Source organism: Arachis hypogaea, chromosome 11 (genome assembly GCF_003086295.3).
Source record: "Arachis hypogaea cultivar Tifrunner chromosome 11, arahy.Tifrunner.gnm2.J5K5, whole genome shotgun sequence".
NCBI lineage: Eukaryota > Viridiplantae > Streptophyta > Magnoliopsida > Fabales > Fabaceae > Arachis > Arachis hypogaea.
In genome coordinates this window covers 40653439-40797617 of record NC_092046.1, presented here as the reverse complement: position 1 = coordinate 40797617, position 144179 = coordinate 40653439, and the positions used below count along the sequence as shown (strand labels likewise).

General features: G+C 37.0%; 4 protein-coding genes, 1 long non-coding RNA gene and 1 other non-coding gene across 6 annotated transcripts; 1 reads left to right on the top strand and 5 right to left on the bottom strand.

Annotated features, from left to right (window-relative positions):
- Positions 1-10602: 10602 nt before the first annotated feature.
- LOC112720738 (serine/threonine-protein kinase SAPK3) lies at positions 10603-14624 on the bottom strand. Its single transcript, XM_025771792.3, has 9 exons — positions 14173-14624; positions 13841-13915; positions 12524-12625; positions 12331-12384; positions 12163-12255; positions 11970-12062; positions 11782-11886; positions 11606-11704; positions 10603-11091 (listed from the first exon to the last, which is right to left on the bottom strand). Exons 1-9 carry the CDS (start codon positions 14293-14295, stop codon positions 10828-10830), a joined length of 1008 nt encoding a protein of 335 aa, XP_025627577.1. The 5' UTR covers positions 14296-14624; the 3' UTR covers positions 10603-10827.
- Positions 14625-49727: 35103 nt separating this feature from the next.
- On the bottom strand, positions 49728-50357 carry LOC112721273 (uncharacterized). The gene has a single exon (XM_025772343.1). It carries the CDS (start codon positions 50355-50357, stop codon positions 49728-49730), a length of 630 nt encoding a protein of 209 aa, XP_025628128.1.
- A 38550-nt stretch (positions 50358-88907) lies between these two features.
- On the bottom strand, positions 88908-89015 carry LOC112724182 (small nucleolar RNA R71). Its single transcript, XR_003163358.1, has one exon. It is a non-coding gene; the product is annotated as a small nucleolar RNA R71 (small nucleolar RNA).
- An 11013-nt stretch (positions 89016-100028) lies between these two features.
- LOC140176096 (uncharacterized) lies at positions 100029-131485 on the bottom strand. The gene is made up of 4 exons (XM_072205968.1): positions 130927-131485; positions 102532-102786; positions 101739-102258; positions 100029-100368 (listed from the first exon to the last, which is right to left on the bottom strand). Exons 1-4 carry the CDS (start codon positions 131483-131485, stop codon positions 100029-100031), a joined length of 1674 nt encoding a protein of 557 aa, XP_072062069.1.
- Positions 131486-131523: 38 nt separating this feature from the next.
- Positions 131524-133239, bottom strand: LOC112721272 (uncharacterized). The gene is made up of 4 exons (XM_025772342.1): positions 133177-133239; positions 132253-133072; positions 131871-132138; positions 131524-131617 (listed from the first exon to the last, which is right to left on the bottom strand). The coding sequence occupies exons 1-4, from the start codon at positions 133237-133239 to the stop codon at positions 131524-131526; spliced, it is 1245 nt and encodes a 414-aa protein (XP_025628127.1).
- Positions 133240-136507: 3268 nt separating this feature from the next.
- LOC112720737 (uncharacterized) lies at positions 136508-138389 on the top strand. The gene is made up of 3 exons (XR_003162356.3): positions 136508-136939; positions 137305-137370; positions 137814-138389. It is a non-coding gene; the product is annotated as an uncharacterized lncRNA (long non-coding RNA).
- Positions 138390-144179: the final 5790 nt, after the last annotated feature.

Sequence of the window (144179 nt, the reverse complement as noted above, 5' to 3'; positions counted from 1 at the left end):
AGAAGATTTCTCTCCAGGAGATAAAGTGATCTCAGCCTACTTCCCAGATATCCCACCTGATCTCCCCACTGTACCATCTCAGTTACCAAAAGTCTTCACTACTAATAGAGTTCTCTCCTTGGAGCATGTAGAGATCATTGATACAACCAATGGATATAAGTCCAAGGCAAGAGGGGAGGACTTGAAGCATTATCAACCTCCCTGATGAAGGAGAAACGTTAAGCTAGTAACGTTAAAGAAGCACTTCATGGGAGGCAACACATGTTTTATTAGCTTTTATTATTGAATAAGTCAATATTCATGAATTCCAACCCAAACTCGGTGAAGTCCTTATATTGCAGTATATAGCGAAGAACAAGTTTGGTGTTCAAAGCGTACCAAGAAAGCATGAATGCAACAGAGAGCATGCTAGTCTTGGAGCTTTGAACAAGACTTTTGATCACAGTGCTCCAAACTAAGTTTGGTCTCACCCCATGGTGCCACCAAAATACATATAAGGATACACAGTTAGTTAGTTAGTTGGAGTTCATGAATAAACAATCTAATCTTTTCTTTTCTTTATTAATTATAGCCGTAAAGGCTAAATTGTCTTTTTGATATTATGTCTTACTTTTCTTATTTTATCTTTATAGGAAAAGAAAAGAAGCATTAAAAGGGATGGATTGGACAACTAAACAAAGAAGGATCGGACACCACAAAAGGAGGGGCTACACACTTATTCTAAAAAGGGAATACATTGGAAAATGTTGCCATGCAACCTTGGAAAAATGGGACCCCTAAAAGACCGAGCAATCTCCATCATAAAGTGATGATCCTTGTCTTTTGTCCATGCATAACCCCAACCGTCCATCAAGTAACCACTCCATCAATCCACACCCTCCATTCTGTAACAACGTCCCTATATATGACCCTTGTTCCGTACCCACCTTCATGGTCATCACCCACTCTTCACAACTCTTTATTTCGGTACAAGACACTCCCTACTCCATTACAAACATTTCCCCCCTCACTCTCTTCATTGCAATAAAACCCTAAACAACCAAAAGTCTCCGCAACCTTACCACCTTCACATATTAACTATTATTCATGGCGTCTTCGAGTTCTAAAAGAAGGAAGGGAAATGAACCCATGGAGCAGCACCCATATGACGAAAAGAGATTTAGAAGCTTGCATCATGCATTGCAATACGGGTGGATGGTTGACAAGGAAATCATTTACGAGCTGGGATTTCAAGTGAAGAAAACTGAGTGTCCGGAAATCACAGAGAAGGTAGAAAAGAGAAGATGGGAGCTCCTCACTGACCCTGTCACTAAGGTGAATGCAAATCTCATAAGAGAATTTTATACAAATGCGGTCCGATATGATAAGAAAGATGAGTCATATACAAGCTTTGTGAGAGGAAAGATGGTGGATTTTGGTCCCATGAGTGTCATGAGGGCACTGAAGCTACGGTCCATACAGTTTGAAGAAGAAAGTTATCACTCAAGATTGGACAACCCCAATTATGACCAGATTTTGCGAGACATTTGTGTACCCAGAGCTGACTGGGAAAGGGGTGCGGGAAAGAAACCAAAGTTCATCAAGAGAACAAATCTCACTCCTGAAGCCAAGGGGTGGTTTGAGCTAGTGAGAAGGTCTATTCTCCCAGCTGCAAACAACTCGGAGATGAATGTCAAGAGAGCCACGATGGTGCACTATATACTGAAGGGAGGAGAAATCAAGGTTCATGAACTCATAGCTGAAGGCATTAGAAAGATGGCGGAGAAAAGCAACTCAAGAGGAACGTTAGGTTACCCCAGCACTATTTACCGAATATGCAAGAAAGCTAGGGTGGTTTTTGAAGATGAAGACCCCATGTGGATAAAGGAAGGCATCCCAATAATTGTACGAAGGATGAATGCTGCAGCAACCCCCCTGCCTCAACGGAAGCAAAGGAAGAGGACAGCCCCTCAAGTAGTGGAAGGACAAGTCTTAGAGGGGCAAGCACAACAGACCTTGGACAAGCACCAATTGCAGGAAGCCATTGATGGCTTGTCTAGACAATATTTGGAAAGCCAAGGAGCACAGAAAGAGCTTCAACTACAGATGATGGGGCAGCAAGAGGAAGCACTCTCAAGATGGATGACTCAGCAAGGTGAGTGGCAAAGGCAAATGATGGAACAGCAACTAAGTCAAGGACAACAATGGGGAGAAACATTCAACGGGATGGAACAAAGGCAAAATGAGCAACAAGAATCCATCCAGAGGATAATCAACATCCAAGCACATCAAGGGACACACATACATGAGATGAATCGAAGACAAATAGAACAGGCAGAACTATTGGACGAGCAAAGGGCATTCGTAGAAGGAGTTTACATGAGCGAGACAGGACATCACATAAACACGCAAGTCAGGCTCGGCTACTTAGTAGGAAACAAGGAGGACAAGCAAGGAAAAGAGCATGGACGACCACAAGAGTAAAAGGTGGTGGAGTTCCTTCTTTGTTCCATCTTTCTCTATGTTTTAGATAAGGAAGATCTTGTATGAAATAGAACTTGCTTCCATGTTATGTTTAAACCTTTTTCAATTCTGTCTTTTAAGTTTTTGGTATTGAAGAAGGTCTCTGTGTGCTAGTCTTTATGTTACTACACCATCTCCTTACTTAATTGTATGTTTGTCCCTTTAAATCAAATGAAAAAGAGAATGAGTGTGTTTTAAAAAGACCAGAGTGGAGTTCATAATATGGAAGTGCATTCATGAGTTTTTTTTTTTTTGGTGGGATCATAAGTTAGCTAAGTTGGTTCAACCATAAGGTGGGAAGACAACTATCTGTCATGAATACTATACTTGAGACACACCCTATGAGACTAGATAAATAAGAAGATTCTAATAAGAAAAAGGGAAAGAACAATCAAAGTTGAGGAATAAAAGAAAAAGACTAAGCAATAAGGCTAGGCACCAATGGTTTTAAATCTTGAGGCATGTGTCTGTGGTGTTCCTGTGTGAGGGATCTACTTGGATGAATAAGCTCTAAGGGGTGCCTTATCACTTGGTAACTTGGGTTAACTAACTCGGGATTATCAGCTGAAAGTCCACTATCAAGAGTAACCCTCACCACAGAACACTTAGTAACCCAAAGAGGTGCTGGACACCAAGGCCTCAAGAAAAGAAAATGAATAAACTATATGCCTGTGGTGTGTATGTATGGGGGAGAGACTTGAGGGAGTAAGTCCTTAAGGGTGTCTCAACACCTAGCACCTTGAACCAATTGGTTCGGGAGTGTTGGCTGAAAGCTTATCTTAAAGAGTTGCCCCCTTACAGAACACTTAGCCTAAGAACACAAATAAGCCCTGAAATAACAACAAAAAGATCAATAAATAAAAATTTCATGGGATGCAATCATAGTGAGTATTCTAGGATATGATAAAGGTCTGAAAGCCAGGAATGAACCTAAGTTGCTATGCATGAAACCACCATAAAACCAGGGACATGACTTCCACAAGAATGACTCATTTCTCTTGGTATCCCATTCATCATTCTCTTGTTCCAATACTTGCTTAGGGACAAGCAAGCTTTAAGTTTGGTGTTGTGATGCCAAGGCATTTTGGCCAGTTTCACTGACCTTTTCTTTATTGTTTTTAGGGTAGTTTCATGCATTTCCTTAGGAAATAAGCTAGTTTTAGGTAAATATTCACTTACACCTGGATTCAAGCATACATTGTGTATTTTACATGATTTCATGAGGGTTTTGCATGAGTTTAGTGACAAATTGTATGCTGCATTACCCATGACTTGGACTAGAATTTTGATGCACTCTATTGCCTGATTTCAGGACCAAAGGAAGCAAGGAATGGGAGGTAACTTGCAGAGTTAATGAGAAAAGTGACTGCCAATAACGCTCTCGAAGCCATCATTACCCACGTTAAGAGTCACGTTAACTAAGTTAACGTGAACTCTAATGTGAAGAAGGAAATTTGAGCCAACGTTAGTGACACTTAACATTATCACTAACGTTGGCCAATGCTCACAAGTGGCCACGTTAGAGTCCACGTTAACTTAGTTAACGTGGCCTCTAACGTTAAAAGGGGGAAAGGAAGCAAACGTTAGTGACATTCAACATTGTCACTAACGTTTGCCTAAGTGCACAATGCCACGTTAACTCCCACGTTAACTTGGTTAACGTGGAAGCTAACGTGAAGAGGCAAGAGTGGTCGACAACGTTAGTGACACCCAACATTGTCACTAACGTTGGAAGCAACCACACAACCCCAAGGAGCCACGTTAACTTCCACGTTAACTTAGTTAACGTGGAGGCTAACGTGAAAGAAGAAGGTGATGGCCGACGTTAGTGACACTCAACATTGTCACTAACGTTGGAAGGAGCCACACAAGCCACTATGAGCCACGTTAACTCCCACGTTAACTTAGTTAACGTGGAAGCTAACGTGGATGAGTAAGAGATGAGCCAACGTTAGTGACACTCAACATTGTCACTAACGTTGGGGATGGCTAAGCAATGCCACGTTAAAGAGCCACGTTAACTAAGTTAACGTGGGCTCTAACGTGAGACATGGGGGCACATTGGAACGTTAGTGACAATGTTGAGTGTCACTAACGTTCTCGAAGGATGGCAAGCCCACGTTAAAGAGCCACGTTAACTAAGTTAACGTGGGCTCTAACGTAGGAGCAATGGGGGCTTTTCAACGTTATTGGGAAAGTTAAGCCCCAATAACGTGTGCGAAGGACCTAGAGGCAATGTTAGTGGCAACGTTTGTGCCACTAACGTTGAAGTTAACGTGGCTTTTACTTAGGAACGTTAGTGAGAAAGTTGATTGTCACTAACATTCTCGAACTCATATTTTCACTAAACGTTAACACCCCTAACGCCCTGAGCTAAAGTCTCTGCCCACTTCACACTTTCTTTCTGCAAGTAAAGCCAAGCCTAAATGAAGAAAAGAACTGCTTCAAACTCAAGATCCAAAGGCCCAAGACTTGAAGAGCCAACTAGAAGATGAGAAGAGTAGTATATATAGGAGTAGCTTTGAATTATTTTGGGAGTTTGGGGAGTTGGAAAATAGCATAGAACTACTTCTTGTATTTACTTTCTCTGCACTTCTAGTTTTCATTATGTATTCTCCATCTTTGTTTTCATTTTCCAGAGCTATGAACAACTAAACCCCTTTCATTGGGTTAGGGAGCTCTGTTGTAATTTGATGGATCAATACTAGTTTTCATTATTCTTCTTCTATCTTTTCTCTTGATTTTACTTGAAAGCTTTCGATCTTCATCCAATTGGATAGTGATCTTGGAAAAGAAACTATTCATACTTGGATCTCTTCTGAACCTTGGAAGAGGAACGAAGAGATCAAGCTAGAAATGCTTTCTCATGCTGGACCAAATTGGGTTTGGATGGATATGTGACTATAATCCTCTCAATACTTGGTTTGGAAAATGCATGTGGTATAATCAGTGACCATACTTCATCTCTTCTCATGAGCAATTGACCAAGGAATTGGCTATTGATCAAGATTTGAGAGATTCAATTACAAGAAATTGTAATTCAATCACTTAAGATTGCCAAGGAGATCAATGAGTGCATTGATTGAGGAAGAGATGTAAATGAGATTGATCCGGAGAATGCAACATCTCCTAAGCCCAATGAACTCCCCATTTCTGATCTTACCCATTCTCTTTAATTTCTGTCATTTACATTTATGAGCAATTCCCCCATTCCCATTTAAGATTCTGCAATTTACTTTCTGCCATTTACTTTCCCGCCATTTAATTTTCTGCAATTCTCAACTAAATTTCTGATTCGCTCAACTAGAACATTCCTCTAATTAAAGTTGCTTGATCAATCAATCCTTGTGGGATTCGACCTCACTCTATTGTGAGTTTTTACTTGACGACAAATTCGGTACACTTGCCGAAGGAAATTTGTTATGAGACAAGTTTTCCGTGCATCAGTCCAGCCTTATTCCTGTTAACTGTGATGTTCAGTGCATACACCGTATGTCTAGAGTGCTGGGCTGTAAGGTAGCCTCCCTTCCGGTAAAATACTTGGGGATCCAGCTAGGAGTGAACCCGAGGTTGGTGAAGACTTGGAAGCCCATTATAGAAAAAGTGGAGTAGAAGCTGAGCATTTGGAAGGCTAAGATTCTAAATAAAGCCAGTAAGTTGGTGCTTATTAAATCTATTTTGAACAGCCTGCCAGTCTATTATTTGAGTTTGTATAAATTGCCAAAGGCTGTTGCAGAGAAACTGATTTCCTACAGAGGAGGTTCCTATGGAGTAAGGAGGATGGTAGGTTTGGTATGGAAATGGTTAGGTGGGAGGTGGTGCAGACCCCCAAAAAGCTAGGGGGCTAGGTGTCGGGGATGCCATGGTGCGTAACACAGCCCTTCTCTTTAAGTGGTGGTGGCGTTTTTCGAAGGAGGATTGCTCCTTATGGAAGAAGGTGGTATGCTCATGTAACAACCTCAACCCCAATGTGATGTTGTCATCCCAGGTGTTACCTACCCGGGGGGGGGCATGGAAGGATATCTGCCAACTACAGTTCAAAGATCAACAATTAAAACAGAAGATGATCAATGGGCTGTCTATGGAGATTGGCGATGGGAGAGGAACTCGGTTCTGGGAGGATGTATGGGTGCGTGGTGGGATCCTAAAAGATCTTTTTCCAAGGCTCTTCTCAGTTTCAAACCAAAGAGGATCTGTGATACGTGCTTCAAATGTTCGTGATATGAAGAGTTCAAGTGTTATTTAGAAGATATTAGTTTATATTTTTAGAATATTTTAATTTAAAAAATTTTGATTTTGTTTATTTAATTACTAGATTGGGCCTTATGTTTACGGGCTTTAGGGTTTTTCTTTGTTTTAACCTAATAAGAGGTTATACATACCTCCTTAGCTATTGTAGTCGTAGAATAGAATTTTTAGAGGTTTTGAAAGCCCCTTTTTTGGGCTGCGTTTATTTACAGAGACAGGACACTGAGACAGGGACACAGAGACACAAAATTGTGTTTGGCAGAGGAGACATGGACAGAGACAGTGTGTCCAGAGATACTGAATTAGTGTATTTTGTGTCCATCCTGACAGGAAGGACACGGAGACACTAACAAGGGACACAACTTATTTTTTATTTTTTCTTACTTTATTTTTGTTAATTTTTCATAATTATATATTTTATTATTATATTTTTCATCTCAAATTTTTTGAATGAAAAAAAATGAGAATAAATTGGATTTTCATAATTTGTTATAATTTATCACCAAACAGAATACAAGAACACAAAATTCTGTGTCTCTGTCCATCAGTGTCTTGTCCTGTCCTGTTCTCAGTGTCTTGTCCTGTCCTGTTCTCAAAAATAAATGCAGTCTTGGTTTCGTGATGAAACCATGGTGTAGACAAGTAAGGTTGAGGAGTCCCTCTCTTGTTGCATCGGGGAATTGAGTAGAAGGTTGAGGAGTCCCTTCGATTCAATTCCCAAACTATGGCATTGACAAGTTAGGTTAAGGAGTCCCTTTCTTGTTGCGTCAAGAAATTGGGTAGAAAGTAGAATGATTCTCTTTGTACTCAATTTCAATATATCCTTTTTGTTTCTATTTCAATTTTAATGTATCCATTTTTTAGTTTGAATCATTATCTTGTTTATCTTTTATTTCCGTATGGGTGCGTGGTGGGATCCTAAAAGATCTTTTTCCAAGGCTCTTCTCAGTTTCAAACCAAAGAGGATCTGTCATAGGGGATTGTGGGTTCTGGGACGGGTTAGAGTGGAGATGGAACTTCCAATGGAGGCGAGAGCTTTTCCAATGGGAGTTGGACTTAGTGCACCAGTTGCATGAAACATTAAGATTGGTTAATCTAGTATATGGTAGAGAGGACAGAGTTGTGTGGAAATTCGATAAATAGGGTGCACTTTCTACTAACTTCTTTGTGCAGGTGATGCAGGTGGAATTGCTTCCGGAGGATATAGCGAGCTACAGCTTTACTAGGACAGTTTGGAAGAGTTTAGTCCCACCTAGAGTTGAATTGTTCATATGGTTTGTCTTGACTGGAAGGGTCAATACGAAGGAGAGGCTGAGTTGGCTGGGAGTGGTTTACCAGGAAGACGTTGTCTGTGTGTTGTGTAATGAAAGTGTTGAATCTGGTTACCACTTGTTTTTTGGTTGTGGATTTTCTTGGCAGGTGTGGTGTGCATGGCTGTCTTTTGTTGGAAGGCAAGGGTCGTGCCCGGGAACGCTAAAGGAGCATTTTCAAAGTTGGACTGAGTTATCAACTAGTAAGCAGGAGCGCAAGAGGTGGATGGTATGTTTCTGTACGATTATCTGGAATATCTGGCTGGAAAGGAATAGACGAATTTTTCAGAATGAAGGAAAAGGGGTAGACGATATCATCTACCAGTCCTCCATGAACTATAAGGAGTGGATAGGTGTGGATCCCTTCTGTTGTTGATGGCAATACCAAAAATGACATGAGACATCAATTAGTTTTTTGTATATCGTACTCATTTAGAGTTGTGTTTTTGTTTGCTATTTCTGTATTCCACTTACTGTGTTGAGCTTTTCCTTAAAAAAAAAATTAAATTTGATTTACATAAAATCATTCAAAACATGCTTGTAACGAAAATTAAAATAGGACATTAACATAATTTTAAAGTTCAAATAGTTTATTAGTGTATTTTACCCTTAAAATTACCATTCTTTATTATTACCACAAGGCTGATTTTTTTTAGTAATGGATTCTCAGTACGTGTTATGCATATTTATGAATTAGTTATATGTTTTTTATGGATATAATTTTTGTTTAAATTACAAACGGCAAATCAAAGGCTCAGATTTAATAGAGATAGAAAACCTAAGGTTCAATTTGTGATTTTGTAAATTCAAAATCTGTTGATGAAACAAATCAGAGATTCAGATTTGTGTGGAGAGAGTAAAAAAATCTAAGATTTCATTGTATAGATTTCATTGTGGCCTGGTGAATTTAAATTCTATTGATGAACAAAATCTTCGGTAAGTTTTGTAGAAAATAAAAGTCGTTAATTCTAAAAATCCAAATCGATGGATCAGAATTGTGGATTTTCAATACCGATCCTCTAATTTGTGATGACTAAAAAACTGACGGTCCAATTTATTCTTAATCGTCTTTTACATTCATGAACACATAAAACCTCAATAACAGTAAAAAATACCACTCTTTCTGCAATATAAAAATTAAAAAGTGCACCACTTACGATTGAGATATCATTCAGTCTGTCTCGTTGCATTTATCCTTTTGCATATAGCTATTGAATGACAAATCATTTTCATAAGGCAAATTTAAATTTCATTCATAATTTGGCACTTCATCCTTTTTTCTTATACACCACGTTCTTCATATCGCGGTCCCCCTACGTAGATATTGCACAAACACACGTCAATGATGTAACTTTTACAATTTTCTTTTCAAAATTATTTTTAAAAAATTATAAAAAAATAACATTGTTTTGAATTTATCTATAGAGTCAATTTTTTTCAATTAATATCAATCAATTTTTTTAAATGAATTTTTATTTTAAATTCAAAATTTTAAATTTTATAAATTTTAATAAATTTAATTTTAATCATAAATTTTAACTTCTCCTAAAAATAAAAGTTAAAAAAATTGACAATAAAAAATTATTAATATTAACTAATTAAAAATTAATATTTTATATTTATTATTTTTAAACTGTAATTTTTGGATCAATTAACTCTTGAGTTTGTATTTGTACTAAAATTTTGTGAGACTGCCAATAAATTATAACTCAAATGACATATTCTTTTTATACTTATTTATAAATCGTAAGTTTGAGTCTCTCTATTTTGATAAAAAAAAAAATTTCTGTGAGACTGGTGGTTTTGGATCTTTGTTAGGAACAATGAAAAACCAATGGTAGTAAAATGGTGGTTGCAGTGATCATGGCAGTAGAGTGGTGGTTGTGGTCATAGTTATGAGTAAAAATAATTGTCGTATATATTTAATTGTACGAATAGTTATTCAAAAAATATAATAGCACAACTGTATAAAATATTTTATAATATTAATATATAAAAATTAAATTATAAAAATAAATAAATAAATAAAATATTATTATTAAAGAATAAAAATAATATTTTATATTATTTAAATTTTACCGTTTTAATATAAAATATATAATTATTTTAATATGATATAATTATTAGTTTTTTTAAGATGTTAAATGTGTGGTAAACAAAAGGTATTACTTTCAGTATATATATAATTATTAGCATACTATTTAACAAAGAAAATATTAGTTTAGTAGATGACTCATGTACGGTTCAGTGTAGATTAAATCGATTTTTATGGATAAATAATAAAAATATTCAGACACTTAATTTAAATCCGTTGAGAGTATGATTTAAATTTGATAACTATGAGTAAGATTGGTTTTTTTTAATAGAATTGCGATTTACATCACATCTCTATCGTTGCCTATTATTATCAAACAAGATACAAAAATATTAAAATAGATTATATTCCAATGTAATATCAACATCCTATTATTATTGCTTTACAACATTATATAGGAGTTAAGATTAAAAGTATAGGAAACAGTAGATTATGATGAATGATATCTGAAATCAAACCACTTCTTTTGTGATTTATAGGAAAGTAAAGATACACCATTATTCAAGCCTTTTTATTAACAATATCCTCTCAATTATAAAACTACATATACATATACTATGCATATTTAGAACACTGCACAACAATGTGATAAATGTAAAAAATAATGCGCACACACACACTGGGTCTTATAAACAAATCTAGCCTCCCACAAAATAATCAAAGACCTTGATTTCAAACATGTTCAAAGTCACCGCTAACATCAACTTCATCATCTTCATCATCAAGTGATCCAGTGCCAGTTTGGCCCACATCACTAGCCTTAGACATTGGCCCTGGTGTTCTAGCCTCTTGTATGATCCGCATAATCTCTTCGACGCACTGCCTTGGTTGGTCTTTCTGTGTATCCTCTCCACCTTTTCTTTCAGCTTCCATGGTCTCTCTAGGCAACTTCTTCAGAAACCAAGGGTTCTGTTTTATCTCTGGGATGGTGATCCTCTTTAACAAGGATAAGAAACAATCAATTCAGATACTAGATGTAAATTAGCATATCCATTTTTCATTTGGATGCTGTTAGAATTCATGATAACAACTCAAGAGTAAACTTGATATTAAGATGTTATTTGTGTTGTGTGATAGCTGTGTCTACTGTCTAATATGATTCAAGATACCACCTATTTATAGGCGATGAACAAATCAGAAAACAATTAAATAATAAATGCCTAGTATTTTATCATTAACAAAATTATCAATCTAATTAATAGACAAATATCCTAGACAATATTCTCTAACAGATACTTTGTCATGAATACATGCATTGATCTTTCAAAGCAAGAAAATGTTTATCCTTTACGATAACTATGATTTTACCTTTTATTGCTATGATCAATGTGTCAATAATGTAAAATGTACATGATACTTCATTAGTTCATCCATTCAATTTAGTATATCATTTGATTACTGAATGTAGATACAAATTGCGCCAAGAGGAATTATCAAGTTTAAAAGATACCTTGGCAGGGTCGGCAACAAAGATTCGAGAGAGAAGGTTCCTACACTCTGCAGAAACGCGAACATAGTCTGGTATGGAGTATTGAACACCTATTATTCTCTGTTACCAAAGGATCAAAGTTTGAGTTTTCTGCTAACAAAGATTATTCAAGCTGTTAAAGTTGGATGAGAGCTCACCCCAATAGTCTTTCTGAAATTTCTAGGATCTTCCGGATCCTCAAAAGGGTATGCACCAACTAACATGACATAAAGGGTCACACCACAGGACCAAACATCTGCAATCTGTAAAATAAGACAAAGTGCTTACAAAATCAAGCTGTTCTAATAAGACTATGAATTGATAATCGTCAAAACCACTCAAATACCTTTCCGTCGTACTCCTTTCGTGACAGAACCTCCGGAGCAATGTATGCTGGAGTTCCAACTGTTGATTTTGGTTGAGAGTGCAGTAAAGCCGACTGTACTTGAATATTAAAACAAGTAGGATAGTTAGAAAGAAAAAGATGTCAAGAACTCAAAGGCAGAACAAAAACAAGATTCATTTCAAATGCCATTGACCTTCGAGTAACCGAAGTCACAAATTTTAAGTCGGGGAGACGGATTTCCATCCAAGAGGGTGTTTTCCAATTTCAGATCTCTATGACAAATTTCCTGCAGTAGAAAGCATAATTATGATATAAAGACATGAAAGAGTTTGCAATGAAGAAGAGATCAAATGGTGCATACCATTGAATGACAGTAGCTAACCCCAGAAATCAGCTGTTGGAAGAAATATCTCGCCTGCAATATAAGGAATTTCATCAAAACAGAAACTTGGTATAACTTAACATGAATACCATTTACATTTGAAATTTGATATATGCTAATATTAATTATTCAAATGAAAGAAAGACCAGTTCAACCAAATGAATTGTACAACCTCATCTTCACTAAATCGACCAGCGGTGCATATCCTCTCAAAGAGTTCACCACCTGAAGCATACTCCAGGACAATAGCTAAATGCGTAGGGGTCAGCAGCACCTGCCAAGAAAGATGTCTCATTCAGCATTTTTTTTTTTGTATACAAAATCAAAAAGCTCTAATAAAAGATTTATCATCTTGCATGACTAATTGGAATAAGGATTTGTAACACTAAATGCAGGGATATACTAATGGAGCTTTTTTTCCTCTTTTTCATTCTTTTCTAGGGAAGGTGCCAAGTCCATGTAGTTGCTATACTTCCAAATTAATACTCTTGGCTTGCAAGATATCTTGCAGAAAATTATGATATCACATACAGTATGCAACATAGATTTGCGAGATATATAAAACCGGTAATTCAATGCAATCTTGTATCAGTGATGATCTAGTCTTCTTAATTATATAAAATATAGAATTGGCGTTGGGAGGTGAAAAGCAAGTTCAAATATTTTGAACGCTTCAATTTTTTGTTTGGTTAATTTGTTTCTTGTAAAAACAGATAGAATTTTGTTCTCAAATTCACATTTACAGAAAGTAAATAATCTTAGCTTTTGTGTTCATTAGCTAGCATTTAACCATTAATTCTAAACTTTTAATTCTCTTCTACCAATTTTATTTTTTTATATATGTTATTGTTTTATTTATAAAATTTTTATTGTTTCTCTTTATATGAGTTTTTTTTATTATTTATTATTTTTATTTTTTTGTTAATTTTTAATTAATTTGACCTTATACACTTTTATAATTATAATTCTGGTATATTATATTTATTATTATATTTTTATAATATGATTTATTGATCTTATTAGATAAAATAAATTAAATAAAAAAATTATTTATAAACAATGATAATAGTAAAAAATTCCAATGTACTAAAAAAATATACTACATAAAAAATATACTAAAAAAATATTAAAATAATTAAATAAATTAAAAAAATAATATTATAATTTGATGTCATATTCTTTTTAAAAGTTATTTATCTAAGAGTGATTTTAATTAATATTATCTAAATAATATTTATTTCATCAAAATAATTTAGTATAAAATTACCAACCATAAATCATATTGATACAAATTTATCTCTACCCAAAATCATTTCTATATTCAAATTTCAATTTGGCAAAAGCCAATCCAAACACACGCTTAGTAACTCATTGCGAAAGGAATTACGAAATTGTGAATTGAGGTAAGATTTCCTCGAGTCGGTCAATTGTGTACCCTTTTGAAAAAAAGTGATGAGGAAAGTTCAAGGATGGAAAGACAAACTCTTACCTCTTTGAATCTAATGATATTGGGATGCCTTAAAGACCTGTGATTGATTATCTCCCTCTGAACCTTCTCATCAATCTGATACCACAAATACACCTCAATAAGAAAGAATTTGAGAAGAAATATTTGAAAAGAAAAGTGTGTGATCATGTAAGCTTAACCAATTAAGTTTGATAATACTGTAATACCCATGAACAAAACAAACAGCATTATTATTCATTAGTCACTAGTCAAAAAAAAAAAAAACACACAAAAACGAAAACGAGAAACACAATTCTCATTTAGCACTGAATCCAGTAAATCAAGAATTTTTATTGTTACTATGCTATATATACCTTCTTGCCTCTCTCTATGTATTTGACCGCAACAAGCTCCCCAGTTTTCTTGTTCTTGGCCAACCTTGCAACACCGAAATTGCCAGAACCAAGCTCCTTCAGTGGCTCGTAGCGTTCCTCCATGATTATGATGATGTCAACCTTTTTCAACACCTTTCTCTCTAAGACTTTAAGACCAGGAACAAGAAAGAGTTAAGAAACAGAACACGAAGACCCAAATCAGTGTACAGGGAACTTGAACTCGAAAACTATATATATTAAAATAATCCAAGGAGGATTAAATTATTAAAACTACCCTACGTAAACCAAACAGCCAAAGAAAAGTTCAAACAAACATATATATATATATATATACTAAAATATTTTTGTAGATATATCTTTAAAAATGTTAGATCTAGATATATATATAGATATTTTTAGATTTATTTACAGATATTGCCAAGTGACTAGGTGATCTATATGTATGATTTAGATCGTATTAATTTGATTTTTATTTTTTAATTAATTTAAATTTTATTTAAAATTTAAATAGATATAATTTTAATTAATGATTTAAATTAATAAAAATAAACATTATCATATTATAATAATCATATGATTAATTATATTTATTTAATTTTGAAAAAAATTAACTATTTTAAACCTCTAATCTAAAAAATTTTAAATTTAAATATTTTAAACTGTAATTGAATAGATATAATTAATCAAGTTAATAAAATTCAAATCATACAAAATTATAAAATTTGATAATTTTAAAATTTTAAATTATTTGAATAAAGTTAACTTAATTAAAAATAAAAAATAAATCAATACAATTTAAATCATATCAAATTGAAGTTGCAAAAATCACACAGATTACCTGATCATTAGGTGAATTATCCCAATTCGTTTATTCATTATTAGACAAACTACAAATAATGTTCAGAAAAAAATTATATCCTGATAAAGTGATAAATAACGCTGTTTTATGTATTTTAAAATAATATTTTTTTAATTTATATAAAAAATCCGAGAGGTAGAACTGTAGAAGTGAAAAAGGCAAACGAATTAGCAGTAGGATTGTACTAAATTAAGTTTTGCGGTAATTGCGGCTGCTACATTTATGCTTGCTATAATAGATCTTGTATTTAAAAACAATAACAAAGTGCTGTTAAATTTGTTGCACTTTATTACTTCTTCTCCCGCCACTTTGTAGATTGAGGAAATCATATCCGATCAACTTAAAAGTTTCTCAAAACAAATCTCGTACTCTATTTGAAAATTTATATAACATTTTTTAGGTTTAATTATTAGAAAAAGTCTAAGAAAATAACACACATTTTAACCAACATAAATAATATCCTAATTAATTAAATTTAAAAACTAGATTTTAAATTAATTAGAAATAGATTTTAAATTTGAATAATTAGGATTAGTCAACATAATTCTATATAAATACACACTCACAATATATCACCTTTTTCTTTCATCGCATCATCACTCTGCCACTTACTCGTCCGTTCTTCTGCCACAATAGTATTAGAATATCATAATTAGGGAACAAAATCGGGAAAATATTAAAGAAGATTAGAAAAATATCAATGTAATTTATTAGGATATTATTCTATAACGAGCGTACTCTTAGCGTACTTCGTTTCTTTCCTAAACTCTTTGTATCATGGTAATATGATATCAGAGTAGAGTTAGGTTCTAGGGACTCAAAATTCTGACGAATTGACATTACAAATTGCAAATATGCTACGCAATAGTTTTGGCATGCGATCATCACAAATCAATTATGACAATTTGTCAATTGGTTTCAAACTAAATGGATATAATTATTCATTATGGGCAACTCTGATGAAAAAAGCAATTGGTGGAAGAAGAAAGAAGAAACACAATTGTGGATTACACAAATTGGTGGAAAAATAATCCCAAGTCATCGAAAAATGGTGGCCAGGATAGAAGAGAGGAAGCAAGTGACGATGGCAAGGCAGCAGCGGCGGTAAGGGCAAGGACTACTGAACTCCTTGGCTGCTCAGCCCAGATGGGGACTCAATATAAAGGGGAGACTCAAAATCAGAATCTAATTAAAAAGATAAATGAATGGATTTTCGATTGTGGAGCTACCAATACTATGACTCATGACCTCCATAATTTTAACAGCTTGACTATATTCTCAAAAGCCCATATTGAAACAACTAGTGGAGAATTAATTGATGTTAAAGGAAGAGGATCCATTACGTTTTTAGAAAAATTGAAATTAAAAAATTGTCTCTATTTCCCTGCACTATCATCAAAATTATTGTCTGTTAGCTAAGTAACAAAAGAACTAAATTGTGTGGTACTCATTACTCTACCTTTTGTCTTTTACAAGACATTCTTACGAAGGAGATCATTGAGTGTGGTACTGAGCGAGAAGGCCTTTACTACGTTGATAAAGTAGCACACCAGGGGTCATGCCATGCTTGCTCACGGAACGGTTACTAGGCAACTTTGGTTATGGCATTTACTCGGACATTCTTCATTTGGGTACCTTAAGTTTCTATTTCCTAGTCCTTTTACAAGTAGTACTGAACCCCTCAAATGTGAAACTTGTATTCGTGCAAAAAATCACAGAGTTTTTTTTCCTCTAACCAACACTAGAGTCAATTCTATTTTTTCTCTAATACACTCTGATGTGTGGGGCCCAGCCCCTATTTCCTATAATAATTTTCAATATTTTGTGTTATTTGTGGACGATTTCTCTCGCATGACTTAGGTATATTTTTTAAAACACAAATCTGAAGTACCTGATAAGTTCTTTGCTTTCTACCAAATGATTCAAACTCAATTCAACAAGAAAATCTAAGTGCTTTGCTCAGATAATGGTGGGAAATTTATAAACCAATCAATGCACGATTTTTTTAATGAAAAATGATCTTATCCATCAAACTTCCTGCTCAAATACACCTTGACAAAATGGTGTGGCTGAGCGGTAAAATTGTAAGTTACTTGAGATGACTTGAGCCATGCTTTTTGATTCACAAGCTCCAAAAACTTTTTGGCCTGAAGCTATAGCGACCTCTGCCTACTTACTAAATCGCCTACCTACCCAAGTTCTCCACCACAAAACACCCTTACAAGTCTTGGCTACTCAGACTGCAATCCCGCCTATTCTAACCTTACCACCTCGAGTATTTGGATGTTTTGTCTTTGTCCATATCCCCAAAATCAATAGAACCAAACTTGATCCTTGTGCAGAAAAAATGTGTTTCGTTGGGTTTGATACACACCAAAAGGGGTATAGGTGCTACAATTCAATCACTTGTCGTATTCATGTGACCATGGATTATAATTTTTTAGAATCTGAATTTTACTTCAGCCGCCAACATGGCATTCAGGGGGAGAACAATAATGAACCACCAAGTTGGCTTAATAACCTTTGTTGCCCAGAAACTGTTCAAACAGAGCAAGTAGATGAAGCCACCGAGCATACTTTACTTAACGTAGAAAACAACTCGGTACATACAAACAATGAGAGTCCTTTTGATAATGTCAGACAAGAGGTAAGTAATTGTTGATGAGTGGATAATTTATACGCTTTTTGGCATTGTTTTTAGTATGTTTTTAGTAGGATCTAGTTACTTTTAGGGATGTTTTCATTAGTTTTTATGTTAAATTCACATTTCTGGACTTTACTATGAGTTTGTGTGTTTTTCTGTGATTTCAGGTATTTTCTGGCTGAAATTGAGGGACTTGAGCAAAAATCAGATTCAGAGGTTGAAGAAGGACTGCTGATGCTGTTGGATTCTGACCTCCCTGCACTCAAAGTAGATTTTCTGGAGCTACAGAACTCAAAATGGCGCGCTTCCAATTGCGTTGGAAAGTAGACATCCAGGGATTTCCAGAAATATATAATAGTCCATACTTTGGTCAAGAATAGACGATGCAAACTGGCATTCAACACCAGCTCTCTGCCTAATTCTGGCGTCCAGCGCCAGAAAAGGATCCAAAACCAGAGTTGAACGCCCAAACTGGCACCAAAACTGGCGTTCAACTCCACAAATGGCCTCTGCACGTGGAAAGTTAAAGCTCAGCCCAAGCACACACCAAGTGGGCCCCGGAAGTGGATTTATGCATCAATTACTTACTTCTGTAAACCCTAGTAGCTAGTTTATTATAAATAGGACCTCTTACTATTGTATTAGATATCCTATATCCTGGATTGTATTCTGATCCTGTGATCACGTTTTAGGGGGCTGGCCATCTCGGCCATGCCTGGACCTTTCACTTATGTATTTTTAACGGTAGAGTTTCTACACTCCATAGATTAAGGTGTGGAGCTCTGCTGTTCCTCAAAGATTAATGCAAAGTACTACTGTTTTCTATTCAATTCATCTTATTTCGCTTCTAAGATATTCATTTGCACTTCAACCTGAATGTGATGAACGTGACAATCATCATCATTCCCTATGAACGCGTGCCTGACAACCACTTTCGTTCTACATTAGAATTGAATGAGTATCTCTTAGATCTCTTAATCAGAATCTTCGTGGTGTAAGCTAGAATGATAGCAGCATTCAAGAGAATCCGGAAGGTCTAAACCTTGTCTGTGGTATTCCGAGTAGGATTCAATGAATGAATGACTGTGACGAGCTCCAAACTCGCGATTGCAGGGCGTTAGTGACAGACGCAAAAGGATAGTAAATCCTATTCCAGCATGATCGAGAACCGACAGATGAATAGTCGTGTCGTGACAGGGTGCGTTGACCATTTTCACTGAGAGAATAAGATGAAGCCATTGACAAGGGTGATGCCTCCAGACGATTAGCCGTGCCGTGACAGGGCATTGGATCATTTTCCCGAGAGATGACCGAAAGTAGCCATTGACAGTGGTGATGTATCACATAAAGCCAGCCATGGAAAGGAGTAAGACTGATTGGATGAAGATAGTAGGAAAGCAGAGGTTCAGAGGAACGAAAGCATCTCCATTTGCTTATCTGAAATTCTCACCAATGAATTACATAAGTATTTCTATCCCTATTTTATTATATTATTTTCGAAAACTCCATAACCATTTGATATCCGCCTGACTGAGATCTACAAGGTGACCATAGCTTGCTTCATACCAACAATCTCCGTGGGATTCGACCCTTACTCACGTAAGGTATTACTTGGACGACCCAGTGCACTTGCTGGTTAGTTATGCGAAGTTGTGAAGATATGTTTAGACCATGATCCTGTGCATCCGTTTTTGGTGCCATTGCCAGGGAATCAATTTCGAACAACAATTCACAACCTGAGTAGCAATTTCGCATACCAATTGTCAATCTGATAATTTACTCTCTGTTTTTAATGAGACTACTAACAATAACAGTATAGCACTGGAACATGAAGAACCAGAGCCCAATTCCTTTATTCTTCCTCCAAGAAGAAACAGAGGGATGCCTCCTGATCGGTACTCACCAGAACATGTTCCCCGTAACTCAAGATACCCGATAAGAGTGGCTAGAGAAGGAATAGCAGATGTTGCAAAGGATTTTTCCACCAGAATCTTAACAGAAGACATTCCAAGAACTGTCCGAGAAGCCAATGAAAAAGTTGAATGGCGAAAAGCCATGAATACAGAAATGGAAGCTTTAGAAAAGAACGGAACTTGGGAGAAGTGTATCCTACCGACAGAAAAAAAGCCAGTTGGGTGCAAATGGGTTTTCACCATTAAACACAAGGCAGATGGCACTATTGAACGGTACAAGGCAAGGTTGGTGGCCAAAGGTTATACACAGACCTATGGTATCGATTACATTGAAACTTTTTCACCGGTTGCAAAGATTAATACTATCAGGCTGTTGTCTTCAATAGCAGCAAATGAAGATTGGCCACTCCATCAATTTGACGTCAAGAATGCTTTCTTGCATGGAGAGTTAAAAGAAGAAGTGTACATGGAAGCTCCTCCAGGTTTCTCAATGGGATTTGGAAAGCACAAAGTTTGCCGGTTAAAGAAGGCTCTTTATGGGCTTAAACAATCTCCACGTGCCTGGTTTAGAAGATTTATAGATGCCATGAAAAGGTATGGGTACAAGCAAAGTAACTCTGATCATACCCTTTTTTTGAAAAAATGGGGAGATTTAATCACTTGCCTAATAATCTATGTGGATGATATGATCATAACGGGAAGTGATGCTGAAGAAATTGAAAAATTGAGAAGGAACCTATTTACAGACTTCGAAATGAAGAATTTGGGAAGACTAAAATATTTCTTAGGAATAGAGGTTCTACGATCCAACAAAGGAATCTTTAAGTACATTTTGGACCTTCTGGCAGAAACAGGAATGGTGGATTGCAAACCAATAGATACGCCCATGCAAGTTAATCACAAGTTGAAGATAGTAGAAGGTGCCACCCTAGTAGATAAGGAAAGGTACCAGCGACTGGTTGGAAAACTAATTTACTTATCACATACTCGGCCTAACATAGCTTATGCTGTGAGAATAGTAAGTCAGTTTATGCATAAGCCACAAGAAGATCATATGGAAGCTGCCATGAGGATAGTTCGATATTTGAAGGGAGCTCCAGGAAGTGGAATCATTTTCAAAAGGAATGGCCATTTGAAGGTTGAGGCATACATTGACACAGATTGGGCGGGCAACCCAAATGATAGAAGATCAACAGCTGGTTACTTTACACTTGTTGGAGGCAACTTGGTAACTTGGAAAAGCAAGAAGCAGAAAGTTGTAGCTCTTTCAAGCGCATGATGACATGTCATCATGTCATGTTTTTCTATGCTTTTTCATACAAGAAATTGATAATTAGTGCTTAAATATTACATTCTTTTGTGCTTAAATGGTATATTTTCTTGATCTTTTGATTTGATAAATTTTGTAGGAAATAAGAAGAAAAAGAAGCAAAAGAGCACAAAATAAGCTAAAAAGAAGAAAAGAGGAATTCTGGGCACGCTTTGAAGATTGAGCACGCTTTGGAACCTTAGGCCACGCTTTTAAAAGCGTGGCCCATGACCATAAAGCCATGGCATGCATTAATGCTTTATGCATTCATTATCATGAGTTAATGAATTAAAGTATGCATGCACTTAATTATCAATGCCTTATGCATGCATTTAATTAATGATGCCATCATGAACCATGCAATATCAATGCAATGGCATTATTAATAAATGAAATGCAATTGGCAAACAATGAATACCATGGCCAATGAAAGCATGCAACTTTAATTTCCAATGCAATTAACGTTAATGCACTAAAGCATTATTAATTAAAGCCATACATTGCAAATAAGTGCTTTAATGTTAATGCATTAAGCTTTATTAAAGTAAACACAAGCATGCATGTAACGTTGCAAAATTAAAGCAAAAGGGTATAAAGCTGAAAGGGGACGTTTGCGTTCAAGTTGGCCTCAAACACCACCTCCAACGCCAGCAAAGTTCAGCCAGGATTGAAGTTGGATGCCCAACGTTTGTGTTCACGTTTGACCTCAAACGTGAGATCAAATGCCAGCGACAGATGGTTGGCTGGTCTGCAGAACGTCCTTACACGAAGACATTTGAGTCAACGTTTGACCCCAAACGTTGGCTCAAACGTGAATGCTCCAAAGTCCAAACTGCAAGCAGATTTCTTCTCAAGACCAAGAGCGATCAATTAGGGCCATTTTCAACCCAATTCCAAAGTAAACAAAGCCCATTATCATCACTCAAATACACAAGAGATTGTTAAAATAGGAATTTCATTTAATTGTAATTTGTTTTGAATTTCACTTTCATTTTAGTAAAAAGCCTATATAAGGCATCATTTTTTATTTTTGTAAGGTAGGCTGGAACAGAGAGCATCGGGAGGGCTGGCTCCATTAGGGAGTAGTGGTAGTAGGAGCTATCTTTTAATTTTCTTCTTTGAATTTGATTTTTGGGAATTGGGAAGGAGAATTGATCTCTCTTCTTCCTTGTTCTTGCTTCAGCATTCTCTACTTCTTGTCTTGGATCTTGGGTAGAGAATTGAAGAAATTCTGTTTCAATCTCACCTTGAGATCTCCTTCTGATTAGTTATCGACATAATTCAAGGAATTTTGATTTGGGATTTGAATTCTCTTTACTACTTTCATTTTCTACTTCTTCTGCAATTTGTTCTTTTACTTTTCTGCAATTATTCTCTTGTTGGATCAAGGAAGGACTTGAGATCTAGACTTGTTTTCTAGTCTCCTCCACCCCTGAGATCTTCAACTTTCCTTTAGCTATTGCAATTGAGCTGCATTTTACTTTCTGTTTGGTTCCTCAATTCAGTTTACATTAAGCTTGCTGCAAATCTCATTTACATTTCCTGCACAATTTTAAATTCCTCTGCAATTGTTCTAAAATTCTGATTCACTGCAATTTTACTTCTCTGTTTACATTGCTCTCAATTTACTTTCCTGCAATTTAAGCTTTCTGCAAGAGTTCTAAGCTTTGATCTATTGCTTTCTTTAATTTCTAGCACCCAACCCCCTTTATATTTGAGGCAATTTATATTTCTTGTCATTTAAGTTTCTGCAATTTACATTTCTTGCTCTTTAAGTTTCAATGCAATTTACTTTTTGCACTTTATAATTCCTGCAAATTTACTCTCTGTTGGCTACATTGCATCCAATTTCACTTCAATGTTAGTGAAGAGAGGAACTTTTGCGTGGTCTAGAATTCAGAATAAATTTCCATTGCAAGTATAGCTTCTAAACCAACAAAAGTCCTTTCTTACAAACGTTTTGGTTGTCACAAGTAACAAACCCCTAAATAAATTGATAACCGAAGTATTAAACCTCGGGTCGTCTTCTCAAGGAACTGCAGGGAGGTATGTTCTTATTATTGGTTATGAGTTTTGTAAATTGGGGTTTTGAAAGTAAGGAACAAGTAATTTAAATGACAAATAAAATAAATAAATAATTGTAAAATAAACTCTTGGCAAGGTATGAGAATTTGGAAGTCCTATCCTAGTTATCCTTATCAATGGTGATGATAATTGAGTTTTAATCCCACTTAGTTAGCCTTTACTAAAGCAAAGGAAGGTCAAGTGGATCAATTAGTTTGATCCTCAGGTCCTAGTCAATTCCTAAGAAAGGACTGGAGTTATTGAAGTTCAATTCAATTGGCAAAGACAACAATTATCAATCACGTTGAGTTTGACAACTCATGAGTTACCAATTAATTAACCAAGGCCAAAAGGGGAAAAGTAAACTTACTCGAATAAAAATGTCTTCAGATTGGAAGCAACAGTAACATAAATAAAAGAAAGCAATCATAAACTGAGATACCTCAAATAACATTAATTAAGAGAATCATATGTAACATGAAAGAGTTCATAATTCAAATTGACAAAGTAATTAAAAAGGAACATTGAACCTGATAAAGAGTTGGAATACTAACTTGAAATAATAAGAAATCCTAATCCTAAAACCTAAGAGAGAGGAGAGAACCTCTCCCTCTAAAAACTACATCTAAACTATGAAAAGTGAATAATTGGAGATCTCCCTGTTAATGGATGCATTTCCCCACTTCATAACCTCTAATATGTGCCTTCTGGACTTGGATTTGGGCCAAAAAGGGTTTCAGAAATTGCTGGGAGCATTTTCTGTAATTTCTGGTGCGTGGCGTCTGTCACGCGTCCGCATGGGTCACACGGTCGCGTCATCTGGAGTTTTCCTTATCACGCGTTTGCTTCGGTCATGCGTCCGCGTCATCTGTGTTTTGCTCATGGCGTGCGTCCGCGTCAGTCACGTGTTCGCATCGCTGCCTTTTTGCACTGAGCATGCGGCCGCGTCGTCCATGCGTTCGCGTCGCTGCTAGTTTCTTCAAAAACTCCATTTTGTGCTTTCCTTCCATTTTTGTATGTTTCCTTTCCATCCTTTAAGTCATTCCTGCCTTAGAAGATCTAAAACTTCTCAACACACAAATCACGGCATCGAATGGAAATAAAAGGTAATTAAAATAAATAATTTCAAAGCATAGGAAACATGTATTTCACATATATCACATAATAAGGAAGGGAAAGTAAAACCATACAATTTTCATGAATAAGTGGGTGAAAGATTGAATAAATCTCTTGAATTGAGCACAATATATATCATAAAATATGGGTTTATCAACCTCTCCACACTTAAATAATAGCATGTCCTCATGCTAAGTCCAAGATAAAGAGTAAGGTAAGGTTAAAGTGGTGGAATCTTATGCAATGCAATCTATCCTAAATGCAACTACCTAAATGAATCATGCAATTCTGATTTTTATTCACTTGTATATAAAACTTACATGCAGTTAAGTTAATTCACATTCTCAAGGAATCATATATGCATAGCCAAACCTTAGATAATGTTAAAGCACTTTTACAATTGAGATGGGTAAAAATATTTTTCAAGCTTGCAAGATAATTAACAATTTAAGCAGAGATATATGGTGATGAGCTATTGAACCCTCACTGAATTTTGTGTTTACTCTCTAGTCACTCAGTGTTTATTGGGTTAATCACTCTGTTCTTCTTTTTATCCTTACTTTCTATAACTTTGTTCTTCATCTAACCAATCAACAATTATAGAATACAGACATACAAAAATCATGAGGTCTTTTTCAAGGTTGTAATGGGGCTAAGGTAAGGGTAAAGGTATATGTATAAGGTTAAGTGAGCTAATAAGTGAATCCTTGATTAGTCTAAGATCTCACCTAACATACATATTTTGTAATTCAAAGCTTCTTAACCTATTTGCCCAGATTTTTCTCACTTTGTATTGCAAGCTCATGCATTAACTTAAATTTTATCCCATGTGCATTGATTCTTTTTATTTTGCAATTGGGGAATTTTTGTATCCCCTTAACATTTTTTTTAATGCACATGTTAATTCAATTATTTTGATTTAACATGATCATGCTTCCCAAATTGAGATATATTTTGAAATATCTTTATTCTTTTTAACTTTCTACCTTTGTTTCTATCATCCATGTTCCCATTAAGTTCCCCACACTTAAACAATACACAATTTCTATCTTAAGCTAACCAAGGATTCAACTTGGGGTTTTTATTTTGTTTTTCTGCTTAAGGTTAGTAATGTGGTTTATAGAACAAGGGGGGATTAAAAAGCTCAAAGGGGCTAACAAGGGTGATTTAAATGGTAGGCTTATGTGGGATAAGTGAGCTAAACAAGTAATGACCTCAATCATCTCTTAGTATGTATCTATACTCTATAATTGGACATATAGACTAAAACAACGTAAAGAACACCAGAATAAAACAGAAGGGCAAAACACACAGGAATAAAAATTATGGTTTGAATGTAACCATACAATCAAGCTCAAAACTCACAGGTTGTGTGTTCTCTAGCTCAAAAATTATATATCAGTTATATATGTCATGCAAGTAGAAATTAAGAGTTCCCATTATTCTCAATGTAAAAAAAATTTATTTGTTTTGGGTGGCTTTAAAGTTTTAGTGTTCCTCCTTGATGAAATGTTGTTAACTAACTAACATGTTATGTTCTATATACAAGGTGTGTGGATTGTTTTTGATTATGTTAAAGTCTCTAGTTTACTTCCTTTTTATTTTCAAATTAAACCACACTATCATATGCTAAAAGGGGGTAAACTATACTAATTAATCCACATATTCTATAACTAATAAGTTTAGAATTGCAAACTAAACTAAATGGCTAAAATATGAACTAGAGTGCAAAATGCAGAAATAACATAAAAATACATAAAAAACAAGACAATGTATAAGTACTGAAAGATAAAAATAAAGATAAAAATACAGAAAAATAACCAAAATAAGATAAAAGAGTCTGTAGTGGTTCACCAAAAAATATGCTAGAGATGGCGACCTCCCCACACTTAAAATAAAGCATCGTCCTCAATGCTCACTCAAGCTGGGTGTGAAGGAGTGTCATCACTGGAAGGATGGGCTGCTGGAGTCTCGATAGTGGCCTGAGGATCTGCAGACTGGATGAGCGTGGAAGGATCTGTCTGCTGTAGAGGAGGCTCTGACTGGATAGGAATCTCTGCCTCTGCGGTCTGTATCTGGTGTGGCTCCTCCTGCTGTGGCGCAGCCTGCTCCGGTCCAGCCTGTGCAGCCTGGGTAGGTGTCTCCTCCTCGTGATCGTCCTCCTCCACCTCAGATGTATCAGAAGGGGTGTCAGGCTCGGAGGAGATGTCGCTGCCGGAACGGATCATCAACTTGACGTGCTCATAGCGTCGCTTGTTGCGACGCTCCATACGATCCAAGCGGGCGAAGAGTCGATGCACCAAATGGTAAATAGGCTCAGGAGCAGCTGGAGGTGCAGTGGGTGGGGCAGGTGCAGCAGTGGAGGAAGAGGGGGCAGCTGAAGGTGTGGATGTCTCATCAGAAGCAGTAAGGAATGGAGGTCTGTAGCCTAAAGTCAGAAAGTTCCTGCTGTGAGGAATGATCTTTTTGCAGTCTGCAGCAGGTGGCTTCTCATCAGCATCCTCCCAAGGCACGTCAGCTCGACGGCCTAGCTGAGTGACCAGGTAAGGGAAAGGGAGGGTGCCTCTGACATGGACCCTGGCCATATAGTGCCGGATGAAACGAGGCAGATACAGGTCCTTACCCTCCAGCACACACCATAGAAGGGTGATCATAGTGGCAGGCAGCTTTGTCTCATGAGTGCTCGGCATAATAAAGTTACTCAGGATCTGGTGCCAGAGCCGAGCCTCATCATTCAAGTATATCCGCTTGATTCCTTTAGGCATGGTGGTGTTCTTACCCATGACCCATGGAACAGTAGGGTCAAGGGCTATCCTCTCCTTGACAACATCCCAGTCAAATCTCAGAAAGCGCATGTCCTCTTCAGCCTTTTGGTAACCGTCAGGCTGATCTGACTTAGGCTGAAGGCGCAGAATATCCTCAATGGCCTCTTCAGTGACCAGTATCTGTTTCCCTCTGAGGTGCACTGCATCCAGGGAAGTCTTGAAATAATTGCAGTAAAACTCTCTTACCTAGGAAGCATTGACCTCAGTCAAATTTCTCTTCAAGAAGAACCAGCCTCTTTGTTTGATCTGATCGGAGGTGTACTGCTGTAGTTCTTCTTGAATTTTCAAAGTTCTCTCTAGGTACATATTTCTGGAGGTAGCAAACACTGGATACTTCAGCTCACGGTATCGGTTTGCAAACTTAATTGGATCATTGGCAGGGAGGAGCTGGTCAGCCTTCTCCTGCAGGGTAAAGTGCTTTTTCCGCCAGGATTCATCATGCATAAGCTCCAGGAGAGACATAGAGGATTCACCTCTTTTTCGTTTGCCAGTTGTTACCTTGTCTTTTCCTTTACACTGAGGGTCATACATCCTGAAAAATAGAAATCTAAGATATAATAAAAGCAGAAAATCAGGTAGGCAGATAACAATATAAGCACAAGGTGGCAAAGGAGCAGTAGAATTATGAAATGAGTTGAATAATTGTACATTTTGGATTGTTTCAGAGTTAAAAAGCTGAGATGAGAGATTACAATCCAAAATGTATTATAAGGAGAATACTTGTTGATTAGGAGCAATAATAATCATGCCATGAGTTAAAAATTGAAAGAGTTAGTCAAAAAGCAGAGGGGGAAGTTAGAAAGTTAAAAGTGGTTAAACGTGAAAAAGAGGTTAGAAAGCGAAAATCAGTGAGTTAATAAAAAAAATTCAGAGTAAGTGGCATGATGATTGGTTTCTAAGTAACAAGAATTTCACAATTTTAAGCAACAGTCAACTCATATTCAAGCAAGGAAATCAAGTTGTTGATGATTCATATAGATATAGAAATAGCGAAAAGTGAAATCTAATCATCAATAATGTGATTTATTAACCGGAAAAAACAGATGAATAGGAATGCTGGCCCGTGCATTCATGAATTGGTTTGGTAAAAGCTGAGGAGTGCCAAATTCAAATTGCCAAAACCAAAACAAGAATGAATATCAAAACAATTTACAGAAAGTTGGGCAGCATTCCGGCTAAAATTGGATGTTCCTGGGTAATAAACAGCAAACAAAATAGTTCATATAAATTAAAGTAAAGCTGCAATGACATATACGGAATATGAATCATGAAAAAGCAGTGTAAAAAGCAGCATGAAATAGTAAAGAACAGCATATGAACAAGACTAACATCACAGCAAAAGCAGAATTGCGAAAATGATAAAACAAGTAGCAAGAACAGTGCAATTAAACAGGCCTAAATCCACTAACCACATCCTAGCTACCTAACCACCTAGAATCCACTACAACATACATCTCTAACTATCCTAAATTTAAACATAACTGAAAAAATATGCAAATAATTAAGAATGAAAGAAAGGTGGCGTTCGGTGGAACCTGGTAGGTGTATGAACTAAGCTAGGGAACTGAGAGATGGCGAGGGTGTTGTTGTGGTGGTGCTGGGAGGGGCACGGTGGTGGTGGTGGCTGTTTGTGGTGGCGGAGGGGGATTCGGGAAAGGTGATCGGTGGAGGGGGGTTGTGGAAGAAGAATGGGGGTAAGGGTGGTGGTGGTGGGAGGCGGGGCGGTGGTGGTGCGGTGGTTGTGGTGGTCGCGGAGGGGGGGGGGCAGCAGTGGTGGAGGGAAGAAGAGAAGAGAAAGAGAAGAAAGAGAGGGAAGGAAGAAAGGGGGTGGCGTTGCGGTTGTGGCTGGGTGGCCGAGGATGGTGCGGCGGTTGGAGGTGGTTGGCTGGGAGTGGTGATTGTTGGGGGGTGGGTTGCAGAGAAGAAAGGAAGAAGAAGGGGAATTTGAGGGGGGAGGGGGGCGCAACGGGTAGAGTTTCGCGTCACTGGGGTTAGTAAATTTGAATCCACTCGAACGCGTGGGGCACGCGGTCGCGTGCCTAGGGTGGACGGGGGGTTGACGCAATCGCGCGAGTGATGCGATCGCATGGAATGGGTAAAAGGGTGAATGACGCGGTCGCATGAGGCATGCGACCGCGTCGCTGGAAGTTGTGCTAAACGCACAATTCCAGCGTCGTTTCAGCGCAACTCTTTGTCTCCTTTAGGGTGTTGTGCAATCCATGCAACGCGAACGCGTCGCTCACGCTTTCGCGTGGGATGGGTGTTTTGCAAGTGACGCGTTCACGTGATGGACGCGAGCGCGTGGGCCCTTTTGTGCTAAACGCACAATAGCCGCACGATTCCAGCCCAGATTTCTGGGCGTTGGATTTTTACGCCGATTTCTAGATCACGCGACTGCGTGAATGACGCGGACGCATGGGGGTGTTTTTCGTAACTGACGCGAACGCTTTAGCGATGCGATCGCGTCGCACGCCTTCCTCTCTTTTTTTTAATATGCAATTATGCAGTTATGCAGTATGTAATGCTAATGCAAATGCTTACGAATACTATCCAGGTTCAATGAAAATAAAACAATATAAAAATAAACAAAACAAAATAAAATGGAAACACGAACGATCATATCATGGTGGGTTGTCTCCCACCTAGCACTTTTAGTTAAAGTCCTTAAGTTGGACATTGGATGAGCTTCCTGTTATAGCGGCTTATGCTTAAATTCATCCAGAAATCTCCACCAATGTTTGGAATGCCAACAGCCTCCGGGGTCCCAAACTAGGCATGTAAAGCTTATGAGCAGCTTCAAACAGATTCTCAGGCTCCCGGGGTGACGAATATCAGAATATTTTCCAGGATCCCAAACCTTGCTTTTAAATCTGCCTTCGTCTTGATCTATATTTTTCCATCCGGGCGGTTTAGAAATTAGATTCTCACCAAGAAAATCAAACGTTTTCCGAGATCCATTTGATTGAACATGATACCAATCCGTGCACTTCGAGTTGAAGCGTGAAACCTTATTGAACCTTGTGCACCAGCTCTGAGTACGAGCCATTTCCCTCTTACTCTTAAAGCCGCAGAGAGCTCTAAGCTGGCAATCTGTTTCAAGCAAACCATATTCAAGTGGAAAAATAAAGTTAAAGGTTAAGGATTGTACCCACTTGAAGCTTATATTGGGTGGTAATGGCCTTGGGATAGGTGTTTCCAGTGGTTCTGTAAGTTCTACTCCCTTGTAATCTTCTGCGAATTCCTCTACTTCTTTACAAAATTCTTCAAATGCAACCACGTCTTGATCAAAGTCTTCGACATCTTCTGCATTACTCAAGTCATAAGTTGGAGGTTGAGAGAAATCTACCTCCGCATCATCTTCGTATTCACTTGAGGAAGATTCTTCAATCTCAGAGAATTCACTTGCGGATGCAAGTTCATTACTAGGAGAACTTGACTTGAGACTATCATCCTCAAGGAAACTTACGTCTTGGGTTATTCCATCTAGTTCTTCATAAAATACCTGCTTTGGGGGTCGTGCACTATCCTCTTTAGCATCAATTGTAACGTCTTTGACGGAATTTTTCACAACTCTGGATTCCCATGGAGGTTCAGCATCTCCTAAATCTTCAATCAGTACTTCTTCTTCTTGGATAATTTGAGCTTCCTCCAATTGTTCCAGAACAAAGTTATGCTCATTACTGCCCACTGGGATTTCTAGTGTCTCCTTCATGCTACGTTTGTCATTAGATTCTCCACATAGGACCATTAGAGTTCCTTGAGTGTCTAAACATCTGGAAGATAATTGATGGATTGCTTGCTCCAGCTGATGAAGGGTTGTATGAAGTTGATCTACTGTTTCCTTGAGGTGAACCTGTGATTCTCGAGGTGATGGATTTAGACATGGTACATAGGGAAGTGGTGGTGTTTGGGAGTAATTGAATTGGAATTGGGGTAAATAAGGATCATATGGTGGTGAATGGTGAAAAGGAGCTTGTGAGTGTGGCGGTTCAAAGTTATGTTGAGAGGATGGTCTATAGGCACAGGGTGGGGCTTGTTGGTAGTTACAAGGTTGTCCACCATATCTATCAGCTTGGTATGCATTGTAGAATGGTCTTTGTCCATGATATCTTAGAGGGTGTTGTTGCCTAAAGGGTTGATCAAATCCTCTTGGCTCCATCCATCTTTGATTTCTCTGACCTTGATGCATGTTCCTGCTATAACCTCCGTTCCCTTCAACAATATTAGAACCAAACTCAAAGCGAGAGGGGTGAGAATTCATAGTAGCTAATGGAAATAAAAGGAGAAAACAAAAAACAAATAAACAAGTAAAAGAAAAATATTTACAATAACCAATAATAAGGCACACGTTTGCAGTTCCCCGGCAACGGCGCCATTTTGAAGAGAGGAACTTTTGTGTGGTCTAGAATTCAGAATAAATTTCCGTTGCAAGTATAGCTTCTAAACCAACAAAAGTCCTTTCTTACAAACGTTTTGGTTGTCACAAGTAACAAACCCCTAAATAAATTGATAATCGAAGTATTAAACCTCAGGGCGTCTTCTCAAGGAACTGCAAGGAGGTATGTTCTTATTATTGGTTATGAGTTTTGTAAATTGGGGTTTTGAAAGTAAGGAACAAGTAATTTAAATGACAAATAAAATAAATAAATAACTGTAAAATAAACTCTTGGCAAGGTATGAGAATTTGGAAGTCCTATCCTAGTTATCCTTATCAATGGTGATGAGAATTGAGTTTTAATCCCACTTAGTTAGCCTTTACTAAAGCAAAGGAAGGTCAAGTGGATCAATTAGTTTGATCCTCAGGTCCTAGTCAATTCCTAAGAAAGGATTGGAGTTATTGAAGTTCAATTCAATTGGCAAAGACAACAATTATCAATCACGTTGAGTTTGACAACTCATGAGTTACCAATTAATTAACCAAGGCCAAAAGGGGAAAAGTAAACTTACTCGAATAAAAATGTCTTCAGATTGGAAGCAACAGTAACATAAATAAAAGAAAGCAATCATAAACTGAGATACCTCAAATAACATTAATTAAGAGAATCATATGTAACATGAAAGAGTTCATAATTCAAATTGACAAAGTAATTAAAAAGGAACATTGAACCTGATAAAAAGTTGGAATACTAACTTGAAATAATAAGAAATCCTAATCCTAAAACCTAAGAGAGAGGAGAGAACCTCTCCCTCTAAAAACTACATATAAACTATGAAAAGTGAATAATTGGAGATCTCCCTGTTAATGGATGCATTCCCCCACTTCATAACCTCTAATCTGTGCCTTCTGGACTTGGATCTGGGCCAAAAAGAGTTTCAGAAATCGCTGGGAGTGTTTTCTATAATTTCTAGTGTGTGGCGTCTGTCACGCGTCCGCGTGGGTCACGCGGTCGCGTCATCTGGAGTTTTTCTTATCACGCGTTCGCTTCAGTCATGCGTCCGCGTCATCTGTGTTTTGCTCATGGCGCGCGTCCGCGTCAGTCACGCATTCGCGTTGCTGCCTTTTCGCACTGGGCATGCGGCCGCGTCGTCCATGTGTTCGCGTCGCTGCCAGTTTCTTCAAAAACTCCATTTTGTGCTATCCTTCCATTTTTGTATGTTTCCTTTCCATCCTTTAAGTCATTCCTGCCTTAGAAGATCTGAAACTTCTCAACACACAAATCACGGCATTGAATGGAAATAAAAGGTAATTAAAATAAATAATTTCAAAGCATAGGAAACATGTATTTCACATATATCACATAATAAGGAAGGAAAAGTAAAACCATGCAATTTTCATGAATAAGTGGGTGAAGGATTGAATAAATCTCTTGAATTGAGCACAATATATAATAAAATATGGGTTTATCAACCTAGATTGACTAAACTAATCACCCACTAAAGTTGCCTGATCCATCAATCCCTGTGGGATCGACCTCACTCTAAGTGAGTTTTACTACTTGATGCGACCCGGTACACTTGCCGGTGAGTTTTAGGTATTAGAATTTCGGTTTCAACCTATCAGCATAAAGGCAGAATTTTGAGGGATCGTTAAAGGCATAACTGAAGTATTGTGGATAAGAAAATTGATGACCGAGATTGGGTTTCCACCACAATTGCCAAGCCAGTTGAAATGTGACAACAAAGCCGCAATCAGCATTTTAGAGAATCCCGTACAACATGATAGAACAAAACATGTTGAGGTGGATCGACACTTTATCAAAGAAAAAATTGAGAATAACATTATTGAGATTCCATTTGTGAGATCAGAAGATTAGCTGGCTGATATTCTTACTAAAGCAGTTTCAAGACAAACCCTTGTTAAAGTTCTAACCAAGCTGAGTATTGGTGATCCCACTACTCACCTTGAGGGGGAGTATTAGAATATCATAATTAGGGAACAAAATCAGGAAAATGTCAAAGAGGATTAGAAAAAACATCAATGTAATTTATTAGGATATTATTCCATAACGAGCGTACTCTTAGCGTACTCTTGGTCTATATATTGGTAAGAACCTTGTAATCACAGATGAAAAAATATGAATAATAAAAATAATACTTTTCTAAATAATTCTTCGTTTCTTTCCTAAACTCTTTATACCATGGTAACAGACAGTGCACGGTCACTACTAATCGGAGCTCTCGCACGAGGTGTACGTCATTTCCTCCCGATTGTCTGCATCACTACTTGAAGAAGTCTCGTCAGTGATGCGACGCTATTGCTGTCTCGCGCATGTCTCTTGCGGCGCCGCTTCTACTGTCTTGCCTCCCTCCTCCTGTGATGTCACTACTGTTGTCTCGCCTCCCTCCCTCTGCGGCGCCACTGCTGTGCAAAGAAGCCTCGTTAGTGATGCGACACTACTGCTGTCTCGCTCACGTCTCTCGCGATGCTGCTGCTGCTATCTCGCCTCCCTCCCCCTGTGATGCCGCTGCTGTTGTCTCGCCTCCCTCCCCCCGCGGCGCCGTTGCTGCAATCTCGCCCCATCACCCCACGGCGTTGCTGCTGTTGTCTCGCGCACGTCATGCCAAACGCCACCACAAGTCTTCTTCTTAGATGATTCTTTTAACTAGTTTTAGATGCTTTTTTCTAGATTTCAGACGATTCTTTTTACTAGTTTTAGATGATTCTTTTTACTATGTTTTAGATGTTTCTCTCTAAATTTCGGATGCTTCTTGATGCGCGATATTTTTTCGGTATAGAATTTTTCAATAGGATTATGTCGTGAGTATAGCCTAAACCAACAAGCTATAACGCATCAAACTTAGAAAATGTGTCACCACAATTCAAAATCAATAATCGGGAGTAGAATCCCGAGTCGTTCTCCCTAGGAATTTTCCTAAGATGCACATCATTGGTTAGGAGTTCTCTTAGTAGTTTGAAGTTGAATACAAGAAAAGTAAATGAACATGAATTAAAGCAATAAGCAATTAACAATTGAACTAAGTAAAACAAGAACTTAAGTTAGCAAGTGAATGATTATCAATCAATGTAAAATTCTTGGCTAGGGGTGAGAATTAGAATTTCTATCCTCATTGCCTCCCTCAATTGTGATAAGAATTGGTTATTGCTCCACTTAGTTAACCTCTAACTATGAAGGAAAGTCAAGTGGAGATAATTGGTGCACGAAATTGTAATCATCAATGGCGCCAACAACTTGGTACGCACAATTGTAATCTCAACTCTTTGTCACAACTCCGCACAACTAACCAGGAAGTGCACTGGGTCGTCCAAGTAATAAACCTTATGTGAGTAAGGGTCGATCCCACGAAGATTGTCGGCTTGAAGCAAGCTATGGTCATCTTGTAAATCTCAGTCAGGCAGATTCAAATGGTTATGGAGAATTGATAATTAAAAGATGAATAAAATATAAAATAAGATAGAGGTACTTATGTAATTCATTGGTGAGAATTTCAGATAAGCGCATGAAGATGCTTTGTTCTTCCTGAACTTCTGCTTTCCTATTATCTTTATCCAATCATTCATACTCCTTTCCATGGCAAGCTGTATGTTGGGTTTCACCGTTGTCAATGGCTACCTCCCGTCCTCTCAGTAAAAATGGTCCAAATGCGCTGTCACCACACGGCTAATCATCTGTCGGTTCTCGATCATATTGGAATAGGATCCATTGATCCTTTTGCGTCTGTCACTATGCCCAACACTCGCGAGTTTGAAGCTCGTCACAGTCATCCCTTCCCAGATCCTACTCAGAATACCACAAACAAGGTTTAGACTTTCTGGACCTCAGGAATGGTCGCCAATAGTTCTAGCCTATACCACGAAGGTTCTAATATGAAATTAGAAACCCAAGAGATACACATTGAAGCTTGTTTGCATGTAGAACGGAAGTGGTTGTCAAGAACGCGTTCATAGGTGAGAATGGTGATGAGTGTCACATAATCATCACATTCATCATGTTCTTGAGTGTGAATGAGTATCTTGGAGAAGAAATAGGCTTGAGTTGAATAGAAAAACAATAGTACTTTGCATTAATTCATGAGGAACACCAGAGCTCCACACCTTAATCTATGGGGTGTAGAAACTCCACCATTGAAAATACATAAGAACAAAAGGTCTAGGCATGGCCGTGAGGCCAGCCCCCAAAAAGTGATCAAGAGATCAAAAGATGAACTAAAGATTCCAAGATTAATAAAAATACAATAGTAAAAGGTCCCATTTATAGAAAACTAGTAACCTAGGATTTACAGAAATAAGTAAATGATGCAGAAATCCACTTCTGGGCCCACTCGGTGTGTGCTTGGTCTGAGCATTGAAGCTTTCACATGTAGATACTTTTCTTGGAGTTAAACGCCAGATTTGGTGCCAGTTTGGGCGTTTAACTCCAGCTTTTATGCCAGTTCTGGCGTTTTGACGCCAGAATTTTTATGCTGACTTAGAATGCCGGTTTGGACCATCAAATCTCGAGCAAAGTATGGACTATTATATATTTCTGAAAAGCCCAGGATGTCTACTTTCCAACGCAATTGAAAGCGCACAAATTGGGCTTCTGTAGCTCCCGAAAAGCTACTTCGAGTGCAAAGAGGTCAGAATCTAACAGCATCTGCAGTCCTTTTTCAGCCTCTGAATCAAATTTTTGCTCAGGTCCCTCAATTTCAGCCAGAAAATACCTGAAATCACAAAAAAATACACAAACTCATAGAAAAGTCCAGAAATGTGATTTTTATTTAAAAACTAATAAAATATACTAAAAATTAACTAAAACATACTAAAAACTACCTAAAAACAATGCCAAAAGGCGTATAAATTATCCGCTCATCACAACACCAAACTTAAATTGTTGCTTGTCCCCAAGCAACTAAAAACAAAGTAGGATAAAAAAGAGAATTCCAAAAATATTTATGAAGATCAGTCTAAATTAGATGAGCAGGGCTATTAGGTTTTTGCTTTTGAACAGTTTTGGCATCTCACTTTATCCTTTGAAGTTCAGAATGATTGGCATCTATAGGAACTCAGAATTCAGATAGTGTTATTGATTCTCCTAGTTCAGTATGTTGATTCTTGAATACAGTTACTTTATGAGTCTTGGCGGTGACCCTAAGCATTTTGTTTTCCAGTATTACCACCGGATACATAAATGCCACAGACACATAACTGGGTGAACCTTTTCAGATTGTAACTCAGCTTTGCTAGAGTCCCCAATTAGAGGTGTCCAGAGCTCTTAAGCACACTCTTTTTGCTTTGGACCACGACTTTAACCGCTCAGTCTCAAGCTTTTCACTTGACACCTTCACGCCACAAGCACATGGTTAGGGACAGCTTGGTTTAGCCGCTTAGGCCAGGATTTTATTCCTGTGGGCCCTTCTATCCACTGATGCTCAAAGCCTTGGATCCTTTTTATTTTACCATTGCCTTTTGGTTTAAAGGGCTATTGGCTTTTTCTACTTACTTTTTCTTTTTTTTCTTTTTCTTTTCTTCTTTTTTTTTCGCCATTTTTTTTCTTTTTTTCCGCAAGCTTTTCACTGCTTTTTCTTGCTTCAAGAATCAATTTTATGATTTTTCAGATTATCAATAACATTTCTCCTTTTTCATCATTCTTTCAAGACCCAACAATTTTAACATTAATAAACAACAAATTCAAAAATATGCACTGTTCAAGCATTCATTCAGAAAACAAAAAGTATTGCCACCACATCAAAATAATTAGACTTTTTTTTTAAATTCGAAATTCATGTACTTCTTTTTCTTTTGCAATTAAAAACATTTTTCATTTAAGAAAGGTGACGGATTCATAGGACATTCATAGCTTTAAGGCATAGACACTAGACACTAATGATCATGTAATAAAGACACAAACATAGATAGAACATAAAGCATAATTTTCGAAAAATAGAAAAATAAGAACAAGGAAATTAAAGAACGGGTCCACCTTAGTGATGGTGACTTGTTCTCCCTCTTGAAGATCTTATAAAGTGTTTGAGCTCCTCAATGTCTCTTCCTTGCCTTTGTTGCTCCTCCTTCATGACTCTTTGGTCTTCTCTAATTTCATGGAGGAGGATGGAATGCTCTTGGTGCTCCACCCTTAGTTGTCCCATATTGGAACTTAATTCTCCTAGGGAGGTGTTGATTTGCTCCCAATAGTTTTATGGAAGAAAATGCATCCCTTGAGGCATCTCAGGGATTTCATAATGAGAAATTTCCTCATGCTCTTGTCCATGAGTGGGCTCTCTTGTTTGCTCCATCCTTTTTTTAGTGATGGGCTTGTCCTCATCAATGAGGATGTCTTCCTCTATGTCAATTCCAGCTGAATTGCAGAGGTGACAAGTGAGATGAGGAAAGACTAACCTTGCCAAAGTAGAGGACTTGTCCGCCACCTTGTAGAGTTCTAGGGATATAACCTCATGAACTTTTACTTCCTCTCCAATCATGATGCTATGGATAATGATAGCTCGGTCTATAGTAACTTCAGACCGGTTGCTAGTGGGAATGATTGAGCGTTGGATGAACTCCAACCATCCCCTATCCACGGGCTTGAGGTCATGCCTTCTTAGTTGAACCGGCTTCCCTCTTGAATCTCTCTTCCATTGAGCGCCCTCTTCACAAATGTCTATGAGGACTTGGTCCAACCTTTGATCAAAGTTGACCCTTCTAGTGTAGGGGCGTGCATCTCCTTGCATCATGGGCAAGTTGAATGCCAACCATACATTTTTTGGACTGAAATCTAAGCATTTCCCCCGGACCATTGTAAGCCAATTCCTTGGGTCTGGGTTTACACTTTGATCATGGTTCTTGGTGATCCATGCATTGGCATAGAACTCTTGAACCATTAAGATCCCGACTTGTTGAATGAGGTTGGTGAGAGTTTTCCAACCTCTTCTTCGAATCTCATGTCGGATCTCCGGATATTCACCCTTTTTGAGCTTGAAAGGGACCTCGGGGATCACCTTCTTCTTGGCCACAACTTCATAGAAGTGGTCTTGATACACCCTTGAGATGAATCTCTCCATCTTTCATGACTCGAAGGTGGAAGCTTTTTCCTTTCCTTTCCTTTTTCTAGAGGTTTCTCCGGCCTTTGGTGCCATAAATGGTTATGAAAAAACAAAAAGGAACGCTTTTACCACACCAAACTTAGAAGGTTTGCTCGTCCTCGAGCAAAAGAAGAAAGAAAAGAGTAGAAGAAAAATAATTAGGGGAGATGTAGGGTGGTGGAAGTTTCGGCCAAGGGGGAGAAGTAGTGTTTGTGATATATGGAAATGAAGGATTGAAGATTAGTTTATATAGGAGTGGAGAGAGGGGTAGGGTTCGGCCATGTATGGGTGGGTTTGGGAGGAAAAGTGGTTTGAATTTGAATGGTGAGGTAGGTGGGGTTTTATGATGGATGGATGTGGATTGGTGAAGAGATTATGGAGAAGAGGGTATGATTTGATAGGTGAAGGGTTTTTTGGGGAAGAGGTATTGAGGTGATTGGTGAAGGGTATTTGGGGAAGGGTGTTATGGGAAGGTGTGAAGAAGAGAGAGAGAGAGATGAGGTATGTGGGGATCCTGTGGGGTCCACAAATCCTGAGGTGTCAAGAATTTCTCATTCCTGCACCATGTTGGCGTGTAAACGCCCCCTTGATTGCCAATCCTGGCGTTTAATGCTAGCTTTTCTCTGCTTTCTGGCGTTTAAACGCCAGCTTTTCTCCCTTTTCTGGCATTAAACGCCAGCTCTGTGCCCCTTTCTGGCGTTAAACGCCAGTCTGGTGCCCATTTCTGGCGTTAAACGCCCAGAATGGTGCCAGACTGGGCGTTTAACGCCCATTCTGCTACCCTTACTCGCGTTTAAACGCCAGTAAGCTTCTCCTCCAGGGTGTGCTATTTTTAATACTGTTTTTCATTCTGTTTTTGCTTTTTCAGTTGTTTTTGTGACTTCACATGATCATCAACCTATAAAAAACATAAAATAACAATGGAAAATAAAAATTTAACATAGATAAGTAAAGATTGGGTTGCCTCCCAACAAGCGCTTCTTTAATGTCAATAGCTTGACAGTGGGCTCTCATGGAGCTTCATAGATATTCAGAGCATGGTGATGGCCTCCCAACACCAAACTTAGAGTTTGAATGTGGGGGCTCTATTTGACTCTGCATTGAGAGAAGCTTTTCATACTTCTTCTCTATGGTTACAAAGGGAGATCCTTGAGCTTTAAACACAAGGGAGTCCTCATTCACTTGAAGGACCAATTCTCCTCTGTCAACATCAATCACAGCTTTTGCTGTGGCTAGGAAGGATCTGCCAAGGATGATGGATTCATCCATACACTTCCCAGTGTCTAGGATTATGAAATCAGTAGGGATGTAGTGGCCTTCAACCTTTACCAAGACATCCTCTACAAGTCCATAAGCCTGTTTCTTTGAATTGTCTGCCATCTCTAGTGAGATTCTTGTAGCTTGTACCTCAAGGATCCCTAGCTTCTCCATCACAGAGAGAGGCATGAGGTTTATACTTGACCCCAGGTCTATGGTACAAGGTATTGAGAATTTTTCAGGATCCTGTCTCTTCTGAGGTAATCTCTGCCTAGTCAAGTCATCCAGTTCTTTGGTGATCAAGGGGGGGTTCATCCTTCCAAGTCTCATTACCAAATAACTTGGCATTTAGCTTCATGATTGCCCCCAAGGTACTTAGCAACTTGCTCTTCAGTAACATCTTCATCCTCTTCAGAGGAAGAATACTCATCAGAGCTCATGAATGGCAGAAGTAAATTCAATGGAATCTCTATGGTCTCAGTATGAGCCTCAAATTTCCATGGTTCCTCATTAGGGAACTCCTTGGAGGCCAGTGGACGTCCATTGAGGTCTTCCTCAGTGGAAATCATTGCCTTTCTCTTCTATATTGCTTGGGAGAGTACTAGGAGGGAGTTTAGTAACTTTCTTACTCAGCTGAACCACTTGTGCCTCTAAATTTCTAATAGAGGACCTTGTTTCAGTCATGAAACTTAGAGTGGTCTTAGATAGATCAGAGACTACAGTTGCTAAGTCAGAGTGGCGCTGCTTAGAATTCTCTGTCTGTTGCTGAGAAGATGATGGAAAAGGCTTGCTATTGCTAAACCTATTTCTTCCACCATTACTGTTGTTGAAGCCTTGTTGAGGCCTCTGTTGGTCCTTCCATGAGAGATTTGGATGATTTCTCCATGAAGGATTATAGGTGTTTCCATAGGGTTCTCCCATGTAATTCACCTCTTCCATTGCTGGGTTCTCAGTATCATAAGCTTCTTCTTCAGATGAAGCTTCTTTGGTACTGCCTGTTGCTGCTTGCATGCCAGACAGACTCTGAGAGATCATATTGACTTGCTGAGTCAATATTTTGTTCTGAGCCAATATGGCATTCAGAGTATCAATCTCAAGAACTCCTTTCTTTTGATTTGTCCCATTTTTCACAGGATTCCTTTCAGAAGTCTACATAAATTGGTTATTTGTAACCATTTTAATGAGTACCTGAGCTTCTGCAAGCGTCTTCTTCAGATGAAGAGATCCTCCAGCAGAGCTGTCCAATGACATCTTGGACAGTTCAGACAGACCATTATAGAAAATACCTATGATGCTCTATTCTGAAAGCATGTCAGAAGGACACCTTCTGATCAATTGCTTGTATCTTTCCCAAGCTTCGTAGAGGGATTCACCTTCCTTTTGTCTGAAGGTCTGGACTTTCACTCTAAGCTTACTCAATTTTTGAGGTGGAAAGAATTTGGCCAGAAAAGCACTGACCAGCTTTTTCCAAGAGTTCAGGCTTTCCTTAGGTTGTGAATCCAACCATATTCTAGCTCTGTCTCTTACAGCAAAGGGAAAAAGCATAAGCCTGTAGACCTCGGGATCAACTCCATTGGTCTTGACAGTGTCACAAATTTGTAAAAATTCAGCCAAAAACTGATGAGGATCTTCCAATGGAAGTCCGTGAAACTTGCAATTCTGTTGCATTAGAAAAACATTGAGGCTTAAGCTCAAAGTTGTTTGCTCCAATGGCAGGGATAGAGATGCTTCTCCCATAGAAGTCGGGAGTAGGTGCAGTAAAGTCACCAAGCACCTTCCTTGTATTGTTGGCATTGTTGTTATTTTCGGCTGCCATGGCTTCTTCTTATTTGAAAATTTCTGTTAGGTCCTTTCCAGAGAGTTGGGCTTTAACTTCTCTTAGCTTTCTCTTCAAGGTTCTTTCAGGTTCAGGATCAGCTTCAACAAGAATGCCTTTGTCCTTGCTCATGCTCATATGAAAGAGAAGAGAAGAAAGTATAGAATCCTCTATGTCACAGTATAGAGATTCCTTGAGGAGTCAGAGGAAAAGAAGAATAGAAGGAGGAGGTAGAGAGGAGAGAATTCGAACGTATCAAGAGAGAGAGAGTTCGAATTGCACATTGAGGAGGAGTGTTAGTCCTTTAAATAGAAGGATGTGAGAAGGGGGGAAGAATTTTCGAAATTAATTTTAAAAAGATTTTGAAATAATTAAAAGAAATTTTGAAAAATTGGTTGATGATTTTTAAAAATTAAAATTGAGAAAGTAGTTAAGTGGTTTTGAAAAAAATTTTGAAATTAGGAATAAAAAAGATATAATTGAAAATTATTTTTAAAAAGATGTGGTTGAGAAGATATGATTGAGAAAATATGGTTTTAAAAAGATATGATTGACAAACAATTAAAAAGATTTGATTTTTAAAATTAATGTCTTGGCTAACAAGAAATTTAAAAGATATGATTCTAAAATTTAATTATTGAACCTTTCTTAGCAAGGAAGAAATTTTTGAATCAAATCACTAATTGTTAGCAAGGATTTTCGAAAATAGTAAAAAAAAATGGAAAGGATTTGATTTTGAAAAATTATGAAAATTTGAAAAAGATTTGAATTAAAACAAAATCTTTCCTCTTGTGCCCTCCTGGCGTTAAATGCCCAGAATGGTATCCATTCTGGCGTTTAACGCCCAAAATACTACCTTTTTGGGCGTTTAACGCTCAGCCAGGTACCCTGGCTGGCGTTTAAACGCCAGTTTTCCTTCCTCACTGGGCGTTTTGAATGCCCAACTTTTTCTGTGTAATTTCTCTGCTGAATGTTCTGAATCTTCAATTCTTTGTATTATTGACTTGAAAAGACATAATTTTGAAATTTTTTTTGAATTTTTAATGATGAGAAATAATCAAAATGCAACAAATCATGGAAAACTAAGATCAAACAAATAATGCATGTAAGACACCAAAATTAGAAATTTTCATATTAGAAATACTAACAAATTGAGAATGCATATGAGAAACAACAAAATACACAAAACAAGAGAATTTAAAGATCAGAGCAAGGAAATCATCAAGAACAACTTGAAGATTAATGAAGAACATAATGCATATATTCGAAAAATGCAAGAAGAATAAAGACATGCAATTGACACCAAACTTAAAAATTGACACTAGACTCAAACAAGAAACACAAAATTTTTGGTTTTATAATTTTATATATTTTTTGTATTTTTTTTCGAAAATTATTTTGAAAAAGAGAAAAATAATTAAACTCAAAATTTTTAATCGGAATTCTAGGAATCAAGCAATGTTAGTCTAAAGCTTCAGTCAAAAAAGATTAGACATGGCTAGCCAAGCTTCAGCAAGACATTACATACAACAGCCAAATTGATGGGAATAAACTAGCTCCTGTGATGATAAAAGCATCATCTGAAACTCTAGAATTCATTCTTAAAAGCTCTGAAAATAAAAATAAAATTACCTAATCTGAGCAACAAGATGAACCGTCAGTTGTCCAAACTCGAATAATCCCCGGCAACGGCACCATAAACTTGGTGCACGAAATTGTGATCATCAATGGCGCCAACAACTTGGTATGCACAATTATAATCTCAACTCTTTGTCACAACTCCGCACAACTAACCAGCAAGTGCACTGAGTCGTCCAAGTAATAAACCTTACGTGAGTAAGGGTCGATCCCACGGAGATTGTCGGCTTGAAGCAAGCTATGGTCATCTTGTAAATCTCAGTCATGCAGATTCAAATGGTTATGGAGAATTGATAATTAAAAGATGAATAAAATATAAAATAAGATAGAGGTACTTATGTAATTCATTGGTGAGAATTTCAGATAAGCGCATGAAGATGCTTTGTTCTTCCTGAACTTCTGCTTTCCTATTGTCTTCATCCAATCATTCATACTCTTTTCCTTGGCAAGCTGTATGTTGGGTTTCACCGTTGTCAATGGCTACCTCCCGTCCTCTCAGTGAAAATGGTCCAAATACGCTGTCACCGCACGGCTAATCATCTGTCGGTTCTCGATCATGTTGGAATAGGATCCAATGATCCTTTTGCGTCTATCACTACGCCCAACACTCACGAGTTTGAAGCTCGTCACAGTCATCCCTTCCCAGATCCTACTCGGAATACCACAGACAAGGTTTAGACTTTCCGGACCTCAGCAATGGCCGCCAATAGTTCTAGCCTATACCACGAAGGTTCTAATATGAAATTAGAAACCCAAGAGATACACATTCAAGCTTGTTTGCATGTAGAACGGAAGTGGTTGTCAGGCACGCGTTCATAGGTGAGAATGGTGATGAGTGTCACGTAATGATCACATTTATCATGTTCTTGAGTGCGAATGAATATCTTGGAGAAGAAATTGGCTTGAGTTGAATAGAAAAACAATAGTACTTTGCATTAATTTATGAGGAACAGCAGAGCTCCACACCTTAATCTATGGGGTGTAGAAACTCCACCATTGAAAACACATAAGAACAAAAGATCTAGGCATGGCCGTGAGGCCAGCCCCCAAAAAGTGATCAAGAGATCAAAAGATGAACTAAAGATTCCAAGATTGATGAAAATACAATAGTAAAAGGTCCTATTTATAGAAAACTAGTAACCTAGGGTTTACAGAAATAAGTAAATGATGCAGAAATCTACTTCCGGGCCCACTCAGTGTGTGCTTGGTCTGAGCATTGAAGCTTTCACATGTAGAGACTTTTCTTGGAGTTAAACGCCAGCTTTGGTGCCAGTTTGGGCGTTTAACTCCAGCTTTTATGCCAGTTCTGGCGTTTTGACGCCAGAATTTTTATGCTGACTTGGAACGCCGGTTTGGGCCATCAAATCTCGGGCAAAGTATGAACTATTATTTATTTCTAGAAAGTCCAGGATGTCTACTTTCCAACGCAATTGAGAACGCGCAAATTGGGCTTCTGTAGCTCCCGAAAATCTACTTTGAGTGCAGAGAGGTCAGAATCTAATAGCATCTGCAGTCCTTTTTCAGCCTCTGAATCATATTTTTGCTCAAGTCCCTCAATTTCAGCCAGAAAATATCTGAAATCACAAAAAAACACACAAACTCATAGCAAAGTCCAGAAATGTGATTTTTATTTAAAAACTAATAAAAATATACTAAAAATTAACTAAAACATACTAAAAACTACCTAAAAATAATGCCAAAAGCGTATAAATTATCCGCTCATCAATAATCAATTTGAGTCCACAAGTCCTAGTCAAATCCTAAAGAAAGACTAGAGTTAGTGCCATTCAAATCGATTAGCAATTTCCAATTATCAATCAACAAAAGGCTTTGACAATTCAAGTGTCTCCAATTACCCAACCCCCAAGCCAAGAGTAAAAATCTACTCCATAGCTATAGTTGACATTTTCTCAAACATTTGGTGAGCAATAATGAAAGACATTATGGAATTGAGAAGAGAATTTGAATTAAAGCTATCTACTACAAGTAATTAACAACAATCAAGCAATTAACAACAATGAACATGAAATTCCTCAATGCATTAATAGAAATCAATGTAAACAAGATCCAAATCCTAGATCCAAAATAAGTAGAGTAAGAAGAACACTATATAAGAGTAGGAGAATGAGATCTACAAATTGAAGCAATGTAAGACTGAAATTAAATTCATATCTAACCAAAGGATCCAAGTCAAATTGAAATTGAGAAAGCCAAAACCTAGTGAGAAGATAGAGTTTCTCTCTCTAGAACCATAATTCAAAAACTAGCTAGAAAATTGTCTAATGTGTGTATCCCCCTTTCCTCCTTGGTCCCTTTGGTCTTTTTTTTTCCAAAATTCAGCTCAAATTGGGCCTGGAGCTCCTCAGAAATCACCAGCCACGATTTCACTAATGAAGTCACGTGCCGAGCGTCAGGCGTACGCGTCGCCTGGGTTTTTGTGATCCAGGCATACGCGTCAAGCGTGCGTACGTGTCGATGAGTTTTTTTCCCAGCCACGCGGAGGCGTCAACTTTTGCGTGCCAATCCCAAACAAACTCCCACGTGCGCGCGTCGACCACGCGTGCACATCGATGCTAAAACTCCAAAGCTCCATTTTTCATACTTCTTCCACTTATGTATGCTTCCTTCCTCTCTTCTAGACCATTCTTGCCCCTATAAACTTTGAAATCACTCAGCAAACAGATCACGACTGTAACACCCTAATTACCCTAAACCTTACCTCTAGCCGTAAAGCAAAGGTTAATCAAAGGTTACGACAATCCTAAGGCTTATGTATATAGAAAGAATAATATATTCTAGAAGCCCAATGAAATATTAAAGCTCAAAGTCGCATAATCCGGAATTACATACGTGAAGCGTTCGCATAAGGTATCTAAACGCATTCGACACAAAAGGATACAAAACATAATATATACAATCTTGCAATAAAGCTCATTAAATACAAGGTATTAATTAATAGATTAACAAAGTATATATATATATATATATATATATATATATATATATATATATATATATATATATATGCCACTGCCTGCAGAGTTTAGGCCGACTAGCCCAAACAAAAAGATATAGAGTCTTTGAGAATAAAATAGCTTATACAACCTATCTCTCATGTAAGCCTCTAAGGCCCTAAAGTCTAAAACAAAAAAGGTGAGAGAAAGTACTACAACAAAATAAAACAGAAATACACCAAGAAGAAACCATACTCCGCTCTGCCACCATGTCCGCAATTTCACCGAGGTGAATTACGACCTGCATATGAAAAACAACAACAAAGTATGGAATGAGAACCAGAGGTTCTCAGTATGGTAATAGTGCCCAATAATGTAAGATGTAAGGCTCCGGGACGCCGAAGGCAATCCTAGAACTTCACATTAAACCGATATTCATGCTTAGAGTAAAATAAAATAAATATAGAACTTACACCATAAACCGAGTTATCTAAACTTAGAGGAAATTCTAACTAGTACTAATCATACCGCTGTATCCCACAACCGTCGCCACCCTAACCTCCTTGCGATCCCATTGCCACCGCCTACCTAACTTCCTCAGCACCAGGTAAACACAGGTAACGCAAGCAAGGAAAACACATGTAGAATTCATATATATATAACAAGTAATTCAATAAGCAAGTAGGCACATTATACAATTAGGCAAACTCAAGTAATTCACAGCAAGCAAGCATATAGAAGATGCATATGATGAATGTCTGTCCTATTGGCTGTGATATCACATGTCGGTTATAATGCCAAACCCGACAGAAAATCCGGTCGACAACTCCCGGATTAGTCTCTCTATTGCGCATAAGGAGGAATAATTTCGAGGGATAAGTGCCCTACCACCTTCTTCTTTCAGAGGGAAACATTCCGAGGGAGTGTGCCCTACCACCTTTCTCTGGTTGTCGCATGATTCCGTGGGTTAGTGCCCTACCACCTTGCAATCAGATAGAAATTGCATTTTCAGGAGGAATAATTCTGAGGGATAAGTGTCCTACCACCTTCTCCTTTCAGAGGGAAACATTTTGAGGGAGCGTGTCCTACCACCTTCCTCTGGATGTTGACTGGCCTTTCCATGAGTATGCACCAGACAAGAAAGGCTAGATCCGCCGTGATGGACGACTTATGGGTGCTTGGAAGTAAGTAGTGAGATAAGATCTGGGCCCACACTCGAGCTTCCACAGTAAGGGAGCGTGGGTCAATGCACTTGGGTTGGAGTCTGAGTTTCCCTTGGGTCCAAAATGTCTTTGGTTGGGCAATGACCGAAAGGATCGAGTCCTAATCAAACTGAATTTCATTCCGCTGCCGTAGGACCTCTTGGTAACCATCCATCTCCACTAGTACCGGTAAAACATTAAGCACCCACTGAATAGCTTCCTCCAAAACCGAGACTTGCTTCCCGCGCACATAAACTGACTGAAGAGAAGGGGAGTGGTAATTGGAGTAGAACTCCACCACCCAAGAAAGGTTGGCCTCCTGTGGTCTCCGCATTAGAAATCTTCATTGCCACCGTTCAATGTAGGGTATCACATACTGAACAATGTGGTCCGAAGGGGCAAGTAGATGCTCAGAATGATAATTCCTCTCAACTATGGCGGGAAACATGAGCTCACAGAAGCGGTTGGAAAACCTTGTGGGTCCCTTGTAGGATTGTCCTTCTCTCATTCATCAATATAAACGGTTGTCTTTGCCTTCTTGGAAAGGGGTTTAGCTCCTAGTATAGGTTGCGCCTTGGCGGTGGATCTTTGGGGTGCCCTTTTTGTGGCCGGATTTTTCGACGCCTTCTCCTTGCCTTTTCTGGTGGCCATCCTGAAAAAAGAAGGGAAAGAGGAAACATTAAACCCAAAAAGTCAACACATAGAGAATAACATGCAAGTGAAAAGTAAATCCCAAAAGGAGTAGTGCGTCTTGAGGACATGACAGCTGCAACATGTGACAAGACAACAATATAATCATGGGACATATCACTAGCATGAGATACAAGAGTATGAGAAGCATGCAAGTATAAGGCATGAGGAGAATAAACCCAAGCATCAAGAATCATACAAGGCAGCACAAGCAAGAAGAATAATGAGCACAAGAGAGTCATGCACCTAGTCTAATTCCAAGACAATGAAGCACGGAATGGGATAAGTTGGAGTTAGAGAGGGCGGACTCACAAATTTTGCAATATGCTATAAGGAAGCAAGTCAAGGGTAATGAGCATAAGAAAAGTAAACATGAAGCATAGTAGGCTCAATGCACTTAAAGGAAAGGCAAGTGTATGAGAAAAAAGTACCAAGTTAAGAGCATAAAGTCAAATTGAACCAAAATGGTATAGGTGCCTTTCAACAAATACTTGGTGTGCAATATTCAAACAATGAGTAAGTAGGAAAAATTCAAACATGTAAAACCCCAAATGGAATACCAAACAACAAAACAACACCACATAGTCACAAAGGAATCAAGAGATATCAAAATGACCCATCAAAGCAAGAGAGAACTCAAAGTGCAACACCCATGGAAAATATGAAATGAAAGAAAGTAAACAAGCAATAATCAGTTAATAAAAATGCAACTAAGAATAAAAGAAAGAGAAAAACTAAATGCAACTAATAAGAGAAAACTTTAGAATAAGAGACAAAAAGGAAGAAGGAGTAAGAGTAAAACCTTGAGAAGAAGAAGAAAGCAAGGTGGAGTGTAGGTGAGAAATAGGAGAGGAGAGGGAAGGAAAAGAGAGGAGAGAGAAAATGTGGGACCGCCGGTGGAATGGCCAGAGATAAGGTGGTGGAAGATGGGAGAAGAGGGGAAGAAGTGATGGAAGAGGAAAGTGAAACAATGAGTTCAAAACAGGGTGCGCTGCATATCAGGTGCGTCAGGGGTGCGACGCGTGCACACCATCCACGCGTACGCGTGGGTGGTGGAAACAGAGAGTTGACGTGTAGGCGTCCCCCACGCATACGCGTGGAGTGCAGAAAAGAGAGAGGACGCGTACGCATCAAGTGACGCGCACGCATGGAATGAGTTGTGCCTCGGGCACAAAGTTGGCATGAAGTAGGCACAACTCTCTGGTTTTTGTACCAGAGATTCCAAAATTTGCAATCGACGCGTACGTGTCGCCCACGCTTGCGCGTGGGTTTGCGAAGTGACAAAGAACGCGTAAGCATCACCTACGCTTACGCGTGGGTTGCAGTTGTGCCACTGGCACAAAACGGGTACAAAGTAGGCACAACTCTTTGGTTTTAGTACCAGGAGTTGTGAAAACGCGTCGACGCGTACGCGTATAGCATGCTTGCGCGTCGATAGCTCCTTTTTTTTCATACACATGAGGAGGGGAATTATAGCACAAATTGGTAGTAATGCATGCTAAAAGGTTAAAAAACACCCAAAACTTCATGTAACACTCAACCTTAAGAATTTCTTCAACATCTCAATTCAATCAAACCACTGTTAATGAACTCCTCATGAGCAATTCAATAAAAATCAAACAAAACAAGCATACTTGAGCAAACTCACAAAATCAAGCAATCACAAAATTCACAAAGACTCAAAAAGCTATATTGAAGAAACTATGTACAAAGGAAGATCATACCATGGTGGGGTGTCTCCCACCTAGCACTTTTCTTTAACGTCCTTAAGTTGGACGATCATGAGCTCAAGTCTCTTTGCCTTTGGGTGCATCCTCAAGAAGGAACACCTCAACCTCTTTGTTGCTTTTCATCTTCTCTCCATGGTAAAGCTTCAGACGATGATCATTAACCTTGAGAATTGTGGGGCTTGAAGGGTGACTCAAATGGAAGACACCATATGGCTCAGCTTTCTCCACCCTATAAGGTCCTTCCCACCTTAATCTTAACTTGCCTGGCATCAACCTCAATCTTGAGTTATAGAGGAGGACTAGGTCCCCAGCCCTAAACTCTCTCCTTTTGATGTTTCTATCATGCACCGCTTTCATCCTCTCTTTGTAGAGCCTCGAATTCTCATAGGCTTCCAACTGAAGACACTCAAGCTCCACCAACTGTAACTTCCTTTCGATTCTGGCCCCCCCAAAACCTGAGTTGCATTCTTTTACGGTCCAATAAGCCTTATGCTCTACCTCCACCGAAAGATGGCAAGCCTTCCCATAGACCAACTGGAACGGGCTCATACCGATCGGCGTCTTGTAAGCCATCCAATAGGCCCAAAGCGCATCTCCAAGCTTAGAGCTCCAATCCCTCCTATGAGGCTTTACAATATTTTCCAATATGCGCTTGATTTTCCCGATTGGAGACTTCGGCTTGGCCATTTGTTTGGGAGTGATATGCCGTGGCCACCTTGTAAATGATACCATACTTCTTCATCAACCCTGTCATCCTTTTGTTGCAAAAATGAGAGCTTTGATCACTCACGATTGCTCGTGGTGATCCAAAGTGACAAATAATGTTATTCCAAACAAAAGAAAGAACCACATTAGCATCATCAGTTCGGGTGGGAATTACCTCCACGCACTTGGAAACATAGTCAACAGTTAGCAGAATATATATGAAACCATTAGAGTTTGGAAATGGGCCTATGAAGTCAATACCCCAAACATAAAAAATTTTGCAAAACAATATAGTTTGTTGGGGTATCTCATTCTTCTTGAAAATATTTCCAAACCTAAGGCATTGTGGACAAGAGCTACAAAAGAGAGATGCATACTTGAAGAGTGTAGGCCACCAAAATCCGTAATCTAAGACCTTTCTAGCCGTTCTTTGAGGACCAAAGTGGCCACCACCCTCAGAAAAGTGGCAAGCCTCCAAGATAGGCTGAAATTCAGATTGGGAAATACACCTTCTAATTACTTGATCGGCACCACATATCCACAAGTAGGGGTCATCCCATATATAATATTTGGATTCGCTTTTGAGCTTATCCTTTTGATGTTGAGAAAAATTGGGAGAAAAGGTGCGAGCAACCAAGTAATTCGCAATAGGTGCATACTAAGGGATCACCTCGGATATTGCCAGCAAGCCCTCAAGAGGAAATGTATCATTGATAGGAGTGGAATCGCCCTTTGTGTGCTCAAGGTGACTCAAGTGGTCCGCCACTAAATTTTGGGATCCACTCCTATCTTTTGATCTCTAGATCAAACTCTTGCAATAGCAGCACCCATCGGATTAACCTTGGTTTCGATTCCTTTTTGGCCAACAAATACTTCAAAGCCGCATGGTCCAAATATACTACCACCTTAGAGCCAAGTAAATAAGCCCGGAATTTATCCAAGGCAAAGACAATCGCTAACAATTCCTTCTCGGTGGTAGTATAGTTGGACTGGGCTCCATTAAAAGTCTTAGAGGCATAGGCAATGACATATGGATTCTTACCCTCGCGCTGAGCTAGCGCCGCCCCTACCGCATAGTTTGAGGCGTCACACATGATCTCGAATGGCCTAGTCCAGTCAGGCCCTCTTACAATAGGAGCTTAGGTCAAAGCAATTTTCAACTTGTCAAATGCCTCCATGCACTCTTCACTTAAATCAAATTCCACATCCTTTTGCAATAATCGAGAGAGAGGTAGTGCCACCTTACTAAAGTCGTTAATGAACCGCCGGTAAAAACCTGGATAACCAAGAAACGCATGGACTTTCCTCACAGAAGAGGGGTAAGGCAACCCAGAAATAACACCGACCTTTGCCGGATCAACAGAGATTCCGTCACTAGAGACAATGTGCCCTAAAATAATACCTTGTCTTACCATAAAGTAGCATTTTTCAAAATTAAGCACAAGGTTTGATTTAGTACACCTCTCTAATACTTTTGCTAGATTGTCCAAACAAAGATCAAAGGAATCCCCAAAAACACTAAAATCGTCTATAAACACCTCGATGCAATGCTCAAAAAGATCTGGAAATATACTCATCATACACCTTTGGAATATAGCCGGTGCTTTGCACAAGCCAAATGGCATTCTTTTATATGCATACATTCCGAAGGGGCATGTGAAGTTGGTTTTCTCTTGTTCTTTCGGAGCAATGTGGATTTGAAAATAACCAGAATAGCCATCTAAGAAACAGTAATGAGATTTATCGGACAAGCGATCAAGCATTTGATCGATGAAAGGTAATGGAAAGTGATCCTTCCTAGTGGCCAAGTTCAAGCACCGATAGTCAATACACACCCTCCATGAGTTTTGCACCATTGTGGCTATAAGCTCATCATTCTCATTCTTGATTTTAGTAACACCGGATTTTTTCGGAACCACTTGCACGGGGCTCACCCACTCACTATCTGAAATCGGATAAATAATGTCAGCTTCTAACAACCGGGTGACCTCCTTCTTCACAACCTCTAGAATGGTGGGATTTAAACGCCTTGCCAAATGGGTTTGGATCCTTCTTCTAGGAAAATTTGGTGTTCACATACTTGAGGGCTTATGCCAACCAAGTCCGCCAAGCTCCACCCAATAGCCTTTTTGTTTCTCCTCAAGATATTAAGCAACTTCTCCTCTTGGTGGGAGGAGAGCTCCTTTGCAACAATTACCGGGAGCTTTTGGTCATCTTCAAGAAAGGCATATTTTAGGTGGGGTGGAAGTGGTTTTAAATCTACATTTTGTTCATGACTTGGCACTCGGTCATCTGGTAGTAACGGAGGTGATAAGGCATCTTCTTCACAGACATGGGGTTCCCCACATTTGGACCATGAATCATACTTTTCTCATTAAAACCATCATGGTGAACTTCGGCCACCACATTATAAATCATATCACACCATAAAATAGAGTGGTCTTCCGGTGGATGTCTCATGGCTTCATCAAGATTAAAGCTCACCGTTCTTCCATCGATCTCAAAAGAATAGGTACCCGAAAAAGCATCTAATTTGAACCGGGAGGTCTTCAAAAATGGCCTCCCAAGTAAGATAGATGAAGTCCTTTCGGAATCACGAGGGGGCATCTCAAGAATATGAAAATCAATCTGAAAGACCAATCCCTTTATACTCACTAGAACATCCTCCGCAATACCAACTACAGAAATTATGCTTTTATCCGCCAAAACAAACCAGGTGGCCGACCATTTCAACGGTGGAAGCTTCAAGATCTCATAAACAGACAAAGACATAATGCTCACACAAGCGCCGAGATCACACATGCAATCAACAAATTATATCCCATCTATGGTGCAAGTGACTAGGCAAGGACCGGGGTCACCACACTTTTCCGGGATATCACCCATCAAAGCCGAAATTGAGCTTCCCAATGGAATAGTTTCTAATTCATGGATCTTTTCCTTGTTCATGCATATGAATCCTTTAGAAACTTTGCATATTTAGGGACTTGGCGGATAGCATCAAAAAGAGGAATGGTTGCCCCAACCTGCTTGAATATCTCCACCATCTTGGGGTCTAGCTCAACTTGCTTCTTGGTCTTCCTTGCCAATGTGGAAAATGGAATTGGAGTAGCTTCTTGCAAGACATTTCCATCCTTAAGAACTCCGCTCCTTGGTTGAGCAATCACTTCTTCAACTACCTCTTGTACCTCATCCTCCTCTTCAATGTCTTCTACCTCCACCACATCCTCATCTTGAGTGACATCTCTTGAACTTGGCTCATCGAGACCCCTCTCTTGCAATTTGGTGCCGGACTCAAGGTGATGGCATTGATGCCACCCTTGGGGTTGGGTAAAGGTTGAGAAGGTAGTACACTAGAGCTTGAGGGTTGAACATTAGAGGTAGAGGTTGGTTCCATACGGGAAAGAAGGGCTTGGATGGTTGAGGTGAGACCGTTAATGCTAGAGTTAAATGAGGCTTGAAACTCTCTTTGTCGTTGAAGAATAGAACGGAGTGTCTCATCTTGGTTGGAGGAAGAAAGAGGGTAAGTGATTTGGGGCACTTGTGGTTAGTTGAGTTGATGTGCTTGCCTTTGATGAGGTGGTTGGTAGGTTTGGTAGGCTCTTCCTTGGTTTTGGTATTAGTATGGAGGGTTTTGTTGGTACCGATTTTGTTGGTTGTTGTTGTTCCATCTTTGGTTCCCACCATTCTCCCTTCCTCCTTGATTATAGTTATCCTTCCATTCTTGGTTGGAATTATCTTGCCAACCTTGATTATAGTTACTCCCTTGATTATAGTTACCTCCTTATTGGTGATAGCCTTAGTTTGGACAATTGTAGTAGGCATTAGTAGTCGCCAAGGTATTATCCTCTTGGAGACTTGGGCATTCATCAGTGTAATGGGAGTAACAAGAGAAAATTCCGCACACTCGTTGAGGGACCAACTGTTGACATTGTTGTTGTTGAGGAGGTGGAGGTTATTGTTTATTGAGTTGGAGTTGCTTGAGAATATTTGTCATCTCTCCCAAGGTCTTGGTAAGGGCGGCGGTCTCACCACTAGAAGAAACTTCATTTATGACTCTTGGATGGTTGTTTCTTTGTCTAGCATGTTGGGTGGACTCGGCCAAATCGGTGATTAGTTGCCATGCTTCCTCCGCTGTTCTATACTTTGTCAAGGAACCATTACTTGAAGCATCCAAGAGGATCTTGTCTTGAGGTTTCATTCCTTGGCAAAAATAGCTAATCAACACTAGAGTGTCAATCATGTGGTGAGGGCATGAGTCAAGAAGCTTCCAAAACCATTCCCAATACTCATAAAGTGTTTCCAATTTACCTTGGACAATGCATGAAATTTCTTTCCTCAATCTATCTGTCACCTCCAGAGGAAAGAATTTATCTAAAAACTCCCTTCTAAGCAAATCCCAATCACCAATAATCTCATCGGGCAAAGTGTAGAACCACTCTTTAATTCCTTCCTCAAGAGAGAATGGGAAGGCAAACAACCAAATAGCAACCTCATTGGAACCCTCCCGCCTAGTTGTGGAGCAAACACCTTGAAAGTCTCTAAGGTGTCTAATAGGATCTTGGGCGGGAAGTCCATGGAACTTGGGTAGAAGATTGATCAATGCGGTTTTGAGTTCAAAATTAGCATTTAACTCCGGATGACGCACTTGAAGCGGTTGAAGAACAAAGTCCGGAGCACTGGCTTTCTTAAGAGTGACTCTTCTTGGAGCGGCCATAGTATCGGTACCTAATTCAATGGAAGAAGTATTAGTAGTATCAATGATAGAATAGATGGTTTCTTCCTCAAATGACGCTTCGGATTCAACGTCGGGTACCGTTGGTGAATTGGTAGGAACCCTTTCACCACCTCCAAAGGCTAACCATCTCCGAGCTTGCCTAAGATGTGATATAGTTCTCTCAATTTCTGGATCAAAAGGGGCTAAGCTTGGATCCGGTAGTGAATGCGTCATTCAATGAAAGAAGCATAGAGCTTATGACAATAAGATGCACTAAACAAAGATTAATCCTAACTAACAATTGAACTAGCAAACAATCAAGGAAAATGCAAGTATTCACATATTAATATATTTACACTAACCAACAACATGGAACACATATGCAACTCCCCGGCAATGGCGCCATTTTGATGCGTGATATTTTGTCGGTATAGAATTTTCCAATAGGATTATGCCGTGAGTATAGTCTAAACCAACAAGCTATAACGCATCAAACTTAGAAAATGTGTCACCACAATTCAAAATCAATAACCGGGAGTAGAATTCTGAGTCATTCTCCCTAGGAGTTGCCCTAAGATACACATCATTGGTTAGAAGTTCTCTTGGTAGTTTGAAGTTGAATACAAGAAAAGTAAATAAACATGAATTAAAGCAATGAGCAATTAACAATTGAACTAAGGAAAACAAGAACTTAAGCTAGCAAGTGAATGATTATCAATCAATGTAAAATCCTTGGCTAGGGGTGAGAATTGGAATTCCTATCCTCATTGCCTCCCTCAATTGTGATAAGAATTGGTTATTGCTACACTTAGTTAACCTCTAACTATGAAGGAAAGTCAAGTGGAGATAATCAATTTGAGTCCACAAGTCCTAGTCAAATCCTAAAGAAAGACTAGAGTTAGTGCCATTCAAATCGATTAGCAATTTTCAATTATCAATCAACAAAAGGCTTTGACAATTCAAGTTTCTCCAATTACCCAACTCCCAAGCCAAGAGTGAAAATCTACTCCATAGCTATAGTTGACATTTTCTCAAACATTTGGTGAGCAATAATGAAAGACATTATGGAATTGAGAAGAGAATTTGAATTAAAGCTATCTACTACAAGTAATTAACAACAATCAAGCAATTAACAACAATGAACATGAAATTCCTCAATGCATTAATAGAAATCAATGTAAACAAGATCCAAATCCTAGATCCAAAATAACTAGAGTAAGAAAAACACTAAATGAGAGTAGGAGAATGAGATCTACAAATTGAAGCAATGTAAGACTGAAATTAAATTCAGATCTAACCAAAGGATCCAAGTGAAATTGAAATTGAGAAAGCCAAAACTTAGAGAGAAGATAGAGTTTCTCTCTCTAGAACCACAATTCAAAAACTAGCTAGAAAATTGTCTAATGTGTGTATCCCCCTTTCCTCCTTGGTCCCTTGGGTCTTTTCCCTCCAAAATTCAGCTCAAATTGGGCCTGGAGCTCCTCAGAAATCGCCAGGCACGATTTCACTAATGAAGTCACGTGCCGAGCGTCACGCGTACGCATGGGTCACGCGTACGCGTCGTCTGGGTTTTTGCGATCCACACGTACGCGTCAAGCGTGCGTACGCGTCGATGAGATTTCTGCCCAGCCACGCGGAGGCGTCAACTTTTGCGTGCGAATCCCAAATCCAAGCTCCCACACGTGCGCGTCGATGTTAAAACTCCAAAGATCCATTTTTCATGCTCCTTCCACTTATGCATGCTTCCTTCCTCTCTTCTAGACCATTCTTGCCCCTATAAACTCTGAAATCACTCAGCAAACAGATCATGGCATCGAATGGTAATAGAGGGATATAAAAATATAGCATATTTAAGGCCTAAAAAGCATGTTTTCAATCATCAAGCAAAATTAGGAAGGAGACACAAAAGTATGCATTTTTATATGGATAAGTGTGATAGAATATTGATAAAACTCTCTAAATTCTATACAAAATAAACCCTAAAATTGGGGTTTATCACTTTTTTTTACTAGTTTTGGATGATTTTTTTTCTATGTTTTGGATTTTTTATTTTTTTTTGTTTGGATACTTTTTTTTAATAGTTTTAGATTTTTTTTTAATTTTTTGATGTTCTTTTTTTAATATTTTTTCAATATCTCTTTTTTTTATTAAGTTTTGGATGTTTTAGAATTTTTAAAATGGTTTAAATTTTTTTTTAGATTCTGGATGTTTCTTTTTTATCACAAGTAGTGGACCAGCGTTGAGACTCGGCGTTGCAGGTTAATGGTGATGGCATAGCAGGGGGTTGTTGAGAGTGGAGGGTTGCAGTGAAATTAGGGTAACGAGAAGGTAAAATGTAAAAGTGAAATTAGGATTAGCGTATGGGGAATTAAATTGGGATGTTTTTCTATGTTTATTGGGCCTTGGAATGCAGCTCAATACAATGTTGTCAAAGCTATTGGCTACACCTCCTGTTAGTTACCTAGCAGAATTGTTATTATTATTATTATGTTGGTTCCTAAAATTTTATCAAATTCGTAACTAAGCTCTTATATTTTTTTTTGTTTCAATAGGATTCCTACATTACTTTTAATTTTGTAAGTAGGTTCTTGATATTGTAAAAATTTTAGACTTAACAGAATATTTCTCTATAAATTGAAAGTACCACAATTAAGAACCTAATTAAATCTTTGACCACTTATTTTTTGGGCGAAATATTTCATTAATTTTGATATTTTCGACATAATAATGACCAAATTACAAAATTAAAAGTAATACAGGGACCAATCAAAAAGAAAAAAATATAAGGACTTAATGATAAGTTTGGTGAAACTATGGGGACCAATACAGTAATTAAACCCATTTTTTATAGATTGTCAATCCTTCATAGATGTGATACATGTAATAATAGAGAATAGTATTGGGGTATTGTTTTAAAAATTAAACTAGATGCCATTCGAATAGGAAAAATCGAAAATCGATTCTTCGTCCAAGTTAAGAATTGGATTTGAACATGAAAAATCAACCAAGAACTAGAGAATCAAAACCAACTGGTTCTTAAATTTTGTCCTAGAAAGCAACAAAAAATACAAAACAAACCCTAGATCTCCACTTATTCATGTCCATTCTCAACTTCCTTTCCAATAGTTACGTCACCCCTCAAACATCATTTTCCATCACTCTGTTCTCCTGTTCGTACTACTTCTATCTCACACGATGTTACAAGACAGGATTAGAATAGTAGATTGATGATAGAGGAGAAGCAAAATTATATATTAACAAGAGAGGAGAAAGAGAATTGCTTACTGAGGATAGTCGAGGTAGAAAACCAAAGAAGAATATGAGATAATGGCGGGAGCAGAAGAACAACGAATAAGAGAAAAAGTAATGTCTATTGTAGCGAGAGTAGGAGCGGCAAGGAGAAGATAGTGAAGGTACATGGAATTATAGAGATGAATTTCTCTTGAAAAAGTGAGAATTTATAAATTATTTTCTTACTTTGGTAACATCATAGTATGTAATCAGTTTTGCCTGTAATATAATTACAGAATTGTCAATTTTTAAATAAACTTTATCCCACTAATCTTTATTATGAAATAAAAACTTTAATGATATTTAGCATTCTTATAATAAATAATAAATATTTTATCGAATTCGAGAAAGAGAAGGATGTATAATACTCTCAATAGTGTTAATCCTAATTGGGCTTGGTATTGACCACGTGGATTACGAAGACAAAGACCTACCAGTACATGGGGGCTCTTTTACAAAGCGGTCCTAGAGCCAAAAGTATCTATGGCCGAAATGGATCAATGCCAAATCCTCTTGTAGGCAAAAGGGATCATCCAAGATTGATTGTGAATGTCAAAAAATGGTCAATGAAAGTCAGTCTACATTATTCGAGATTCCCAACCGTTTGCCAGGGTTTGGCAAGGTAGCACAATTAGTGTTGCTTGACGATTAGCCGGGGTCATTCAACTGGTCTCTGTAAGTGGTTAGTAAACTATCATCAGTTGTTTAAGTTAGTCGTGGTTAATTGGTAGTTAGTCATGGTAAGCTTATGGGAGGTCAACGAGGTCAATAAGTGGATAGTCAGATGAGAGGACAATCATGGTAAACTAGCGAGAAATTGATCATAGTACGTCAGGGGGCCGAAGTAGGTTGTTAGGGGTTCACTCTATATATCAGTTCCCAGGTGGCCATTTAGAGTAGGTTAGTAGGCAACCTATTGGCTGAATAATCGGCATTTGTTATATGGATAGTCCCCCGACCATTTGAGATAAGTCAAAAGTTGGTCAAAATACGACCAATTAATTAGTCAAGATTAGTAGTCAGATAATTAGGTAGGTCTATAGTTGGTCGTTTGATCGGCCATCAGACAATCAAATGGCCAAATAATTGGCATCGGTCATAAGAAAGCCCATTAATCATTTAGGGTAAGCTGGCAATCGGTGTATGTACTTAGTCATTAGGCACTTAGACGGGGTTGGTCAATCAGGATAGGTTGAAGGGTAGTTATTATCGATGTGTAGGATTGATAAGCATAAAATTATTTTATTTTATTATTGTGTTATACTTACATAAAATTATGATATTTTAATTGGTATTATATTTTTAAGATTTATATTATAAAATATTTATATTTTTGTATGTGTATTTGTAATTTTATATATTATTTTATTATAATTCGATTATTTCGGTTGAACCACAATTGAATCAGTTGAACCTCTAAACTAGTGAACCATTAAGTAAAGTGGTTCGATGACTGATTCCATTTTTAGAATTTTGCTCGTTCCCCCTTTTAATTTATTATCTATTATATATTACTAATTTGATAACTAAAATATGTCACATGATACTCTCTTCTAATAATTGAAATAAAATCTTTCCCATCAAAACTCTAGAGTTCCTTCCTCTTACCTCTCCTTCAATCCATTATCTATAATTAATAATCTATTACTAAGAGTAAACTACCATTTCTACCCACGAAAGTTCAGAGCGCTGACAAATCAATAGTCTATTACCACTTCCTCTCTTTACCACCACCGCCATCTGATGTGCGGATTTTTCGTACGGTTTAGAATTCCACAAATGAAATCTCATTGCAAGTATAGTTCTAAACCAACAAAGAATCCTCACATGCAAAAATTTTGGTTTTGTCACAAGTACAAACCCCCAATGAAAATTAACCGAAGTATTTAAACCTCGGGTTGTCTCACAAGGAATTGCAATGAAGTGGTCAATTATTGGCTATGAAGGAACAAGGAGTTTGGTTTATAAGAGGGCAAAAATTTAAATGATAAGAATTTAAATGACAGGAAGAGTAAATCAAGAATTAATAAAGGCAAGGTAAAGAACTCTTGGCTAGACATAGGTAATTGAGATCACCATCCTTGTCTACAAACCATATATTGATAATTATGAGGGATCAATCTATTAAGTCTACGTCAAATAGGCTTGATCACATCAACCCATAAATCCCAACCTATCTACTAATCAGATTAGTAGTGGGTTAGTATCAATGGGTATCAAATTGATCACCAAGGGTTCTCAAATCACCGATTCAATGAAACCCAATGACTCAAGGTTTCTCAATTCCCTTAGCCTAGGTTAAGAGTCAAGAAAACTACTCAAAAAATAGAGAAAATATTCTATCAAACATCTAGTGTGCAATAAAAGTAAACATCACAAAATGTAAGAATTAACAAGATCCATAACCATCATGAGCAAGAAATATAAATCTACCAACTACCAATTGCAAGAAAAGTAAATCAACAACTCAAAGCAACAATAAAAGAACATCAATAATCAAATTGCATTAAAGAGATCCAAATCCAACATGAGCATTCATGAACATAAAAGAGACATGAAAGTAAAATTAACAAAAGAACCAAAAAGAATTGAAGTATTAAAACAAGAAATTGTAGAGGAAACAAGATGAAATCAAGAAATTAAGCTTAGATCTAAGAGAAATTAACCTAATCATAACCTAATTCTAGAGAGAAGAGGGAGATTCTCTCTCTAGAAAACTAACTAAAGGCTCATCATCACTAACTAAGTGCTCTCCCCTTGCTCAATCTTCAATTCTGCGTCAAATACCCTCAGAAACGAGTTGGAATTGGGCCTGGGCAGCTCAGAAATCGCCCCCAGTGATTTCACTTTAAGTGGGTCACGTGCCGAATGTCATGCGTGCGCGTGCTTGACGCGTGCGCATCGCTGGCAAAACCTCTACTCACGCGTACGCGTGCTTGACGCGTGCGCGTGGCCCTCAATTCTCCATTTTGCTCATTTCTTCATGAATTCTCCACTTGCATGCTTTTCTCTTTATTTCTTCCATCCAATACTTGCCTTATAAACCTGAAATCACTCAACAAATACATCAAGGCATCGAATGGAATTAAAGTGAATTAAAATCATCAATTTAGGGGCCTAAAAAGCATGTTTTTACACTTAAACACAAATTAAGGGAGAATTATAAAACCATACTATTTTATTGAATAAATATGGGAAAAGGTGATAAAATTCCCTAAAATAAGCACAGGATAAACCACAAAATTGGGGTTTATCAAACCTCCCCACACTTAAACTAAGCATGTCCTCATGCTAAAATCAAGAAAGAAGCAAAGGGTATCAATATGTATTCAATGTAAACTAACTATATCCAACCTATCTATATGCAATCTATCTAAATGAACGCAATTACTTGGTCAAAATAATTCAATTCCTAAGAAAGCATATATGCATAAGGGCTAAAGCACTAGCAATCAAAGCAAACCCACAATTGAATTGAATTATTAAAAAGATTTCACAAACTTGCAAGAAAATATGATCATGGGTGGAAGCATTTAATTGAGCGATCGAACCCTCACCGGATGTGTATCTGCTCTAGTCACTCAAGTGTATGGGGTTGATTCACTCAATTCTCTTCTAATCATGCTTTCCATGATTTGTTTTTCGTCTAACAATCAACAATTATTCAATGCATGCATACATTCATCATGAGGACTTATTCATAGGTTGTAATGGGGCTAGGGTAAAGGTAGGGATGTATATGGTCAAGTGAGCTTGAAATTTGAATATTTGATTAACCTAAGCTCTCACCAAACACATATAACAACCTATACAATTCTAATACAATACCTAGCTACCCATGATTCCCACTTTTTTACATACTCATGCATTTTCCTTAATTCACATTCCATATGCATTGATTTTTATTAAGCTTCACTTTGGAGTATTTTGTCTCCTTTTTATTGCTTTTCTTTTTCTTTCTTTTTCTATATATTTTTTTTCTTTTTATATATATATTTTTTTCTTTTTATTTTTCTCTTTTTTTTTTCAAACTAAAATATACACAAAAGCATCAATGCATATGGTGTAAACATAATTGATGCATGAATGTGTACCCATTCACATGATTTTCAACAAAACCACAAAATATACTTTTATCTCTACCCAATGTTTCCAACTCTCCCAAAATCAAATGATAAACACTCTCACTAGGCTAAGCTAATCAAAGATCCAAACAAGTGGCATTTATTATTTTTCACTTAGGGCTTGTAATGTGTTAAAATTAAGAAAAATTGGGTTAGCATAGGCCCAAAATCGGCTAAGGGAAGATAAAAGGTAGGCTATTTGGGTAAGTGAGCTATTTGAAACAATGGCCTGAATTATATAAATGCATTCGTACACAAAATAATGGACATAAAGAATCAAACAAATCAAAGATTACAATCATAGAAGAGAATAATGCACACAAGAATGAAAATAAGTGGTTGTATGATGTAACCACACAATTAAGGCTCAAAACTCACATGCTTGTGTTCTTAGCTCAAAAATCATGTTCCACAATATATGTAATTCAAGCAAGTTCTAAAAAAAAATTTTTTTTTTCAATCAATTGGGGTGCCCTATAGATAAATTTCTTGAAAAATCTCATTATTTTGACTAAGCGTACTATACATATATATGCAAAATAATAAAATGCAACTAAAAATCCTAAATGACCTAAAATGAGATGCAAAAGTATTGGGATCAGAAATTTGTCACCCAAAAATGCCGATTGGTCAGACGACCTCCCCACACTTAAAAGTTTGCACCATCCTCGGTGCACTCAAAGATGAGCAAGGGGGTACGGCGACTCTCCGAATTGCCACCTTCAGCTGGCGGATCAACCAGTTGTTGCGTGTTCTCCCTCACGCTTCCATTTTTGCTTCTGGTGCACCAGTCATGAAAAATAGAGAATAACACCGTAAGATAAGAACATAAAAAAGTAAGGAAGCGTGAATTGTTGGAATGAGGTACATCACTAGAATGGAGTGAGTGAGTTAGTGTGACATTAAGGAAGAGTAGGTGTACGAATTCTAAGTTACATGCGATTTAGAATACACACACATATTAGTATAAAAAGTTATGTCACGATTACACAAAAGAAAGCATACACTTCACGCATTCTAATGTGCTTGAGATACTTTAAAAGACTTGTAGGTTAAGGCACAAACAAGTAGTGAAGAAGCATAAAAGCATTCAAGCAAAAATCAAGCAGTTGTAAATTGGATAATGGATGGACATTGATTAATATGCAAGGTAACTTTAATGAACAAAATGGTATATGAAACTTACACAACAATCAATGACACATATTGAAGTTTATTTGCAACACCTAAGTGACATAGAAGTGGAGCACATGGATGCTATGGAACTTAAGAAAGAGATTATAAAAGTGAAAATGAATTACATAGCAAGCATGGTCCACAAACCTTTACAAGCTCAAAAAATGTCACTAGGTAAGCGCTCGATCCGATTTCACAATTCCAAAATCTCAATGCATGAAATAGGTAATATGAATAAAGGTCAATCATGAATAAGAAATACCTAAGAAACAATGCATTGATAATGTACATTTGCCTAACAATAGATGATGAATGCATGGTGGCCAAAACATGCAATTCAAAGAGTTAAGATGCATGAAGGCAATGTAACATGTACTTGGCATTCAAAAACATTAAGCATGAAAAGTTCCAAACCAAGTAACCAAATATAACCTCAACAAAGAATCCAACAAGGAATATAAACCAAATTGATGTTAAGATAACATCTTATTAGTAATCAGCAGTAGTAAACAGTAAACAAGATTGGTAATCCAATACTTATAATAGAAAACAAAAGTTAAACAAAAATTAAACTAACTAACTAACTAAAAGAAATGGTGTCTGATGACCGGAATTCACTCCCCAAAAAAAATGAATCCGTTCTTTGGCAAGCACACCAAATATCGTCAAGTAATAACCCACTAGGAGTGGGGTCGAATCCCACATAGATTAACGAATTAAAGGCAAACAATAGTTAATTAATTATCCTAGTTAGACGATTCAATTTTGAGTGATAAGCAACAAGAAAAGAAAATGACATGAAAGTAAAGGAAAGCAATAAAGTGCAAGAAAGTAAATGGCAAGGAAAGTAAAGTACAAGAAAGTAAAGTGCTAGAAATGTAAAGTGCAGAAAATGTAAATAACCATAAAGTAAATAAAAGAAAGAAAGATAAAATAAGCATTAGGATCAAGAGATATTGCATTCTCAGGATTAATTAATTTCATCTCATCTTCAATCATGCAACTCATTGACCTCTTGGCAATCATGATTTAGTGAGCCCCAATTCCTTGGTGACTCAATCTCTCAAATCTTGATCAATAGCCAATTCCTTGGTCTAATTGCTCATGAGAAGAGATGAAGAATGGTCCCTGATTATACCACACACTTTTCTAGACCCAAATAGTGGGTGGATTATATGTCACCATATCCAATCACCAAAACCCAAATCTATTCAAGTGTGAGAAAGAATTTCAAGCATGGTTTTATGTTTCTTCTTCCAAGGTTCCCATAAAACCCAATTACATTCAATCTCTTTTCCAAGATAATTGAATGCTAGAATAAAGAACGGAATTCTTTCTAGTAAATCAAAGAGAGATGAATAGAAGAAGAAGAATAAAAATAATCAATCCATCAAATAGCAATAGAGCTCTCTTTCCCAATGGAAAGAGTTAGTAATTTATAACTAAAATATTTACAAGTAAGAAAGTAGAAGAGGAGAAGAGAATGGTGGAAATGAGGGTCCAAAGACTCACTCCTCCAAATGTGTCCAGCAAAAATTGATAGCTCCCTAGTTCTATGAAACTAAGGCCTTTATATAGGCTCTCCTAAATTACAAATTTAAATGAAATTAAAAGTAAATTACAATGAAATGAAAATAAACTATTCTAGATGCTTCTTGTGGCCTTTATTGGTTGACAATTGTGGCTTGAATGAGAGTTGGAGTGGGCTTGATTGAATGTTGGGAGTTGCAGGAAGAAGTTGGCATGTGGTTTCAAGTGCCACTCCCACTTGATTTTGCTCTTTGGATTGTGACCCATTGGACATGCTAAAAAGATGGAGTTTTTTGGGCCTCAAATTGAATATCCACTATAAAGTATTATATCTTGTTGGAAAGCCTTGAATGTTAGCTTTCCAACGCTACTAGAATCAACTCATTTGGACCTCTGTAGCTCAAGTTATGCCCATTTGAAGGTGAAGAGGTCAGTCTGTCAAGTACCCCGGCGTGCCACGCCCACTCTTTGGCATGCCACGCCTTCAATGATGCTCTCTGGCTATTAGAACTAGCTTACCACCCCCAGAACCTGGCGTGCCATGCCCATTATGAAAATAGAGCTAGCGTGCCATGCCTTCGATATCAAGTTGCACGCCCAACTTTTGCAATGCTGAAATAATGGCCTTTTCACCTCTAGTTTTAATGTCCACCCTAAAGTGTTATATATAGTTAGAAAGCTCTTAATGTCATATTTCTAACTCCACCAAAATTAGATCATTTGGACCTCTAAAACTCAAGTTATGTTCCTTTGAAGATGAAGAGGTCAGGCTGGTAACTCTGCAGTGACGTGTTTTTCTCTTTGTGTTTTCGGGGTCAATATCTTCCTTATTTCTAGTGTCCATAATAAAGTGTTATATATGGTTAGAAATTCCTGGATGTCTACTTTCTAATGACACTAGAATCACCCCATTTGAAGTTGTGTAGCTCAAGATATCTTCAATTGAATGAGAGGAGGTCAGGCTGGCATATGCCCCGGCGTGCCACGCCCACTTCTTGGCGTGCCACGCCCATAGTGGGGCTCAAAATCACTCCTCTGGAACTTAAGCGTGGCGTGCCATGCCCAAAACACCAAGTGGCATGCCCTCTTTGAGATCTTGGCTTCACAAACTTGGCGTGCCACGCCCATAGCACCAAGTGGCACGCCCTTTTTGAGATTTGGCTTCAAAAGCTTGGCATGCACTCCCAGAGCTTCAAGTGGCATGCCCAGCTTTACACTCCCAGCTTTATTTGTTTTCTCCTTCCTCTATTGTTGCTCTTTTCACCTGAAATTCAACACAAACCCATTTAAAAACAATGTACCATAATATATATCATCTGGTTCATGAAATTGCATTGATTCAATGAGATTATACTCTTTCTATGGTCCTTTTAGATAAGAAAAAGGGGTAGATAATACAAGTCATCAGTGTCATATGGTATTTAGTAGTGTTGGATGATGTTTGAAGCATGGAAAGAAAAGAAGATAAGAGAGAAGAATGAGAGAAATGGAAAGAAGATGAGAAAAGAAGTGTAGTGAAGGAAGGGCGTCCACGCGTACGCGTGCATGACACGTGCGCGTGAAAATGGCGAAATGGGAGCGACGCGTACGCGTGCCTCATGCGTGTGCATCGATGGGTTATTTAGATAGCAATGCGTACGCGTGAGGTACACGTACGCGTGGGTAGCCTTGCGCGAAAGGCACAGTGTGCACGCGCTGTTCGCGCAACTCTCGGGAAAGTGGCTTGGAGGTGAAAATTTTCAATCCACGCGTACGCGTGCATGACGCATGCGTGTGGATGGTTGAAAATACTTGGGTCATGTATATGCGTAGAGCACGCGTACGCGTGGATGGTGCTCTATTTTTCAAAATTTTTCAAGTTCTTGCACCAAACCAAGCATTCCAAACCTCCAAACAGCTACCAAAACACTTTAAAATCTTATTTAACCTACTAGACTCCCAAATAAACTCAACTAAGAAATCAAAACAAGGAATTAAACCTATTTTACTAATATTTACAAAAAATAAAAAAAAAGAGAGATGTTACCATGGTGGGGTGTCTCCCACCTAGCACTTTTGTTTATTGTCCTTAAGTTGGACTTATGGGGAGCTCTTCATCAAGGTGGCTTGTGCTTGAATCCATCCTTGAACATCTACCAATGCTTGGACTTCCATTGTGCTTCATCATTCAAAGTTAATATCTCCAAGCATTGATGGGGTTCTTCGCAAACCATAGGCTCCCAAAGTTGATCCACACCTTGTAATCCAGGATCCCATACTTTGTTTTCACACCCGTCTTGAAATTGAATATGGTCATTCCCTCTGGGTGGTAAAGATGCCGAATTCTCAAGAAGGCACCAAACTATCCTCCTAGACCCATTCAATTGAGCACTACACCAATCCATGCTCTTCAATTTTGAGCTTCCCATCATAATGAGTCTAGACTTACAACGCCAACCACTAAACATCATCCTCTTATACTTAATTCCACAAAGCGCCCTAAGTTGGCCATCCGTTTCAAGAAAACCAAATTCAAGTGGGATAATAAAGCTAAGAGTTAGGAGTTTTACCCACTCGAATGAAGGATTGGATGACAACCTAGGTGGAGGAGTTCCTAACGGTCTTGACAAAACGCATTCCACTCCCGTCCATCCTCTTCTAGAGGCTTCCACCACTTGGCAAGGTTCTTCAAACTCTGCCTCTTGCCAAGCTCCCTCAAGTTCACATTCATCTTCACCAAATTATTCTATCTCTTCTCCATCACTCAAATCATAAATAGGAGGTTTAGTAAAGTCTATCCCTTCATCAATTCCAAGCATAGTGGGGGAGGACTCATCATGCTCAAAAGGATCATATGTTGATGCGAAATCATCATAGATAGGAGGGCTTGTTGCTTGGAACACTTCTTCCAATTCTTCACTCACAATATGCCTTGGAGGTTGCACATCCTCCTCAACATTTCTTTCTAGTCCAATGGAAGAAGGCTTAACAAGATCATCAAGGGGATTGATCAATATGGACAAAAATCACTAGTGACGGAATCTACTTCTTGATCAAATTCCCTCAACTCTCTATCCACTCCCTTAACATTACTCTCCTCTTTAACATCCCTTCCAAACTCCGTGGAAGAAGGCTCTTCAACTTGAGATTCCTCTATGTGCTCAACATATCCTAAACACCCAATCACTACTTCCTCTTGTTCAATAATCTCTACCTCCTCCTCTTGTCGTACTTCTTGCTTTAACTCCTCTTCCTCACCTTGGAGCTCCAAATTCACTCCTTCGCTAAGCTCCTTGGTTGAGCCTCCACATTTGTCAATGAGAGTACTTGAAATGCATGAGCTTAGATGGGAGGCTATGTGGTTAATGGCTTCTACCATGATAGCCAGCTTGGCCTCTAACTCTTTAAACTCCTTTTCCGTCCCCTCTTGTTGCCTTTGGATATGAGAGTCAAGATCTCTTAGTTCTAGCATAAGGGCTTCATCGGGAGGCGGTGGTGGAAGAGAGGATTCATTGTTTGAGGGGAAGGTATTATGGTTGGAAAGTGGTTCATATTGGTGAAAGTCTTGAGGTGATGTGTATGAAATTTGTGGTTCTTGGGAGTATTAGTGTTGGAATGGTGGTGGCTCTAAATATGGTTTATATGATGGTTGGTATGGTGGATATGTGTTGGGGTCATATGGAGGTGGATGGTGGTATGAGGCTTGTGAGTATAGTGGAGGGCTATATTGAGGAGGGAGTTCATATGTATGTGGTGGTTGTGGTTGACAATCACAATAAGGGTCATTACATACATTAGATTGGTATGCATTAGGATTAGGATTATACCCATAAGAATCCGAAGAGTAGTCATGTTGGGGTGGCGCTTGAACAGCTCAAGTGGAATAAAATGCCTTTTGGTCCTTGTGCATTTCCGTGAGGAGAGTAGTCATATCCCCAAGCACTCTTGTCAAACTCGATTCGGAAGGAGGTTGTTTCCAAGAAGGTTGTCCATAAGCTTGGGGCTCCTCCCATCTTTGATTTCCAAATCCTTGATGCACATCCTCATTGAAGCTTCCATTTCCTACAACATAGTTTGAACTACACTCATAGCCAAAGTGATGAGAATTCATAGTGATAAGAGAAAACAAAAACAAATTCTAACAAGAAACAAAGAAAACCAAATCCTAAAACTAGCAAAAACTAACAAAGAAGAAAAAGGCAAACATATTCACAATATTTACAATAGCCAATAACATAGCACCATTGCAATTCCCAGGCAACGGCGCCATTTTGATGTGCGGATTTTTCGTACGGTTTAGAATTTCACAAATGAAATCTCGTTGCAAGTATAATTCTAAACCAACAAAGAATCCTCACATGCAAAAATTTTGGTTTTGTCATGAGTACAAACCCCAATGAAAATTAACCGAAGTATTTAAACCTCAGGTCGTCTCACAAGGAATTGCAATAAAGTGGTCAATTATTGGCTATGAAGGAACAAGGGGTTTGGTTTATAAGAGGGCAAGAATTTAAATGATAAGAATTTAAATGACAAGAAGAGTAAATCAAGAATTAATAAAGGCAAGGTAAAGAACTCTTGGCTAGACATAGGTAATTGAGATCATCATCCTTGTCTACAAACCATATATTGATAATTATGAGGGGCCAACCTATTAAGTCTACGTCAAATAGGCTTGTTCACATCAATCCATAAGTCCCAACCTATCTACTAATCAGATTAGTAGTGGGTTAGTGTCAATGGGTATCAAATTGATCACCAAGGGTTCTCAAATCACCGATTCAATGAGACCCAATGACTCAAGGTCACTCAATTCCCTTAGCCTAGGTCAAGAGTCAAGAAAACTACTCAAAAAATAGAGGAAACATTCTATCAAATATCTAGTGTGCAATAAAAGTAAACATCACAAAATGCAAGAATTAACAAGATCCATAACCATCACGAGCAAGAAATATAAATCTACCAACTACCAATTACAAGAAAAGTAAATCAACAACTCAAAGCAACAATAAAAGAACATCAATCATCAAATTGCATTAAAGAGATCCAAATCCAACATGAGCATTCATGAACATAAAAGAGACATGAAAGTAAAATTAACAAAAGAACCAAAAAGAATTGAAGTATTAGAACAAGGAATTGTAGAGGAAACAAGATGAAATCAAGGAATTAAGCTTAGATCTAAAAGAAATTAACCTAATTCTAGAGAGAAGAGGGAGCTTCTCTCTCTAGAAAACTAACTAAAGGCTCATCATCACTAACTAACTGCTCTCCCCTTGCTCAATCTTCAATTCTGCATCAAATACCCTCAGAAACGAGTTGGAATTGGGCCTGGGTAGCTCAGAAATCACCCCCAGCGATTTCACTTTAAGTGGGTCACGTGCTAAACGTCATGCGTGTGCGTGCTTGACGCGTGCACATCACTGGCAAAACCTCTACTCATGCATACGCGTGCTTGACGCGTGTGCGTGGCTTGCGAATCTTCAATGCACGCGTACGCGTGCATGTCTTGTGCGCGTGGCCCTCAATTCTCCATTTTGCTCATTTCTTCATGAATTCTCCACTTGCATGCTTTCCTCTTTATTTCTTCCATCCAATACTTACCTTATAAACCTGAAATCACTCAACAAACACATCAAGGCATCGAATGGAATTAAAGTGAATTAAAATCACTAATTTAGGGGCCTAAAAAGCATGTTTTTACACTTAAACACAAATTAAGGGAGAATTACAAAACCATGCTATTTTATTGAATAAATGTGAGAAAAGGTGATAAAATCTCCTAAAATAAGCACAGGATAAACCACAAAATTGGGGTTTATCACCATCACCAACTATCCAATGACAAGGTTCACCTCAACGTTGCAGATATCTCCAACTGGCTCGAAATGATGATCAACAAGAACCCATAAGAGAAATACATTCAAACTGTTACCGTGGATGGACAAGATTCTTTTTTGTCAGATTTGTGTTCATTAATATATTTTTCTCGACGTGCCGCCTCCTCCTCCTCTGTCATTGCCGCAGCAACACTCCATTGACTCCTCCTCCGCTGTCTTCCTCCCTCAAATTGAATCCTCCACCATCACAACTTCTGTGGATAGGGCCTTCGATGATAGCTTCTCCTCCGACTACTACCTCAAGCCCATTGCAGGCAAGGCAATATACACCGTCACTGCCCCACCGATTCCCTATCTCCTTCCTTCAAGCACGTGAAACCCTTGCCTACCAAGTTGTCCTCCTTAACTCAGCCACTTGTCCTAGTTGACTTGAAGGAGAATGGTATTTGACTTGTCTACACTCTCATGGCGTGTGCGAAGGCAGTCCACTAGAGCAACCTGCCTTTTGCAGAGGCGCTCATAAAGTAAATCGGGTTATAGGCGATGTCTCATATTGGAGCCATGCGCAAAGTAGCCACCTGCTTCGCCAAAGCCCTCACTCATTGGATCTACAATCTAAACCCAGAAAACCCAATCCACCACTTGTAGAGGATTTTTCATGAACAGCTTGGCAGATCTTGATGCCTTAATGATAAAGCTGAGGCCAACTAAGACCGAAGTGGTGGCAGTTTTCCATCTTGAGGATGAGACAAAGGATGAACTCATTGGATATTATTCGAGGGAGATGAGATAATGTGATGATGGTGGTGGTAAAGAAAAGGAGGCGATGGTGGTAATGAGATAGTGTGGTGACGGTGGCAGTGATAGTAGTAGTTGGAAATAAGAGTGGTAGTTAGGTAGTGGTGAGGTTTCAGATTGGAGGAGTGGTAGTGTGGAATAAAATTAAAAGTTAGAATTAGGTTATATTGGAGGATAGTTTGGGAATTTTAAATAATTTTTTAGGGTTTGGATAATTTTGTCCGCAAAAAAATTCATCTTTCATGGGTATAAAGTCAATTTCATTTTTTCGTGGATAAATTTATCATCGTTCTAAAATTTCATGGGTAGAAATGGTAGTTTACTCCTATTACTAATTTGAAAACTAAAATGTGGCACTTTCATTACAATTGAAATGAAATCTTTTTCTTCCAAAATTAACTAGTTCTCTTTTTCTCTCTCCCTCCATTCCTTCCCTTCTCTATTTCTCTCTCTTATTCCCATTTTATTATCTATATTATATTATCTATTATATAAATCACTTATCCATTATATATTACTACCTGGACGACTAAAATATATTATATGATCCTCTTTCGTTGAAATTGAAATTGAATCTTTTCTCCAAATTTAAAGAGCTCTCTCTCTCTCTCTCTCTCTCTCTCTCTCTCTCTCTCTCTCTCTCTCTCTCTCTCTCTCTCTCTCTCTCTCTCTCTCATATTAAACTCTCAAATGAAAAAAAATTTCCTTTATATATTAATGTAAATATTTTTAAAAGGAAGAAAGAAGGAGCAATAGTTCCATAGAAGAATACACCAATAAGTCAGCTGACCCATGCTGATAGAATAACGGCTCGACCTTGCCCCCAAATCGATCCTAACAAAGCGACGGGCTGAGTTGACTATTGCAATTGATGGACCACCGGTTGACCAATCCTGATTGACTTAACCGACCAACAACAAATCAACTACTTGTTAAATGACCTAGCCAACTGATAACCTATTAACCTACCCTAATCGCTCAACTACCAAGCTCGACTGACCTTATATTAGTTGACTATCAACTTACCTTGATCGACTGATGAATTTCCCATGACTGATGTTAACATTTCATTTGATACATCAACCTACCCGACATGCTGGCTCACGGCTAGATGACTGTCTTTAATATATTTGTCTTTAATATCTTGCTAAGCTACCTGGATTAAACACCTGATAACTGATAGTCATACCATCTACCTAACAATATATTTTGATTGACCAAGCACTGATCTACCCAAATTGACTAACCAATGACCCACCCGACCAATCAACCACTGACCAACCTACTCCAATCGATAGATCACTGATATACCCGCACTAACTAGCTATTAAATTACCTGAATGACCCTCTACTAGTCTACCATGGTCAATCTTTGAATCACTGATTTGAGCTACCCTATTCGACCACCTGTTGGCTTTTCCCAACCAGCTATCAATAGACCGACAACTTACCGACTACCGACCAACACTGGTGGAATGACCTATGTCAATTGCCCAGCCAATCTAGTCGACTGACATCACCAAACCCTAGCTAGTTGCAGAATAACTCCAAACTTTATATGTAGGCTGACCACCATTACCCATCCTTAGATGTTTTCTAGCTATTCTTAGGTGACCTTTTTTGGCAAGAAAGAGCTTTTGACCCAAGTTTCTTTGGCCCACAACCCTACAACCTTTTTGAAAAAGTGACTCCCTTTGCCTTGTGAATATATCGTAATTCTGAGGACCAGGACCAAATTGATGTACGGTTGGCGTTATAGCTCTCTCTCTTTAAACTCTTTAATATTTATTACAAGAATGTTAAATATTACTAAATTTTTTATTTCATAATAAGTATTAAATATTAACAAACGATTCATTTAAAAAATCTTTTATATTGTAATATTATTTTGAGAAAAATATTAATATATTATCAATTTAACAACTAAAATATATCACATAACACTCTTTTATTACAATTGAGATTGCTAGTTAATAAGCACATGATACTCAAGAGGAGTTGAATTGAGTATGTAAAAACAATAACAAATTTTCTATAAACAAAAGCGTATATGAGATAATTACAATGTGGAATTCATACTAATACTTTCCAATAGCTTATAAGAGAACTCTAAACATTTATAAGATGTTATATATTTCACACCAACTTGTTAGAGCCGAAATTGATGGCACTAATCTTGACAAGTGCACCAAATCGCTTCAAGTAATACCACGGTGAGTGAATATCATTTCTACGAGGATTAAAGGATTGAGCCAATAACTTCTAATAGAATCTTCTAGTTAGATCAACCGAACCTTTGTAGGAGGAAGGATGTGAATCTTAAAATAATAAAGTAGAGTGTTTGATGTAAATGAATACTTATGAAACAATTAGAAAAATAAACAGTGGAATGAGATGTTAAGGTTTCGGAGATATTACATTTTCAGAAAAGGAAATCCTCAAGTTTATTTACTTTGATTCATGCAAAATACTTTCACGACAAATCATATATAATCAAACTCCAATTTCTTGGCAATTCAATTTCTCTTTAACTTATTTAATCGCTAATTACTTAGCCAATTAATTAAAAAAAAGATGTTAAGCATAATTCCGATTTAACATCGCACAACCTTTCAAAAACTATCCCTAGTCAGTTTGAAAAATTACAAGAGTTTCAAGCTAATCCCGATATTAACTTTTCTAAGAGAATAAAGAGATTCAAAATAGAATTCGAATATTTTTCAATACTTCTAACCATTAAGATGAAGAACGAAACTCGTTAATTCTTGAAACAGTGTGAATGCATTAATCAAAAATATAATAAATAATCAAATTACTAATCCATGAAAATCAAACAGAGCTCCTAACCCTTAACAAAAGAGAGTTAGTTACTCATGACAAATAGATAAACTAAAACTAATGAATGAGATGTTGGATGCTAGATGATGGATCCTTGATCGTGAATCATCTCTTCCTTATTTATATCGTAAATTCTATCATAAAATTTAAATTCAAAATAAATCTAATTTTATCTTCTGAAGGATAAAATAACTAAAACAACAATTCAAATCTAAACTAAAACTAAATCTTATCTTTCTAGAAAAAGTTAACAATAACTAATCATTCAAATCTTGAATCTTTTAGAGAGTTTGGGCTGAATCAAAAACGTCCTTGGAGGGATTCTAGTCTTGGCACTGGACTTTGGTTAATTGGCACTAAACTTTAAAACTTGGCACTAAACTTGGGCTTTTGGTGCAGACGCCAATACATTTTTGGATCCCTGGGAGGTGGAACAGTCTTCAAAGTTAGGCACCAAGTATGGGTGCTAGCCTTTGTGGAGCTTCTGGCGCTGGGAGCCAACCTGTCAAGTTGGGTGCCAGTCTTGTTGCCCTTGTCGAAGGCCCTGGACACCCATTTGGGAGCTGGGATTGGTATTTTGGGTGCTGGGCACGCGTTTTGAAAAATCTTGGGCGTCTGACACCCTTTTTTCTAGGAGTTCACTTTATGTCTTTCCTTGTTGTTTCTCTTCTCATGATTATTTTAAAGACTAATCTTAAATGAACAATAATTCTAAAACAACTCGAAATATATGATTAGCTATGAAAATTTCATTTAAAACATAAGAACTTCAAATTAAACATAAAAAAACTAATTAAAAAGATATGTAAAAATCACTAAAGATGCCAAAGCATCACAATATCAAACTTAAAACTTTGCTTGTCCTCAAGAAAAAAGAAGAATAAATAGACGTTATCTTAGTGATAAGAATTGAAGAGTTTATTAATTCAAATCTAAGTCGGATATCAAGAATAAAAATAAGGTTTATAATAATCCTTATGATCACGTGTAGACTTTCTCTATCTTGATGAATCTTGCATCCTTAAGGATTTAAGAATATTCAAAACTCTAATTCGGATTATGTCATAAGAATCCTTTTAAAATTCATGACCTTGAAAGCAACTTATTTTTCAAAAAAAGATTTAACAATATTTCTTAACTCGGGAGGATAATTGAAATTTTTTATTCTAAGTATTTTGTCTCAAGGCAGCTTTTTAATATAGGTTTTCAATCTTTAATGAGATGCTGGATGCTAGATAATGGATCATTGATAGTGAATCACCTCTTCCTTATTTATATCCTAATTCTATCCTAAAATTTAAATTCAAAAAAATCTAATTTTATCTTTCGAAGGATAAGATAACTAAAACAACAATTCAAATCTAAACTAAAACCAAATCTTATCTTTCTAGAAGAAATTAACAATAACTAATCATTTAAATCTTAAATCTTTTAGAGAGTTTGGGCTGAATAAAAAACTTCCTGGGAGGGATGCCGGGCTTGGCGCTGGACTTTAGGTAATTGGCGCTAAACTTCAAGACTTGGTGTTAAAGTTGGGCTTTTGGCGCGGATGCCAATGCATTTTTGGACTCTTGGGAGGTGGAACGGTTTTTAAAATTGGCGCCAAGTATGGATGTAGGGCACCAGCCTTTGTGGAGTTTCTAGCATGAGTACTAGCCAGTCTTATCGTCCTTGTCGAAGGTGCTGGGTGCCCGTTTAGGAGCTAGGATTGGTAATTTTGGGAGCTGGATGTTCGTTGACAAATCTTGAGCATATGGCACCCTTTTTTCTGGGAGTTCACTTTGTTCCTTTTTCTTGTTTGTTTCTCTTCTTCTAATTACTTTAAAGACTAATCCTAAATAAATAATAATTCTAAAACAACTTGAAATATATGATTGACTATGAAAAACTTTATTTAAAATATAAGACAAATTAAACATAAGAAAATTAATTAAAAAAATATGTAAAAATCACTAAAAATGCCAAGACTTCACATTTTAAAATATAAAATAATTTTATGAGAAATAAAGTCAGAGAGATTGCAAACATTAATTTTATTCATATTCGATTACAATATAATAAAAATTTATCTATATTAAAATAAATTATGTTTAATTTGTGTGATGAGTATATAAAATTAGATAGTATGCTAATCCTAACTTATTATTTAATGAAATAAATAGTTTAGTTAAAAAATAGGGTAAAGTATTAAATTGGTCCCTATATTTGGACGTAATCCCGTCTCGATCTTTAAGGTTTAAAGTGTTCTATTTGAATCCAAAAAAGTTTCATTTAGGTTCAATGTAGTCCCACCGTGAAGTCAAAGTTAAATAATTAACAGAATGTCCTACATGACAGCAGTAGAAGAACAAGGTCGATAATTTGGAGAACAAGTATAAACTCCAGAGGCACAAAATCAATCGTGGATGTATCAATACATTTATTTATCAATTTTCTTACCATTTAAATGAAGTATTTTCTATAGAACTAAGGAGAATGGTAATAAATATATTGATGCATCCACGGTTGATTTTGTACCTCTAGAGCTTGTACTTGTTTTCTAGATTATCGACCTTATTCTTATACTGCTATTATATAAGACATTTCGTTAATTATTTAACTTTGACCTCACGGTGGGACTACATTAAAGCTAAATAAAACTTTATTGAATTCAAATAAGATACTTTAAACCTTATAGGCCAAAACAGGATTACGCCCAAACGTAAGAGATCAATTTAATACTTTACCTTAAAAAATACATCTTCTTTACCATGCACTTGTGTCCAAAAAAAAAATATAAAAGTAAAAAATAAACTACAAAAATAATAATCAATTTTACGTTTATTATAGTTGTTAGTAATTTATTATATTTATAACTTATATTTTATTATGATTATTTTAATTACAATCAAATTTTGTATATTTAAACTTTTAAATTTATAGCCTAAATAAATAAATAATTAAATGTTCGGTTTGGTTTTGTGAATGAAAACGAACGTGACACGTGACAGAAGGAGGAAATTTGAGTTCTGTGATCGGTGAACGATGATAGGTTGCTTTCACTGTCACTCTCGAGTATCGAACACGAATATCATTTATGGAATGGTAAATGCTAATGTGACTAAAAGTAGTGTCTATTTATTAAAAAGAATTAAAAATTAATATTTAATTTAAAAAATATAAAAATAAATAATTTTTAAAAATTTAAAACTTATTACACAAAAAAAGTTAGGTAAAATTTAAATATCAAGTTATAAACATCATAGAATTTATTTTATGGAATTAACTGAATATTAGAAGTAAGGTGAATTATATGATAAAAATATAAGTTTATAGATTTTTCTTTTAATAGAATGAAAGAGAGATTAATAAAGATAGAATCTACATTTTAAATAATTATAAAATAATAAAAAATAATTATAAAAAAAATTATATTCTCTCTATACCACTTCAATCTACACAGTAGAGTGTCTCTAGAAGTAAACAAAGAGTTGTGCTTTGACTCTATAGCCAAAAAGTAGGTCCCACTCAATGAATAAATTCTTTTTTAAGACTTCGAAGGTACTATTAATGGTATAAAAATCCAAAAAAAAAAACATATTTATTGATTCCAAAAACTAAAAGTAAATAGTAATTTTAATAATCATTAGTCATAAATCAGTGATAAGTAATATACGTTGGTAAAAAACTAATTTTTATAAGTATTATTAGATCTAATTCATTTATACTAAGTCAATTGAGTTAGAAATCAATCAATTTGGGTTGGTCGTGTGGTCAGTTCACTTGACACATTGAAGTAAGTGTTAGAAGTTCGAATCCCACCTTGTGCATGCAGTAATCTATCAGCCAGCGACAGACCCTTAAATGGAATTTAGAACCGGATTTGATGTGACTCAGACCCGACCCAAAATATATACCAGGTCTATTTGTTAGACCCAAACTCGACCCTAGACCCGATGAAACTTAAACACTGTCGGGCCACGATTATACCGGGTGAAAATTGGGTCGTTAACATTACATTACCTTGATATCTTCTTGTAAGCTAGCATGTGAAAATATCCAAATTTCCAAGACTCCAACTATTAATTGATATGGTAAAATTCACTTAGAAAAATATAACAAGAACCGACCCTTCTCTAAAATTAAAGCATAACCACAATTAATACTAATATTGTCTAATAACACCAAATATTTAAATCAATACAAATAACACAATATTATACATTAGTCTAAAGTCTTATGTATTTTAAACATAAAACATTAACTTATAGTCTTATAATGACTAATAACACAAAATATTAAGGTTTACAAGACTTAAATTTTACATAAGAATAGCCATCATCCATCACTAATAACACAAAATATTAATTGTGTATGATAACCGGACCACCGGACCGAATTCAGGTGGCCTGAACTATGACCTGAACCCGACCCGACCCAAAATAATGACCTGGTCTATTTTTGAGACCTTATCCAATCCTAGACTAGGTGAAATCACACCAAATTAGCTCCTAAAATGTTTAAAATCGGACCGAATCTTCGAACCGGAACGAATCATGCACACCCCTAAATCTTACTAAAAAAATATATTTTAAAAATTTAGAATTTCTTGAATTAAATAAGTTCATATTTAATTCCATATATAAGAAGATAAGAAAAATCATTATTATTCATCGTCTTCAACTAAATTTTAGCATCAATCAAATAAATAGAAAAGACTATATGATGAAGTGAGCTGATAAATTTATAAACGGTAAATTAAAAAATTTAGTCTTTATTTCAATTATATCTTAGTTTAAATTTTTTTTGGTGATAAAAGACATATTACAACAAAAAAATAAGATATATTTATAAATTTATTAATAATAAATATTTAAAAAAGACATATTAAATGATTAATTTTTGTTATTCTGACTATGTGTATATCTTTTATAATAAATACTATTTTAACATCAGTATTTTTTTTAAAATGATACACAATTTTTTTTGTTTTGTAAATTAAAAATAATTTAAATATTTAATTAATTAATAATAACTATATTTTTATATATGTAAAAGTGTTTAGTATACGAATAATTTTTTCACATATTTTATATTTTAATTAATATAATTATTACTTTTTTAATTAAAAGATGAACCTCTTTTAAAATAATACACAATATTAGAGTATATAATAGTATTTATTTTTTATAAATATATATCTGCTTAATATATATTTAGAGATCTAACCTCAGTTATTCAAGTTATACTTATAAATTATAATATAATTTTCATATACATATTAGTTAGATATATTTTATATATTAAAGATTAATTTAAAATAATTATACAAATTGAAATAAATGATCCAAATATTGAATAAATATAGTCTAATAATGTATAGCAACCATCTCAATAGTTAATTTTATTTTTATATAACAACAAATATATTTATTTATTTATTTATTTATTTATTTATTTATTTATTTAATTAGATAAAATATGCTCTAAAAATTACTATTTAAAAAAAATATTAAAACGTAGAAATTAATAATAATCACTCTAAATTTTACATACTTATTTTTTGTAATTGATTAAACATTAATAATATTAATATAATAAAAAAATATTATCCGCTCAATTTATATAAGGTGCAAAAAACTTTGTTATTCATGTATGAGCTCTTTTGCACAAATTACGATAAACATACTAAAAAAACTTTTTAAATAGTTAATTTTTTACCTTTTTTTATAATAGTTCATTTATCTATTTTATAAATTTAGTTAAAAAAGTGTTTTAAAGGTCATCACTTGAAAAATAAATTATTAATCGAATTGAACATTAATATAACAAAAAAAATTAATCACTTAATTTTTTTATATACTAAATAAATTAATTCTTTCAATAAATATATATTAATTTTTTTTATAATCAAATTATATATTAATACAATAAAATAAATTGAGCGCATGACTCACGAATAGCGCAAACTTATGTTAGGAGTCTAATAATATAAATAAATATTATTTAGTTAGTATTTATTGTTTATGTGATTCGAATATAAATTATTTTTATTAAAGTTTTAATTTTTTTTGAATTGTATAACAATAATAATATAATAATATTTATTTAAAAATATAAACATAATAACTTTTATATTTAAGTAAAAACTGTTTATATGAACTAAAAAAATAACAAAATTATTTTATTCTCTATAAATAAAAAAATAATTTTATATACTATATAATAAATTTTTATTACAATTTTTTTTAAAATTAAAAATAATAACTATTAATATTAATAAATCGATATCAATAAATATTTAGAATCGATCAATATTTAGTTCGCATAGTCCGAATTAGGGGTGTGTATGGTCCGACATGATCCGAAAATTCGGTCTAGTCCCAAATATTTTAGGGGCTAATTTGGTATGATTTTATCAGGTATAGGGTCGGGTAAGGGTCTCAAAAATAGACTCAGTCATTGTTTTGGGTCGGGTCTGGGCCATAACTTGGGTCACCCGAATCCAGTCCGGTGGCCCGAACATCATACACAATTAATATTTTGTGTTATTAGTGATGGATGATGGCTATTCTTATGTAGAATTTAAGTATTATAAACCGTAATATTTTGTGTTATTAGTTATTATAAGACTATAAGTTAATGTTTTATATTTAAAATGCATAAGACTTGGACTAATGCATAATATTGTGTTATTTGTATTGATTTAAATATTTGGTGTTATTAGACAATATTAGTATTGATTGTGATTATGCTTTAATTTTAGAAAAGAGTTAGTTCTTGTTATATTTTTTTAAGTGAATTTTACCATATCAAATAATAATTAGAGTTTTGGAAATTAGAATATTTTCATATGTTAACTTACAAGAAGATATCAAGGTAATATAATGTTAACGGTCCGATTTTTACCCGATATAATTGTGGGTCAAAAGTGTTTAAATTTCATCAAATTTAAAATCGGGTTCAAGTCTAACAAATATATCCGATATATATTTCGAATCGAGTCTGAATTACATCAAATCCGATTTCACCCGATCCATAAATCTCATACTCCGAATTTTATACTAATTGCTCATTAAACTACGTTATCCAGATGGTGGCTGGCCGACGGACACAGTACAACACCATTCTGGACTCATGCTGCCACGTCTCTAGCTTCTCTACATTTTTTTTTTCCAGAAATCCTCTACATCTTATATATTAATCAACATCAAATTTTAATTTAATCGTCTACATCGCAACGAACAAAAATCTTATAACTAACATGTGTTTAAGTAATACTCCTAAAATAAATATATAATTGATTCGGCCGTCCATATTATTTCGCAAATTTATTGTATCTATACTTGTACAGCATTTTATATTTTTTAAACAAAAATAACTTTTATACATTATAGCATAAAAGCATTTTTCAAAAAAATAATTATATATTATTATATCAATAAAAATAATTAATTTTTAAATTTAACACTGTTTTTGTCTGACCAGCTGAGATATAGTTCGCCTTTCGATAGGTGTTTATCAGCTTCCTGATTGGATCATGATATACGTCGGCCACAGACGGAACGGGAGTGGATACCTGCAAAGAGTACTTCAACGCTCAAGTCAGCAAATTAGAATATTAACAAAAGCTCTTATCTTGAAAAGATACCATACCTTCAAAATTCTGATTGTTTCTTTTTATAACCAGGAGACGAGGACGACCGTTTTCTCCTGGATTAATGACATTCAGAGAAAATTAATTGTCTTTTCGACGTTACCAAATAAAGGTCATTTATCATCATAAATCGGCAGAGTTAATGCATCGGTTACAAGGAGGTTTGTCGAGCTATAACTCGTAACTGACATATAATGGTCATATCACAGCCCCAAGCTTAGTCTGGTTTTAATGAGGCAAGTTAAGCTTTCGAATTTGCGTAATCGAGTTTTTATTTAGAATTGGGAAGGTCATGATGTTATTAATTATGGCAGTAGTTTTTGAAATAGGGTGCAAGTTCCTAAGTGGTCTTGTAACCGTTGGGAGTGGTCTTTTAATGAAGGGTCGTGATTTATTCTGGAACCGAAGGGTTTTATTAAATGAATGAGCAAAAATTCATTTCAAGTTACACTTACTGAGGGAAGGGTCTATTGCTTTAACTGGTGTTGCTTCCAAAGAGACGCAGAGAATGAGTAAAAGAGGTTAGTAACAACATTCTTTCTCGTTTTACCTTAGCTACTTTCTGGTTTCTAAGAGAAAAAGAATGGTTGAGAAAAAGGGGAAGGGTTTACCTAAGGTTGAAGATGATGAATTTTATGAGTGGGTTGATGGAGACGTGAAGATAAGGGCCTCTTTGTTCATTGATAAAGAGAGTGCAAATGAAGTTAAGCTGTCAAGAGTAGTAAGACCTGGATTTCGTATTGAACTGATGCCATGCAATCGCATGGATCGTATTTTTCATAGAAAGAAAGATTTTGAGAATTTTTACATATATAGCTGTGTTCTTGAGGAATTGTTTGTCAAGCTGCCTTTTACAAATTTTGAATGTGATTTACTGACACAGATGAACTGCGCTCCTTCTCAGGTCCATCCTAATGGGTGGGCGTTTTTAAAATGTTTCCAAGTCTTGATGCAATTTCTAGAGATTGAACCAGAATTGGAACTGTTCTTTTTCCTTTTTCAAGCCAAAGGTGTCTGGAAAGGCATTTGGGTTAATTTGAATAGTACACCTAGATTTTGTATTTTTAAATTGTACAAATCTTCTTTCAAATATTTCAAAGAAATGTTTCTTAAGGTGAAATCTATAGATGAGGAATTTTCATTTTACTTAGATGAACACCTTGGTGAGAAATTTTCAATTTTTTGGTGCTGTCATCCTCATCATATACTGGGTCCTGACCTTATAACTCCTCGGAACGAGTGCATAATAGGCTTTCTGATGGAAATGGTCAACAAGGGTGGTTTGATATCTGTTTTCGAGTTGCTTTTGTGGGAAGAAGATAGGACGTCTGTTATAAATTATTTTGGTGAGGGGGTTATGAACTGTATTTTTTTAGCTGAATAGCATATTAATTTTGATATACTGATTCAGTTTTATTCTTTTCAGCCAGTAAATATCCTGGAGTTTCAGCATCTACTCTGAGGGCTCGGTTTAGGGCTAAGAATTTTGAAGGGTCTTCTTCAAATCCAAAGAAGATGGAGGGTGGGGCCAAAGTCAATCAACCACCACCGAAGAAAAAGGGGATTATTTTCAAAAAAAGGAAGTCTGATGTGGTTAATGTTGATGAAGAAGAAAAAAGGATTCAGCTTGGTGAACTAGCGAACTTTACTGTTAAACAAGAAAGACTGCACTCATTTGAGGAAGAGGGGGATGGTTCATCAGTATGGGATAGAAAATTTCCTTTTAATGTTGTGGCAGACGAGGTTGTTCAATCTTCCTCGGACGTGTCTCGTATTGACGAAGTTGGGGACATGGGTATAGATCAATTCATGCAGGTCAGTGTTTTATCTTGGTCATGTTCTACTAAAATATTTTCAAAAACTCTGATGACCGATAGTCATATGTCTTTGTTACACCAGGTTTTGGGCTTTCAGCTAGCTAGCATAGGCCGGAGCCAAGAGAAAAAGCAGAGAAAGATGCTACAAACTACTGCGGAGAGGGTTGGTCTGAAAGAGCAGCTGGAATCAAAAGAAACTACCATATCTGAGATAAAGAAAGAACTTTCTGATGTGAAAGAGGAGCTGAGGTTAGAGAAAGAAAATCATGAAAAGGTCGTAGAAATGTTGAAGAAGAAAGAAAATGACTTTTCTAGCATGAGTGAGCAGATGATTGAGGTGACATTGAAATTAAAAAAGATGGAAACTAGCCGAGAAGGTGAGATTCTTGGTGCCTTTGCTGAGGGTTTTGAACGCGCCATTACCCAGGCAAAGTTCCTCTTTCCTGATGGTGATTTTACTGCTATGGACCCAAGCAAGATAGTTCGGGATGGACACTTGATTGACGATGAAGATATCGCAGAGGAGGGTGGTGATAATTTAGCTGATTAAAAATTGTTATACCGTAGATCATTTGTTTTGTGCTCATCTTTTGGTGGTTTGTTACTAGTAGAGCATATGAAAGCCCTGTAGAAACTGTTATTTTAAATAGGGCATTTGTAAGCCCTGTAAGAACTGTTTCATCAGACTGAAATTGCTACTGATTTTGGTTGAAATATATTTCTGATAAATTAAGATTTGTTTGTTCCTAATAGTTTGTATACTCCCCTAAAGAGGATCTGATTACTGCAATGTACTGATTAAGCAATTCTCAGCTTAATTTATGCGCACAAGGTAATAGTACGACTTTTGATTTTGAGGAATAACTTTGTAATGTTGTAACATTGGTCGGACAGTGATAGGTTTAATCGGTAAAACCCTTTAAGTCGAACAAGCAATTTGTTATGCAAAAAATAACAAGAAGATAAACAATTTTTATTCAACGTAGTACCTTTACAAATTGAATCAGATAAGCTAGCCTCGTTAAAACCTTGATGAGCGGATAATTTATACACTTTTTGGCATTATTTTTACACAGTTTTCAGTATAATTTAATTAGTTTTTAGTATATTTTTATTAGTTTTTAATTAAAATTCACATTTCTGGACTTTACTATGAGTTTGTGTGTTTTTTTGTGATTTCAGGTATTTTCTGGCTGAAATTGAGGGACTTGAGCAAAAATCAGATTCAGAGGTTGAAGAAGGACTGCAGATGCTGTTGGATTCTGACCTTCCTGCACTCAAAGTGAATTTTCTGGAGCTACAGAACTCCAAATGGCGCGCTCTCAATTGCGTTGGAAAGTAGACATCCAGGGATTTCCAGCAATATATAGTAGTCCATACTTTGCTCGAGTTTAGATGACACAAACTGGCGTTCAACGCCAGTTCCATGCTGCATTCTGGAGTTAAACGCCAGAAACAGGTTGCAAAGTGGAGTTAAACGCCAGAAACAGGTTACAAACTGGCGTTCAACTCCAAGAGAAGCCTCTACACATGTAAAGCTCAATGCTCAGCCCAAGCACACACCAAGTGGGCCCCAGAAGTGGATTTATGCATCATTTACTCATTTCTGTAAACCCTAGTAACTAGTTTAGTATAAATAGGACTTTTTACTATTGTATTTACATCTTCGGATCAGATCTTTGATCAGTTTTATGCTATCTTAGACCTTTATGGGTGCTGGCCATTCGGCCATGCCTGGACCTTCATCACTTATGTATTTTCAACGGTAGAGTTTCTACACACCATAGATTAAGGTGTGGAGCTCTGCTGTTCCTCATGAATTAATGCAAAGTACTATTGTTTTTCTATTCAATTCAAGCTTATTCCTATTCTAAGATGTTCATTCGCACCCAAGAACATGATGAATGTGATGATTATGTGACGCTCATCATCATTCTCACTTATGAATGCGTGCCTGACAAACACTTCCGTTCTACATGCAAACAAGCTAGAATGAATATCTCTTAGATATCTAATACAGAGGACCGAGTCCGAGATATTAGAATCTTCGTGGTATAAGTTAGAACCCATGGACAGCCATTCCTGAGATCCGGAAAGTCTAAACCTTGTCTGTGGTATTCCGAGTAGGATTTGGGAAGGGATGGCTGTGACGAGCTTCAAACTCGTGAGTGCTGGGCGTAGTGACAGACGCAAAAGGATAGTAAATCCTATTCCAGTATGATCGAGAACCGACAGATGATTAGCTATGCAGTGACAGCGCATTGGACCATTTTCACAGAGAGGATGGGATGTAGCCATTGACAACGGTGATGCCCTACATAAAGCTTGCCATAGAAAGGAGTAGGAATGATTGGATGAAGACAGCAGGAGAGCAGAGGTTTAGGAGTAACGAAAGCACCTCTATACGCTTATCTGAAATTCTCACCAATGAATTACATAAGTATCTCTATCCCAGTTTATATTTTATTTATGTTTTTATTATCAATTCACCATAACCATTTGAATCCGCCTGACTGAGATTTACAAGGTGACCATAGCTTGCTTCAGGCCGACAATCTCCGTGGGATCGACCCTTACTCACGTAAGGTTTATTACTTGGACGACCCAGTGCACTTGCTGGTTAGTTGTGCGAAGTTGTGATAAAGAGTTGAGATTACAATTGTGCGTACCAAGTTGTTGGCGCCATTGATGATCACAATTTCGTGCACCAAGTTTTTAGCGCCGTTGCCAGGGATTGTTCGAGTTTGGACAACTGACGGTTCATCTTGTTGCTCAGATTAGGTAATTTTATTTTAATTTTAAGCTTTTTATTTCTTATTTTCGAAAAATACAAAAAAATTTTCTTCTTTTTCGTTTTTCCAAAATAATTTTTGAAAAATCCAAAAAAAAAAAAATTAATAAAATCATAAAATCAAAAATAATATTGTGTTTCTTGTTTGAGTCTTGTGTCAAATTTTAAGTTTGGTGTTAATTGCATCCTTTTATTTTTCTTAAAAATTTTTCGAAAACACATGCATTGAGTTTCTTTCTTGTTCTTCATGATCTTCAAGTTGTTCTTGTTAAGTCTTCTTGTTTGATCTTTAAAATTTCTTGTTTTGTGTCTTTTCTTGTTTTTCATATGCATTCTTGAATTCTTAGTGTCTAAATATTAAAAATTTCTAAATTTGGTGTCTTGCATATTTTCTTTTATTAATTTTTTTTTAAAATACATACTTGATGTTCATCATGATCTTCAAAGTGTTCTTGGTGTTCATCTTTGCATTCGAAGTGTTCTTGCATGTTTCCTTTGTTTTGATCCAAAATTTTCATGCATCGAGTCTTTTTGATATTTTTCTCTTTCCTTGTTAAAATTCAAAAATAAAAAAAAATATCTTTCTCTTATTTCACTCATAAATTTCGAAAATTTGAGTTGACTTTTTCAAAATTTTTAAAATCTAGTTATTTCTTATGAGTCAAATCAAATTTTCAATTTAAAAATTTTATCTTTTTCAAATCTTTTTCAATTTTTTGTCTTTCATATTTTCGAAAATTTCAAATTAATTTTCAAAATCTTTTTCTTATTTTTATTCGATATTTTTGAATTCAATGCTAACCATTAATGTGATTGATTCAAAAATATTAAGTTTGTTACTTGCCTAATAAGAAAGGTTCAATCCTTAAATTTTAAAATCAAATCTTTTTGTTTCTTGTTAGTCAAATAATCAACTTTAATTTTCAAAATCAAATCTTTTTAAAATTCTTTTTCAAATTTTTTTCAAAATAAATTTCAATCACATCTTTTTCAAAATTTAATTTCAAAATCTTTTCTAACTTTTTATCTTTTCAAATTTGATTTTCAAATCTTTTTCAATTAACCACTTTACTTTTTGTTTGATTTTTATCTTTTTCAAAACTACCTAACTAACTCCCTCTCTAATTTTCGAAAATCCCTTCCCTCTTTTTCAAATTTTCTTTTTAATTAACTAATTATTTTAATTTCAATTTAATTTGATTTCAATTTTAATTTTCTAAATTTAACTTTAAATTTTATTTTTATTTTAATTGATTTTCGAAATTCCCTCTCTCTCATCTCCTTCTATTTATTTATTCATCTACTAACACTTCTCTTCCACCCAAAAATTCAAACCCCATCTTCCTCTCTGTGTGCGAATTTTTCCTCTTCTCCTTCTTACATTCTTCTCTTCTTATACTTGCATAAGGAATCTCTATACTGTGACATAGAGGATTCCATATTTTCTGTTCTCTTCTTTTTCATATGAGCAGGAACAAGGATAAGAACATTCTTGTTGAAGCTGATCCTGAACCTGAAAGGACTCTGAAGAGGAAGCTAAGGGAAGCTAAAGCCCAACTCTCTGGAGAAAATCTGACAGAAATTTTCGAAAAAGGAGGAGACATGGCCGAAAATAATAACAATGCAAGGAAGATGCTTGGTGACTTTACTGCACCAAATTCCAATTTACATGGAAGAAGCATCTCAATTCCTGCCATTGGAGCAAACAACTTTGAGCTTAAACCTCAATTAGTTTCTCTGATGCAACAGAACTGCAAGTTCCATGGACTTCCATCAGAAGATCCTTTTCAGTTCTTAACTGAATTCTTGCAGATCTGTGATACTGTTAAGATCAATGGGGTTGATCCCGAGGTCTACAGGCTCATGCTTTTCCCGTTTGCTGTAAGAGACAGAGCTAGAATATGGTTGGACTCTCAACCTAAGGATAGCCTAAACTCTTGGGATAAGCTGGTCATGGCTTTCCTAGCCAATTTCTTTCCTCCTCAAAAGCTTAGTAAGCTTAGAGTGGATGTTCAAACCTTCAGACAAAAGGAAGGTGAATCCCTCTATGAAGCTTGGGAAAGATACAAGGAACTGACCAAAAAGTGTCCTTCTGACATGCTTTCAGAATGGACCATCCTGGATATATTCTATGATGGTCTGTCTGAATTATCAAAGATGTCATTGGACCATTCTGCAGGTGGATCCATTCTCCTAAAGAAAATGCCTGCAGAAACTCAAGAACTCATTGACATGGTTGCAAATAACCAGTTTATGTACACTTCTGAAAGGAATCCTGTGAGTAATGGGACGCCTATGAGGAAGGGAGTTCTTGAAATTGATGCTTTGAATGCCATATTGGCTCAGAACAAAATATTGACTCAGCAAGTCAATATGATTTCTCAGAGTCTGAATGGAATGCAAGCTGCATCCAACAATACTAGAGAGGCATCTTCTGAAGAAGAAGCTTATGATCCTGAGAACCCTGCAATAGCAGAGGTGAATTACATGGGTGAACCTTATGGAAACACCTATAACCCCTCATGGAAAAATCATCCAAAATTCTCATGGAAGGATCAACAAAAGCCTCAACAAGGCTTTAATAATGGTGGAAGAAACAGGTTTAACAATAGTAAACCTTTTCCATCATCCACTCTGCAACAGACAGAGAATTCTGAGCAGAATCCATCTAGCTTGGCAAATATAGTCTCTGATCTATCTAAGGCCACTTTGAGTTTCATGAACGAAACAAGGTCCTCCATTAGAAATTTGGAGGCACAAGTGGGCCAGCTGAGTAAAAGAGTCACTGAAATCCCTCCTAGTACTCTCCCAAGCAATACAGAAGAGAATCCAAAGAGAGAGTGCAAGGCCATAGATTTAACCATCATGGCCGAACCTACAAGGGAGGGAGAGGACGTGAATCCCAGTGAGGAAGACCTCCTGGGACGCTCAGTGATCAATAAGGAGTTTCTTAATAAGGACCTAAAGGAGTCTGAGGCTCATCTAGAGACTATAGAGATTCCATTGAACCTTCTTCTGCCCTTCATGAGCTCTGATGAGTACTCTTCTTCTGAAGAGAATGAAGACACTACTGAAGAGCAAGTTGCCAAGTACATTGGTGCAATCATGAAGCTGAATGCTAAATTATTTCGTAATGAGACTTGGGAAGATGAACCTCTCTTGCTCACCAATGAACTGAGTGATCTGGATCAACTGGCATTGCCTCAGAAGAAACAAGATCCTGGAAAGTTCTTAATACCTTGTACCATAGGCACCATAACCTTTGAGAAGGCTCTATGTGACCTTGGGTCAGGGATAAACCTCATGCCACTCTCTGTAATGGAGAAACTTGGAATCTTTGAGGTGCAATCTGTCAGAATCTCATTAGAGATGGCAGACAACTCAAGAAAACAGGCTTATGGACAAGTAGATGACGTGTTAGTAAAGGTTGAAGGCCTTTACATCCCTGCTGATTTCATAATCCTAGACACAGGGAAGGATGAGGATGAATCCATCATCCTTGGAAGACCCTTCCTAGCCACAGCAAGAGCTGTGATTGATGTAGACAAAGGAGAATTGATCCTTCAACTGAATGAGGACAACCTTGTGTTTAAAACTCAAGGATCTCCTTCTGTAACCATGGAGAGGAAGCATGAAAAGCTTCTCTCACTGCAGAGTCAACAAAAGCCCCCACAGTCAAACTTTAAGTTTGGTGTTGGGAGGCCACAACCAAACTCTAAGTTTGGTGTTGAACCCCCACATTCAAACTCTAAGTTTGGTGTTGGAAGGTCCCAGCAATGCTTTGAACATCTGTGAGGCTCCATGAGAGCTCACTGTCAAGCTATTGACATTAAAGAAGCGCTTATTGGGAGGCAACTCAATGTTATTTAATCACATCTATTTTATTTTCTTTTTGTTATTTCGTGTTTTATTAGGTTGATGATCATGTGAAGTCATAAAAACTACTGAAAAAGCAAAAACAGAATGAAAAATAGCATTGAAAACAGCACACCCTGGAGGAGAGCAGTCTGGCATTTAACGCCAGAAACAAGCATCAACCTGGCATTAAATGCCAGAAACAAGCAACATTTGGGCGTTTAACGCCAGAAATAGGCAGCAGCCTGGCGTTAAACGCCAGGATTGCACAGCAAGGGCGTTTTACACGCTTAATTAGAGCAGGGATGTTAAGTCCTTGGCCCCACTGGATTTGTGGACCCCACAGGATCTGTGGACCCCACAAGATCCCCACATTTTCTTCTCTCCTCTTCACACCTTTTCATAACTCTCTTCCCCAAATACCCTTCACCAATCACCTCAATCACTATTTTCCATCACCTCTTCACCACTCACATCCATCCTCTCTTCCCTATAAACTCCACCTACCTTCAAAATTCAAAATAATTTCCTTCCCTAACCCAACCCCAATGGCCGAAACCTACACCCCCTTCACTCCTATATAAACCCCTCACTCATTCTTCATTTTCACACAACACAACCCTCTCTTCCTCTCCTTGGCCGAATAAATCTTCTTCCCCCATCTCCTCCATTTTCTTCTTCTTCTACTACTTTCTTTCTTCTTTTGCTCGGGGACGAGCAAACATTTTAAGTTTGGTGTGGTAAAAGCATATCTTTTTGTTTTTCCATAACCATTTATGGCACCTAAGACCAGAGAAACCTCTAGAAAGAGGAAAGCGAAGGCAATTGCTTCCACCTCTTAGTCATAGGAGATGGAGAGATTCATCTCAAATGTCCATCAAGACCACTTCTATGAAGTTGTGGCCAAGAAAAAAGTGATCCCTGAGGTTCCTTTCAAGCTAAAAAAGAATGAGTATCTGGAGATCCGACTTGAGATCCAAAGGAGAGGTTGGGAAGTTCTCACCAACCCCATTCAACAAGTCGGGATCCTAATGGTTCAAGAGTTCTATGCAAACGCATGGATCACTAGGAACCATGATCAAAGTGTGAACCCGAATCCAAAGCATTGGCTCACCATGGTTCGGGGGAAATACTTAGATTTCAGTCCGAAAAATGTAAGGCTGGCGTTCAACTTGCCAATGATGGAAGAGAACGCACGCCCCTACACAAGAAGGGTCAACTTTGATCAAAGGTTGGACCAAGTCTTCATAGACATATGTGAGGAAGGAGCTCAATGGAAAATTGACTCAAGAGGCAAGCCGGTTCAATTAAGAAGGCATGACCTCAAACCAGTGGCTAGGGGATGGCTAGAGTTCATTCAACGCTCAATCATTCCTACTAGTAACCGGTCTGAAGTTACTATAGACCGGGCCATTATGATCCATAGTATCATGATTGGAGAAGAGGTGGAAGTTCATGAGATTATATCTCAAGAACTCTACAAGGTGGCTGACAAGTCCTCCACTTGGGCAAGGTTAGCCTTTCCTCACCTCATTTGCCACCTCTGCAATTCGGCTGGAATTGACATAGAGGGAGAAATCCTCATTGAAGAGGACAAGCCCATCACTAAGAAAAGGATGGAGCAAATAAGAGATCATGGACCTCAACATGAGCATGAGGAAATTCCTCACCATGAAATCCCTGAGATGCCTCAGGGGATGCACTTTCCTTCACAGAATTATTGGGAGCAAATCAACACTTTCCTAGGAGAATTAAGTTCTAACATGGGACAACTAAGGGTGGAGCACCAAGAGCACTCCATCATCCTCCATGAAATTAGAGAAGATCAGAGAGCTATGAGGGAGGAGCAAGAAAGACAAGGAAGAGACATAGAGGAGCTCAAGAGCACCATTGGTTCTTCAAGGAGAGGAAGATGCCACCCTCACTAAGGTGGACTCATTCCTTAATCTCCTTGTCTATTTATTTTCTGTTTTTCGGTTTTTGAGCCTTATGTGTTATTTATGTTTGTGCCTTTACTACATGATCATTAGTGTCTAAGTGTCTATGCCTTAAAGTTATGAATATGAATCCATCACCTCTCTTGAATGAAAAATATTTTAATTACAAAAGAACAAGAAGTACATGGTTTCGAATTCATCCTTGAAACTAGTTTAATTATTTTGATGTGGTGACAATACTTTTTATTTTCTGAATGAATGCTTGAACAGTGCATATGTGTTTTGAAGTTGATGTTTATGAATGTTAAATATGTTGGCTCTTGAAGAATAAGGAAAAAAGAGACATGTTATTTGATAATCTGAAAAATCATAAAAATGATTCTTGAAGCAAGAAAAAGCAGTGAACACAAAAGCTTGCAGAAAAAAAAAAATGCGAAAAAAAAGAGAAAAAGAAAAAGAAAAAGCAAGCAGAAAAAGCCAAAAGCTCTTTAAACCAAAAATGCAAGAGCAAAAAGCCAATAGCCCTTAAAACCAAAAGGCAAGGGTAAATAAAAAGGATCCAAGGCTTTGAGCATCAGTGGATAGGAGGGCCTAAAGGAATAAAATCCTGGCTTAAGCGGCTAAACCAAGCTGTCTCTAACCATGTGCTTGTGGCGTAAAGGTGTCAAGTGAAAACTTGAGACTGAGCGGTTAAAGTCGAGGTCCAAAGCAAAAACAGAGTGTGCTTAAGAACCTTGGACACCTCTAATTGGGGACTTTAGCAAAGTTGAGTCACAATCTGAAAAAGTTCACCCAATTATGTGTCTGTGGCATTTATGTATCCGGTGGTAATACTGGAAAACAAAGTACTTAGGGCCACGACCAAGACTCATAAAGTAGTTGTGTTCAAGAATCAACATACTGAACTAGGAGAATCAGTAACACTATCTAAATTCTAAGTTTCTATAGATGCCAATCATTCTGAACTTCAATGGATAAAGTGAGATGCCAAAACTATTCAAGAGGCAAAAAGCTACAAGTCCCGCTCATCTGATTGGAGCTAAGTTTCATTGATATTTTGGAATTTATAATATATTCTCTTCTTTTTATCCTATTTGATTTTCAGTTGCTTGGGGACAAGCAACAATTTAAGTTTGGTGTTGTGATGAGCGGATAATTTATACACTTTTTGGCATTATTTTTACACAGTTTTCAGTATAATTTAATTAGTTTTTAGTATATTTTTATTAGTTTTTAATTAAAATTCACATTTCTGGGCTTTACTATGAGTTTGTGTATTTTTCTGTGATTTCAGTTATTTTCTGGCTAAAATTGAGGGACTTGAGCAAAAATCAGATTCAGAGGTTGAAGGACTGCAGATGCTGTTGGATTCTGACCTCCCTGCACTCAAAGTGGATTTTCTGGAGCTACCAAACTCCAAATGGCGCGCTCTCAATTGCGTTAGAAAGTAGACATCCAGGAATTTCCAGGAATATATAATAGTCCATACTTTACCCGAGTTTAGATTACACAAACTGGCGTTCAATGCCAGTTCCATGCTGCATTCTGGAGTTAAACGCCAGAAACAGGTTGCAAAGTGGAGTTAAACGCCAGAAACAGGTTACAAACTGGTGTTCAACTCCAAGAGAAGCCTCTACACGTGTAAAGCTCAATGCTCAGCCCAAGCACACACCAAGTGGGCCCCAGAAGTGGTTTTCTGCATCATTTACTCATTTCTGTAAACCCTAGTAACTAGTTTAGTATAAATAGGACTTTTTACTATTGTATTTACATCTTCGGATCAGATCTATGATCAGTTTAATGCTATCTTAGACCTTTATGGGGGCTGGCCATTTGGCCATGCCTGGACCTTCATCACTTATGTATTTTCAACGGTAGAGTTTCTACACACCATAGATTAAGGTGTGGAGCTCTGCTGTTCCTCATGAATTAATGCAAAGTACTATTGTTTTTCTATTCAATTCAAGCTTATTCCTATTCTAAGATGTTCATTCGCACCCAAGAACATGACGAATGTGATAATTATGTGACGCTCATCAACATTCTCACTTATGAACGCGTGTCTGACAAACACTTCCGTTCTACATGCAAACAAGCTAGAATGAATATCTCTTAGATATCTAATACAGAGGACCGAGTCCGAGATATTAGAATCTTCGTGGTATAAGTTAGAACCCATGGACGGCCAGTCTTGAGATCCAGAAAGTCTAAACCTTGTCTGTGGTATTCCGAGTAGGATTTGGGAAGGGATGGCTGTGACGAGCTTCAAACTCGCGAGTGCTGGGCGTAGTGACAGACGTAAAAGGATAGTAAATCCTATTCCAGTATGATCGAGGAACCGACAGATGATTAGCCATGCAGTGACAGCGCATTGGACCAGTTTCACAGGGAGGATGGGATGTAGCCATTGACAACGGTGATGCCCTACATAAAGCTTGCCATGGAAAGGAGTAGAATGATTGGATGAAGACAGCAGGAAAGCAGAGGTTCAGGAGGAACGAAAGTACCTCTATACGCTTATCTGAAATTCTCACCAATGAATTACATAAGTATCTCTATCCCAGTTTATATTTTATTTATGTTTTTATTATCAATTCACCATAACCATTTGAATCCGCCTGACTGAGATTTACAAGGTGACCATAGCTTGCTTCAGGCCGACAATCTCCGTGAGATCGACCCTTACTCACGTAAGGTTTATTACTTGGACGACCCAGTGCACTTGCTGGTTAGTTGTGCAAAGTTGTGATAAAGAGTTGAGATTACAATTGTACGTACCAAGTTATTGGCGCCATTGATGATCACAATTTTGTGCACCAAACCTCCTCAAGCAAAACCCATTTTTGGGAGAAAATCTCGAGGTAGGAAAAAGAGTACTAGCATTCTGCCATTGTTAGCTATAGTATTGATTCAAGGAATTAACATTCCAAGTGCTAGGTAGTTTTGTGCCGTCTAATCGTTCTAGTTGATAAGCTCCTCTGCCGAGCACTTGATGAACTCTGTAAGGGTCGTCCCATGTCGCGGCGAGTTTTCCATGCGAAGGGGTTCTTCGTGCTTCTTCAGTTTTTCTCAATACCAGGTCGCCTACATGAAAGGATCTTGTGTGCACCTTTTTGTCATGGCGTTGGCCTACTCGTTACTGTAGAGCCTGGTGAAGAACTGCCACTGTGGAGCGCACCTCCTCAATTAGATCAAGCTCAGCGCGCCGAGCCTGGTCATGATTTTCGACTTGCATTCTTAAGGAGCCTTGTGAAATTTCGATTGAAATCATTGCATCGGATCTGTACACCAAATGGAATGGTGTTTCTTTGGTTGTTGAGTGTACTGTGGTGTTATATCCCCATAAGATTTCTGGAATAAGCTCAGCCCATAACCCTTTAGCGTCATCGAGCTTTTTCCTTAGAGCTTGTAAGAGGTATTCGCAGCTTCTGCTAACCCGTTGGATTGAGGGTGCTCTACCGATGAAAAATGCTGCTTTACCTGTAAGTTCTGCAAAAAAGCCTTGAAATTATGGTCGGTAAACTGACCACCATTGTCAGTTATGATATGACGAGGTATACCAAATCGATAGATTATTTTTTGCCACACAAAGGATATCATCTGTGTTGATGTAATTTTAGCTAAAGGTTGAGCCTCAATCCATTTAGAAAAATAATTAATTGCCACCACCAAATATTTTACCTGTCTTGGGGCAGTGAGAAAAGGTCCGAGGATATCAATTCCCCACTGATTAAATGGCCAGCTTACCACTGAATGGTGCAGGTTATCAGCTGGGATGTTGATGATTGGAGCGTGCTTTTGACAGTGATAACAGGTCTAGTGTAACGATCCAACTTCCAGTACGTCATGATCGTACCGAAAGTAAGGCGTTACCAACCTGCTTTCCTTTATTAACTATTTACTATTGAGCCTCTAGTTCGATATCGCGATCCAGTTTTAGTAAAAATACCAGAAAATTTTGTTTTTATTAATCAAATCATATATCAAGCATCACCAAATAATAATAATAATCATATAATTATTAGTAAATATTATACAAGCAAATTCAAGTGTAACTCAGATACAACTCCTATCCCTCTTTATAAAATAAAATCTTAAGCAACAAAGGCGAGGAATTCTATGAAAGCAACTCAATTCAAAAACTTAACTCATAAATAAGGTCTAACAATCGCCCGCAGCTTCAAACTGAGTCTTCGAACCTGTATCACTGAAAGGGTGGAAGATTTTGGGGTGAGAACAAACCACACGTTCTCAGTAGGAAATGGGAATGCCGTAAAAGTAATGATTAACATGCAAATAATTAACATACTCAAGGAAACTATATTTTTATCAAACCCTCATGAAAATACTATTCTTGGTTTTACTTTAACTAATTATTTACCTCTTCCAAAGAAAATCTCTAAGCTCAAAACAAATTCCAAAATATAAAACTGGTCACATTAAGCATTTCTCAACCACACAATTAATTTTCAATCACAACATCAATTCTTACTCACCATCATACATTCACCAACTAATAGCACTAACAAAGATTCAATTCAACACACAAACAAGTCACAGCAAGGCAAACAGCACAATCACAGGGAAGTACAACAAGCAAACCCAATCAAATGCAAATGCACACACAAGGATGATGCATGTCTAGTCCTAGTGCAGGTAATGAGCTCATTTGTCGGTTACATACCCGCTCCCGACGTTACCCGGAGTTCTTTGACCAGGTAAGGCTTCCCTGTTGGCAACACCCATCGCAAGAGTCCTTTGACTTGCGGGGCAAACCACTGCAAGAGTCCTTTGACTTGCATGGTGGCACTAACAACCCACTACAAGAGTCCTTTGACTTGCAGGGCGGAGCTAGTCTGCCGAACACACTCACTGTAAGAGTCCTTTGACTTACAGGAGCATATGCTAGTTATGTATTTTCTCGATACCTCTGTAAGAGTCCTCTGACTTACAGAATAGCATTATAGCTAAGTATCCCAGGGAAGCGCTCTTAGTGGTCGTACCACCATCTATCTGGCTGCCTTCACGCAGCAGATCATTACATAATCATTCTCATTATCATCATTCATTATCATTCTCATTATTCATCATTACTTTCACATTCTTATGCAGTAGCACTTTCTTTCTCTATTCAATCATACTATACAAACTTTACATCTTTCACTTTTGTAATATCTTGGCTCAAGCCATTTCTTTTTACCGTTCGTTCATAAAAATCTCAATCATCAATTCAGTTCATAATCTTTGCTATGGCAATCTTGAGTCAAGCCAACTTTAAAACTATCTTTCATTCTAGTTCTCTATCAAAGACTCAAGAAAATCATTTATTTTTAAATTCATTAAACACTTTTCAAAACATAACCTTTCATTAGAAGTAATCAAATAAAACTCTCTCAAGTTTACTAACTTCACAAAGATTCAAAAATCATCTCTCTTACTGTTCAAATTCAAATATTATTATTTCACCAAATTTTTAAAAAGATAATCCTTTATTTCAAACCCAAAACACAACTCTCTTATATTAAATCAAACTCAAAACATAAACATTTCCTTGATAAATCGATTTCATAATAATATAATTCTTTTTTTCTCAATAAATAAAACTCCAAACATAGTTCATTTCTTTTCTTAGTAAATTAAAATCAAATAATATAATTTTCCAAATCTTACTCTTTTAAAAGAACCTCAGATTTAATAAAATTTCGGCAGCACCTCCCCTAAAACTCGGACTTAGCCACCCTTACGGGTTCCCTCTTTCTCAACAAATCACCAGCCCTTTTCTCAATAATTTTCAAACAGACAATTCTCAATCAATCAGATATTCGCATTTCATAATAATTAGCAAATCAATCATACTCCACAATTTCTGCTAATCCATCAATCCAATCTCACCATTTCATATTTACTTTTCACTTATCATAAAATCCTTTCAAAATTAAACACAATCAACTAGTAATCCCAAAAAAATCAGCCTTTCATAATTCAAAGTCGTTTACTTGTTAACAAAGTAACTGTTTTGGTTTAGAAGTCATATTTCAAGAGAATAATTCGGTAATCAAACTTCAATCTTTTAACAGTTCTCAAGCATGACTCTAATTAATCACGAATCAACATTAACAAGCATCAAAACCAATTCCAACCAGTCACAAGTCAATTTCACAGCCATTCCAACATATCATATTACTAAAATCAACAACAAATGCTTATTCTCAATAATCAAAATACAGCCACAACTCAAACCATCATCACAATAATCCCAAACCAAACACAAATTTAACTCAGTTCATCAATTATCAATACGACAACTTTTCAATAGTTAGCTCATCAAATTTCAATTTAACAAGTATTATCAAATGAATCACCATTCACAGCCACTTTTCAACCAATTCAGCAATATCACATAGGTCAGAATTTTCAACAAATCCATCAAAATCAGAAAAACCAATATCAGTCACAGCATTAACCAAAATTAACCTTGTCAAATCAATTACTCACAATAACAAAAATCTAGTGACATTCTCAGCCATAACCTAAACTCAATAAACTAATTGAAACACCAGAATATCATCTCAATATCAGACTTAATCCAAATTTCACAACCTCTAACCAAGCTTATTCCTATCAATTAATCATATTTATGAATTATTTGCAATTACTCACTAAACCTCATTGGAATTCATAAGTTAAAACTGTTAATTTTTGAAATAAATCCCCTACCTCAATGTCGCATTAACAACGCAATTAAACCAAGCAGCAGCCTCGGTGACATTTTTTCTATGAGTTCTCTTCCTCTGGTAACAACACAGCAGCTCGGGACCTACGTAGCAGCATCAGAATCATCAAGAGTGGCTCCAACATTGGTTCTCGGCGACTCCAATGGCACTAGCAATCTCCAAATAGAGCCAGCAGCTACCTCCAGTAACGGCGGCGGCAAGGCAATTTTACAATAATATCTTTATACAATACAAACAGTTTCAGGGACAAGCTTCAAAGTAGAAACAAATTGGTAGGACAAGGAAGCAGAAACAGGGGGTAGAGCTTACCAAAATAGTAGTGGTTCTAATGGTGGTTTCTTGGGCAGCTCGAATGTTAGTTCCCGGTGGTAGAGAGCTTCGGCAACTCACAGAACCCAGAGGCAGAGGCAGAACTGGCGAGCGCTCCTCCTCCAGCGGCGGCCTGGTGAGACGCGGCGGCAGTAGAGTGCGGCAACGGCGGCGCTGTGGCTCAGTAACGATGACGCGGTGGCAGCTCGCGAGGATGGCGACGGCAACCCACAGCGCTGACGGCGACAAGGCTGGTCGCGGGCTTCTTCCTCTCGCATAGGTCACATTGGCGATTTACAGGCCCAACGACAGTGACTGTGAAGGCAACGAGTGGCTTCTTCCTCGCGGTGTCTGGCTCTCTCTCCGCGCTTGACGGCGTTCGATGGCAATGGAGCCATGGCGGCGACGCAGCAAAGGTTCCCTCCTCCCTTGGCTCTCACGCGGTTCTTCCTTCCTCCTTGAACAGCGACGACGACGTCCTCTTCGTCGGCAATAATGACGGCGGCGATGGCGAGGCGGGCTGGGCGTGGTGCAGCTCCGTTCACGAGGTGTGGGTGTGTGACAGAAGGGGTGTGGGCTGAATGAGTGTGGTGTCCTGAGTGTGTGTGTGCTGCGGTGAAGCTGAGGGAGAGAGGGTGAGTCTGTACGCTTGTGATGAGGGTGACGGCGCTGAGGAGAGTGGGGGAGGGTTAGGGTTTCTGATTAGTAACTTAGGGTTTCTAATTTGGGAAATTAGGGTTAGAAATTAGGATTTTATAAAGAAATAAGGATAGTTATGAATAACTATTTTGATAAAATTGAAGGGTAGGATAATTTTAAAATCAAATGTACTTTATTAAAAATATTTAGAAACATTATTTATCAACATATTACTAAGTTCAATAAATTATTTCTAATTTAAATTATAAAATAAATATATTAATCATATAATTATAAAATATAGTTCAAACTCAATATTAATCATTCAAATTAAATGATATAACTTCTCATTATTTTTCTCTCACTAGACTTTAATTTCAATTTATAAAATAACCAATTATAATAAAAATTGTACATAAATATTAATTGACGTAAACTTAAAGTATTTATAAATATCAATCTAATCATTTCTAAAAATAATTTCTAGGAGTTCAAATTAATAACATAATTCATTCAAAATAGAATTTATTTAAATTAAATTATACAATTCTTCTTATTTTTTAATTATCAAAATTATAATTTCAATTATACCAAATATCTAATAAAGATTATATAAGAATTCTAATTAATTTAAACTCCAATTATCATGAAACTCTATTTAATTATCATTAGTAAAATAATTTTCTTAAAATAAATCACAAATAACTAATTATTTGATTTTCAAAAACTAGGGTTGTTACATCTAGACCTTTTTCCGGTTGTCCTCCCATATAGTGGGCTAGTAGAAGCCAGCTCGAAGTATCTTTTGTGCCAGACTTCTTGCCCCTGAGTGTATTCCACAAATGCCTTCGTGAGCTTCGGCTAAGGCTAAATCGGCCTCCGACCTGTCTAAACATTTCAACAGTGGTCGAGAATAACCTCGCCTATACAAATTATTATTTAATAGCGTAAAGAAAGATGCTTGCCGTTTAAATTATTTTGGATCTTGGATTCCTTGTGAAATGTCTCTGTTTCTAAGGTTGTGAATGTATGGTTGTTGCCAACTGCTTTCATTGATGATATTAAAAATACGGGCTGTATCTATACTTGGTCTGTCTAATGTTGATTGCAAAAGTGTTGCATTATGTGATTGTGTAGTGGTGAGTTTTGATAAAACATCTGCCCGATGATTTTGCTCCCTAGATATGTGACTGATTTCAATCTTTAAAAAGGTTCGAAGGAGGTGTTTGACAATATCCAGATATTTTAACAGAGTTGGATCTTTTGTTTGAAAACAATCATTTACATGTTGAACAACTAACAGAGAATCACAATAAACTTTTAAAGCGATAATGTTCAACTCAATAGCTAACCTGAGACCAGTGATGAGAGCTTCATATTCAGCCTGGTTGTTACTTGCTTTAAAAGAAAACCGAAGAGAATGCTCCAGAATTATTCCTTCCTCATTTTCAAGGAGTATACCTGCTCCTGATCCTTGAGTGTTTGAAGCTTCGTCGACAAACAGAACCCAGTCCGGGTTTCGTGTGTCCGAGGTTGTTCCAGTGAACTCGGTAACAAAGTCAACCAAGTATTGTGATTTGATAGACCTTCTAGGTTGGTAGTGAACATCGAACTCTGAAAGCTTGATAGACCACTTTATCAATCTTTCAGCTAGCTTGGGCTTGGCGAGTATTTGTCGAAGGGGTTGCCCAGTTCTAACATTGATCGTGTGGCTCTGAAAATAAGGTCGGAGCCGCCTTGCAGAGAACACTAACGCGAAGGCGAGCTTTTCTAACCTCGGGTAGCGAAGCTCGGCATTCTGCAAAGACTTGCTAATAAAATAGACTGGTTGTTGAATTTTGTTATTTTCTACAATAAGAACAGAGCTGATCGCTGTGTCAGTAATAGATAAATACAGATATAATGGTTCCCCTAGCTGAGGCTTTTGCAAAATAGGTGGTTTGGAAAGAAATTGTTTTAAAGCTATGAAAGCAGCCTCACAATTTTCATTCCAGTGAAAATTTGTATTTTTACATAAACATTGAAAAAAGTGGGAGAATTTAGAAGCTAAACACGGCAGAAATCTGGACAATGCCGCTAATCTCCCTGTTAGGCGCTGAACTTCTTTCACTGTTGCGGAACTATGCATGTCAAGTATTGCTTAACATTTTTCAGGATTCGCTTCAATGCCCCGACTAGTCAGAATAAATCCGAGGAACTTTCCTACACGAACACCAAAGGTGCATTTTTCAGGATTCAGTCTCATATTGTATTGTCGGATCTGTGAAAAAATCTCGGAGAGGTCGTCGATGTGAGACTTGCCGACCTTTGTCTTAGCGACCATGTCGTCGACATAAACTTCAATGTTCCGACCTATTTGTCGGTCAAAAATTTTGTTCATAAGTCTCTGATACGTTGCCCCTGTATTTTTTAGGCCAAAAGGCATAACATTATAGCAATGATACCCGAAAACTTGTCTCTTAACAAATGTCCACCGGTAAGTGCACTGGATTGTCGTCAAGTAAAAACTCACAATAGAGTGAGGTCGAATCCCACAGTGATTGATTGGTTGAGCAATTTTAATTGAAGGAGTGTTCTAGTTGAACTGAATCAGAATTTGAATTGAGGATTGCAGAATGTAAATTGGCGGGAAACTTAAATGGCAAGAAACGTAAATGAGCAGAATGTAGATAACAGAAACTAAATGACAGAAAGTAAATTGCAAGTAATTAAAGTGCAGAAGCTTAAATTGCAAGAAATTAAATGGGAATGGAGATTGTTGAGCTTCAAATTAAACAGCAGAATGTAAAAGAATGTGTAAGATCAGAAGTGGGAGAGCTCATTGGGGTCAGGAGATGTTATAATCCTCCGGATCAAGTTCACTTTCATCTCTTCCTCAATCAATGCATTCATTGATCTCCTTGGCAATCTTAGGTGATTGGATCCCAATTCTTTGTCAATCCAATCTCTCTAAGTATGAACAATTGCCCAATTCCTTGATTTAAGTGCTCATGGGAAGAGATGAAGTATGGTCACTGATTATACCACACACATTCATAGATCACAGTATTGGTAGGATTACATGTCACGATATCCATCCAAACCCCAACCTAATCCAATGTGAGAAAGATTTCAAGCATGATTCTGTGATTTCTCTTCCAAGCCTATCACAGAACCCAATTACATTCAATTTCTTTCCCAAGACAATTGAATAATTGAATGAAGAACGAAATCCTTCTAGGTAAATCAAGAGAAAAGACAGAAGAAGAAAGATGAAAACTAATATTGATCCATTGAATTACAACAGAGCTCCCTAACCCAATGAAAGGGGTTTAGTTGTTCATAGCTCTGGAAATGGAAATGGAAATTGAAAAATACATTGCAGAAGTAAATTGTAGAGAGTATAATTTCAGATCTCAATTTGTCCAACCCCAAACAGAAAAAGAAAAGAAAAGAAAAATACATAAAACTAAAAGACAATGCAGAGAAAATGAAAATCAGAGTTCTGAACTCCTAGAGCCCCCTAAAGGCCTCCCAGAGAGCTCCCTTCAATCTTCCACAATTCTTCTATTTATACTCTTCTTTCTCATCTTCAATTGGATCAAGTACTTGGATGTGGGCCTTGGCTGAAGTAGTTAGGAATGATTCTTTAGTAATTGATAATGGACATTGGCACTAACATTCTACTCTGCATAGGTGTAATTTGGAATGGAATTAGCCTTAACATTGATGATCACGTTTGTAGAGGAACGTTGGGTCAAACGTTGCTTGAAAAAAAATTAATTCTGGGCTTTGCCAGCAACGTTTGACTCAACATTGGTGCACCAACGTTTGTGCATCCACGCGTGCACATGGCCCACGCGTACGCGTCGAACAGGTTTTTTTGCGCGTATGCGTTGCTTAGGCGTTCGCGTGCAAGGCCGAAATTCTCATCCACGCGTAGGCGTCATGGACGCGTATGCGTCGCCTCAAATTTTCCCAATTCCAGATTTGGAAGCCTCATCACAGCCGTTGGACTTAACATTGGCTCGCCAACGTTCCCTCCAACGTTGGCCTTTCCACGCGTGCGCGTCACCCACGTGTACGCATCGCAGCTAATTTTTCAAATTTCCAGAAAGCACACTGTATTGAAAAACGTTGGAGTTTATGTTGGTTTACCAACGTTTCCTCCAATGTTGGCACTAAATGCTTGCAGAACGTTGCCTTGCCCCCTTTCCTTGCTCTTTCTCTGCTTCTTTCCACTTATCTCAACCAAACACATGCATCAAAGCCTTGCTAATTTCACAAGATTTTGCATCATTCATAATAGACAATAAAAACTAGCATAAATCTCATGAAAATACATCAAATTAACAATGTTTGATTGAATCAAGGCATGTATAGAATTCTCATCCAAATACTTACTTATTACCTAAGAAATGCATGAAACTACTCTAAAACAAACTAAAAATGGCTTGTAAAACTAGCCAAGATGTACTGGCATCACAATACCAAACTTAAATCTTGCTTGTCCTCAAGCAAGTGATAGAACATAAGAGGAATAGAATGAAAATACAAGAGATACAAGTCCTTATTCAGAGAATTCAATCCTTGGTTCATGGAGTTTCATGCATGGCACTTTAGGTTTATGTTCTTGATGGTTTCTAGGCTCTCATATGCTCTTGAATTATCACTCTATTGCCTTCTATGAGACTTTTATTCTTGATCCTTAAACTTCTCTATTTTTCTTTTCTTCTTTAGAGCTTATTACTTTCTGCAGCTAAGTGTTTTGTGCTGAGACAACTCTTTAGGATAGGCTTTCAGCCAACACTCCTGAACCAGTTAGTTCAAGGTGCTAATTGTTAAAATACCCCTAAGGACTTAATCACCCAAGTCTCTCCTCAGCACATACACACCACAGGCACATGGTTTGTTATTCATTCCTTAGACCTTGGTGTCCAGCACCTCTTTGGGTTGCTAAATATTTTGTGACAAGGTTGCTCTTGATAGTGGACTTTCAATTGACAATCCCGGGTTAGTTACCCCAAGTTGTCAAGTGATAAAGCACTCCTAAGAACTTACTCATCCAAGCAGATCCCTGCACAAAAAACACCACAGACACATGCCTCAAGGTTTAAACTATTAGTGCCTAGCTTTATTTTCTGCTCTTTTCTTTCTTTTTCATTTTCTTTTTCTCTTTTTAGGATTTTATTAATTAATTTAAGTCTCATAGAATGCACTTCAAGCTCATAATTCAAGAGATATCTTAGCCTTGTACCTTATTGATAAACCAACTTAGCTAGCAAACACCACCACAACACTAAGACTTTATTCTTCACATTGGATTTCACTCTTGTCTTTCACAGCAAATTCTCATAATTCCTTTTATTAAGCTCAAGGACACAACATACAATTCAAGCATGATGAAAATGAAGCCAGTACTTAGGCTAGCAAGCCATAACAATTTCAAAACAAACAAACAGCAATTGACTCATAACTAATAAGACACAATTCAACATGGGTACAATTGCGCTTCCAATTAAAGCACTACAAACCAGAAATAGTTAAATATCAATACAACCTCTTGGTGTCTTCTTTGTTTCTTCCTTCTCATCATCATCCATAGCTCTTATATCCTTCTTTGTCTCCTTGGATGATGGTGCATAGTTCTTCCAAGAGATTGATTAAATTCCTACAAAATTATTGGAAGTTGCTTGTTCCCCAAGAACTTAAGAAATAGTTAGCATGCATGTATGCTTGTGATTTTCTAAACTTAAATTGGTATGTAAACACCAAACTTAGTTCCTTGCCTAATGTAGCAGATTGAATATATGCAGAGAACTTCATGTGCTTTTATTAAGAAAACAACTATGAACTAGAATTTAAGCATTTGTTAAGTAGTTTTTCTGATTGTTTGGAATCAGTGACTAGTCATAAGAGGGTTGCAATGTGTTTTTAAATGAAATCTGTGGTGGAACACCAAACTTAGAATTACACATTGACCCCAGAATTACTTTGGTGTGCAACACCAAACTTAGCTCCTTGCAATACAGAGAAATCCACTTAACTCTTTTATTGAAATAACTAAGAAAAGAAAAGAGAGTTATCTCTAGTTGGGTTGCCTCCCAACAAGCGCTCTTTTAATGTCATTAGCTTGACATTTTGATCATGAATTTCTTCCTCTTTTTCTAGTTTGTTAAGAGGAATGACCTCAAGTGGAAAGAGGGACCGGTTACTGCCCTTTGTTTTGAGTGTCTCTTCCCAGCAAGCTTTCTTTTGTGATTCGCTTGAGTGAACTTGCTTGTTGGATAAGGGGGTGGATTGTTCGTTGACCTTCTCTTCTTCATGGATATGGTCCTTTATTTTTCGGTCACAATCCTCCTTTTGGTGCTTGTATTTACCGCCTTCACATCTTTGATCTCAAGGCTTTGGTATTGTTGGATAGTTGGAGCATCTTTTTCATCAAGGAATTGTTGGACTGGTGGCTCATTTGGTACAAGGATCTCTTTCACTTGCTCTACCAACTCCTCATTTTCACTCTCATTAAGCACTTCTCCACTCCTTAGACTGATGGCATGATATTCTTCCCCTGGCCAAGGGAAGACATAGGTTGGTTCCTGATAAACCCCAATTTGTGGTTTATCTTGTGCTTATTTTAGGAGATTTTATCACCTTTCCCACATTTATTCAATGAAATAGCATGGTTTTGTAATTCTCCCTTAAATTGTGCTTAAGTGTAAAAACATGCTTTTTAGGCCCTTAAATTGGTGATTTTAATTCACTTTAATTCCATTCGATGCCTTGATGTGTTTGTTGAGTGATTTCAGGTCCATAAGGCAAGTATTGGATGGAAGAAATGAGGAGAAAAGCATACAAAGTGGAGAATGCATGAGGAAACAAGGATTTGGAGTACATCAACCCATGCACACGCGCAGCAGACGCGCACGCGTGGAAGTTAAGTTGCATGGCGATGCGTACGCGCACATGACACGTACGCGTGGATAGTAATTTTTCCAAGTGACACGCACGCGTGACCCACGCGTATGTGTCGATGCTCGCACATGACTCACTTAAAGGCAAAACGCTGGGGGTGATTTCTTTGCTGCCCATGCCCAAATCCAACTTGTTTCTGAGGGTATTTGATGCAGAATTGAAGATTGAGCAAAGGGGGGGTGGAGCACTTAGTTAGTCAACATGAGCCTTTAGTTAGTTTTCTAGAGAGAGAAGCTCCCTCTTCTCTCTAGAATTAGGTTAGGATTAGGTTAATTTCTATTAGATCTAGCTTTGATTACTTGATTTCATCTTGTTTCCTTTATGAATTCTTGCTTCTACACCTTCATTCTCTTAGTTTGTGATGTTAATTTTACTTTTATGCCTCTTTTATGTTCATGCACTCATGTTGGATTTGAATCCCTTTTAATGAAATTTAATATTTGATGTTCTTTTTATTGATGATTTGAGTTGTTGATTTACTTTTCTTGCAATTGATAGTTGTTAGATTTTGTTATTCTTGCACATTTATTATGCTTTCCTTTGATACCTTCCAAGTGTTTGACAAAATGCTTGGTTGGATGTTAGAGTAGATCTTGAGCATTCTTGGCTTGGAAAGAGTAATTAGGTAATATTGAGTCAACTCATGTTGGTGATCTAGAGTTGTTAGTTAATATTATTTCCATTGACTCTAATCTCTTGCTAATTCCATTAGTAAGTTGGTTAGGATTTTTGGATTGAGATTAACTAGTCTTGTTTGACTTTCTTTCATGGAAGATAACTTACACCTTCTTCCAATATTGGAGATGACGAAATAAGATAAATTCTTGTTAATTATTGTTATTAGTGACTAGGATGGAAAGCCTATGATCTCAATTTTTGCCATGAATGTCTCTTTTTATTGATATCTTTCTTTAATTGCTCTCTTTACTTTTCTTGCCATTTAAATTCTTGCCCTTTTATTAACCAAACCCCCTTGCATCTTCATAGCCTATAATTGATCACTTTATCGCAATTCTTTGTGAGACGACCCGGAGTCTAAATACTTCGGTTAATTTTCATTGGGGTTTGTACTTGTGGTAGAACCAATTTAAATTTGATGCGAGAGTTGTTTGTTGGTTTGGAGCTATGCTTACAACGAAGTAATTCTTTTTTATAAGAGAAAATCTAGATCGACGACAATTTTCGCCGTCAAATTTATGGCGCCGTTGCTGGGGAATTACAATGGTGCTACGTTATTGGCTATTGTATATGTTGTGAATAGCTTGATTTTTGGTTTGTTTGTTGGTTTTTGCTAGTTTTAGGATTTTGCTCTCTTTGTTTTTTGTTAGAATTTATTTTTGTTTTCTCTTATCACCATGAATTCTCATCACTTTGGCTATGAGTGTGGTTCAAACTATGTTTTAGGAAATGGAAGCTTCAATGAGGATGTGCATCAAGGATTTGAAAATCAAAGGTGGGAGGAGCCCCAAGCTTATGGACAACCTTCGTGGCAACAATCTCCTTCCGAATCGAGTTTGGCAAGAGTGATCGGGGACATGACTACTCTCCTCATGGAGATGTGCAAGGACCAAAAGGCATTTTATGCCATTCAAGCCATTCAAGCGCCACCCCAACATGTTTACTCTTCGGATTCTTATGGGTACAATCCAAATCCTAATGCATACCAATCTAATGTATGTGATGACCCTTATTGTGATTGTCAACCACAACCACCACATACATATGAACCCCCTCATCAATATAGCCCTCCACCATACTCACAAGCCTCATACCACTATTCACCTCCACATGATCCTAACTCATACACACCATATCAACCACCATATGAACCATATCTAGAGCCACCACCATTCCAACACCAATACTCCCAAGAACCACAAATTCCATATACACCACCTCAAGACTTTCACCAATATGAACCACCTTCCAACTACAATGCCTTTCCCTCAAACAATGAACCCTCTCTTTCACAACTACCTTCATCGGAAGACCTAATACAAGAGCAACAAGAACTTCTAGCTAGGTGTACGCATCATGAAGAACCGTTCAAGGAGCTAGAAGCCAAGATGGCTATCATAGCGGAAGCCGTTAGCAACATGGTCTCATCCCACCTAAGCCTATGCGATCAAGGCACTCCCATTGTTGAATATGAAGAAGCAACCAAAGAGCTTAGCAAAGAGGTAATTTTGGAGCTCCAAGGTGAAGAAGAGGAGTTAAAACAAGAAATGCAACAAGAAGAGGAGGTAGAGATTATTGAACAAGAGGAAGTAGTGGTTGGGTATTTAGGATATGTTGAGTACATAGAGGAATCTCAAGTGGAGGAACCTTCTCCCATGAAGTGCGAAATTGGTGTCAAGGAGGAGAGTGCACAGCCTCTAAGGCACAATGTGATTGGAGAAGTGGAAGAAGTGGTACAAGCAACAAGCCCTCCTATCTATGATGATTCCGCATCAACATATGATCCTTTTGAGCTTGATGAGTCCTTTCCCACTATGCTTGGAATTGATGAGGAGGTAGATTTTACTAAACCTCCTATTTATGATTTGAGTGATGGGGAAGAGATAGAAGAATTTGGTGAAGAAGTATATGAACTTGAGGAAGTTTGGCAAGAGGTAGAGCTTGAAGCACCGTGCCAAGTGGTGGAAACCTCTAGAAGAGGATGGACGAGAGTGGAGCGTGCTTTGTCAAGACCGTTGGGAACTCCTCCACCTAGGTTGTCGTCTACTCCTTTATTTGAGTGGGTAAAACTTCTAACTCTTAGCTTTGTTATCCCACTTGAATATGGCATTCTTGAAACGGATGGCCAACTTAGGGCGCTTTATGGAATCAAGCGTAAGAGGAGAATATTTAGTGGTTGACGTTGTAAGTCTAGGCTCATTATGGTGGGAAGCTCAAAATTGAGGAGCATAGATTGGTGTAGTGCTCAATTGGATGGGTCTAGGAGGGTAGTTTGGTGCCTTCATGAGAATTCCGCTTGCTTAGCACCCGGACGGAATCAAAGTGATCAAATTGAAGATGGGTGTGAGAACAAAGTATGGGACCCCAGCTTACAAAAGGAGGATCAACTTTGGGAGCCCATGGGTTGTGAAGAACTCCATCAAAGCTTAGAGTTATTAACTTTCAATGATGAAGCACAATGGAAGTCCAAGCGTTGGTGGATGTTCAAGGATGGATTCAAGCATAAGCCACCCTGATGAGAAGCTCCCCATAAGTCCAACTTAAGGACAATAAACAAAAGTGCTAGGTGGGAGACACCCCACCATGATAACATCTTTCATTTTTTCTCTTTGTAAATATTGGTAATTTAGGTTTAATTTCATGTTTTGTTTAATTACTTGAGTTTATTTGAGATTCTAGTAGGTTAAATAAGGTTTTATGATGTTTTGGTAGCCGTTTGGAGGTTTGGAATGCTTGGTTTGGTGCAAAAACATGGAAAAATTTTGAAAAACAGAGCACCATCTACGCGTACACGCACTCCACGCGTACGCGTGACCCAAGTATTCTTGACCATCCACGCGCCCGCGCCATGCACGCGTACGCGTGGATTGCATATTTCCACTTTCCAGCCATTTTCCCGAGAGTTTTGCGAACAGCGCGTGCACACTGTGCGAAATGCATAAGCCAACCCACGCGTAAGTGTACGTGACGCGTACGCGTCGCTCTGGAAATAACCCATCGATGCGCACACGTGCTTCACGCGTACGCGTCGCGCCCATTTCACCACTCTACGCGCACGCGTCACTGACGCCTACGCGTGGGCTGCCCTGCATCAACCATCTTCTTTTCTTCTCTTCTTTCCATTTCTTTCCTTCTTCTCTCTTCTCTTCTTTTTTCCACCCTTCAAACATCATCCAACACTACCAAACACCATATAACACCATTCCTTTTATTTAGTTAGTTAGTTCAATTTTTGTTTAATTTTTATTTTCCATTATATGTGTTGGGTTACTATTCTTGTTTACTGTTTACTGCTGCTTATTACTAATAAGATATTAGTTTAACATCATTGTTGTTAATTGTCATTGTTGGATTTCTTTGTTGAGGTTGTATTTGGTTACTTGGTTTGGAACTTTTCACGCTTAATGTTTTTGAATACCAAGTACATGTTACATTGCTTTCATGCATCTTAACTCTTTGAATTGCATGTTTTGGCCACCATGCATTCATCATCTATTGTTAGGCAAATGTACACTATCGATGCATTGTTTCTTAGGTGTTGCTTATTCATGATTGACCCTTATTTACATCACCTATTTTCATGCATTGAGATTGTGCGGTTGAGGAATTGGATCGAAAGCTTACCTAGTGACATATTTTTGAGCTTTTCAAGCTTAGTGGACCTTGCTTGCTATGTGATCGATTTTCACTTCTATATTCTTTTCTCTAAGTTCCATAGTACTCATGTGTTCCACCTCTATGTCACTTAGGTATTGCAACAACTTCAATATGTATCATTGATTGTTGTGTTAGCTTCATGTACCATTTTGTTTACTAAGTTAACTTACACATCAATCAATGTCCATTCATTATCCAATTTCACAATTGCTTGACTTTTGGCTTGAATGCTTTCATGCTTCTTTATTGCTTGTTTGGTTGTCTTATCCTACAAGTTTAGAGCATCTCAAGCACATTAGGATGAGTGAAGTGCATGTTCCTTTTTATGTAATTGTGATATAGTTCTCTTTGTGCCAGTGTATGTTCTAGACCGCATGCATCTTAGAACCTACACACCTATCTTTCATCAATGTCACACTAATTCACTCACTTTATTCTAGTGATTTACCTCCTTCCAATAATTTATGCTTTCTTGCTTTTTACTCTCTTATCTTACGGTGCTATTTTCTATTTTTCATGACTAATGCACCACAAGCAAAAATGGAAGCGGAAGGAAGAACACGCAGCACCGGTTGACTCACCAGCTGAAGGTGGCAACCCAAAGAGTCGTCGTACCCCCTCACTCATCTTTGAGTGCACCGAGGACGGTGTAAACTTTTAAGTTAGGGGAGGTCGTCCGACCAGTCGCCGTTTTTGGGTGATAAGTTTCTAATCCCAACACTTTTGCATTTCATTTTTATGACTCTTAGGAATTTTAGTTGCATTTTCTTATTTTGCATATGTATATAATAAGCGTAGTTAAATAATGAGATTCTCCAAGGATTTTTATCTATAGGATACCCCAATTGATTGAAAAAAATTTTTTAGAACTTGCTTGAATTATACATTGTGGAACATGATTTTTGAGCTAAGAACACAAGCATGTGAGATTTGAGCCTAATTGTGTGGTTACATCATATAACCACCTACTTTTATTCTTGTGTGCATCATTCTCTTCCTATGATTGTAATCCTTGATTTGTTTGATTCTTTATGTCCATTATTCTATGTATATATGCATTTATATGATTGATGCCATTATTCAAATAGCTCACTTACCCAAATAGCCTTACCTTTTATCTTCCATTGTTAGCCAATTTTGAGCCTATGCTTAACCTATTTGTTCTTAATTATAGCACATCACAAACCTAAGTGAAAAATAATAAATGTTCCTTGTTTGGATCTTTGATTAGCTTAGGCTAGTGAAAGTGCTCATCATGTAAGTTTGGGAAAGTTGGGAACATTGGTTGGGATAAAAGTGTATTTTGTAGTTTTGTTGAAAATTATGGGAATTGGGTACATACTCATGTATCAATTATGTTTAAACCATATGCATTGATGCTTTTGTGTATATTTTAGTTTGAAAAAAAATTTAATGAGAAAAACAAAAAGAAAAAAATAAAAAAAAAGAAACAAAAAGAAAAGCAATAAAAAGGGGACAAAAATGCCCCCAAAGTTCAAAGTTCAATAAAAATTAATTTATATGAGTTGTGATCAAAGAGAATGTATGAGCGTATGAAAAAAGTGAAGAACGGGTAGTTAGGCTAGCTTTGAATTGTATAGGTTGTTATATAGGTTAGGTGGGAAGTTTAAGTTAATCAAAGATTCAAATTTCAAGCTCACTTGATCATATGCATCTTACCTTGACCCTAGCCCCATTACAACCTATGAGAAAGTCCTCATGATATTTGTATGCATACATGAAGTAATTGTTGATTGTTAGATGAAAAACAAATCTTGGAAAAGCATTATTAGGGGAGAATTGAGTGAATCAACTCCATACACTTGAGTAACTAGAGCGGATACTCATCCGGTGAGGGTTCGATCGCTCAATTACATGTTTCCACCCATGATCATCTTTTCTTGCAAGTTTGTAAAGTCTTTCAATGATTCAATTCAATTGTGGGTTTGCTTTGATTACTATTGCTTTAGCCCTTGTACTTGTACATGTATTCTTGGAGATTGATTTATTTTGACCAAGCAATTGCATTCATGTAGATAGATTACATATAGATAGATTGTATATAGCTAGTTTACATTGCATAAATGTTGATACCCCTTTGCTTCTTTCTTGATTTTAGCATGAGGACATGCTTAGTTTAAGTGTGGGGAGGTTTGATAAACCCTTTGTGGTTTATCTTGTGCTTATTTCAGGGAAATTTATCACCTTTTCCCACATTTATTCAATGAAATAGCATGGTTTTGTAATTCTCCCTTAAATTGTGCTTAAGTGTAAAAACATGCTTTTTAGTCCCTTAAATTGGTGATTTTAATTCACTTTAATTTCATTCGATGCCTTGATGTGTTTGTTGAGTGATTTCAGGTCCATAAGGCAAGTATTGGATGGAAGAAATGAGGAGAAAAGCATATAAAGTGGAGAATGCAAGAGGAAACAAGGATTTGGAGTACATCAACCCACGCGCACGCGCAGCAGACGCGCACGCGTAGAAGTGAAGTTGCATGGCGACGCGTACGCGCACATGACACGTACGCGTGGATAGTAATTTTGCCAAGTGACACGCACGCGTGACCCACGCGTACGCATCGATGCTCGCACGTGACTCACTTAAAGGCAAAATGCTGGGGGTGATTTCTGAGTTGCCCATGCCCAAATCCAACTTGTTTCTGAGGGTATTTGATACAGAATTGAAGATTGAGCAAAGGGGGGGGGAGCACTTAGTTAGTCAACATGAGCCTTTAGTTAGTTTTCTAGAGAGAGAAGCTCCCTCTTCTCTCTAGAATTAGGTTAGAATTAGGTTAATTTCTATTAGATCTAGCTTTGATTACTTGATTTCATCTTGTTTCCTTTATGAATTCTTGCTTCTACACCTTCATTCTCTTAGTTTGTGATGTTAATTTTACTTTTATGCCTCTTTTATGTTCATGCACTCATGTTGGATTTGAATCCCTTTTAATGAAATTTAATATTTGATGTTCTTTTTATTGATGATTTGAGTTGTTGATTTACTTTTCTTGCAATTGATAGTTGTTAGATTTTGTTATTCTTGCACATTTATTATGCTTTCCTTTGATACCTTCCAAGTGTTTGACAAAATGCTTGGTTGGATGTTAGAGTAGATCTTGAGCATTCTTGGCTTGGAAAGAGTAATTAGGTAATCTTGAGTCATGAATACCCAACTCATGTTGGTGATCTAGAGTTGTTAGTTAATATTATTTCCATTGACTCTAATCTCTTGCTTATTCCATTAGTAGGTTGGTTAGGATTTTTGGATTGAGATTAACTAGACTTGTTTGACTTTCTCTCATGGAAGATAACTTACACCTTCTTCCAATATTGGAGATGACGAAATAAGATAAATTCTTGTTAATTATTGTTATTAGTGACTAGGATGGAAAGCCTATGATCTCAATCCTTGCCATGAATGTCTCTTTTTATTGATTGCTTTCTTTAATTGCTCTCTTTACTTTTCTTGCCATTTAAATTCTTGCCCCTTTATCAACCAAACCCCCTTACATCTTCATAGCCAATAATTGATCACTTTATCGCAATTCCTTGTGAGACGATCCGGAGTCTAAATACTTTGGTTAATTTTCATTGGGGTTTGTACTTGTGGCAAAACCAATTTAAATTTGATGCGAGAGTTGTTTGTTGGTTTGGAGCTATGCTTACAACGAAGTAATTCTTTTCTATAAGAGAAAATCTAGACCGATGACAATTCTCGCCGTCAGTTCCTCAACAAAATGTTGTGCCAATTGTCTCATTTGCTCTTCTTGATTTCTCCTTGAGATTTCCATATCTTCAATCACCTCTCTTACATTTTGCCTTAAAAACTCACTGACTTGGGCAATGAAGAGGTATCTCTTGGAGAGTTCTTCTATTGCAAATTCTAGAAGATTTTGTGGAGATGCATCAGTTGAACAATTACGGAGTGATAGTCCTTAATGAATGGGGTATGCAGCATTAAAATCCCTTCCCAAGCCAAAATTTCTGTAGTTATCATAATAGTATGAACTATGTTGTGGCTCTGGAAAGTACCCTATGAAATTTGATTGACTAAAATATGATGGATACTCCTTTCTTTCCTGCAAAATGCTCTGTCTCAAACAATAATCACCAAAAGAAATTGGAGTCTCCATTGTCATAAATGAGGGATTCTTAGTGAGGCAATATTACAAACATTTAGTGGATGAAAAAACAAGGAAAAACAACTTACATGATAGAGAATAACAAATAACAGTTGAAATTGAAACTAATTAACAAAAGAAAAGAAAAATGTTCAAGCTAGTTATCCTCTAATTTAATTATTGTCAATACAAAATCAATCCCCGGCAACGGCATTGATAAACCATTATTTTATGGTTTATATTGTGCTTAATTGAGTGGTTTTATCATATCTTTATCCCCTTATTCATTAAATTAGCACGTATTTACAATTCCTTCCCAAAAATACTTCATGATTGAAAACTTGCTTCCTAGAGACTTTTAATTTTGTATTTTTAATTCTCCTTTATTCCATTCGATGCCGTGATATGTGTGTTAAGTGTTTCAGGCTTTATAGGGCATGAATGACTTGGAGATTAGAAAGGAAGCTTGCAAAAATGGAAGGAACACAAGAAATTGAGGAGATGACCAGCGAGAAGTGACGCGGACGCATGGCTCGCGCGACCGCGCGACATGGAGGAAATTGCAGTGACGCGGACGCATGGCTCACACGACCGCGCGGATTGGAAACTGCACAAGTGACGCGAAGGTGTGGATGACGCGCACGCGTGGCAAGGCAAAACGCTGGATGACGCGAACGCCTAGATGACGCGATCGCGTGACATGCGCGATCTGCAGAATTTGCTGGGGGCGATTTTGGGCCCTATTTTGACCCAATTTTCGGCCCAGAAAAGCAAATTAGAGCTGGGGAACATGCAGAGATCGGGAGAGAACATTCATTCCGCATAGTTTTAGTTTTTAGATCTGAATTTACTCCTCCTCTAAGTTTTCTCTCTACACATTGATAGTTCTTAGGATTTCGTTTTTATTCTTTTTTGGATTGGGATATTGAGAAGAGTTTTTACCTCCGTCAAGACTTCGTCATTCTAGTTTGTTTTCTTACTTGTCACTTACTCTTTCATGTCCTTTATTTACTCAGTGTTACTCTTGGATTATTTCTAGAATTTATTTATACAAGAACTATTCTTATTTTTAATTGATCCTTTTAATTATTATTTATTATGTCTTTCAGTATTTCTCTTCCTTATTTTGTGAAATTTACATTCATAATGAGCGAGTAGTTCCATAACTTGATTGGGAGATGATTGAAAGGAAACCTTGAGTTGGATTACTCAAGAGAAAAATTGTAATTGGGTTTATTGTTGGATCGCCCTCTAGTCACTGACACTAGTCCTTCCCAAGGGAGAGGATTAGGACTTGTGAATAGAAATTGCCTTCCAACTTGCTTGACTTTCCTCTACCTAGTAAAGGATAACTAAGCAGAACAACCTTCAATTATCATTTTAATCTTGGGAGAACTCCATCAAGGATAGGGCTTCCAACTAATCTACTCCCAGTCAAGGTTTTTATTTAAATTACATAATTTCTTTGATTTAATTTCCTGTTTATCAACTCAAACCATTTTAGACAACATCTGATTAATAAAATAGCACACCTTTCTGCAACTCGTTGGGAGACGACGACCTGGGATTCATACTCCCAGTATTTTAATTTTAATTTTGTGACAACCCCTTCTAAATTGATAAGTGGATTTTCGGCGGGTTAAGAACTGTACTTGCAACGTATCTCTTATAACAATTTCTTAACTCGCCAATTTTCGCCACGTCAATTTTTGGCGCCGTTGCTGGGGAGTTGCAATAGAGTGCAAAGTTATTGATTGAAATTTATTTATTTACATTTTATTTTATTTTTGCTACTATGAGCTACATGTTTCTTTCGTTAAATGACGCATTCACTTCCTGATCCAAGCTTGCCAGTATTTGATCCTGAGATTGAAAGAACTATTTCACGTATAAGGCAAGCTCGGCGTCAGTTAGTCCTCTCCGAGGGCGAATCTGAAACGTCACTTGAAGAAGAAACAAGCTCCCTTTCTACTGATTCGGTTGATTCACGTGCAGGTGACATGGCAGAACCTAGAAGAGTTACTATCCAGGAGGTTGAAGCCCCTGATTTCACAATGCAACCATTTCAAGCGCATCACCCAACAGTGGCTACAGACTTTGAAATAAAGACTGCACTACTCACCTTGATGCCTAAGTTTCATGGCTTACCTGCTCAAGAGCCTATCAAGTACCTTAGAGATTTCCAAGTAGCCTGTTCTACTGTCAGGTACGATGGTGCAGATGAAACTTCTATTCTGTTAAAAGATTTCCCATTCTCTCTTGAGGGAAAGGCGAGAGAGTGGTACTACACTCAACCCAAAGCAACTGTTTCTGACTGGGATACACTTAGAAGAGAATTTTTGGAAAAATTCTTCCCAGCTGAAGTTACTGATAAACCGAGGAAGGACATTTCCATGATTGTTCAGGACAAATCCGAGACTCTCCATGAATACTGGGAGCGCTTCAACAACCTTCTAGAAGCATGTCCCCACCATATGATTGACAAGATAGTGTTGCTCAGCTACGTCACACAGGGCATGAGGCCCCAAGATAAGACCACATTGGAAAGTGCTAGCAATGGGTCTATGAAAAAGTACAAGACCACTGATGAGGCATGGCAATTGATCAGTGACTTGGCTGAGTCTACAAGGAATCACAGGCAGAAACAAGGCCGGTCAAAGGCTGTTGCAGAGGTATCTTCTAGCAAGAAAACTACTGCTCTGACTCAGAGTATATGTGAAATGACCAACTTACTGAAGCAGATGCAGTTGAGTCAACAACAAGCACAGCAAAGCCAACAGTTAGTCCCATAGAGAGTGTGTGGGATCTGTGCCGATTACAGCCATTATACTGATGAATGTCCGCAGCTCTAGCAGGAAGACAACACCGTGGCAGCCACTCATAACTTCTATGACCGCCCCAACCAAGGGTACAATCAAGGTGGCAGTTACAACCACGGATGGCAGGACAGTTCTAACCAAGGTTGGAGAGATAATTCTAACTAGAATTGGACGGACAACAATAATAAAGGAGGCAGAGACAATCAAGGATATCAGAGGTGGAATAATAACAACAACAGGCAGCAGAACCAGAACCAACCTTACAGAGCACCTCACCTGAGGCAGTCCCAAGGACCACAGCACAACCAACAACAAGTTTCGCAGATCACTCAATCTAATTCCTCTCCGAGTGACGATGCTCTTCAATCCATTGCACAAGGACAAAGGAACATGGAAAGTTCACTTAATGGCCTAGCATCCGCTATACAAGCTCTCATCTCTCAGCTGGCACCACCCAATACCTCAAACACTCAACAGGCAAGCTCTAGTGGAATTCCTTCTCAACCCTTACCCAATTGAAAGGGTGGCATCAATGCCATCACCCTAAGGTCCGGAACCACACTGCAAGAGAGGAATCAGAAGGAGCCAATCCCATCAGAACATGCCTCAGCTGAAGAGGTGGTAGAAGTAGAGGATGCTGAAGAGGAAGAGGAAATACAAGACATGGTTGAAGAAGAAGAAGTTCAACCACATGAAGCACCTAAGGATGCAGGTGCTACAGAAAATGCCCTCCCTATTCCATTTCCACAAATTGCAAGGAAGCCCAGGAAGCAGATGGAACTTGATCCCAAAATGGTGGAAATATTCAAAAAGGTTGAGGTAACTGTTCCCCTTTTTGATGTTATTCAGCAGGTACCTAAATACGCAAAGTTTCTAAAAGATTTATGTATACATAAAGACAAAATTAATGAATTAGAAACTATTCCTTTAGGTAGTTCTATATCTGCTTTAATGGGAGGTATACCTGAAAAGTGTAGTGATCCAGGTCCATGTATGGTTAATTGTACTATTGGTGGTGTGATATTTTCTGACTGCATGTGTGATCTAGGAGCATGTGTTAGTATAATGCCTTTGTCTATATATGATACTTTGAGGCTCCCTCCCTTAAAAAGGTCGGCAGCTCGTTTTGTGTTAGCAGATAAAAGCATTATTACAGTGGTTGGAGTTGCTGAAGATGTATTAATGAGCATTAAGGGGCTCACATTTCCCATTGACTTCTACATTCTGGAAATGCCCCCTAATGACTCAGGAAGGCCATCATCAATCCTGCTTGGAAGACCATTCCTGAAGACTTCAAAATTCAAGCTGGACGCATTTTCTGGAACTTATTCTTTTGAAATAGATGGCAGAATAGTGAAGTTCAGTTTAAATGGAGCTATGGAGCACTATCCGGATGATTATTCTATCTCCCAGTGTGACATCATAGATGAAACCGTGGCTGAAGTTCACCAGGAAGAGTTAGAAGAGAAGTACACAGGACAAAGTCCAAGTGTGGGGACACTCTTAGAGGACAATGAGGGCACTTTGCCATTATCACCAGCCCCGGATAATCCAGAGCCTGACCACGAGGAGAAATTGGAATTAAAGTCCCTCCCTCCACACCTCAAGTATGCTTACCTTGAGGACAAGCAAAAGTTTCCAGTTATTATTGCAAGGGAACTCACTTCCCAACAAGAAGAACAGCTACTCAGTGTGCTGAGAAAACACAAAAGAGCAATTGGATGGAGCTTGGCAGACATAGAAGGCATCAACCCTCAAGTTTGTGAGCACAGAATATTTTTAGAAGAGGGATCTAGGCATGTTCGTCAACCCCAGAGAAGACTAAATCCCACTATCTTGGAGGTTGTCAAAAAGGATGTGACCAGACTACTTGAGGCAGATATCATCTACCCTATCTTAGATAGTGAATGGGTAAGTCCAGTACAAGTGGTACCCAAGAAGTCTGGAGTCACTACAGTGAAGAATAAGCATGGAGAACTCATAGCAACCAGAGTACAGAATGCATGGAGAGTTTGCATTGATTACAAGTGCCTCAACCAGGCCACTCGTAAGGATCACTACCCCCTTCCATTCATTGATCAAATGCTGGATCGCCTGTCAGGTAAATCACATTATTACTTTTTAGATGGTTACACAGGTTATTTCCAGATTCATATAACTCCTGAAGATCATGAAAAGACTACTTTTACATGTCCTTTTAGGTCTTATGCTTATAAGAGAATGCCCTTTGGCTTGTGCAATGCACCAGCTACTTTCTAAAGGGGCATGATGAGTCTTTTCTCTGACCTTATTGAGGACTGTATGGAGGTTTTTATGGATAATTTTATCGTTTATGGTGATTCCTTTAGCCTTTGCTTAGATAGTTTATCTAGAGTATTAGATAGATGTGTCAGTACAAACCTTGTATTGAATTTTGAAAAATGTCACTTTATGGTTAAACAAGGGATTGTACTAGGACATGTTGTGTCTAATACAGGCATTTCTGTAGATCCAGCAAAGGTGGATGTTATTTCTAGTTTATCTTACCCCTCCTCTGTGAGGGAAGTCCGTTCGTTCCTTGGCCATGCAGGTTTTTACCAGAGATTCATTAAGGACTTCAGTAAGGTAGCACTACCCTTATCCAGATTACTGCAGAAAGATATTGAGTTCGAGTTCAGTGAGGATTGCAAATAAGCGTTTGACAAGCTAAAGACCGCCCTGACTCAAGCTCCAATTGTGAGAGGACCTGACTGGAGCCAGCTATTCGAAATCATGTGCGATGCTTCCAACCATGCAGTAGGAGCAGCGCTCGCTCAGCGTGAAGGTAAGGATCCTTTTGTCATTGCTTATGCGTCTAAGACTTTAGACACAGCTCAGTCTAATTACACTACTACTGAGAAAGAGCTTCTTGCTATTGTTTTTGCTCTGGATAAATTTCGAGCCTATTTAATTGGTACTAAAGTAGTAGTGTACTCAGACCATGCAGCTCTCAAGTATTTATTAGCTAAAAAGGAGTCCAAACCAAGGCTTATACGTTAGATACTGCTACTACAAGAATTTGATTTAGAAATTAAAGATATGAGTGGTAACCAAAATCTAGTGGCAGACCACTTGAGTCGCCTTGAGCACATTAAGGATACCTCCACTCCTATAAATGATAATTTTCTATTTGATAACCTGCAAGCAGTATCTGAAGTAGTCCCTTGGTATGCGCCTGTAGCTAATTACCTAGTTAGCCGCACCTTTCCTCCAAACTTTTCTAAGCATCAAAGAGACAAGCTAAAAAGTGAGTCTAAATATTATATATGGGATGACCCATATTTATGAAGATGTGGCGCTGACCAGGTAATTAGAAGGTGTGTGCCTCAATCAGAATTCCAGTCCATTTTAGAGGCCTGTCACTCATCTGAGAGTGGAGGACATTTTGGCCCTCAAAGAACAGCTAGAAAAATCTTAGACTGTGGATTCTACTGAATTTTGTAAATCTTGTTCCCCATGCCAAAGGTTTGGTAATATATCCAAGAGGGATGAGATGCCTCAACAGACTATGCTTTTCTGTGAAATTTTTTATGTTTGGGGCATCGACTTCATGGGTCCATTTCCAAATTCTAATGGTTATTTTTATATATTGTTAGCTGTAGATTACGTTTCTAAATGGGTGGAAGCGATTCCTACCCGCACTGATGATGCTAACACTATTATTTTCTTTGTGAGAAACCACATTATTTGTCGCTTTGGATCACCACGAGCAATCGTGAGCGATCAAGGCACCCATTTTTGTAACAGGAGACTAACAAGATTACTAAAGAAGCATGAGATACTTCATAAAGTGGCAACAGCCTACCACTCCCAGACTAATGGGCAAGTTGAGGTGTCAAATAGAGAGATAAAGCGTATATTGTAGAAGATAGTCAAACCTCATAGAAGAGACTGGAGCACCAGGCTACAAGATGCACTCTGGGCATACATAACTGCATACAAGACACCCATTGGGATGAGCCCCTTCCGCTTAGTTTATGGAAAGGCCTATCACCTCCCAGTTGAGGTAGAGCACAAAGCCTTTTGGGCAGTAAAGGAGTGCAACATGGGATTTGAGAAAGCCGGAGCTGAAAGGAAGTTGCAACTGCAAGAATTAGAAAGCCTTCGCCTAGAAGCTTATGAAAACTCAAGGCTGTACAAGGAAAAGATGAAGGCTGTACATGATAAGCACATCAAGAGGAGAAAGTTCCAACCTGGGGACTTAGTCCTCCTTTACAACTCTAGACTGAGGCTCATGCCAGGCAAGTTGAGATCAAAATGGGAAGGTCCATATAGAGTAGAGAAGGCTGAGCCATACAGAGTTTTCCACCTGAGTCATCCTTCAAGATCTGAATTCATCAAAGTTAATGGACATCGTTTGAAACTATATCATGGTGAGAAGTGACAAAAAACAAGGAGTTAGAAATCTTCCTCTTGGAAGATCCACTCACAGCAGAAGACTGAGCTAGTGGAGCGTCCAACTTACGGACGTTAAAGTAAAGTGCTAGGTGGGAGACAACCCACCATGGTATGATCGTTCCTTTCTTTATTCTTAGTTTTCTTTTTCAATAACTCTTCTCTTTATTAGCACATTTAGTTTGCATCTGTATTTGCATATTTTTATTTTTTTAAAAAAAAAGAGAGGGAGAGCACGCGACGCGACAGCGTCGCCGACGCGTCCGCGTCGCAGGTGGCTCAGAACGAATAAGAAATTGAACAGAAAGTCACATGGGAGCGTGGCTGGAGGCGTGCCTTTGGCACAAATCACCCCACGCAACCGCGTCGCTGACGCGTCCGCGTCACATGGGATACATGCCTCCCACGCGTCCGCGTCACTCACGTGGACACGTGACCTAAAAATCGACGTAAGAAAGGGTGCACGACCGAAAGTTGTGCTAGAGTAGTGCTGGACTGGTGCTGAACGCACAAGCCTTACCACGTGGACGCATGGCTCACGCGTCCGCGTCATATCCCAATAAGGGTCACTCACGCAATCGCGTCGACCACGCGACCGCATCACCCTGGAATTTGGCAATAATGAGTTTTGAACATAGAGTTGTGCGAGCGCGAGGCTGCCCTTGCACCAGTAGCACAAAACGCGTCACGCGTCCACGTGACCGACGCGACTGCGTCAATTCATTTGAGCGCCATCCGCGCGAACGCGTACCCCACGCGTCCGCATCGCTTGCGCCGCACAGCTTATCCTAATTTGCCAAATATCTTATCTTTCTCTTCCCCAAATCCTACTTTTTCTTTTCCCTCCTCATTATTTTCTTCCCCTTTCTTCCTCCTTCCTTCTTTCTCACTTTTTACTTTCTCTCTCTCACCACCATTATCAAGGTTTTTCTTTTCTTCTTCCTTCCTTACTTTTCTATTCTTCTTCTTAATTTATGTTTTCTTCTTCTTTTCTTTTTCTTTTTTTTACTTGCATTATCCATGTTTTTCTTTTCTTTCTTTTTCTTTTAATTGGCGTTGAAAATTTATTAGGGTCATTATTATTCCTTATGGTTTGCTTGTGGATTGTTAAGGACTTGTTTGGTAATTATATATTAATTTTTCAGGGTTACTTGCATGTTCAATTTATTATTTTCATTAGCTTATTTATCATGCATGCTATGTGTTTGTGAAAATGTCCGTATGACATTGTGCACTATTTTTGGATTTCTTTTAATCTACTACTCTAAATGCTTTCTTTTCACAAAACCCCTTTTTATATTTTATTCATTTAATATAATTGTTGTTACAAACAGGTTGTTAGTATGACAGACTTGGTAATCTAACTTGGACATTGAATGCTTGATCTATGCTACTCATGCCTTCGCCTGCATGCCAATAAACACCTAGCATTTAATTGTCCCCATATGCACTTGCTATATTTCCATTGATGATTTTCCACATGTAGTCATGACCATGTGTTAACATCATTCATCTTTTAATGTGCATTGATTACCACTTTTTCCGCCCTCTCCCTTGCTCCAACCCTTGACATTTTAACATACTTTTCCTTTCTTTCTTTCAGGATGGCCACCAAGAAAGGCAAGGAGAAAGCTGCTCCCAATCAACAGCAAGGAGAGGAACAAAACGAGCATTAGTGGCAGAGCCATCTTCAACTGCAGTTAAACCCTCAACAAAAAGAATTAAGAGGATTATAAAGGTTGATGATAAAGAGAAAGCCTTCCCAGCAAAGGACACTGCGCGATTTACCAATCGCTACTGTGAGCAGATGTTTTTCATCCTAGCAGAAAGGAGTTACAACAACGAATACCTTCTTATCCTCCCAAACCATATTGCTGAATTTGTTGAGCCACAAATTGCACGAAGACAATGGGGTTTCCTACAGAGACAGCCATGGCAGGTTAATCTTTCCTGGGTAGTCGAGTTCTACTCAAACTTCCACCTGCCGACCCTGCAGTCTGTCTATGTCCGTCAGAAGCAAATCCCCATTACCGAAGAGGCCATTCAACAAGCTTTAGATCTTCCCCCTACTCCAGAAGGGCTGTACGCATTTCAAGAAGCCGCACTCAAGCGCCAGATGTACCAATTTGACTGGGACGCTGTTCTCAGAGTCATCGCGCTACCTAGCAGCAGATGGATCTACGGATACCATCGTTCCCGTCCTAAGGGAATATCGGCTTTCGCACTTACCTTGGAGGCTCGCGTATGGGCACAAATTATGTCCCATTACATCTTTCCGAGCACTCACGAGTCCTCCTTCACTGCAGACATGGCCGTTCTACTATGGTGCATCCTTACAGATCAACCTCTGAACCTACCAAGACACATCCGGAATGCTATGGGACACGTACAAATCGCAGGCAACTTACCTTTTCCCGCCTTGGTCTCAGATCTTGTCTCAGCAGCCGGAGTCTCATACAGAGCTGGGGACACCAAGGCCATGCTTCCACGGGATGATCAGTATGTCCCTAACGGGAAATATATCAGACCTCCAGCAGCCGCTACAAGCCAGCCTACTGAACCGGCTGAAGACATTCCTCCTTCAACACCACAAGCACCTACAACCAATCAACTGCTCCATCAGATACTTCAAAGGTTGGATCGGCAGGAACACAAAGCAAAGCTAAGAGAGCGCCGTAACAAGCGCCAATTCACATACCTCAAGGAGCTACTTAAGGAAAAATACAGAGACTCAGACACCTCAGACTCTACTTCGTTTACCAGCACAGGGAGCCATGACGGTCCCGACTGTGGAGATACTGCTACCAGCCCACCTTTGTTCCTGACAGATGGCACCGAGGACGGTGCAAAGCTTTAAGTGTGGGGAGGTCGGTCAGTACATAGACTTTCGGAAGTAAATTCTCTTCCCTAACACCAATAAAATAGGATATTTAGTTAGTTTTTCTTTTGTAGAATAGGATTGATTGCATAATAATAGATTAGTTGCATGCATGTTCTACTTGATTGAAAAGACAATAAGTTTCTTCTAAGACCCTATTTTTAGAACAAAATTTCACTAATTTTAATTAAAACTTTTGTGTTAAATTTGCTTGAAGTTATATTTGGAACATGGTTTTTGAGCTAAAGAACACACAAACTGTGAGATTTGAGCCTTTATACATGGTTACATTATTTAACTATAATTATTTTATTCTTGTATGTTTACTTCTCTATGACTGTAATCTGCATTTTGTTTCATCCTATATGTCCAATGTTTAATATATTTATATGCCTGCATATGATTGAGGCCATCATTTGTTTAGCTCACTTATCCAAATTAAGCCTACCCTCTCAATAACCTTTGTTAGCCACTTTGAGCTTTTAAATCCCATTTGTTCTGCATTTTACCACATTACTAGCCTTAAGCGAAAAAACAATTATATATCCCAATTGAATCTTTGGTTGGCTTAAGATAGAATTGTGTGTGTTAATTAAGTATGGGAAAATTGTGGGAACAAAAGATAATGAAGGAATGTGTCATGATGATATAATGGGAATTTGGGTACCTACTCATGTGAAACTATAAGAATTAAAAATCTATGTGCATTGATAAGCTATGTTTATTTTTATGTTTATGTTAAAAAAAATCCAAAAATATTCAATAATTAAATAAGGGGACAAAATTACCCAAATATTAAGTTAAGAATTCAAAGATCAATGCATGTATGATAAAATTAAAATAAAAGTTGATATATGAATAAGGAATGTGAAAAGAAATTTTGGGTAGCTAGGTGTGAAATTTAAGCTATAAAGAATATATATGTGTGTTAGGTGAAAGCTTGGGTTAATTAAAGATTCAGTTCATGAGCTCACTTAGCCATATATGTACCCTTACCCATACCTTGGCCCCATTACAACCTTGAAAAGACCTCATGATGTTTGTATTGGTATATTAAATGTTGTTGATTGGTTAGGTGAAGAACAAAAATTAGAAAGCATGATTAGAGAAGGACAGAGTGATTACCCTATACACTAGAGAGATTAGAGCATACATACATCATCAGTGAGGGTTCAATGCTTAAATTCTATGTTCCCTGCTTTCATGAGCTATCTTCTTGCATTTTTATCTGTTCCTACTGTATAAGAATTGAATTAGTTGAATTTGATTTGTGATTGTCTTGAAGAGCTTATTTACTTTTAACCAGGTGGAGAAGAATCATATAGTTGCATTCATATATATAGGTTGCATTGCATTGGATGAGTTCTACATGTTCCTACTCATTTATTTTGTCTCCTTCAACTAAGCATGAGGACATGCTAATATCTAAGTGTGGGGAGGTTGATAAACCATTATTTTATGGTTTATATTGTGCTTAATTGAGTGGTTTTATCATATCTTTATCCCCTTATTCATTAAATTAGCACGTATTTACAATTCCTTCCCAAAAATACTTCATGGTTGAAAACTTGCTTCCTAGAGACTTTTAATTTTGTATTTTTAATTTTCCTTTATTCCATTCGATGCCGTGATCTGTGTGTTAAGTGTTTCAGGCTTTATAGAGCATGAATGACTTAGAGATTAGAAAGGAAGCTTGCAAAAATGGAAGGAACACAAGAAATTGAGGAGATGACCAGCGAGAAGTGACGCGGACGCATGGCTTACGCGACCGCGCGGCATAGAGAAAATTGCAATGACACGGACGCATGGCTCACGCGACCGCACGGATTGGAAACTGCACAAGTGACGCGAAGGCGTGGATGACGCGCACACGTGGCAAGACAAAACGCTGGATGACGCGATCGCGTGACATGCGCGATCTGCAGAATCTGCAGAATTTGCTGGGGGCGATTTTGGGCCCTGTTTTGACCCAGTTTTTGGCCCAGAAAAGCAGATTAGAGCCGGGAAACATGCAGAGACCGGGAGAGAACATTCATTCCGCAAAGTATTAGTTTTTAGATCTGAATTTACTCCTCCTCTAGGTTTTCTCTCTACACGTTGATAGTTCTTAGGATTTCATTTTTATTGCTTTTTGGATTGGGATATTGAGAAGAGTTATTACCTCCGTCAAGACTTCGTCATTCTAGTTTGTTTTCTTACTTGTCACTTACTCTTTCATGTCCTTTATTTACTCAGAGTTACTCTTGGATTATTTCTAGAATTTATTTATACAAGAACTATTCTTATTTTTAATTGATCCTTTTGATTATTATTTATTATGTCTTTCAGTATTTCTCTTCCTTATTTTGTGAAATTTACATTCATAATGAGCGAGTAGTTCCATAACTTGATTGGGAGATGATTGAAAGGAAACCTTGAGTTGGATTACTCAAGAGAAAAATTGTAATTGGGTTTATTGTTGGATCGCCCTCTAGTCACTGACACTAGTCCTTCCCAAGGGAGAAGATTAGGACTTGTGAATAGAAATTGCCTTCTAACTTGCTTGACTTTCCTTTACCTAGTAAAGGATAACTAAGCAGAACAACCTCAATTATCATTTTAATCTTGGGAGAACTCCATCAAGGATAGGGCTTCCAACTAATCTACTCCCAGTCAAGGTTTTTATTTAAATTACATAATTTCTCTGATTTAATTTCCTATTTATCAACTCAAACCATTTTAGACAACATCTGATTAATAAAATAGCACACCTTTCTGCAACTCGTTGGGAGATGACCTGGGATTCATACTCCTAGTATTTTAATTTTAATTTTGTGACAACCCCTTCTAAATTGATAAGTGGATTTTCGGCTGGTTAAGAACTGTACTTGCAACGTATCTCTTATAACAATTTCTTAACTCACCAATTTCCGCCACGTCAGGCATCATAAACTTGATACTCAAAAACTTGTCTCTCAACAAATTTCCACCGACAAATGCACCGGATTGTCGTCAAGTAAAAACTCACAATAGAGTGAGGTCGAATCCCACAGGGATTGATTGATTGAGCAATTTTAATTGAAGGAGTGTTCTAGTTGAACTGAATCAGAATTTGAATTGAGGATTACAAAATGTAAATTGGCAGGAAACTTAAAGGGCAAGAAACGTAAATGAGTAAAATGTAGATAACAGAAACTAAATGACAGAAAGTAAAATGCAAGTAATTAAAGTGCAGAAGCTTAAATTGCAAGAAATTAAATGGGAATGGGGATTGTTGAGAATCAAATTAAACAGCAGAATGTAAAAGAATGGGTAAGATCATAAGTGGGAGAGCTCATTGGGGTCAGGAGATGTTATAATCCTCCGGATCAAGTTTACTTTCATCTCTTCCTCAATCAATGCATTCATTGATCTCCATGGCAATCTTAGGTGATTGGATCCCAATTCCTTGGCAATCCAATCTCTCTAAGCATGAACAATTGCCCAATTCCTTGATTTAAGTGCTCATGGGAAGAGATGAATTATGGTCACTGATTATACCACACACATTCATGTATCATAGTATTGGTAGGATTACATGTCACGATATCCATCCAAGCCCCAACCTAATCCAATGTGAGAAAAATTTCAAGCATGATTCTGTGATTTCTCTTCCAAGCCTATCACAGAACCCAATTACATTCAATTTCTTTCCCAAGACAATTGAATGATTGAATGAAGAACGAAATCTTTCTAGGTAGATCAAGAGAAAAGACAGAAGAAGAAAGATAAAAACTAATATTGATCCATTGAATTACAATAGAGCTCCCTAACCCAATGAAAGGGGTTTAGTTGTTCATAGCTCTGGAAATAGAAATGGAAATTGAAAGATACATTGCAGAAGTAAATTGCAGAGAGTACAATTTTAGATCTCAATCTGTCCAACCCCAAACAGAAAAAAAAAAGAAAAGAAAAGTACATAAAACTAAAAGACAATGCAGAGAAAATGAAAATCAGAGTTCTGAACTCCCAGAGCCCCCTAAGGGCCTCCCAGAGAGCTCCCTTCAATCTTCAACAATCCTTCTATTTATACTCTTATTTCTCATCTTCAATTGGATCAAGTACTTGGATGTGGGCCTTGGCTGAAGCAGTTAGGAGTGATTCTTTAGTAATTGATAATGGACATTGGCACTAACATTCTACTCTGCATAGGTGTAATTTGGAATGGAATTAGCCTTAACGTTGGTGATCACGTTTGTAGAGGAACGTTGGGTCAAACGTTGCTTGAAAAAAATGAATTCTGGGCTTTTCCAGCAACGTTTGACTCAACGTTGGTGCACCAATATTCGCGCATCCACACCTGCGCGTGGCCCACGCGTACGTGTCGAACAGGTTTTTTTGCGTGTATGCGTCGCTTAGGCGTTCGCGTGCAAGCCCAAAATTCGCATCCACGTGCGCGTCTTGGACGCATACGTGTCACCTCAAATTTTCCCAATTCCAGATTTGGAAGCCTCGTCGCAGCCGTTGGACTTAACGTTGGCTCGCCAACATTCCCTCCAACGTTGGCCTTTCCACGCGTGCGCGTCACCCACGCGTACGCGTGGATTGTAAAATTTCCACACTTCACGCGTACACGTCGTCCACGCGTGCGCGTCGCAGCTAATTTTTCCAATTTCCAGAAAGCACACTGTATTCAAAAATGTTGGAGTTAACGTTGGTTTAACAACGTTCTCTCCAACGTTGGCACCAAATTCTTGCAGAAAGTTGCCTTACCCCCTTTTCTTGCTCTTCCTCTGCTTCTTTCCACCTATCATCAACCAAACACATGCATCAAAGCCTTGCTAATTTCACAAGATTTTGCATCATTCATAATAGACAATAAATCTAGCATAAATCTCATGAAAATATATCAAATTAACAATGTTTGATTGAATCAAGGGATGTATTGAATTCTGATCCAAATACTTACTTATTACCTAAGAAATGCATGAAACTACTCTAAAACAAACTAAAAATGTCTTGTGAAACTAGCCAAGATTCCCTGGCATCAAGCAATAATTACCATATTCAGTTACAAATGCTGTTTTGTCTTGGTCTGATGGATGCATAAAGATCTGGTTATAGCCAGAGTATGCATCCATAAAACTCAAAGTGCTGTAACCACAAGAGTTATCAACTAGAGTATCAATGCAAGGTAAGGGGTAAGTATCTTTTGGACAAGCCTTGTATAGATCAGTAAAGTTGACGCACATGCGCCATTTACCATTACTTTTCTTTACCATTACCACCTTAACTAACCATATTGTGAACCTGATTTCTCGGATGAAATTTGCATCAATGAGCTTTTTAGCTTTTGCCATGGAGGCTAGGCACTTTTCTGTTCCGAGGTTACATTTTTTCTGAGCTATTGGTCGGGCTGCTGGACTAATCGCCAACTTATGAGTGATAACAGACGAGTCTATGCCTGGCATATCAGTGGAAGTCCAGGCAAATAAGTCAGCATTCCGGCGTAAGAAACTGACGATCTGTTCTCTGTCTTCATTTTTGGTGGACGCTCCTACAAAGGTAAACCTTGAAGGGTCGTCAGTCAAGATGACCTTTGTCAGCTCTTCATTTGGCATCGGACGCTCTTGGAAGTCAGCCCTGGGATCTAGCTCAGCTAATGATGTTTGTTCAGCATATATGTTTGTTCAGCATATATAACATTGGCGAGCTTCTTGAAGGTCACCATGAACTGTAGCCACCAAATTATCCTGCACAGGAAACTTAACGCAAAGGTGGATTATGAAAATAATTGCAGCAAATCTATTTAAAAAAGGTCTACCTAATATGATGTTATAAGGGCTAAAACAGTCGACCACAAGATATTGAATATCTTGTGTCTTAGATAAAGGTTGCTCACCGAGTGTGGTTTGTAACCACACTGAACCCAAAACGGGAACCCGTTCTCCAGAAAATCCGACTAAGTCCCCCACAGATGGCTGTAGAATGTTGGTGCTCAATTACATTTTTTCGAATGTAGCGAAGAACAGAACATCAGCGCTGCTGCCTAGGTCAAGTAAAACCTTCCGGACTATGAGGTCGCCTAACTGTATAGAGATGACGATAGGGTCATCTAGATTGGTGTCAGTCGAATTGAAGTCGGTTGGATGAAATGTCATCTCGGGAATGCTCTGGTGTAACTGATTATTGGAAACGGTATCTGCAACAGCGAGCATAGCCCTATAAGTGCATTTTCTGGCTGAGCTTGTAGGTCCGCCACTGGCGTATCCTCCTGAGATACAGTTGATTACGCCTCTGGGCTGAACAGGAGCTTTGTCCTTCTCTTTTGAGGAGGGACCCGCTATAGATAGGTCGGAGGTTGGAACTGTTCTCTTCTAAATATGACCTGCAATAAATTTGTCAAGATGCCCTTGTTTGGCTAGTCGTTCGAGGAGGCCCTTGACAATCACACATTCATCGGTCGTGTGGCTGTGCTTTTGATGAAAAGCACAGTACTTGGATTTGTCAATGTTCTTCGGCTCAGGATAGGTGCCGGCCTTTCGGGGGGAGGGGGGTTTGATCAGCTTTGAATTGAGAATTTCCTTAATAATGTCATCCCTTTTTGCATTGAACTGGGTGTACGAATCGTAACGAGGAACTGGTTTAAAGGTCTTCTTGTTATCCCGAGGTTTATCGTCGTCCTTAGTTATTAATGACTTTTCTGCCTTTCTGGCTTGGTGAAGCTCTTTAATGTCTATCTGGCCCTTTGCCTTTTCGCGGAACTCGGCTAAGGTCTTCAGCTTGGCCACAGCGATAGCTTCCTGGAATTTACTTGGACGAAGGCCGCTTTTGATAGCGTGCAGGTGGACCTCAGGGTGAAGATCAGGAATTCTCATGGTTACCTTCGTGAAACGGGTGATGTAATCTTTCAGGCTCTCCTGGAGACCTTGCTTGATGGTAGTTAAATAATCAGAATCATGCAAGTATATTGCAGATGCTGCAAAGTGGTCCTCGAATTGCTTCTCCAACTCCTGGAAGCGTGAGATAGAATCCGCAGGCAAAGAGCAAAACCAGTCAAGTGCAGGACCATCTAAAAAAGACGGAAAACAACGACATAAAATAGGGTCAGATGCACCATTGAAGATCATTATAGATCGGAACTTTCTGATGTCTTGCTTTGGATCCCCTAATCCATCATAGGGGGCTAAGGTCGTAGGAAGAGTGAACTGTCGAGGAAGTTGAAAAATCATGATGTCAGTTGTAAATGGTCTTACAGAATTGTCGGGCTCCGCGTCCTCAGCTTCAGCTCGAGCCCCGTCATTTCGAGGACCTTTGTCATCATCATTACGAGGCGTCTCTGAGACATGGGTCGGCTCCGATTGTTGCTCGTCATTTAGCGGTCATTCCTGATGATCATTATTATGTTTGAGGCGAGCGTTAGCTAATTGAGCAATTTGCTGCTGCATCCTCTGGTTCTCCTCCGCCATGCGCTGGTTTCCTTCGGCCATGCATTAGTTTTCCTGCTGAAGCTCTTTTACCATCTGGAGAAGCTCGGACGGAGTGGGTGGAGGTGCGTCAGTCATGAGGGAATAAAGGGATATTTGGGGCTATAAAGAGAGGTATCTCGAGTTTTTTTTTTCTTTCGACCCACGGTGGGTGCCAAATGTTCTTGCCTGACCAGCCAAGGTATAGTTCACCTTCCGGAAGGTGTTTATCAGCTTCTTGGTTGGATCATGATATATGTCGGCCATAGATGGAACGGGGGGTGGGTACCTGTAAAGGGTACTCCGACGCTCAAGTCAGCAAATTGGAATATTAACGAAAGCTCTTATATTGGAGAGATAACATACCTTTAAAACTCTGATTGTTTCTTTTTATAACCAGGAGACGAAGATGACTGTTTTCTTCTGGATTAATGACATTCAGAGAAAATTAATTGCCTTTTTGACGTTACCAAATAAAGGTCATTTGTCATCATAAATCAGCAGAGTTAATGCATCGGTTACAAGGAGACTTGCCGAGCTATAACTCGTAACTAACATATAACGGTCATATCAAACACTAAAAATAATAAAAGACTGACCCGTCAAACTTATCCAAAACATATTAAATTAAAAGTGTTCATCAAACTTATACCATTAAATCGGTATGTTTTGATGAGATGAGAGGCAAATAACAAGTTGATTCGATGGCATAGTTTATCAAACCCAACCCGACCCACTTGGTCAAACCAAAAACCTGATCACTCTGTCGTCAACACAAATTGTGTCATCATTTGAATCCAGCAGATAATTATTTCGGACAAATTTAATTAAACTCGAAAAAATCGGTCAATCCGATTAAAATTGGTTAAAACCAACCTGGTAAAACCTTGTTAAACTAACAAAAATTATTTTGTATAGATAATTTTTTTTATTAAATATAGTACATAAATAAAATTTAATTATATTTATAAATTTAATAAAAAATAATATTTTATTAATTAAAATATATTTTTTTATTTTTATAATTATTATTTTTTATAAATACTTAAAGAGTATAATAAATAAAAATTTTAAATATTTTAAAAATACAATAAATATAAACTAATTGATGAATTATTAAGATTTAAAAATAATAATTAATTTAATAAAAATAAAAATAAAAATATTTATTATAAAAATAAAAAATTAAATTAAATTTTATATAATTATTTAATTATGATCAAATCAATCAATCAACTTATGACCTACCAATTGAACTAATGACTTAATAATTCAATAATCTAAACTAGTTGATTTGATTATCAATTTAATTCTAATAACTATGCTTTGATACCTAAACTTTTGCTTTTTTATTTCTAAAAAATGGATGAGAACAACATAAGTATATATACAAAAGTTTAAAATAAGAAATTTCAAGCACACTTTTTCGCTTGTTTTTTATTTTTATTTGTTTTTGTTGTTTTCTATATTTTCGTAATTATTTTATTCTTCTATCATATATATGTTTCGAACTATATGACTTAAAGGTTTGTCTCTTAAAACAAAGATGATGTTTTTTACACAAACTCTATCTCTATTCTTTTTTTTTTTTTTGTATTGTATTATAAATTTTGTTATTGTTTCAAAATTGTTTGTTAACTAGAAATTAAGTTGAAACTATTTTTTTAAAATTCCTTTTAGTAATATGAGAATAAATGTTGTGATAGATAATTGTTATGATCCAATTTTGAAATTACGTCTAAGTATTATTCCTAATCCACGAACACCATCACAGAAGATACGTTAGTTCAAAAAAATAAAAAATTTCTAGATCATATCTTCGAATATGGGACGTATTCCACATGGAATCACATAAATTTCTTTGGATTTGCCTCACCAACAACTATAAATGGAAGTAACATTTCGCCTCCAAGATATAACATTCAAAATTTAATCTATACATCTCTTAAACTAAAACTAACTTGAGTGTTAGAGTCATTGTAAGTATTTTTACCAGAGGTTCAAAAATTGGAAGAAATTTCCATCTCTCGTAGAAGAGTTTGACTAGATAACTCCATCGAATAGAAATTTTATTCATATTAAAAATTTAAAAAAAATTATGAAGATAAAATTGTATTATAATTTGATTATTTTTTATTTATATTAAAATTTTATTTGTCATTTTTTATTAGATTATTTTACTAATATAAGAAGTAAAACAAGATTGTCAGCCAACTAACCAATTCATCATAAAGTAGAGAAGACTACCAGATCTATTTTTTTTTATAGGCCTTGCAGGATGGGTAGTTCATTATGCCACCACTATTTATCATTTAAAAAATATCTAAAAATATAAATATGATCATATTACAATATTACATTAAAATTATCATTTAAAAAAGGATTTTCATGTAATAAAATATTTGAAAACAGAGACAAAAAAAATAAGCATTTGAAAATCAATATTACATAATTGTCATAAATTATTTTATGTTATACATTCGTGCTCTTTTTCAAATGTAAATTGTGGCTAGGTAAAATAATTTATCATTTACACAAGAAAACATGTTTTCTTACCACGATTTAATAAGATATAGTTTCAACCCGGTAAATCATTATCCTACCTGATTTACTTGGGAATATGGAGGAATGCGTTAAATTATTGCACCCCACAACAGTTTAACTTGAGACACGCACGATGGTGATAAAACACACACGGGTAAAATTTTAGCGATGCCCATTTAAATAACAGACTTCAAGTTGATTAACATCTGTGTGTGTGTTAAATTGCTAATAAATGTTTGGTAATTTTTTTGTTCTTGTACACTATAAAACCAAAATTTAAGAAACTAGAGAGGAAATAATTTTTACTGACAAGAGTCTAATAAGTGTCTTTATCCAACTATCAACTATTTTTTGCAAAATTGTAGAATACTTTTTGTTTCAAAAAACTTATATGGAAAATGTAACGTCCTCGCCTAGGAGTGTTTAAAACCGATCCAGATCGAACTAAACCGACCAATTGAACCGAAAAAATCGAAAACCGAATAAATTAAAAATCGAAAAAATCGAAAAAATGGGTTTTGCAGTTTTTTTTTTGTGGTTCGGTTCGATTTTCGGTTCTGATCAGGAAAACTCTAATCGAACCGAATCGAACCGGTTCAGTAAAAAACCCTAAAAACTAACCCCACTCCCCCCACCCCACCCCCAAACCCCGATTCCCTTGAGCGTGCCGCGAGTCCTGAGGCAGTGAGCCCTAACCCCACGCCTCCGTCCCCAATCCAAAGCTCTCAGCCTGACAGCCTCTCACAGTCGCGCTCTCCTCTCACGGTCTCACTCTCCTCTTTGCAGTGGCGCTCTCCTCTCACGGCGGCGAACCCACGTTCCTCCCAGTCTCCCACCATGTTCTTCGCGGACAACAGAACCATGAAGCCCCAGCCAGCAGTAGCAGTCTAGCAGAGCACGACCCTTATTCTTCGCACCCAGCGCTAGCAGTAGCAGAGCACGACCCTCGCAGTCTCGCACCCAATAGAGCACCACCCTCGCCAGTCGCCACCCACAACACAGCACCCACCAGTCACCGATTCAAGTCTCCCACTCAGTCATTGATTCAACACAGCATCCAATCAGGTATCTAATTTAACTAATTTTTGTTCAATAATCATTGATTCATTGTTGCAGTTTGTTGGTATTGTTTACTTTATTGTTGGTATTGTTGTTGTTGACTCATTATTGCTGACTTGCTATTTTTTTATTCATTGTTTACCAATTGCTGTTTATTGATTCATTATTATCATACAGTTTTGATTTGACACTATTGTATTAGGAGGAGAAAGGTTTCAAGGTAATCGAAATGGCTAAAATAGGAGAAATGTTAGAATTAACTAATTGATTTTGTATGATGACATGGGTTAGATTTGAGAAGCTAAGAAAAGACTCAGTATCTGTCTGAAATTTTAATTTAATTTCAAACTGTATATTTGTTTGTTTTGCAGATCTCAATTAACTTAGAACAATTTGATTGTTTGCCTCTTTCACCTGTGCTTAGTGGTTCCACCCTGGTGAGTTTTAAAAATTTGGTGCCAATTATATTGTTGTTTTAATTTTAATGTTATTTCTGGTTTTGTTTTATGCTGTTGAATTACTGAAACTGCCTCTGTTGTGTTTTGTTTTGCTGTTCTACTGAGTGTTGAACTACCGAATTACTTTTGAAGTGATTTAGTATGATTTTTTTGGAGCTTCTGGATCTTTATAGGGTTAGATTGAAATCAATATGGTAAGCTAAATTTGAATAATGAGAACAGGATCTTGATTTTGTATGGTATGAATTACTTTTGTTGGTATTGTTGTTGGTTGTTTAATGAATTTGTAAATTGCTTGATTTTGTAAATAGGATATTGATTTGGTAAATTGCTTGATTTTGTAAATAGAATCTTGATTTTGTAAATTGGCGCTAAATTTAATTTTTTTCTTGTTGCATGTATTTATTTATGCCTTTATGCAGTTTTTGTAAACAGAATACTTTTTTACTTCACCAAGATGTGGTTCGGTTTCAAATAGGTGAGGTCTTTGCACATGTGCCAAAGGATGAAGTTGAGAATAGGATAGAAAATATGAAAGAGGTGACAAGCCAGAAACTGACAAAGCTTGACGAGGAGAAACAATCTGTGGTTGCTTAGATGGCTGAACTGAAGAAGATTTTGTATGGGAAGTTCAAGGACTCGATCAATCTCGAGGAGGATAGTAGCCTTCTTCTTGTTCATAGATCTTTCTGGGTTGATTTGAACTCTATTGGACTTTGGAAATTTTTCAATCAGATTGCCCCATGTTTTATTTCATTTCATGTTTAGAGTATTTTCTTGCTTGAACTCTATTGTTCTCTTTATTATTAGAATATATAACTAGATTAGAATATTTTTCTACTAGTCTTATATTATTATTATTATTATTGTTGTTGTTGTTGTTCTTATTATGTAACTACTTTTTGATTTCAGGTTGGTTTGCGTTAAGAAGTTTAGCTTTTGTTGCAGAAGACACTATAATTTGGCTATCTTTTAATGGAAATTTATTTTTATTTTTAGTTGGGTTGACTATTGAACTTTTAAACTTCTTTAATTGACGTATTTGAATTCCTTTTGTCCTTAAATTTCATTAGACCAAGACTTTGTTAGCTATTGTGTATTTGTGCTTGTCGATTTCAATGTTATGACTTTGTGAAATAGTATGGTACTATTTTTTTTAATTGATTAAAAAAACCGAACAAACCAAACAAAACCAAACTGATTTTAATTGGTTTGGTTTGGTTCGGATGGCTTTAATAAAAAACCAAACCAAACCGAACTGTAGTTTAATTGGACGATCGGATCGGATGACTTTTCTTTTAAAAACCGAACCAGACCGCATCGCGAACACCCTACCTCGTCTATCAAACTATAGTGCTTAAGTCACAATAGTTGATAGACAAAAAATGAAGAATGTGTCTAAAATGAGCCTAATATTTTTGTGCGCATTAAATATAATATTTTATTAATTATTTGATTTAAATAAAAATTAAAGACTGCTATAAAAAATATTGATAGATTTTAATAAATACAGAATATATTAGTATATAAATATATAAATAATTTTTAATATATAATATTTGAAATAACAAATGTATCTTTTTTTATATTTAAATAAAGAAATATAAAATATATAAATGCACAAAAATATAATTACCTTTTATTTTGATTAAAATTTTATAATATTAAAAATTCATATTAACGTGGTATTTTAAACCACAACATAAAAATATAAAATAATTAAATTTTATTTTGTATTACTTGACAACTAATTAAATTATTTTATTAAAAGATTATCAACTAATTAACTACTTTTTTTTAAAATATTATTAAATAATATAACCTTTTACCAATAAAAATTGAGGTAATCATTTTAAAAAATAATTATTCATATCATGTATAACAAGGATTTTTTTCGTAAATAAAATAAAAAAATTAATTATTTTCCCATAAAAGAGATCTCAGCTTTATTTTCAAGAATACGATTTTTTTTAGCGAATAACAGTAAGTTCGCCACACTCCCGGCGAACTCTATATAAACCGTACTCTGGCGAACTCAATGTTAATTTCGGAAATAAAAGCAGGCCTATTGGAGAGTAGATCAAGGAGCTACAATTTCTCTATTTACTTTCTTTTTCACTATTAACATTGTCTCTATGATGTCAGAAAATCCATTGTTATCCATTCATTACGATGGTGAAATAGTATATGATGAAGAAGGTTCAATCGTTTTTAGATCGGGCCAACCGATAATTACCTATATGACACTGGAAGTCAACAGTTTAATAAATTTGAAGAATATGATATTGTATTCCGTCGGGCAGCAAGAATCTAAAATGGTGAAAAAAATTTACTATAGATATCCGACCGAAATAGATGGCAATTTGTTTTGAAAAAGGTATATTACAGTTGTATTATTTTTGTCTCTGTTACTAGTATATTTATCAGACCATGGTTGTGAGAGATATTTCAATTATTTTGAATTAGGTACCGATTGCGCGACGACGAGGACGTACGACTTATAAGGTCGTGGCACAACCGATGGACAGATATTCATCTGTTGGAATTATACGTGTTTCTTGTGGACTTCGGTGACCGAGGATCATCTGCAGATACTGTCGATGATAGTCCGATGAGTGGAGTTGTTAGACGAACTATCAGAAGGACGATGGTGGATCTACATATACCACCTGAGGGTAGTCAGGAGGGGTCTAATGTTGAAGTTCGTAACGTTGACTTAATGGATGACGGTCTTGAAAGTCATGATGGTTCTACTATTAGAGATCCAATGATGGAGCAGTTTGAAGGCAACCCCGATGACGAAGATGATGCTGATGAAGAACCACCCGAAATTCCTGATGATAGTGACGAGAAAGAGGAGATGAACTACTACGGTGATACATAGATTGCTCTGACACAGCCTTCCATTTTTCGACCATATGACTGGCCAGATCATTTCAGGAGGTTGAATCTCGATGTAATGACTTTGGATTGGTCGTTTACCCAGGGAGGTCTTGAAGAAGATCCAAGCAACGAGTTTGACGTTGGACAATAATTTGAGAACAAGGAAGAAGTCATGTTGGTAGTTAAGCAGCACAACATCAGGAGGGTTGTGGAGTATAAAATAGTAGAGAGTGACCATTTGAGGTACAATGCACGATGTATCCAGTTCGGACCCGGTAGATGAAAGCTATGGGACTCAGGCCTCCACCTCTCTATCAATGCCGATGCAAGTGACCAATCGTACTCGAACTCGACCATATAGGCCACGTACTCAAATCTAGCCCGTCTCAGATATGGCCTAAACTGCTCCGACGGCCGTGTCATCAGATTCCGATCCGTCTGGTGTGTAAGATCCGAGGCGCCTATCAAACAAAAACAAAAAATTAAGAAAAAAAGGGACAGTGAAGACATATAATAGTAAGTTTACTGCTTATTAAATACAATAAAATAAAAATAGTGAAAAAATATACCACTCAATCAAGCCTCCCAGCAATGTACTCAGCGTGATCCAATCTATATATCTCATCCTCATAACCCAATAACTGCTGCTCCATCGAAACACAATCTAGTAAAATAAAATCACACACTAAATTATTAAAAATAAATTAAATGAAAAATAGCCCCTAAACCTACTAATTTTAAGTTTATCCTATTTAACTGACACCATCATCTAACTAATTAATTTATAACTAACCCAACTCTAAATTTTATTGCTCATATTTTTTTCTTGTCTAATTTAACCGAATTAACTATTTCACTAATTACCTTATAATTCACAATGCAAGCTAATAACTCTGACTAAATTAACTAATAATATACTTTCTTATATTCATTAACATGTTCATAGACAATAAACAGTAATTATAATGATAAACGGTAACATAAAAAAATCTACCTAACATAACAACACTTAAAAGTACATCTAACTAACTAATATGTAAATAGTAAATCTGTTATTCTAACCAACAAAAAAATTATACCTAACAATTTTATCTAACATGTAAACAATAATTTTAATTAAGCAAAAGAAATAATTCTAATTAAGATAAAAAAAAATTGACTATAACTTATTTATTATTTACTAATCTGGAACTGAGAATATCGTCCACACCAAACTTTACGGATGTCGAAAAGGCAGAAAAGAGTAACAAAAAAAATTTGGAAGATAGAATAGAAGAAAAAAGGGACAAATAAAAATGGTCCCACCAGGTTTATGAGAAAATAGAGTTTGCCGGGGGTGCGACAAACTTGCTGTTATTCCCAAAAAAAATTATATTCTTGCAAATAAAGTTGAGATCTCTTTTATGAGAAAATAATTAATTTTTTTATTTTATTTACGAAAAAAATCATGTATAACAAGGTATAATTAATACCCCTTTTTTTAAAAACGAATTGGAAAAATAAAAAAAGCTAAATGTTTCTCTGTATTATATATGATATTTTAGGATAAATTATATTTTTATAAATATTTTGATAAAACATTTTTTATATAATATTACTTTTAACAAAAGTAGTTAGATGATAAAATTTTAATATATCAATCTAATTATTTTTCAAATAATATAAAATAAAATTTAATTATTTTATTTTTTTATATTGTAGTTTAAAATAGTATTTTTATTTAAATTTTTAATATTATAAAAATTTTATTTATAATAATTAATTTTAATGAATAAAAAATAATTTATATTTTTGTGTATTTATATGTTTTACATTTATTTATTTAAAAGTAAAAAGTTATTTTTTTAAATTATTATATATTAAAAGATACTTACTTATTTATGTGCTGACATATTTTGTCTTTATTGGAGTACATTAATACTCTTTATTTGTAGCAATCTTAATTTTTATTTAATAAAATCTAATGATTTATAAAAAGTGCCACATTCAATAGGTACAAAGTTGTTATGCTTATTTTATACTGATGCGGGCTAAACGTTTGTTCAGAATTTCTCAAAAGAATCTCATCAATAGTATAGTTCCAAACCAACAAATGACAAGTATAAGAGTTTAGTTTGTTTGTCACGAATTTAAATCAATAAAAATCAAAAGTTTTAAATTTTGAGTCGTCTCTCAAAGAAATTGCAGTGAGGTATGCGTATAATTGGTTACGAGTGAAAAGGGGTTTTGAAAACAATTGACAAAAAATTAAATTGCAAGAAAGTAAGGAGTAAACAAAGAAATTAAATGCTAAAAGACATCTTGGTAAGGATTGAGAGTCAATGTTTCCTATCCAAGTCATTGACCACAAATATGACAATTAAGAAGAGTTAATCCCACTTCGTCATCCCCAAATACTAGGAAAAAGTCAAATATGCATAATTGATTTTAATCCACAAGTCCTAGCCAACTCTAATTAGACTTAGACTTGGTTTGGTAAAACTTTTCTAAGAGGTGCTTGTGCTTTTTTAAAAGCACAAGCACCTTATTTTGCATTTGGTAAATTAAAAAGTCCAAGTGTTTGTGTTTGCGGCTTTTAAAAGTTAGGGGTGCTTTTGAAAGCACCTAAGCGGGAGCTTTTCAAAGCTGGCTTGTACTTATCAAATTTTATTTATTTTTCTGCACATATTTCTTGCTATTATATTGCCATTGAAATCCTTATATATTTCTAACTTCTCATCCTAACCTTCACAAATTCTAATACAGTCTTCATATATTTTTTATTTTTAACCTAATCTTCACAAATTTCAACACAAATACATCTCTATCACATATTAGGTATGACCTTCTATCTATTTATATTATTTTTTTGTGCGTTATTTTTGTATTATTTTAATAGATCTATGATGTTTGTTTGTTTTTTATCTGTTCTTTGAAATGTGAAGAGGTTGACTTGGTTTATAAAAACCAATCATAAAATTTTCCTTGCATGAATATTAGTCAAAATTATAATAACAATAAATATATATATATTTGAGATATAGATATGTAATCATAAGAGTAATTTATTTGAGATATGTGTCCCATTTTTTGTGATATGTAAAGGTGAGCCAATATATAAAATAATTTTTTATTTTAAAATTATTTTATTTTAAAATATTATATAAAATTTTAAAGAATTTGAAAAAAGAAATTATTCTTCGTTATAAACATGTTTATTATAATTTTTTAGAGTTTTAAAAGTTGTTTTACCAAACACAATTGTGGTGTTTGTATTTATTAAAAGTCATTTTTAATTTGATTTTACCAAACGCAAGTGTTGCAACTTTTAAAAAGCTGTCTTTTAAAAGATAGCTTTCATAAGCTACTTTCAAAAAGTAAAAGTTTTACCAAACCAAGCCTTAGTGAAAGACTAGCATCGGTGAAAACAAAACTAACTAACAACCCTAAATTACTAATCAATATTATATATCAATGACTCAATGTCATCTAAGTTCTCAATTCAAAGCCAAGAATGCAAAATTCTACTCTAAAACTAAGACATTTTAACAAACACTTGTAATGCATAAACGAAAAAACATGGTAAATTGCATGAATAATAAAATCTATAACTAATCAAAGCAAGAAAGAAATAACCACAATTCAATTAAGCAATAATAACATGAAAAAATTAAAATCGTATTAAAGGTAACAAAAATTCAACATGTGTATAGTAACTAAAATTAACCAAAATTGAAAAGCTAATAAGTATAATTAAGGAAATTAAGATATTAGAGCATGAAATATAAAGAAAACTAAACCTGAACAAGATTAAAACCAAAATCTAAGGAAGTTTAACCTAAGAAACTCTAAATTTTAGAGAAAAGTTGGAGCTTTTCTATCTAGAATTGACCTAAAACATGATCCTAAACTACTACTATACTAAA

Excerpts from the sequence above, each read along its gene's own strand:
- LOC112720738 (XM_025771792.3), bottom strand. The coding sequence starts at position 14,295 with ATGGAGGAACGCTACGAGCCACTGAAGGAGCTTGGTTCTGGCAATTTC. Across the intron at positions 12,385-12,523 it reads GTCGATTTAGTGAAGATGAG|GCGAGATATTTCTTCCAACA; the intron begins GTTGTACAATTC and ends CTTATATTGCAG. Across the intron at positions 12,256-12,330 it reads TTAGCTACTGTCATTCAATG|GAAATTTGTCATAGAGATCT; the intron begins GTATGCACCATT and ends TTTCTACTGCAG.
- LOC112721273 (XM_025772343.1), bottom strand. The coding sequence starts at position 50,357 with ATGGCCAAGCCGAAGTCTCCAATCGGGAAAATCAAGCGCATATTGGAA.
- LOC112721272 (XM_025772342.1), bottom strand. The coding sequence starts at position 133,239 with ATGACGAGCAACAATCGGAGCCGACCCATGTCTCAGAGACGCCTCGTA. Across the intron at positions 132,139-132,252 it reads TCTTGACAAATTTATTGCAG|GAGGATACGCCAGTGGCGGA; the intron begins GTCATATTTAGA and ends ACTGTATCTCAG. Across the intron at positions 131,618-131,870 it reads TTCGCTACATTCGAAAAAAT|GATAATTTGGTGGCTACAGT; the intron begins GTAATTGAGCAC and ends TTTCCTGTGCAG.
- LOC140176096 (XM_072205968.1), bottom strand. The coding sequence starts at position 131,485 with ATGCCAAATGAAGAGCTGACAAAGGTCATCTTGACTGACGACCCTTCA. Across the intron at positions 102,259-102,531 it reads TGAAGCGAATCCTGAAAAAT|CGATCAGCTCTGTTCTTATT; the intron begins GTTAAGCAATAC and ends TTACTGACACAG. Across the intron at positions 100,369-101,738 it reads GCTCTCATCACTGGTCTCAG|CTTCACCGCAGCACACACAC; the intron begins GTTAGCTATTGA and ends TCTCTCCCTCAG.